Here is a 144,179-nt window from a genome sequence, read left to right as displayed (position 1 = left end):
TCACAAACTCACGATAAGCACCTTAAAGCAGACACCTTAAGTGCAGTGGAAAGTGCAGTGGTTTAGCATAAAGTGCTAGGTGTTATACAGTAGATGTTCTGTCAACTATGTAGTCGAAACAGAAGTTCTTTTAACTATTGTCCAGCAGAAAGCAGGGAAGTCGGTGCAGTTTAATGAAAAATTGTGTGAAAGAAGAGAGAGTTCGTACAGCGGTATATTAAAAACAAGCTTAGATTTGCCCACCTGTCAGGTTTTAGACCATATGGGGCACAGCACGTGTATTCGGATATAACGCAGGTTTTTGACCACACTTCGTTATTATTGTTCATTTATTTGTTTACTGGAAATTAAAACTGAACTTGGAGATAGTTTTGAAACACATATTTGATGTCTGTGCGTACAAGGTTTCCCTTTTCACGAGAGTGAAAAGTTAATAATTTATCTCTCATTCTCGCGCTGCAGATGCTCTGTTTAACTGTTTTCTTGCTAGTGAAATGCTCAGTTTTTCCACTTCCACTTACTTTACGTCATGTAAATAGCAAATGCGCCATGGCGAGATGAGACTCTGATTGGTTTATTCTCAAAACGCACTTATAACTCATTGAGAAAATGAGCTCAACCCTTTTAGACCATGCGCCACGAGTCAACGTTTCTTTTTTTCCGGCAAATTAAACTCAGTTTAAAGTTTGCGTCTTGCGTATCCTCTGATCTGCGTCGCAAACTCCCTCCAAAAAGGAACAAAAGGATTTCTTAAAAGACCTCATCTTCCAAGCGTCTGAGAAACTTGCACAACAAGAGAGAGACAGACTCACTTAATTCAGGTATTTAGTCATGCGTTATGCTGTACCCCTTTATCAAAATAGTTCTTAATAGTTGTATGGACCTGAGTTAGATTTGCCATTCTTTTTTCTAAATTCATTATTTCCTCAATTTCTTTCTTTTCTGTTTTTTTCTTTTTCTTTGTTTACTTTTTTTTTGTTTATTTGTTATATGTTAGACTAGTCAATAAATCACATTATATAACTATGTTGGATTGTCTGTGTTTTGCCTCACAGAAAACTTTAATAATAGACCCTTGCTACAAGCTTATTAAGTTTACTAAAACTTCTAAACTATTCATCTACTTTAAAAGAAGTAGTTATAATCTCCTTTCTAAATAAATAAATAATGAAATACAGAGTCTGCTCAAATGAGCGAGCGAAGTCATTGTTATATTTATTTTTTTAATGGACTATAAAGTAATTCTGAATATTCATAATAAATAATAATTTAATAATTAATATTTAAAAACTGAGCTAATTTTGCTACAATGTAGACCTGGGTACATATGCACAATGAGCCTATGTTGGTTTAGCGGCAGATGAGAGCACAACACTTCCCATGCAGCAAATGGGTCATTCAGTCTTTTCAAACTTCTTTTTGCCCTCAAACAAAGCATAAAAATAAAATTCTTTTGAATTATACTTATCCACACATAAATTCCCCAATAACTGTCTCAGGGTGTCCGTGGGGTCTTAAAAAGTATTAAAAGTTGATAGATCAATTATGAGAAAATTAGGGCCCTTAAAAGTTATTAAAAAATCTTAACCGTGTTTTTAAGAGGTCTTAATTTTTGTTCAAGTGTTGTCCAAAGCGTTTTCAAAAAACCATAAATATGTTTTTTTTTCTCCTTATATTCTCAAAGGCATGCTTGATCAACGTGATTGGTTCAGACCAGAGGGCGTCAGGCCAAGCTCCTCCGTCCGGGTGATGTAATGTAATTTGCAACAAACGTGGAAAGGTGATCTGACGCTCTCCACATGTATCGAAACCATCGAGCGCAACAGATGAAATGGTTGGAGAAAGACAAGTTTAAACAGAGGCTGAAACCTGTTGCTGAAAACAACTGCATAATTTATTCTTTCAAGCTTTGTTTCTTCTGAGCTTATCTGAGTTCTGCTTCTTCCAATGATTATTCAACTACAACTCTTTATTAACATCTGTTTGTTAAGTTAAAGGTTTGATACTGATTAGAACTTGAAGTGGCGATGAGGTCTTCAAATATATATATATATATATATTCTGAGAAGGTCTTTAAAAAGCCTTAAAAAAGGTATTAAAATTATCTTTAGGATTCCTGCATATACCTTGTGACTAAATGTCAGTCAATTAGTTTCCAAAATCTGCAGCCTTTACACTATAAACAAAACAAAACCACAAAAAAATCATTGTTGTAATCTTACCAGAAAAAATCAACCTCTGCTGGGTCACGCATAATAATGATTCTCTTTGGATCATCAGTGTTTGTTCTAATTGGCCTGTGACAGTGATTTTACATTCACTGTATTTATTCGAGGAGGACATGATGTGTGAGGCTCATGTCTTGTTTATTCATGAACTGAATTCTTATTATTCAGCTATGATATATTGATATTTTCATTCTATGGCACCTTTAAAGTATTTTGTTTCATGACCTGAACATACTTTGTTCAGATGCACTATACTGAAGTAATTTTAAACAATGTTTCCTGTTTCCAGCAGCAACTAAAACACCACCAGTCATGGTTTTAAAAGGTAAGATTATGAGTTTATCTTGCAAAAGAAAGGAAGTGGTGACTCCTTAGACTTCCTGTGGTTCTGAATAAACGGAGCTCTGTAAAACATATTACTTTGAGCTTTGGTTGCACTATACTTTATACTTTACACTGGCCTATTTTAGATTAGCAAAACAAGGTACCAACACTATAATATATGTTATGCATGAAATGTTATGCATGAAATGCAACTTTAGAATCCAACAAAGTCTCTCATTGCACATTACACACTTTGTCTTAAAAAGAATTCAGGCTTGCAGTCAAGGCTCTTAAAACACTTGAAATATTTATATAGTAAATAATCATATAGTATATATATGATTATTATAGTTTGAAATATGTCCATGTCAAAAGAACGATGAGACAGCTGTGTTTATTTTGCTAATTACTGCTGCTGAAAATGATCAATTATTGCCATATTTTGGTTTGTGCTATACTGGAAAAAAACAAAACATCTAGAGTACTAAAGACAGAAGAGCAGAATAAAACATTCTTCAGTCCTTCTCTGTACGATTGAACAGCTTTTCCATGATTTAGACAGTATAATTTAGTAAATAACTTGTCAAGTTGTAGATTACAATGCAAGGTGTTTACATCCGAGTATTTTAACCCAGGCTTATTTTGATTGCCTACCCCTTTATACATTTCTGGAGAGAGCAAAATGCAACCCAGGAGTTATGTTTTTTAGCAGTTTTTGTTTTCACAAATCTGCCAGAGGTCACTGTGTATGCTTTTTCAGATCTTAAATTTCTCTTGTACTCTCGCCAGAGGCCACTGTCAACTGAATGACTGCCCAACCAACCTATCCTCACATCCACCCAACCACTGTGTTTTGAAAAGCAATCCAGAAAAAGAAAAGCCCTCACCTTATTTTTTTTTTTTACCACATTTTCAAATTTTACTACAATCTGTTCGTTATTTACTTGTTTATTTTACTTTTCGGCTTCTGTTTTTGTCTTACCTTCTTTCTGGGACCGTTTTTCAGACTCAAACCCCATCATTCTGGTGAACTCCGCTGTAACAAATATGGCCGACGAGACACATAATTATTTTGCTTTTATTCCACAACCGAGCCAACTTTGCCCAGAAAAGACTTAATATCTTAATTTTAATTTCTCTGTATACAATGTTTGACTCCACCAAAGCCAAAGGAACTCATAAGTAATTCAAGTTTGGACTTTTCGTAAAGCTTACATACTAATTAATCGTTGACATTTTATTTTAATATGAGTGCAACATGTTAACATTTTAAGAGACTTTAACATTTCTGTCCTGATTTACATAAAATTTGCCTATGCAAATTCTTCTGCCTCGGACAAAGAGCCGTAAACTTATTATTCCAGGAAGTTAGCTTCCAATTGGTCAACTTTCCATGGAGGGTGGATCCGAACCTGCCCTATATATGTTTGGGACCAAGAGCTATGCCTCTCTCTGTTCAAAAACACACCCTCTCTCTCTCTCTCCCCCTCCTGGCTCCAAAGCAGCACGCTCTCTCTCTCCCGGCTCCAAAGCAGCACGCTCTCTTTCTCTCCCGGCTCCAAAGCAGCTCTCTCTCTCTCTCCCGGCTCCAAAGCAACCCCCCTCTCTGCTCTAAAACACGCTGTTTTGAAACTTTTCTTCAAACTCTATGCAACTTCTTCAGAAACAAAACGAGACCTAAGCAGGGAAGCCTCCAAGAAACCAGGCGGAGACCCAGATGGAAAGGGTTGATTGCACAGCTCGGACATTTCACATTTCAGAATCCTTTAGCTGCTTCAGCTTCAAACACGGAGAAAGAAAGGTGCCTGTGTATATTAATGAATCTAATGTCTTAAACTTTGATCTTGTTACCCTGCTCAAACTTTATGGTTTTTATTTTAGGCGCGGGAAGGATTACCTTGAGCTAATTAACTACAGTAATAATAGTGTAGATATGGTTATAACTGAAATAGTTACAAAAACTGTATAAAGGGAAAAAAATACATGAAATGATAAAAACATATCATATAAGTTATACCAAGCTTAAATGTAAAAAAAAGTTACCTGAAAGAGAGGGAGAGAGACAAAGAACAGGGAGTCCCCAAGAGAGCCTGAGCAGTCAGAGAAGATAGATTCCAGAGCAGGATAGGAGCAGAGCAGGAAAACAAACCTGAGCAAAGTTTACCATTTTTTTGTATCTTTCTTGACCATGTGACCAAGGCCCAAATACTGAGGCATACAAACTGATCAACATGTGACCATATCGTAAAACCCCCAAAGTCCACACACACACACTGTACCAGTCCCCATCTTATACTTGGTTAATAATAAATAAAATGGTGCACCTGTCATTTATACGGCCACAAATATAAATCAGTTATATTTTTATTAGTGCTGTCAATCGATAAAAAAAAAAATAACTCATTAATCACACCTTTTTTAAAAATTAATCACATTTAAAATACTAAAACTTGTAATTTTGCTATTAAAATAAAAAAAATTATGTAAACGCAAGACAAAAACTATTTAAATTCAAAATATAATTGTTTATTAGAATTAAAATTCAAAATATAATTGTTTAATAGAAATTTTGTTTAACTTGTAACACAGATTTCTTCATGTAAACAACATACCCACAATAAACCATCAAGATCCTTGACAGCCATATTTATTACAGAAATTAAAACACAGGCATGTTAATGGCATTTAAATTTCAAAACAATCAATGCCAATAAAGAAAACATTGATTTCCATGTTGGATTCTAAGTGGACTGCAAAAAAAATGCCAAAATACAGGAATTGCAGATATGGAAATTGAAAAATTCTAATAATAAATTATAGAATACAAACTGTTGCACTCATTGTAAAGTTTTGTAAAGCGAACATTAGTTACAGAGTAGAAACAATTTAGCTTAATCCTCTTCCTTTACATTCATCCAGTTGCTAAGACTAGGAGTATCCCGCAAGTGCACAGAGACTCCCAAATGCCCACAAATGAACGAAAATTTCTCGCAAACCGGTCGTTAAATACATTGCACACGCCTCTCCCCCGCATCCCCCCTAGCTCTTCAGGTAGCCTATGTCGCGCGCAACTCACTCCCACCGTCCTTCAGGTACGTCTCGCACGCACACGCCCCTACTCAGATACGTCGCTCACTCCACCCCTGACACCCCTCAACGGGCCTGACACAGACACACACATGTACACACAACGCGCTGCAGACGTTTTCGTTGTGTTTAATGAGGAAACACGCTAAACTTTGAGGGCTCATGCTGAAAGCCAGAGTAATGCCCTGGCTTTGACAGCTCGCGACTTCACTAGAGACTTTCTGAGTACATTTACATAAGACACCAATACTCCGATTTTAATATGATTAAGATTATACTCTTATTAAAATTCTACCTTGTAGCCTAAGCAGTGATTTTATTACCTTAAAGGAACACCGAGTCACGAAATGCGGAGGATTATCTTTCTGTTCGCCATGCGGTATCAACTTACAACAGAAGTTGAAAGTTAAAAATGAAACGCCCGAAATTGCATAAAACTTTGGAGAGCCTGGTGATGCGACTAATTGTTTTATACTGAAACTTGCCTTCAAAAAGTCCTTCATTGTTCTTATCCACATTTCTTGCATGTTAAACACATGTCCACCACAACAGGAAGTAAAAAAACCTGCAACTGCGTTAATTGCGTTAATTTTTTTAAACGTGTTAATTATTTAAAATTAATCGCATGCGTTAACGCACTAATTTTAACAGCGCTAAATTTTATAGTAGAGCAGACTACTTACATAAAATACATTTAAATATAATTTATTGCTCCAAATGATAAGTAAAATGCCATTAAAAATGTTTAGATTAAGGTTGCAAAAATCCTGGTAAAACGAGATTAAACTTTTTGAAACTTTGTTGTGTTAAATGTCTCACCCTGTTCGTTTTGGAAATTAACGTCCTTTTATTAGTTTAGATAGGGTTACGAACTCTAACACATTTCATGTAAAACTCGCTCAATGTTTTGTTTGTTTTCACACTTGCACCCACATGTTTCTTGTGCAGTGAGCAAAAAGGCCACAAACATCAAAACAGTAGCGTTCCATCATAACAGTTATTATTTGTACCTGTTTTGCCAATTTGAACATGAGCTAACAAAGTCAATTTTTATTTCATGATGAATGAAATAAATTTGTCTTTTAAAATATTATTTTACTTAATGATATTTTGGCAGGGCAAGAAATATTTTAAATTTAGTTATTATATTTATATAAAACATATATTTTTTAAACCATGATTGTATTCTAACACATTCAGAATTTGCAATAATTTTTAACTTTGTCATTTTTAGTATATGCTTAAAAATTGCCATGTAAGGGGCTGGTTAGACTATCTACTGGCCAAAATTTACAAATATTTAATATATACAGTTGAAGTGAAAATTATTAGCCTGATGTTTAACAGAGCAGGGCCTTTTTTACAGTATGTCTGATAATAATTTTTTCTTCTGGAGAAAGTCTTATTTGTTTTATTTTGACTAGAATAAAAGCAGATTTAAATTTTTTAAAGAACCATTTTAAGATCAATATTCTTAGCTCCTTTTTTACAGAGCAAACCATCATTATACAATAACTTGCCTAATTACCCTAACCTCCCTAATTAACCTAGTTAAGCCTTTGAATGTCACTTTAATCTGTATAGAAGTGTCTTGAAAAACATCTAGTCAAATATTATTTACTGTCATCATGGCAAAGATAAAAAAAAATCAGTTATTAGAAATGAGTTATTAATACTCAACTAATTAAAACTATTAAAACTAATGTGTTGAAAAAAATCTCTCTGGTAAACAGAAATTGGGAAAGAAAAATCAATAAATAGGGGGCTAATAATTCTGACTTCAACTGCATGTTTTGCCTGTATTTTGTGGGTCTATTCTGTGCACATTTTAAAGTGCTAATATTTCATTTGTGTGTATTTTTTTTATTAAATTTAATATTTCTTAAGTAAACAAAATGTAGCCACAAAATAAAATTTTCAGAATTTCTGATATTTGAATTCAAAATAGTGATTGAAATAGTAATGCATTCCTATCTGTACCACAAGGTGTCATTATCTTTTGTTTTCTTTTCCTTTCTCTCTGCAACATTTGCATGAAAGTTTAGGCAGCCTGGACAAGGTTCAGCAAGTTTAAAATCCCCCCCCCCCCCCCACACACTAGATAATGTATGATACTGTAAAAAAATAAGACAAACTTACAATCTAAGGTGGTGAAAATACATGTCTTTTAGAGCAAACATTACTTGTCATTCAGCTAATTCATTGGTTTCAGCTATGGGTCCTGCTGTTTTGATACATCTGAGTCTGTTTGGCTGCATTTCGTCTTTAAAATGAACAATACAGGTGGTATGACGCCGTTCCTTTTCACGCTTAACAGCTGACGCATACCTTCGTGTGGATGGCTTTCCTGCTGTTGCCAGTTTGTCTGGTTAGCTTGACAGGTACGTTGGCGGACTTGAGACGCAGAGTGGAGTTGACCACAATGATGGGGTCTTAAATCCAAGGAAAAACGGCTCCAGAAAGCAGGTAAGACAAAAACAGAAGCCAAAATAAACAAGTAAATAACAGAGTGAGAATGTGACAAAATCTGAAAACGTGGTACAAATCAGGTGAAGGCTTTTATTTTACTGGATGGTTTAGGGAAGTGGGTGGGCAGGTCAATCAGTGCTTTTGAAAACACTATTGGTTGGGTTTAGGAAAGGAGGAGGTGGGTCAATCGATTGGTCAGTCAGTCAGTTGACAGCGGCCTCTAGTGGATCTCAAAAAGCATACACAGAGGCCTCTGATGGATTCACAAAAACAGCAAAAAATGTAATTCCATATTTGGTGTTCTCCAGAAATGTATATGGAGGTACGTTTTCAAAATGAGCCTTGGTTGGTTTCAAGGGATAATCATATGTATAAAAAAGAAAATTAAACACGGAAAGTTTCAATAATCCTTTTGTATGTGGAACTACTTGCTTTAACCATTCATTCAAATCTGCAGCTGATGGTCAGAACAGCAGAAACCGTTGCTTGCTAATTCAACATTGTCACTTTAGAGCTAGTATTTGAATGATTATCTAGTGTAATGTCTAAAGTGATGACAAAACAGGTGTTTTAAAAGACTGAACGGCATAAAATGCCACCAGTCCACAGAGATTTCCCAGTATGTCTCTGTTGTAATCTGGAAATTACAAAAATTAACCTCAAAAAATCAAAGCAAAGCAAATACTACCAGATTACCATTGTATAAATACAGAACTACAACATACAAAAGAGAGAGAGATTGACTTAGAATGTAAATTACCTTTTTAATATGACTTGATCAGCTGTAGTTTGAAATTGTGCTGAGTTTTTCTCCCTTAAGGATTTATTATTCATCTCTGTCACCATCCTGTGGTGGAACGTTAACCATCTTGAGTAGGGTTTGTCTGCGGACTCCAAGACTGGGGCATAACATGAAGGGGGATAACCTAAAGTTATGGAGACCCATATATCAAAACTGTTATTGGCAAGATAGCACTGTATAATAGTTATTAACTTCTATGCCTTCTCCACACCCAAGCCCAACCATCACAGTTATTAATGTCTACATTTACCCCATCCCAACCATCAAAGTTATTAACATACAGTACAGCAGTGAGTTGCGGTGACTTTCTTACTCAACACGCTTGCCATTGTCTTGTTATTTGCAACTACAGGGTGCAACGCAGAGTACGTTAACTGTCATGACAAAGCGTACAATCACAAGGTTAAATCTCAAAGGTCAAATTTTTTATTTGTATTGAAAATATGTCATTATTTGGTTTTCTCTCCAACACCAAGCTGGACAAGGTTCAAACTAAAACCATTACACACAAATTAGATGAGGTTTGACACTGTCATTGACGAAAGAAGAAGAAGAACAGATGCAGACAGATACCAAGATGACTCAGGTACAAAAATATCTGCAAAAAAAACCCTAAAGCCCAAACAATCCAAGGTTGTGAAAAATACAAGAAAAGAAATAAAAGGAAAGGCAGAGAAGGTGAGTGGACTCATGTCAAACATTGTGTACACCTCTCACTTTTACAAATTTTTTTACAAATACACATTTTCTGATAACATATGTTCAGGAACAGGCAATTGTGTTTTTCAGATGATCTGCAAATGTGTCACTTTTCTCCTACTGCTTTCACAAAGCAGCAACATCGATTGTGAGTATTAAAATCTGCTTTATACTGTAAACTGTGGTTTATAATATATTGCTAAATGTGATGTTTCACATAAGAGGCATTATGTTTAAAGTTATTATTTTATTTCTAATTTTGTACGAAATTAATAATTGCTTAAAAGACTTATAACTAAAAATATACGTTGAAAATGATGTATTGTTTTCATTTTAATGTTAAAATGCTCTTTATATATGCAGTTAAAGTCAAAATTATTAACATTGTTAAATATGAATTAATTTAAAAATCTTTCAGAAAGAAGATTTTCAACACATTTCTAAACATAATAGTTTAATAATTTGCATTGCACTGTAAAACAAAATTTGACTCAACTCAAAATTTAAAGACAACTTGCTGCAGAGATTTTTTGAGTTTATTCACCTTTCAACCCAAGTACTGCAATTGACTAAATTTAAGTTAAGTAAACTCAAAATTGTCCTGAAGCTGTTTGCCTTAAAATTTTAAGTCGAGTCAAGTTTTTTATAGTGTGCCATGATGACAAAAAATATTTAGTGCAATTTAAAGGCTTAACTAGATTAAGTTGGGCAAGTAACTAGATTAAGTTGGGCAAGTTAAGGTAATAATGCAAGGTATTGGATAAAAGCTGTTTGTTTTGTAGCCAATCAAACATATGAAACATATGAAGAGTTCAGATGCAGAAACCTCTAAGTGCCGTCTGAAATTTCCATCAAAAATTGACATATTTCTCCTTTGTTTATGTTGAGTTATTTCACCTTAAAGTCCATAAAAGGTGATATTACTGAACCTACACACAGGACCCTGATAAAAAAAAGCTAATTTAAGAAGAAAATGTCAGATCACATTTAGAGGTTTTTGCATCTGAACTCTCCATATATATATATTATAGGGTTATAAATTAGGATTTTAAAGATTATAAAATTTTATAGGAAATTCTGGTGGTTCATTCTGCTATGGTGACCCCTAATAAACAAGGGACTAAGCCAAAGGAAAATTAATGAATTATAGGAAATACTGTGAAAATGTTCTTTTTGATGAAAACATCACCTCCAGTAAGTTATGACATATTCACAACTCAATTTTTTATTTTTATTTTTTTTATCAAATTAGTTTTTTGTAAATCGATCAAATGAGTGCATTGCCAATATTGCAAGGGGTTAGCTAGCTAGCAAGGTGAGCTGTGAACTTTTAAGTTGTAACAATAACAACATGAATGTTTGTAATATAATGTTGATTAGTCATGTGTTATGACATTTGCATTATGGATAAAATCTAATTTTAATGGCAATACTACTTTTGAATAGATATGAATACAGGGAACAGTGTATTAGTGAGCACCACCATGTTCTATGGTAAGTGAAAGAAGAAAAGAACAGAACTGGCTCTTCCTCCAGATGTGACCATTTATATATGCTTCAGAAAATGTAATGTAACGTAATGCAACAATTGACTCAAAGTTGTTTAATAACTATTTAGCAAGCAAAGAGTAAACTAGACAACTCAACATATCTCACTATATATAACCTCAAGTAAGCAACACAAACAAACAAAAACAATCCAGATTTCTATTTACATATTAACAGAGGATTACATATACAAAGAAGTATTCACATTGGTTAAATAAATAAGGTTTGTCCTGTCATGTAATGTATGCATTAAAGCATTTGTAAAGGTTTTGGAGACTTATCTAGTCAAGACAGTGAACACTAGAGACTTTTTTCTCACAAATTTGTGAAGTGTCAACTGTAGACATGCAAATATTTTTGTGAGGATAGATGGATACACACATTAGTTCAGCTTATGTCTGGTGCATTAAAGGGAAAATCTACCAAAATAATTAGATGTCAAGAGAACTGACCAATATGTTTTCTTTAATTCATTCTCTTAATTTCTTTCTCAGGGTATGAGCCACTGTGTGTCACAACGCTAAAAGTGCCACGACACAGTGTATAAAGCTCCTGTTATGACAGAGCTGAAGATAAACTGTACCGTAACTGTAAATGGATGCCACAGAATCCCAAACATCTTAAGGTGCAAAATCTATGGAGATCACTGCAAAGCTTTAAATCCCTCAGATGTCATTAAAACTGAATGGAAGAGTACAGCAGAGCATGAAGGAATTGCTTTTCTGACTTTTCAGAACATCACAATGGAGAATGGAGGTTTATACAGGTGTGAAGAGGGTGACATGTCTATAAGCCATACTATTAATGTTACTGTGACAGGTAAGTCACAATTTCTTTATCAACCATAAAATATAAATATTCAGACATTGCTTTTAAAAATGCCTTTACCAACATATTTCTATTATATTATAATTATACATGGGTTTTATGCAGGGGTTGGAGAATGAAAATGAAACACTGGCTAATTTAGTGTTGGAAGTTTTATGATTAAATTTGACAAGCCTGGTGGGCAATTTTTATTGCATATTCCACCAGTAAGAGCAGAGTGTGATGTTTAATTAGCAGAGTAATAGTACAGTTTTGCTTTAAATAATACAATGCGCATAACATTATGGGTGACATACAGTTTTAAAAAGGCAAGTTGTTGGTGTACAGCTCGCTGGATCTATGACCAAGACAGCAAGCCTTTGTGATGTATCGATAACCATGATATCCAGAGTAATGTCAGTGAACCAAAATAAAGGAGTAACTGTCCAGTAGTAACTGTGGGTGCAAGAGGAAGCTGTCTTAAAAGAATGTCTAGGTGCTTACCTGGATTGTATCCAAAAAGCATAAAACCACAACTGCCCAGTTCACTGCAGAATACAGAAAACAGAATACACTATATTATAACCACACCTTGACATTTTGACATAGGGAAAGTTACACTGTGGAGAAGTCCCAAAGAAGTGTTCCACCCAGAATAATGCATGGCCAGAGTAAAGCATGGGGGTGGATCAGTGATTGTTTGGGCTGCAAAATCATAACATTCCCTAGGTCCAATACTTGTGCTAGATGTGTATGCCACTGCCAAGGACTACCAAACCCATCTGAAGGACCATGTCCACTCATGTTCAAATATTGTATTCTGAATGTCAGTGCCATGTATGGATGATAATGCTCCTGCAATTATTTTTGTGAGAGTAAATGGATACCCACTGCTTATGCCTGGTGTGTTCAGGGGAAAATCTAACAAAAAAATTAAATAAATAAAATAAGAGCTGACCATTATGGAATTTCTCTCTCTGTAAACTGTACCGTAACTGTAGATGGATGTCACAGAATCCCAAAAATATCATGGTGCAAAATCTATGAAGATAATTGCAAAGCTTTAAATCACTCAGATGTCATAAAAACTGAGTGGACGAATACAGCAGAGCATGAAGGAATGGCTTTCCTCATCTTCCAGAACATCTCGATGGAGGATGCAGGTTTATACAGGTGTAAAGAAGACGACATGTCTATTAGCTATACTGTTAATGTTACTATAACAGGTAAGTCACAATTATTTTTTTTCAGTCATTTTCATTTTCTTTTTGGCTAAGTCCATTTATTAATGTGGAGTCGCCACAGCGGAATGAACCACCAACTTATCCAGCATGTTTTTACGCAGCGGATGCCCTTCCAGCCGCAACCCATCACTGGGAAACATCCATTCACATTTATTCACACACATACACAACGAACAATTTAGCCTACCCAATTCACCTGTACCACATGTCTTTGGGACACCAGGGGGGAAACCCGAGCACCCGGAGGAAACCCACACGAACATGGGGAGAACATGCAAACTACACAGAGAAATGCCCATTTCTTTTTCTTGTTTTTACAATAAAATGTAAATATTTACACAACAAATAAAAAATGTCTTTACCAACAAATTTCTATATTTTTAGTGATATCATCATTTCAATCCATGACACATTTTACTGAGAATGTTTAATTTGATGTTATTAGTTCTGTCTGTAGTAAATCCAGTTCCTACTGTAATGAATCCAGTGCCAGATGACGATCTGCAGTGGTTCTGGCCATATCTGTACATCTGCAGTGGAATATTGGGGCTGGTGATAATTTTGTCTCGATTACTAGTTTACATTATCAGACACAAAGGTGAGTGAATTAAACTCAGAGGTGATTAAATTAAACTTAACAGTTGCTTTAAAATCATCCTTTTTAAAGGGAAAAAAATCAACAAACAACTATGGCAAACAAATCAGGTATCTTTTATAATAACTTGTCTAAAATGCTGTCAGAGGTGTCTATTACTTGTAGATGTTTGAACTTTATGTTTTTGACTTTTACATGGTAAAGCAGAAGAGTGACCTGCTTCTTCCTCCTCATCTCTGTCTGGACTCTGATCTGTTGACCACTGTAGTATACAGTTTCCATTCCTGGGACATTTCAGAGCAACAGCAGTCTATGTAGAGAGGGTTTTGATTTTTGTGTTTGTGATGTTTGTGATTAATCCTTTTGTGAATAACCCTAAGGCAAACAACCATACAGTTGAAGGCAATAGTATTAGCCCTCATGTAAAAATATTTATTCTTTTTCAAATATTTCTCAAGCAATAATTTATGGAGCAAGGCAATTTCCACCATATTTCTAATAACTTTTTTTCTTTTAGAGAAAGTCTTAGTTGTTTTATCTTGGCCTAAATATAAACAGTTTTTAACTGACGAAAGTAGTTCTTAGAAATTTGTTATTAAAACTATATTCTCTCTATTAAAAAGCACTTTTTAAAAAAATGTACAGAAGGACTAATAATTTTGACCAAATGTAGACGACAGCTCAAAAGAGACAAAAGAGTGCCACACAAAAGGTGTTTTTTTTTTATCAGAAATACAGCCTCCTATGACACGTGTACACCTCTTCAAACATATATTGAGTAAATTTGTCTTTGTCAATTAACAGCTTCACAGCACATCTGTTTTTTGTGCGACTTTTACACCACATCTCATTCATTCATTAATTTTCTTGTCAGCTTAGTCCCTTTATTAATCTGGGGTCGCCACAGCGGAATGAACAGCCGCAACCCATCTCTGGGAAACATCCACACAAACATTCACGCACACACTCATACACTATGGACAATTTAGCCTTCTTAATTCACCTGAACCGCATGTCTTTGGACTGTGGGGGAAACCGGAGCACCCAGAGGAAACCCCCGCGAAGGAAGGGAGAACATGCAAACTCCACACAGAAACGCCAACTGAGCCGAGGTTCGAACCAGCGACCCAGCGACCTTCTTGCTGTGAGGCGACAGCACTACCTACTGCGTCACTGCCTCGCCCACACCACATCTCTCGTAGAGTAAATAAAAAAGCAGAACAAAAGGGAAATTGGCAAGAGCCCACAAATAAGACCAGACTAGTCTGTCAAAGGTTTTTCTGTTGCACCTGTTTTTAAAATCTCGCCAGCTTAAACACAGACTTGACTTCATCTAAAGAGGTGTTAGTAAGTTCATTTAATTTTTTTTTTTTTTTTTCTGCAAGATTTGCATGTTTATCTAAACTGGTCAAACTAAAGCTAACCTAAAAGACACTAGATGAGGTCTTAAACCAGGAACAAAAGATCTGGCCACAGACACATGAGGTCTGTACACAAAATATAATTGCTGAGAATCAACAAAGGTGAAAAGAAGAAGATCCAAGGAGGTGAAGATCTGAATCGAGAAATAAAAGGAATAGCAGAGATGGTGAGTGCACGTCAAACAATGTGTACAGCTCTTATTTTTATGTACTTTAAATACTTTTTTATATATAAAATGTGGTCAGCAATGGGTGATTGTGTTTCAGATGATCTGCAAATTTTTCCATTTTCTGCTACTATCATACAGCATCAGCGGCGCAACAAATCGTGAGTATTAAAATCTCATGTAATGAATAATAAATCACTTAATGTGCTGTTTAAGAAGTATTATGTGTGCAATGCATTTGTGTGCAATACAATCATGTAATACAGGATCTAATTTATATATATATATATATATATATATATATATATATATATATATATATATATATATATATATATATATACAGTATATAGATAGATAGATAGATAGATAGATAGATAGATAGATAGATAGATAGATAGATAGATAGATAGATTGCTTCAAACACAAATGTCTATCTTTAAGGTTAAATTTTGTTCTGTAAATGTTCATTTAAGATTCACAGATCACTCGAAAAATAACCACTGCTTTTTAACATTTTATAACTACACACTATGAATTATTTACTAAGCATTAGCAAATAGTGAATTCATTATTTTTTGAGCATTAACTCTACATTAATATATGTTAGTAAACAGTTTAGAACTGCAGATACAAATACTCCATTCTTGACTTATAAGCACATTTATAATGTGCTTAATAATTGGATTTCATATTTTATTATTGATTAAATTTTAATGACTAAATTAAGAATCACATTATTTACAAATGATTTGTAGTTGGGGTCTTTAAGATCATTCAGAATGAGTTAGTAAATGATTAATAAACTATTGAAATCAACATTTATATAGTATTATTCAGGCATATATAAATAGTTACTTTGTATGTTAATAAATGCTTTATTGAATCATCATGCAGTTTTGTGAATAATCTAAAGTGAGGACTATTTATGCTTTATAAATCCTTAATCAATGACAATTAAAGGTTCAGTATCACATGAACAATGCACCTTTGTAATCTTATCTAAAATGTAAAATTACTGTAAAGTTTAAACATTGCTGAATAACAGAGTGTCAAAACATAAAAAACAACAATATATTATTTTAACAACAAATTAGGATATAACATTTCAATGTTATTTAGCAAAGTAATTTTACTAAGTAATTTTATTTTAGTTAAGATTGCAAAGACTGTTTATTTATTTAATAAAGTTTCATTTGTGCATCTTCAAATGAATGGAAAATAATAAAGTCTTTTAATTTCTTTTTTCCTGTTTAGAATTTAACTGAGCCTTTAATTGTCATTTATAAGAGATTTATAAAGCATAAAAAGTCTTTACTTTAGATTAGGTCACAAAACGATGACGTTAAGTTAGTAAAGCATTTATTAACATACAAATTAACTATTAGTATATGCCTGAAAAATAAGATTTAAAAAATGTTAATTTGAATAGTTTATTAATCATTTACTTTCACAATCTGAATAATCTTAAAAAAAAAAAGCAAATAATCTCAAATAACTGGTTTTTAAATTTTGTGATCATTTTGTAGTCTAAAAATAATCAGTAACAAAGTATGAAAATACAATCATTAAGCACATTATAAAGGTGCTTAAGTCAAGAAAAGAGCATATGTAGATGTAGTTAAAAACTGCTTACTAACGTCTATTAATATTGACTTAATGCTTAACCGATAATGAACTCACTTTTTGCTAATGCTAAATAAATTATTTATAGTGTGTAGTTATTATAAAGCGTTAATGGCTTATTTAAATTGAGCTGAATCAACACAATTCTTAAGTTTTTTTTAGAACAAATTAATTGTTTTATGTTTAGTACATTTAAATTTGTAAAAACAAGAAGAAGTTGTGTGGGATTTTAAGTTTCTTTAGAGGATATAAAAAAATATTAAAAGAGCTGGCATAAATGAAGTCTTATGCTGATTTTTATTTTTTTTTCCTTTTTTAAGAGACTCAGGAGGTTTGTGGCATTAAGATGAAAGTGCCACGAGACACAGTGTTTAAAGCTCATATTATGACAGAGCTGAAAATAAACTGCACTGTAACTAATGGATGTCAGAGGATCCCAATAATCTCATGGTGCAAACTCTATAGAGATCATTGCAAATCTTTAAATCCCTCAGATATCATTAAAATTGAGTGGAAGAATACAGCAGAGCATGAAGGAATGACTTTCCTCATTTTCCAGAACATCTCAATGGAGGATGCAGGTTTATACAGATGTAAAGAAAGCGACACATCTATAAGCCATGCTATTAATGTTATTGTGACAGGTAAATTACTTTTTTTTTTTTCTAAATGTGAATATTGTGACACTTTGTTGTTTATAAATGTTAAACTGTAATTGAGTTTTTCATCAAGACACTTTGATTATATTTTCAACAGATAAAGAAGATGAGCTCATGAGTTCATCCACTTCGTGCAACACTTGTTAGTGCATTACCATTACAACACATTATATTATACTGTTGACTATTTATGCTATCATAATTACAGCAACTCTTAAGTTGATCTTATTTTATTTTTTTCAGTGCCTACATCATTGGGTGATCTGAACACACTTCAGAATGTAGACCAGCCCTGGCTCTCAACTTTTGAGTCCATCTGCACTGGAATAGGATTGATGCTTTTCATAGTTTCAACTCTGTTTTTACTTTACTTTTTCAGATGCCAAGGTGAGTGATTTCAGTGTTTAAACTCAACTTTTTAGCTGCTTTAAAATCTAATCATTTATTTTTTAAAACTTTTTATATTAATCATTTCGATTTGTATAGGGAGTGAATCAAGAAAATATAAAAATCAGGTATCTATTCTTTTATTTTAAGTCTTTATGATGTGAAAAATGCATTTTTTTCAATGCTTTTCTTCCACTTCCAAAGGACATCGAAACACTGAGTAGAGACCTGCTTCTTCATCTAAACCCAAACCTGCTGACCTCTGTTGTATACCGCGGCTAAGAAATGAACAAAATAAACAGAATTACGCACACACACACGGTTTAAAATGCATTATAAATACATGCATAATACATGTATAAATACTTGGGAAAAGTACATACATAAGGTGTGTTAATAGTTCAACATGAGATAGTGGATGTTTTTTAATCGTTTAATTGTTATGATGTCATTTTATTGTGTTTGATGTTCTTATTATTATTTTGATAATGTGCAGGTTGCTCTGTAAATGTCTTTTTTATAGAATTATTCTGTCTGTTGATGAATATTTTTACAGTTTGATTTGTGTGATTACAATTATGGTTATTATTTTTCTAATGATTCATAATTGTGTTGTACACTTTGTTATATATATATTTTTATTTCCAAATAGGTATAATTAAGATTATTGTTATTTTTATTTAAAAAATTTATTTAGCTTAAACAAAATATGGTTTAAGATTTTTTTGGTTACACTTTACATTATAGGAGACTTATTTACTAGCATGAACAAACAATGAACAATGCATTGATTAAAGTTTATTCATGCTTGTCAACAAAATTAGTTAATGTAAATACAGTTGTTTATTGTAGTTCATATCAACTCACTTTTTGCATTAACTAACATCAACAAATAGTGTTGGATTTTAATCATTCATTAGTTTTTTTTCAAGCTTCCATTTAGTATTTTCACTGTTATGGCAAAGAATAAGTTCTTTTCATCAACTTTAAATTGAAATAAGAGAGCATAAACAGAGGATGTATAGAAAAAATGCCAATTTTAGAAGAAAATTTCAGAATGCTCTAGAGGCATTTTGGAACTGAACTTTTCAAATGTTGAAATATGATTAATAAATGATGTATAAATAAAGCATTGTTCAGTATTAATTAATGTTAGTCAATACTGTGTCCCATATTGCATTCACATGGGTGTTTTTAATCTTTGAAATTATTTATTTTTTGTTTATGGTTTTATTTTTAGTTAGCAAAACCTGGTTCATATACTCCAGTGTAGATTGTGTTGTAGTAATATGGTATTCTGTTGATATTATTCCACAGTTGGTTCAGAAATATTCTGTGTTGTTTTTGTGAATCACTGATTAATAAAGTTTTTCTTTAATAAACTGATTACAAATATGAAAAGAAAATATGTATTATTATTATTATTATTATTCATTCATTTTTTTTTTTTAATATATTGTGCATAATTCACAATTAGGTCATATTATGAAAGTGTAATGATTGGTAATGAACAGTATTATATGTTGTCACCTTGGAATTATACGGTTCTATCTGCTTTCTGAATGATTTTAAGATATTGAGCTTCAAAGTTTTTGCATTCCTTAGCAAACAATGTGTGTAACATATGTTATTTAAATAAAAAGTCTTAAAATGTAAACAACTAATAAAAAACATCCCATAATGTAAATAAGATAACAAGAATATGAATTTAATAAGAATATGTCAGTTACTCAATTTTGACAAAAATGTCAGATATAATCTATAATTCTTTGGTGATGCTATATATCCTTTAAAATCTAATATATGTATTGGATTTTAAAGGGGTTTGTACACCAAAAGAGAAGTATTTATTTGAATCTGCAGATGTATTACACTGAAGTTATGATATGAGGACTTTAACGATTGTTTTTCTGTAACGGTAACTAAAAAGCCATCAGTCATGTTTTTATAAGGGGAGTATAAGTTTTTCTAGCAAAAGACAGGAAGTGGTGGCTCCTTTTACTTCCTATCACTCTGTATAAACAGGGCTCTGTAAAACTACTTCTTTTAGCTTTGTTTAAACTATATTTGATTCATAAGGTTTATTATTAAATAACACAAGTTTACATGTTTAGCTTTAGATCTGCGCATACGGCATGCTAAAATGTACATCATGCATATTGAAAGCTTAATAAACAGCTTAAAATCTAATACAGACATACTTTTTAAGTTTAGTGTTTTTTGTATACTACAAATTTTGTATTGAAAAGAAACAACATTGACCACATTAAACTGACCTTTTAACAAACAGCTTTTAAGAACATTTGCAAAACAAGGTTACAATTTGTGTAGTTGTATGTGTGTGAGGTTGAAAGTTAAGTTTAGAAACATGGAGTCTGATGTGTCTGATTTTTATAGACATCTTGATAGGCTCAATACAGATTTTTTTAAAGGCACTGTGAATGGATGAATACATACAAAATTATTACGTCCCAAAATACATGGCCATCCATGCCCATACAAAAACAATCGATAAAGACTACATGAACAGTTCAGGAAAAATAAAGGCATATTTTTTTCTGTTTATTTGAACCCATAAGTGAAAGTAGTCTACAACTAAATAACTGTATTTACTAAGGATGAATATATATATATATATATATATATATATATATATATATATATATATATATATATATATATATATATATATATATATATATATATATATTTTATTATTGCAAATTAGAGTTAATACATTTCAGTAACGCTGTTAAAACTATATCTAATGACTATTTAAAAGTTTATTTAGAATTTTTTGTGATGGGTCAACTTAAAATATTTGGTAACACTTAAATTTAAGTCACAATAGTTTAAATCCCACCCAAAACTAACAGAATCTAAGTTGGTGATGATTAAACACTAAGTAACTGCAGTCTTAATGCATAGTCTACAACACTAAGCTGGACAAGGTTCAGACCAAAGCCACTAGACACACACTAGATGAGGTTTGACACTGATATTTACGAAAGAAGAACAGATACAGACACCAAGCCGACTGAAATACAAAAATATTTGATAAAAAAAAACAAAACAAGTAAAGCTAAAAAAAATCCAAGGAGGTGAAAAGTAAAGAATAAAAGGAAAGGCAGAGAAGGTAAGTGGACTCATGTCAAACAATGTGTACAGCTCGCGCTTTTATTTTAACTAAAATAATATAATAATTAATACAAATGTAAATATTTACACAATGCTTATTTTAAATGCCTCTACTTACATATTTCTATTATATTTTCTGTGAACTGACCATTTCAATCCATGACTCATTTTACTGAGAATGTTTATTTTGATTACTAATTTAATTTGAAGACAAAGTATATAGAAAATAATTTATGATAATTCCAACAGTTCTTTAATCTTATTTTGTTCAGTTCTGTCTGTAGTGAATCCAGTTCCTACTTTAATGAATCCAGTGCCAGATGACGATCTGCAGTGGTTCTGGCCATATCTCTACATCTGCAGTGGAATATTGGGGCTGGTGATAATTTTGACTCCATTACTAGTTTACATTGTTAAACACAAAGGTGAGTGAATTAAACTCAGAGGTGATTGAAAATAAATTTAACAGTTGCTTTAAAATGATATTTTTTCAAAGGGAAAAAATCAACAAACAAATGTGGCAAAATAAATCAGGGTTCCCCTTCGGGGGGAACTTCAGCACTATAAGTGGATTTGATTGTAAAATCCACGCATTGGGAGGTTCGGTTCAGAAGCTACTCGTCTGAAAGAGTATTGAACGGGCCAATTAAGAATGAATTGGCAGCGCAAGCCTGCGCAGGTGAGCGGCATAAGCAATCAACTGAGTATATAAGCTCACCTGGCGCCAGCAGACGCTATCCTTTTCGCTTCAGAGACTTTCTGTTCGAGTCGATGAGGGTTCCTCCTGCTGTGACCAGCGATTCTGAGCGAACGAGAGCATTCTCCCGGTCCAGAGTGTGTACACGCAGTGGCAGACGGTCGAGCTGGGTTTCTCCCTTGCCTGGCGTTCTTTGGGTCCAGTCCTCCAGAGCGGTGCGTATAAAGTTGCAAACTTCACAGAAAGAGCAACACAGTCGTGCAGCACGTCCTTTTCAGGACGGCGCTCCGACTGTGCGTTTCTGGATGCGGTGGTTTCCTGTCCTCGGATGATGGGCGCGGGCACTGCGTTACATGTCTGGGGGTCCAGCATGTTAATGCGCTGCTCGCGGGCAGTTCATGTCGTCATTGCGATGCCATGACTGTTGCGCAAGATCGCGGTTAGCCTTTGCAAAAGGGCGAACCACCCCAGTTGTCCCCTGCTCTGCAGCGGGCACTCGGGCAGATCTGAGGGTTTCAGCGAGAGATAATCCGTCGCCCACGGGCCCGCGGACCTCCCGCTCCTCTAAGCGCTCCATCCAAGCTTCGGGCGGGGGAAGCGATCCGTCTAACAGATGGTAGCCCTTACGCCCGATGACACCGGAGACCAGATGTCCACCGCGGCATCGGAGGGTGGGCTTTCATTGTCCGATGATGATCCAGACCCGCTCGCCCCCTTCGGGCTGGTGAGCGCTGTCACTACGGATCCTGAAACGGACATGTTAGCCGTGCTTTCCCGGGCTGCTTCGGCCGTGGGTTGGAGATGGTTTATCCCCCAGCTCCGCGGCCGGACCGACTAGAGGGGCGTTCCCTTCTTCCCGGAGGTGCACAGTAGGCTCACGCGGTCTTGTAAAGCACTTTTTTCTGCTCGTGCTGCGTGTTCCTCCACCCTAACCACTCTTGACGGTGAAACAGCCAGGGGGTATGTGGCGATTCCTCAGGTTGAGTGCGCGATGGCGGTAAATCCGCGCGGCGCCTCTTCTTGGCGGGGTCCGCCTCGTCTCCCATCCAAAGCCTGTAAGTTATCTACCTCCCTCGGAGCTAGAGCTTACATAGCTGCGGGCCAGGCTGCTTCCGCCTTGCATGCGATAGCCACCTACCAAGCGCAGGCGCTGGCCGAGCTGCACGAGGGTGGGTCCAACCCAGGCTTACGAGCTTCGCACCGCCGCCAACTTAGCTCTTCGGACTACTGAGTCCGCTGCGTGTGCGTTGGGGAGGACGATGTCCACATTAGTGGTCCAGGAGCGCCACCCCTGGCTGATATGCGCAAAGTCGACAAAGTCCGCTTTCTTGACTTCCCCATATCCCCAGCCAGGTTCGGCGACACTGTCTGTGAATTCACCCAGGAATTCAAGGCGGTGAGAGAGCAGTTGGTGGGTGATGTCTTATCGGCGGTCCGTAGCCCGCTCCGCCCGCCGTGCCATTCATACCTGCTCCTCGCCGAAGGCGCCCGCCTACGAGAGCTGCTCCGCCCCCGCACACGCCTCCGGCGAAGCGAGCGCGTCGGGCACCTCGGAAGCAGGCAGCCCCCCCGCCCAGAACGCCGCTAAGTCCGGCAACGGACCGCGAAGCGCCCCTGGGACAGGCCATCTGGAGAAGAGGGAACTTGCTCTTTCCCCGCTGGAGGGCGGGGCCCTATTTCCAACGGCACTTTTTACTGCCATGAAAACATTATGAAAGGGCACTTTTCACTTCCCCAGATGTGACAGCCCGAAATCTGCCAGTCTGGGACGCTATGCTTTCTAGCTTGCAGATTCGGTGCATTTCGCCAGTGGCTCACGAGCGCTGGGAGGACGGTCTCCTTTCTCCCACCCCTCGAGCCTCCCCTCCGGAGCTCGGGTTTGGAGTGAGAGCAAATATCTCACCTCCAGCTTTTCCGTGGGACCCGCAAGCTTCCCGGATCAGCACACCCACTCCGCGCTGCCCCACTGCTGGTACGTCAGCGATTGTAGCGATGAGTCCATTAGCGAGAGCTCTGCCTGCCTGGTTAGCGCGGGCCAGCTCTTCGCGGTGGCTCATACGCACAATCAGACTCGGCTATGCGATTCAGTTCGCGAAACGGCCCCCCAAGTCACGGGTGTGTATTCACCAGGGTCAGCCCCCTGTCCGCCCCTGTCTTGCGAGAGGAGATTGCTGTCCTCCTGGCGAAGGATGCAATCGAGCCGCTCCCTCCAGCCGAGATGGAGAGCGGGTTTTACAGCCCACGCTTCATCGTGCCCAAAAAGAGCGGTGGGTCACGGCCAATCCTAGATCTGCGCGTTTTGAACCGCTGCCTGCACAAGCTGCCGTTCAGAATGCTCACGCAGAAGCGCATCCTCCGGTGCGTTCGTCCTCTGGGTTGGTCTGCAGCATTAGACCTGATGGACGCGTATTTCCATGTCTCCACTCTTCCTCGCCACCGACAGTTTCTGCAGTTGCGTTTGAAGGTCGAGCTTGGCAATACAAAACCCTCCCCTTCGGGCTCTCTCTGTCTCCGCGGGTCCTCACCAAGCCCGCGGAGGGTGCCTCAGCGTCCCTTCGGCTCGCGGGCATCTGCATACTCAATTCTTTACGACTGGCTGATTTTTGCCCTCTCTCGGAGCAGTTGATTATGCACAGAGACAAAGTGCTCTGGCACTTCTACCTGTGGGGGTTTCAGGTCAACCGAGAAAAGAGCAAACTCGCCCCCGTGCAGAGGATCTCTTCTCTCGGGCTGGAGCTGGACTCGGTCACCATGGCAGCGCGCCTCTCCGGAGAGCGCGCTCAGCTGATGCTGTACTGTCTGAGAGAGCTCGACAGTAAAATAGTGGTCCCACTGAAACTATTTCAGAGGCTCCTGGGGCATATGGCATCCGCAGCCGCTTCATGCCGCTCGGATTATTCTATATGAGACCACTTCAGCACTGGCTTCACGATCGAGTCCCCAGACGCGCATGGCACGCGCGCGCACACCGAGTCTCTGTTACTGCGCTGTGTCGCCGCGCCCTCAGCCCTTGGAGCGACCCCTCGTTCCTACAGGCCTGGGTGTCTCTAGAACAGGCGTCCAGTCTTGTTGTCGTTTCAGCAGACACTTCCAACACGGGCTGGGGGGCTGTGCGTTGCGGGCATGCGGCTGCGGACCTGTGGAAAGGTACCCAGTTGCATTGGCATATCGCCTGGAGCTGTTGGCAGTGTTCCTCGCTCTCCACAGTTTTTTTCCGGTGCTGGAGCGGCAACACGTGCTGGTCAGGACGGACAGTACGGCGGCGGTGGCGTATATCAGCCGTATAGGGGGTATGCGCTCTCGCCGCATGTCTCAGCTCGCCCGCCGTCTGCTCCTCTGGAGTCATCCGCGGCTGAAATCGCTGCACGCCATTCATATTCAGGCAAGCTCAACCGTGCAGCCGATGCGCTCTCACGGCAGCCTTGCGTCCTGGAGAATGGAGACTCCACCCCGAGTCTGTTCAGCTGATATGGGCGCGATTCGGGGAAGCCCAGATCGATCTGTTGCTTCCCCCGAGATCGCTCATTGCCAGTTGTTCTTTCCCTGACCGAGTGCTCTCGGCACGGATGCACTGGCTTACAGCTGGCCTCGGGGCACGCGCAAATACGCGTTTCCCCCAGTGAGCCTGCTCGCGCAGTTACTGTGCAAGGTCAGGGAGGACGAGAAACAGGTTGCTGGTTGCGCCCCTCTGGCTCAACCGGACCTGGATGTCAGAGCTCTCCCTCGCGATAGCCCTCCCCTGGCAGTCCCTTCGAGAGAGCACCTACTCTCTCAGGGACAGGGCACCACCTGGCACCCTCGCCGATCTTTGAAGAGATTTTAGACGCGAGGAAGACTTAGGTAACCTCCGATTGCGGTGGCTAATACCGTCACTCGGGCTAGAGCCCCCTCCCCGAGCGCGCATATGCCCTGACGTGGAGTCTATTCACTGAATGGTGTGTCTCTCGCTGAGAAGACCCCCGTAATTTTCCAGATCAGCGTTGTGCTTTCTTTACGCCGAGAGAAGTTGGAGAGCAGGCTGTCGCCCTCCATACTCAAGGTTACGTGGCTGCCATCTCCGCTCTCATAACGCGGTGGCTGGCAGCACCGTGGGAACGCATAACCTCATCATCCGGTTCCTCAGGGGAGTTAAGCGAATTAATCCACCCCGCCCCCTCTCATGCCCTCTTAGGATCTCGCCCTCGCTACACAAGCCGCGTCAGATCCCTTCGATCCTCGACTCAGTATCTTTCTGTCCCTGAAGACAGCTCTGCTGGTCGCGTTGATATCGATTAGAGGGTCGGGGACCCGGAGGCATTTTTCGGTCAGTGACTCGTGCCTGTAATTGGGCTGGCTTCTCTCACGTCCTGAGACCCCGCCCGCGATATGTGCCCAAGGTTCCTACCACTCCGTTTTAATACGAGGTAGTGAGCCTGCAAGCGCTGCCCTCGGAGGAGGCAGACCCAGCCCTTCTTATTGTCCAGTTCGCGTTTTGCGTATTATCCGGACCGCACTCAGAGTTTAGATCATCTGAGCAGCTCTTCGTCTGTTATAGCGGTCGGCAGCAGGGAAGTGCCGTACCGAAATAAGTTCCCACTAGATTGTGGATGCCTTCTTTCACTATCAGAGCCGAGATGAGCCGCGTCCCCCGAGAGCGCGTGCGCACTCCACTCGGAGCTTCGTATCCTCTCGAGCGCGCGCACGCGGCGCCCCTCTAACAGACTTCTGTAGAGCTGCGGGCTGGGTGACACCCAACACATTTGCAAGGTTTTACAATCTGCGAGTGGAGCCGGTTTCCTCAAGGGTATTAGGTAACCCTTGGTGATTGAGGAAACAATTCGGTAGGGTGTTGAAACACGCTTGCTGCGCCATTTTCCCTAACACGGAGATACGTGCGCCTTTTTATCTGTCAGTAAAGTTCCCCGTCAGGTGAGCCCTGCAGATTCCTCCGTGGCCCCCAGCACTGACTCAGCGGAGGAGTCACTTGCTGGCCCACTACGTTGTAGGTCTGCCCGCTGGTCAGCCCGCGTTTTGGGTAAAGGTGCCTGCTATGCGCGATCCCCACTAGGCGATCCCATATGCTTATTCCGCCACGGTTAAGTCCCCCCCCCTGGGCGGACCCGTGTCTTCCCTCCCCGCTAACCACTCTTTTGCTATGCGTACTCCCCCTTTTTAGGGCTAGTCCATATGTAAATTCTGCCATCTATCCCCCCTTGGGTAACGGATGGCCTCCGCAGCGTCCTCCCTATCGGGATTGCACGCTTCCCAACGTACTGTCGTATTTTCCTAGAATTATCTAGATGCTCACGACTTCCCAAAAAATATATATAAATCCGTAAAACTTCTGTTGAAGTAGGATAAATTAGGGCCAGGGACACGTTGGAGGACCGCGCCCCCCATGATGTGGGTGCATCACGCTTGCTTGACTATCTCCTCATCGGGGGTGTTGGTAAGGTGCAGTCATTATGGCGCTTTCAATGGGCTCCCAATGCGTGGATTTTACAATCAAATCCACTTATAGTGCTGAAGTTCCCCCCGAAGGGGAACGTTCGAGGTTACTAAAGTAACCCTTCGTTCCCCGAGGAGGGGAACGGAAGCACTATACTCCGTCGCCATAATGACTGTCCCTTAGCTGTTGAAAGTCTCTTCAGCTTAAAAAGGATAGCGTCTGCTGGCGCCAGGTGAGCTTATATACTCAGTTGATTGCTTATGCCGCTCACCTGCGCAGGCTTGCGCTGCCAATTCATTCTTAATTGGCCCGTTCAATACTCTTTCAGACGAGTAGCTTCTGAACCGAACCTCCCAATGCGTGGATTTTACAATCAAATCCACTTATAGTGCTTCCGTTCCCCTCCTCGGGGAACGAAGGGTTACTTTAGTAACCTCGAACAATCTTTTATAATAACTTAGTCTAAAATGCTGTCAGAGGTGTTTATTACTTGTAGATGTTGAAACTTTCTGTTTTTGACTTTTACATGGTAAAGCAGAAGAGTAACCTGCTTCTTCCTCCTGCTTCTTTCTATGATGAAAATTGCCTTGCTCGATGAAATGTTGCTTGAGAAATATTTGAAAAAGAATAAATATTTGACAGGCGGGCTAATAATGTTGCCCTCAACTGTATGGTTGCTTGCCTTAGGGTTATTCACAAAAGGATTTATCACAATAAGTTAGCCTCAAATTGATTTCATCCTTTCAAAACCTTCTCTAGACTGCTGTTGATCTGAAATGTCCCAGGAATGGAAACTGAATTCAATACTGGAAATTTTTCATTTGTACCTGTTTTTGAAGTCTTGCCATTTTAAACACTCACATCTAATAATTTGTCAGTGAGTTAATTTGAAAAATATTCATTTGTTTTCCTGGTTGATTTGCATGTTTATCTAAACTGGTCAAACTTCAGCGAACCTAAAACCATTCAAAACACACTAGATGAGGTTTTAAATCAGGAACAACAGATCTGGGAACAGACAAGGCCTATACACACACAACAAATGATGAGAATTAACAAAGGCGAAAAACACTGATGATATAAGTAGGTGAAGATCTGAATCAAGAAACGTTCGAGGTTACAGAAGTAACCCTTCGTTCCCCGAGGAGGGGAACGGAAGTGCCATAGAGTGGATTAATGGAATCCACGAATGGGAGATTCGGATCAGAAGCTGCTTGTCTGTAGAGTATTGAACGGGCCAATGAATGAAAATTAATTGGCAGCGTAAGCTTGCGCAGGTGTGCTGCATCGGCAATTATCCCAGCATATAAGCACACCTGGAGCGAGCAGACGCCATCCTTTTAAGCTGAAGAGACTTTCAAACAGCTAAGGGACAGTCATTATGGCGACGGAGTATGGCACTTCCGTTCCCCTCCTCGGGGAACGAAGGGTTACTTCTGTAACCTCGAACGTTCCCCTTCGGTTAGGTAACTTCAGTGCCATAGAGTGGATTAATTGAATCCACGAATGGGAGAAGTATGGAAAGCGCCATAATGACTGCACCTTACCAACGCCCCCGATGAGGAGATAGTCAAGCAAGCGTGACGCACCCACATCATGGGAGGCGCGGTCCTCCAACGTGTCCCTGGCCCTAATTTATCCTACTTCAACAGGAGTCTTACGGATTTAGATATATTTTTTGGGAAGTCGTGAGCATCTAGATAATTCTAGGAAATACGACAGTACGTTGGGAAGCGTGCAATCCCGATAGGGAGGACGCTGCGGAGGCCATCCGTTACCCAAGGGGGGATAGATGGCAGAATTTATATATGGACTAGCCCTAAAAGGGGGAGTACGCATAGCAAAAGAGTGGTTAGCGGAGAGGGAAGACACGGGTCCACCCAGGGAGGGGACTTAACCGTGGCGGAATAAGCATATGGGATCGCCTAGTGGGGTTCACACATAGCAGGCACCTATACCCAGAACGCGGGCTGACCAGCGGGCAGACCTACAACGTAGTGGGCCAGCAAGTGACTCCTCCGCTGAGTCAGTGCCGGGGGCCACGGAGGAATCTGCAGGGCTCACCTGACGGGGAACTTTACTGACAGATAAAAGGGCGCACGTACCTCCGTGTTAGGGAGAATGGCGCAGCAAGCGTGTTTCAACACCCTACCGAGTTGTCTCCTCAATCACCAAAGGGTTACCTAATACCCTTGAGGAAACCGGCTCCACCCGCAGATTGTAAAACCTTGCAAATGTGTTGGGTGTCGCCCAGCCCGCAGCTCTACAGATGTCTGTTAGAGAGGCGCCGCGTGCACGCGCCCAAGAGGATGCAACGCTCCGAGTGGAGTGTGCACGCACTCCCGGGGGACACGGCTGACCTCGACTCGAATAAGCGAGTGAAATGGCATCCACAATCCAGTGGGATAATCTTTGTTTCGATACGGCACTTCCCTGCTGCCGACCGCCATAACAGACAAAGAGCTGCTCAGATGATCTAAAATTCTGAGTACGGTCCACATAAATACGCAGAGCGCGAACTGGACAAAGTAAAGAAAGGGCTGGGTCTGCCTCCTCCGGGGGCAGCGCTTGCAGGTTCACTGCCTGATCTCTTTTTTTTTTTTTTTTTTTTATTAGTATATGCAAAAATCATACAAATACAAGAAAACATCAACAGATAACAAATACAAAGCAACAAAACAAAAACAACAAAAACATCAACAATATAGTCAGGTACTGGTATGTGCGTGAGTGTGTGCATGTGAGTGTGTGTATGCATGTAAAGGTAACTTGGTGGACAGGTCAGAGTACATACATTAGGAACAATAACAGTCAATAAATGAAGCAAGTGTCACAGATATAAATAAAACATATAGAAAGAAACCAGTCAGAGGTAGGGAGTAACAACAATGCTTATTAATGTATGATAGTAAATATGAGAGTAAAAAGAGAGAAAGGACAACAGTAATAACTGACAACAATAATAATAAATCACAAGTGCTACACCAACTACTACTACAGAAAGTTACTTATATTACAACTACTAATGCTTCTACTACAGCCACAACCACGACTACTACTACTACAATGTCTACTATTACTGATACTACTACAACGACTACTACTACTACTGATACTACTATAGCGTTTGCTACAATTAATACAACAATGTCTACTGCGACTACTACTACTACTACTACTACTATTGCCACTACTACTACTACTACTACAATCACTTCTACTACATCTACATCAACAACATCTACTACTGATATTACTACACCAACAACGACTACTACTACTACTACTGTAACCACCACACCATTACTACTTCTGCTACTACTATACCAATGACATCTATTACTACATGAACTACAACTTCTATAATCTCCGTAACAATTACTTAATAACAATCGATACTATTACAATGACTACTACTTCAACTACTACTACTACTACTACTACTACTACAACTACTACTGTTACAACTACAACAACTGCAACCTTACTAATGATAATGGTATAAATACTTGTAATAATGATAATGAAAAGATAACAGGACAAGTCAGAACAGTAATAATAATAATGATAACCAAAAATAAAAGTAATACCATTTATGACAAAGATGTCGAGGAAAGGGGAGGATGGGAAATCAGGGAGAAGACAAGTAATAATAATAATAATAATAATAATAATAATAATAATAATAATAATAAAAATAATAATAATAATAAATAATAATAATAGTAGTAAGTAGAAGGGGAAAGAGAGGAAAAGAGAAAATAAACTAATAATAATAAACCAAAATTAATAAAATAATAATAATAAATAAAATAAAAAATAAAAATAAAATAGAAAAAAAAACAGAAAATGAAGGGGAGGAGTCGAAGAAAAAGAAAAGAAACAAAAAGAGTGAAAAATAAAATAAATAAAGTTCAGCAAACAGAGCAATGAGAATAAGCAAAAAAAATTTTTATAATAATAATAAAAACTAAATAAATAAAAAAGAAAACACTATATCAATGCTAATTATGAATTGTACAAACCCACATGGAAGAATAATATTAAAGATATGTATGATAGATTATTAACTTGATAACTATAATATACTCATGTTGGTAATAATAATAATAATACTAATAATAATGATAATAATAAAAAGAACAACAGCTGTAACAATAAATTGAGGAGGTTGTAGTTGTGTGATGGGCATTAAGTGTTTGTCAGTTGCTTTGTGATGCATTAAAAAAAGTGTAACGTGTGGCATGGATCAGTCCAGTGCAGTGCCCAGGCTGCCATGCCTACGTTACACTTTACCCTGTGAATTTAGTACATGTAAGTAGTTTTTCTCTCTCTCTCTCTCTCTCTCTCTCTCTCTCTCTCTCTCTCTCTCTCTCTCTTATTTTTTCCTTTCCTCCTTTTCTCTTTCTTTCCCTTTTTTTATTTATTTATTTATTTTTTTTATCTGTAGTTGGACTGGTCAGGAAAAGTACTGGTATATAAAAATTAATAATAATAATGATAATTTATGTATAATAATAATAATAAATAGAAAACAAATATTATAAATAATAATAATAATAAAATGAATAAATAACATTGATAGAGACAGAAAAGGGGAACAAATAGAACAAAAGGGAAAGTAAAGAAGTATATAAAGACCGAATTATGATTCTTTTATTTTGATTGTTTACATTATACTTTTTTTTCCAATTGATTTATTTTAAATTAAATTTAATTTTTTTTTTTTTTCTTCCTCCTTATCTCTACCTGACCCTATCTCTCCCCTCCCCTCTTGTTTATGTACTGATGAAGGTGTTGTTAGGGAATGGCTTCAGGCAAAGAGGATCTTCAATGGAGATGTATTCTGTTAATAAGTTTTTCCAGTATGAGATGTGAATGGTATTTCTTGATTTCCAGTTCATGAGGATAGTTTTCTTTGCGATAGCTAGAGCCACCAGCAGTAACTGACCATTTGTATTATTTATATTGATTGTGGATATGTCACCTAATATGCAGAGGGAGGGACACAGTGGGATGTGACAACCCATTAAGTTGGAGAGTGAGTCAGTAACCTTTTCTCAAATTGATTTAATTGAAGTGCAATGCCATAAGGCATGAAGATATGTGTCTGGAGTGTTTTGTGTGCAATGTGAACATATTTCTGACGTGAAACCCATTTTAAATAATTTCTGCCCAGTTAAATGTGATCTGTGAAGCACTTTGTACTGTATAAGTTGTAAGTTAGCATTTTTAGTCATGGAAAATGTGTTTTTGCAAATTTGAGTCCAGAATGCAGCATTGGGATTAATAGATAAGTCTGTTTGCCATTTAGTGGTTGGTAGAACTAATGCATTGTCTGATTTTGATATCATTTTGTATATTTGGGAGAGCAATTTTTTAGAGGGAGATATATTGATAAACTCTGAGATTTGAGGTGGAAGGTCTAGATTGATTGATTGGTTAGGTAATTTTGATTTAATTGATGATTTGATTTGTAAATATTCCAAAAAGCAATTACTCCCAATGCTGTATGTCTGGGCTATATGGGAAAATGGTGCCAGATTATTATTAATAAAGATATGCTGAAGTTGTGTGATTCCTTTGGCTGCCCATGTGCGAAAGTTAAGTGGCTTCTTGTTGGCTAGGAAATCAAGGTTGTTCCAAATTGGGGTGTTTTTAGATGGTGTGAGTGGGGAATTTGTGACCTGATGGAATTTCCACCAGGCTGTCAGAGTTGCTTCTATTGTCGGCATTTTAAAACAGTGATGTTTCTTGATTGATTGACTGTGAAAGGGTAATTCTGAAATGTTAATATCTTTGCATATTGATTGTTCAATGTCTTGCCATGTGTATTCTGATGAGTTAGGTTTAATCCATTTGTGTATGTTTTGAAGCTGATTTGCCAAAAAATAGTTGTAAAAATGTGGTGCTTCTAATCCTCCTTGTATTTTTGGTTTCTGTAGGGTTGTCAATTTAATTCTTGGGGTCTTGTTTTTCCAGTAAAATTGTGTTATAATAGAGTCTAGAGATTTGAACCAGGTATGTGTGGGTTGTGTTGGAATCATTGAAAATAAATAGTTTATTTTTGGGAGTATGGACATTTTGGTTACTGATATTCTGCCCATGATGGATAATGGTAAGTTCTTCCAACTTTGCAGATCGTCATCTATTTTTTTAAATAACGGAGTATAGTTAAGTGCAAACAACTCTGACAGCCTGGCGGAAACATTGATACCCAAATATGTGATGTAGTTAGTGCACAGAGGGATTTGTGATGTTTGGGATGTCACATCCACACTGGTGGAATTTAATGGGAGTATAGCAGATTTGTTCCAATTGATTGAATATTCAGAAATATTTGAAAAGGTATCAATAAGTTTTATTGTTTCCTGTAATGATGTTTGGGGATTTTGTAAGTATAATAATATGTCATCCGCGTAAAGACTTATTTTATGGTGTATGTTTAATGTTTGAATTCCTTTAATATAATTGTTTTGACGGATAGCAGCTGCAAGTGGTTCAATGAATATGGTAAATAAAGAGGGAGAGAGTGGACATCCTTGTCTAGTTCCCCGGTGTAGAGTGAAGCTGCGTGATGTTAGTCCGTTAGTAATGACAGTAGCTGAGGGTGATGTGTAGAGAATTTTGATCCAATTAATAAATGACTCCCCAAAACCAAACCTCTCTAATGTGGAAAACAGGAATTTCCAGTTTACTTTATCGAAGGCTTTTTCTGCGTCGAGGGTGACTATGATAGAATTGTTTTTGTTTATTGATGAGTGGTGTATTAGGTTTATGAGTCTGCGTGTATTGTTTGATGATTGTCTACCTTTAATAAAACCGGTTTGATCTGGATGGATTATGGATGGCATGATTTTTTCTATTCTATGTGAAAGTGCTTTAGCAATTATTTTAGTGTCTACGTTAATTAGAGAGATTGGACGATAGCTTGACGGTAATGTTGGGTCTTTATTAGGTTTGAGGAGGAGTGCAATTGTAGCTGTGTTCATGGTATCTGGAAGCTTTGAATTTTGTTTTGATTCGTTAATCAACCGGATGAAAAGTGGTGATAAAATTGACCAAAAGTGTTTGTAGAACTCAGCAGGGAAACCATCGGGTCCTGGTGATTTATAATTAGGCATGAGTTTAAGTGCATTAGAAATTTCTTGTTGTGATAAAGGGGATTCAAGATAATTTATTTGCTGTTCATTTAATTGAGGTAAGTTGATATTGCTAAGAAATGAGTGAATTTCGTCCTGGGATGGGTTTTTTTCAGGGGAAAATAAATTAATGTAAAATTTTTGAAAGATATTATTTATTTCTTCTGGTGAGTTGGTGGGTTTCCCTGCTGAGTCCTTAATGACGGATATTGTTGTTTTTTCTTTATTGTGTTTGATTTGATTAGCCAGATATTTACCAGATTTGTTACTATGATGGAAGTGTTCTTGTCGTAATCTGTGAATAAGGAATTGAGTGTGTGTATTAATTAATTTATTTAATAGTGATTTATATTTTCTTAGCATATCTTGTGTTTCTTCTGTTGGATTATTTATGTTAATGTCTTCTAGATCTTTAATTTTCTGTTCCAGTTCAGCTTGATGTTCTTTCTCTTTCTTTTTTTTTGTAAACAGAGTATGAAATTATTTTTCCTCTTAATACTGCCTTTCCTGTTTCCCACAGAAGAGATGGAGATGTTTCAGGGGAGTCATTTATCTCTAGAAAGCATGCCCACTCTCTTTTAAAATAACTGTTGAAATCCTGGTCTTGAAGAAGAGATGTGTTGAATCGCCATCTAGAAATGGGTTTATGTCTGGTGGTTATATTCAGTTTTAATGTTACAGGAGCGTGATCACTAATGATTATTGGGTGGATCTTTGATTCAGAAATATTAGATAAAATAGAATTACTGGTGAGAAAAAAGTCAATGCGGGAGTACGAATGATGAACAGGTGAATAAAATGAGAATGCTTTATTGTCCGGATGCTGGAGGCGCCAACTATCGCCAAGACCCATATCACTCATGAACTGTTTTATAGTGTCTGTTGATTTCCAGATGCGTTTATTGCTGATATTATTAGATCTGTCTGTAGTTGGGTCTAAAACTGTGTTGAAATCACCTGCTATTATGACGGGGCAATTAGAAAGATTTGAAATGGCGGAAAAGAAATTCTGAAAGAAAGATGGGTCATCTGTATTTGGGCCATATAAGTTTCCTATTGTGAGTGAGTTATTGTTAATTGTAATGTTAATTATGACAAAACGTCCCTCTGGGTCTGTAATTGTGGTGTTATGAACAAATGATATTTTTTTATTTATTAAGATACTGACTCCTCTCTGTTTTGTGTTGTAGTGGGCAGAATATGAATAATATTGTGATGATTTAATTTTGTTTTGATCAGAATCTGACAAGTGAGTTTCCTGTAGAAGGCATATATCTGCTTGTAATTTACTTAAATGATTAAAAATTTTTATCCTCTTAGCCTGGGAGCCAAGTCCATGGACGTTCCAGGATAGTAATGTGATTGGTGACATTTAACAGAATAGTAAAAAATTAAATAAATAAGTGAATAACAGTAATGTATCATGTAACATGTGGAAGTACTGCGTTAGTAACGTATGTATTTGAAAATATGGGATATTGTACCTGTGTGTGTGTGTGTATGACAATGCAAAGTTAGATTGATAAGCATACAGTTTAGACATGAAGTTGACAAAATGTACATAACAAAACAATGACCAAACAGAAATGACTGTAAATACCAACATAAAGTTTTAAAGTGGGAGAGGGATGAGACCTAGGTGCAATAACAAAACCATAACTTAAGGAAGATGTATAGAGATTGAGTACTATTATGTGAGAGATGAGTTTAGAAGAGCCATGGGGTAATGTCCTTATCGCGAAATAGTTGTCCATCTATGAATAATTTGTCCACTGTAATGATTGCCCGTTTTCCTTCATTTATTTTTTGTTTTCTGATTGGAAAGAGTTGTTTTCGACGGTCGAGAATGTCCTTTGGATATTGTTCGTTAAGTCCGTAAGTTGTACCTCTAAGTTGTCTGCCTTGTTTTTGAACCAGTTCTTTGTGTTTGTAGTGTTCGAATTTTGCGATGATTGGACGGGGACGGTTGCTGTTTTGTTGCGAACGGATGCGGTGGACACGGTGAAAGGTGATGGTTTGTACTGTTTCAGCTGGTAGTTTGAGTTGTTTTGTCATAAAGTCCTTGATTAATTTTTCGGGGTCGTCTGGAGTTTGATCCGGGATACCTGTGAAGACTAGATTGTCTCTCATACTGCGTGTTTGTAAGTCCAAAATGTTTTCTTTCATCGATTTGTTTTCTTTAACAACGGAGGTGCGCTGAGTGGAAAGTGTATGAACCGAGTCCTTCAAAAAGTTGTTTTCCTTCGTGAGCGTGTCAATCTGTTCTTGACTAAATTCTAAGCTTTGACGGAGTTCTTGGAATTCTTTGTGAATGACTTCTATTAATGCGATTCGTGTATCAAGTCCGGAAAGTTTATTTTCAATTGAGCGTAGAATATCGCTTACCTCGGTGCAACAGGAGGGTGAGGATGGCGTTGAGTTCATAGTTAGCGGTGAATTAGAACGGGGTCTTTTGGAGATTGGAGTGAGGTTACCTTTTCTGTTGTGATCTGGCATGTTCATATTGCAGCAGTGTGTGTTGTAGAGTGCGTCGATATAGTCTTCTAGTTGATCCAGGATGAAAAAATGAAAAAAAGAAAATAGTCCAGATGTAGTGATATAGTCCAATTTTTGATAAGCGAGATCGATGATGATGAAAAGTGAGGAGAAAAAGTGGAGAAAAAATGGAAATAACACCAAAGTTGTTTGTTTGTCTAGCAGACGGACGCCGCCATTTTGGGTCAAGCACCAGGTCTCGTAGAATCTCGCGTTACTCTGTCATCTCCCTCTCGTTATCTTCCCGTTATCTTTAGAGATCACTGCCTGATCTCTAAAGGGGGTGGTAGGAACCTTGGGCACATAACCCGGGCGGGGTCTCAGGATGACGTGAGAGTAATCCAGCCCGAATTCCAGGCACGAGTCACTGACCGAAAATGCCTCCAGGTCCCCGACCCTCTTGATGGAGGCCAACGCAACCAGCAGAGCTGTCTTCAGGGACAGAAATCTTAGAGATACTGATTTGAGAGGCTCAAAGGGATCGGATCGCAAACTCGTGAGAACGAGGGCGAGATCCCAAGAGGGCATGAGAGGGGGGCGAGATGGATTAATTCGCCTAGCACCCTTAAGGAACCGGATGATGAGGTTATGCTTTCCCACGGTGCCGCCAGCTACCGCGCTATGATAAGCGGAGATGGCGGCCACGTAAACCTTGAGAGTGGAGGGCGACAGCTTGCTGTCCAACTTCTCTTGAAGGAAAGAGAGCACAACACTAATCTGGCAGTTTCGGGGGTCTTCTCTGCGAGAGACGCACCATTCAGTGAATAGACTCCACTTCAGGGCGTAGGCGCGCCTCGTGGAGGGGGCTCTAGCCTGAGTGATGGTATTAACCACCGCAGTCGGTAGGTTACCCAAGTCTTCCTCGCGTCTAAGGACCACACGTGGTGGTTCCAAAGATCGGGGCGAGGGTGCCAGATGGTGCCCTGTCCCTGAGAGAGTAGGTGTGGTGGGGAAGGCGTGATCGAACACCCAGAAAGGGGGGAGAGCAGGCGGAGACACCGGCGGCTGGTCAGTGGTCTAATCATAAATAATTATTAACACCTGTGTTTTCTAGTGATTGGGCCGGAGAGACACCTTCATAAGGGGAGGAGAAGGAGAAGCTGAGAGAGAGGAGAGCCTGTCGACCTTCAGACTCGACACGCACACATACACACAGAAAATTATAAATAAAAATTGTGCTTACCTGATATCGCCGACCCTGCCTTCTTCTTCCCCACGAAACGAACATTATTACAGTAGGTCCTCTCTCAAAGGGATCCGCCAGGGGAGGGCCGTCGCGAGGAGTGAGAGCTCTGATATCCAGGGGCCTCATGTATCAACGCTGCGTACGCACAAAAACTTTGCGTACGTCAGGTTTCACGCTCAGAATCGCTCACGTTTGGATTTACTAACAATGAACTGAACGTGGGAATGTGCGCAGGTTCACGGCAGCTTTCTGGCAGGCGTACGCACATTTTTTGTGCGTGTCTGTTTTATTTCCATTGGCGACTCCTAGAGGCAGTTGTGTTAAATTCTTCTCTACAAAGTGTCTGATCCTTGCAATGGCAGCTGTATGAGACGGGTTCATATAGTAGGTATGTAAGATTTCCATACCATACAGTTGACCAGCTAAACATTAAAGCACAATTTGCAGCGGTCGCCTGTTTTCCCAATGTAATCTGAGCTATCTACTGCACGCACATTGCTATAAAGACACTATCTGAAGATAAATTTGCATGCGTGAATCAGAAACATTTCCATTCAATAAATGTGCAAATAAAATATGATGCACAAACTTATTAATGATTCCTACTTGTCTTTCTCGTGATAAATAGTGGGCAAAATCTGATATGTAGCGGGAAAAAAAAGAAGAAAGAATTCATCAGACGCTGGATTCGAACCGAGATTGTGCTCAAATGTGTCAGTACATGATCATATGCTTCTTATGAGGTGCGCCACTGAGACTGGTAAGGGTACTGCAACAGTTTACAGATATAAATCACACTATTTCTTTTTCAAATGCACTCAGTGCGATGTTCAGACCCAACTGTGTTAACCGTATCAGCTAAACTCTCCCACTCTATTTTTTTCTTTTGTTGTTAATTCCGGAGAACAAACTTGCAAATAACACCGCTTTTCTCCGTTCTACCTCCGAAAGCAGCACCTCCAATTCACATTCTGTTCAAAGTTTCTCTTTTTGTTTGATTTTGCCTTTGCTTTTTCGTTGGGTTTTTCCATTAGCATAGTCATTAGCATATTCATACGGGGGAGGAGGCAGGGAGGGGTTTTGCGCTCGTGCATGTTGCGCTCAGTTTCACGTTCATTCGGATGTACAAAAGAATATGCGTGAGATTCGGCGTACGCAGTGTTTCATACATCTGAAATTTTTTACATTTACAGCTTTGTGCGTACGCAATGTTTTAGTAAGATTTCCACGCAAGTCTTCGTACATGAGGCCCCAGGTCCGGTTGGGCCAAAGGGGCGCAACTAGCAGAACCTGTTCCTCATCCTCCCTGACCTTGCACAGTAACTGCGCGAGCAGGCTCACTGGGGGAAACGCATACTTGCGCATGCCCCGAGGCCAGCTGTGGGCCAGTGCATCCGTGCCGAGAGAGCCCTCGGTCAGGGAAAAAAACAACTGGCAATGAGCGTTCTCGGTGGAAGCAAACAGATCGATCTGGGCCTCCCCGAATCGCGCCCATATCAGCTGAACAGACTCGAGGTGGAGTCTCCATTCTCCAGGGCGTAACAGCTGTCGTAAGAGCGCATCGGCTGCATGATTGAGCGGGCCTGGAACGTGAATGGCGCACATCGATTTCAGCCGCGGGTGACTCCAGAGGAGCAGACAGCGGGCGAGCTGAGACATGCGGCGAGAGTGCATACCCCCCATGCGGTTGATATACGCCGCCGCCATACTGTCCTGACCAGCACGTGTTGCCGCTCCAGCACCGGTAAAAAGCGGTGGAGAGCGAGAAACACTGCCAACAGCTCTAGGTGATTGATATGCCAATGCAACTGGGCACCCTTCCACAGGCCCGCAGCCGCATGCCCGCGACACACGGCCCCCCAACCCGTGTTGGAAGCATCTGTTGAAACAACAACATGGCTGGACGCCTGTCCTACAGGCACACCGGCCTGTAGGAACGAGGGGTCGTTCCAAGGGCTGAGGGCGCGGCGACACATCGCAATAACAGAGACCCGGTGTGTGCCCGCATGCCATGCGCGTCTTGGGACCCGATCGTGAAGCCAGTGCTGAAGTGGTCTCATATGGAGCAATCCGAGCGGCGTGACGGCGGCTGGGGATGCCATATGCCCCAGGAGCCTCTGAAAGAACTTCAGTGGGACCACTAGTTTGCTGTCGAGCTCCATCAGACAGTTCAGCAACAGGCGAGCGCGTTCCTCGGAGAGGTGCGCTACCATGGTGATCGAGTCCAGCTCCATCCCGAGAAAAGAGATCCTCTGCACGGGGGCAAGTTTGCTCTTTCGGTTGACCTGAAGCCCCAGTAGGCGGAGATGCCGAAGCACCTTGTCCCTGTGCACAATCAATTGCTCCCGCGAGTGGGCTAAAATCAGCCAGTCGTCGAGATAATTGAGTATGCGGATGCCCGCGAGCCGAAGGGGCGCTAAGGCACCCTCCGTGAGTTTGGTGAAGACCCGCGGAGACAGAGAGAGCCCGAAGGGGAGGACCTTGTACTGCCACGCTCGACCCTCGAACGCAAACCGCAGAAATTGGCGGTGGCGTGGAAGAATGGAGACATGGAAATACGCGTCCTTCAGGTCTATGGCTGCAAACCAATCCCGAGGACGAACGCATTGGAGAATGCGCCTCTGAGTGAGCATTCTGAACGGCAGCCTGTGCAGACAGCGGTTCAAAACGCGCAGATGTAGGATTGGTCGTGACCCACCGCTCTTTTTGGGTACGATGAAGTATGGGCTGTAAAACCCACTCTCCATCTCGGCTGGAGGAACCGGCTCGATTGCACCCTTTGCCAGGAGGGCAGCAATCTCCTCTCGCAAGACAGGGGCGGACAGGGGTATGACCCTGGAGAAATACACGCCCGTGAACTTGGGGGGCCGTTTCGCGAACTGAATCGCGTAACCGAGTCTGATTGTGCGTATGAGCCACCGCGAGGGGCTGGCCCGCGCTAACCAGGCAGGCAGAGCCCTCGCTAGTCATCGCTACAATCGCTGACGTACCAGCGGTGGGGCAGCGCGGAGTGGGTGTGCTGATCCGGGAAGCACGAGGGTCCCGCGGAAGAGCTGGAGGAGAGCGATTCGCTCTGGCTCCGCACCCTGACTCTGGAGAGGGGGCTGGAGGGCTGAGGGAAGGGAGACCGTCCCCCCAGCGCTCGTGAGCCACTGGCGAAGCACGTAGAATCTGCGAGCCGGAAGGCAGCGCGTCCCGGACTGGCAGAATTCGTGCTGTCACATCCGGGGAAGGGGAAAAGTGCTCTTTTATTGATGTTTTGGTGGCACTGAAAAGTACCGTTGTTATCGGGGCCCCGCCCTCCAGCGGGGAAAGAGCAAGTTTCCTCTTCTCCGGATGGCCTGTCTCAGGGACGCTTCGCGGTCCGTTTACCGGACTTAACGGCGCCCTGGGCAGGGGGGGCTGCCTGCTTTCGAGGTGGCCGGAGGCGCAGGCGGGGGCGGGGTAGCACTCGTTGGCGGGCGCCCTCGGCAAGGAGCAGCGGAGGTGGATGGCTCGGCGGGCGGAGCGGGCTTACGGCCACGCCGATAGATGACATTGCCCATCGCACCCGACTGCTCTTTCACCGCCTTGAATTCCTGGGTGAATTCACCGACAGTGTCGCCGAACAGGCCAGCCTGGGATATGGGCGAGTCAAGAAAGCGAACTTTGTCAACATCGCGCATATCGGCCAGGTTTAGCCAGAGGTGGCGTTCCTGAACCACAAGTGTGGACATCGTCCTCCCCAGCGCACACGCGGCGGACTTAGTAGTCCGAAGAGCATAGTCGGTCGCGGTGCGCAGCTCATGTAATAAGCTTGGGTTGGACTCGCCCTCGTGCAGCTCGGCCAGCGCCTGCGCTTGGTAGCGCTGGAAGGTGGCCATCGCGTGCAAAGCAGAAGCAGCCTGGCCCGCAGCCTTATAAGCTCTGGCTCTGAGGGAGGCAGACAACCTACAGGCTTTGGACGGGAGGCGGGGCAAACCCCGCCACGTAGAGGCGCCGCGCGGACAAAGATTGACCGCGATAGCGCGCTCCACTGACGGGATTGCCTCAGACCCCCTGGCAGCTCCGCTGTCAAGGGCGGTGAGGGCGGAGGTACACGCAGCATGGGCAGAGAAAGGTGCCCTCCAAGACTGCGTGAGCCTACTGTGCACTTCCGGGAAGAAGGGGACGAGAGGCTTCGAAGGCTTCGCCTTCTGGTCCTCTACGTAGCACCCATCTAGTCGGTCCAGCCGCAGAGCTGTGGGATGAACCAGCTCCAACCCCACGGCCGAAGCAGCCGGGGAAAGCACGGCTAACATGTCCGCTTCAGGATCCGATTTGATGGCGCTCACCTGCCTGGAGGAGGCGAGCGGGTCCGGATCTTCGTCGGACAGTGAAAGCCCACCCTCCAATGCCGCGGAGGACATCTGATCTCCGGTGTCAGCGAGTGTAAGAGCTACCATCTGGTTAGACGGATCACTCCCACTACCCGAAGCTTGGATGGAGCGCCGTGAGGAGCGAGAGGTCCGCGAGTCCGTGGGCGGCGGATTATCTCCCGCTGGAACCCTCAGATCTGCCCGAGCGCCCGCTGCTTTTTTAGAACAGGAGGCAACTGGGGTGGCTCGCTCTCTTACGAAAGTTAGCCGCGATCTTAGCTGTGCAACGGTCATGGCATCGCAATGACGACATGAACCGCCCGCGAGCACCGCATTAACATGCTGGACCCCCAAACATGCAATGCAGTGATCGTGTCCATCATCCGGAGCCAGGAAACCCCCGCATCCAGAAACGCACAGTCGGAGCGCCATCCTGAAAAGGACGTGCTGCACGACTGTGTTGCTCTTTTAGCAAAGTTTGCAACAATACGCACCGCTCTGGAGGACCGGACCCAAAGAACCACAGGCAAGGGAGAAACCCAGCTCGACCGTCTGCCACCGCGAAGACCCACTCTGGACCAGGAGACACACTCGTTTGCTCTGAAGTGTTGAACAGCAAGAGGAACCCTCATCGACTCACTCAGAAAGGATCTGAAGCGAAAAGGATGGCGTTTGCTGGCTTCAGGTGTGCTTATATGCTGGGATAATTGCCGATGCAGCACACCTGCGCAAGCTTACGCTGCCAATTAATTTTCATTCATTGGCCCGTTCAGTACTCTCCAGACAAGCAGCTTCTGATCCGAATCTCCCATTCGTGGATTCAATTAATCCACTCTATGGCACTGAAGTTCCCCAACCGAAGGGGAACAAAAGGAATAGCAGAGATGGCGAGTGGACTAATTTCAGACAATGTGTACAGGTCTCTTTTTATGTACTTTAAATACATAGTTTTTTGATAAAATATAGTCAGCAATGAGTAATTGTGTATTTCAGATGATCTGCAAATGTTTCACTATTCTTTTACTACTCTCATACAGTATCAGCAGCACCCCAAATCATAAGTATTAAAATCTCATGTAATGAATAAAAAATTGCTTAATGTGCTGTTTGAGAAGCATTTTGTCATACATTTTTTTTTTTTTTTTTTTTTTGTAGCAGTGAAAATACAACCATGTGATACAGAATTTCACGTATTTTTCCTAATCTAGAACTGGCTGATAAACATTTGCTTCAAACACAAATGTTTGTATTCAAGGTTAAGTTGTGTTCTATAAATTTTCATTTAAGGTTTACACCTGAAATTAAACAAATACTAACAAATAACCACTGATTATTTTTTTGCTGCTATTTCAAACTGCGGTAACATTTTATAACTACACACGATAAATCATTTATTAAGCATTAGCAAATAGTGAATTCATTGTTTGTTGAGCATTAACTCACATTTAAAATGTGCTTAATAATTGTTCTTTCATACACTGTTAGACCTTACCAGGTTTTTTTACAGTAGAATACTGGCAACACTGTTGCCAGCTACTCACTGTAAAGGTTCGGTTACAATAAGTAACTGGCAACAGTGTTGCCAGTTAATTACTGTAACTGAACCATTACAGTGAGTGGCTGGCAACAGTGTTGCCAGTTATTTACTGTAACTGAACCGATACAGTGAGTAGTTGGCAACAGTGCTGCCAGTTAATTACTGTAATAGAGCAGTAGTGGTAACTAACTGGAAACACACAGTTAATTACTGTACTGTAGTGTTACAAATCACATCATTATACTGCATACACATTAATAGTATGTCATATATAGTTATTGTTGTGTTACTAAAATTAATTAGTAATCTTACCTGTTATTAAAAAAATAGAAGGCATAAATCAATTTCAGACAAATTTATTTTATTGTTTTGGCACCAAACAAATAAATATCAGAAAATGTATAACAAAATTAAGAAATCAGCAGATATAAATATCGTCTTACAAATTACAGGCCTGCACAGTAAGGCTGCGGTCACACTAACGTTTGAGCATGCGAAATTCTGTCATACGGCAGTTAGACCGGGACTTTAAAAAGTGCAGTTAGACCGGGACTTTAAGCTGTAACTCTAATTAAACACACCTGATCAAACTAATTAAGGCTTGTTAGAAATCTACAGGTAATGTTGAAGGGTGCTATCACAAATGGACCTGTCAGATGAACGTTGCTGACATTAACATTAATTTTGCAGAATAACTGTACTTATCACTGGGTGACGATTTGTTATAATACGCTAAATGCATTATGTAAATAATATATATAATATGTAATCAATATAACTTATCTCTAATACAACAACAAACTCTGTACCACATCAGATGTCATTTTCTCGCTGTAAATGCTAGTGCGCACCTCGCACCTTTTGTTGTGCAATCTCGATGCGCACACATCCTGAATGTTTACAAACCAGTAATTCACCTATATTTTGTGGTTCTATTTTGACACTGTTATTTTTATTATTTACTTTAGGAAATTAAATGTAACTTTCCTTTCATGATTAAAGTTTTATCACGGTTCATGTTAACTTCTAGCTGACTCCAGTAACATGAATATAATAAGCATGTGAGGTGCTTTTTATAATCCCATCTAAAGAGCACCAACATAGTCCGAGCTGGACAAGATTAAACAATATTAAAGTCATTAACTGAAGTCTAAATGTACAGTCACAAATTAAATCTCACCAATTTTATATTTATAGTAAAACTTGTATTGAAAATAAGTCATTAATTGGTTTTCTCTGCTACAGAAACTAAAACCATTATGCACACACTAGATCAGGTTTGACACTGTCAATAGTGAAAGAAAAAGTAGAACAGATGCAGATGGACACCAAGATGACTTGAATAGAAAAATATCTGCTGAAAAACCACTAAAGGTTAAACAAATCAAGCTTGTGAATAATACAAGTAAAGAAATAAAAGGAAAGGCAGAGAAGGTGAGTGGACTCATGTCAAACAATGTGTACAGCTCTCATTTTTACATTAGGTACAAATACACATTTTCTGATAACATATGTTCAGAAACAATCAATTATGTATTTCAGATGATCTGCAAATGTGTCATGTTTATCCTACTGCTTTTGCAAAGCATTAGTGGCAACACAGATTGTGAGTATTAAAACCTGCTATACACTATAGACTGTGGTTTATAATATATTGCTAAATGTGATGTTTGAGAGGCTTTATGTGCAAAATTATCATTTTATTTTTGATTCAGTGATTTTTATTCTTAAATAACATAACTTAAAATACCCCCCCCCCCCCCCAAAAAAAAAAAAGATGCATTGTTTTCATTTTAATGCTTAAATGATCTTTATATATGTATATACAGTAGAAGTCAAAATTATTAGCCCTCCTGTTAAATTTTGATGATGCTAAATTAAAGTTATGGAAATCATATTAATCAGCGTTGTCGTTTACAGCATTGTCAAATGTACAAAGACAACGGCTGTTTCTTAATTTGCGTTCTTCAGTGGTCTTGCGTCCTTGTGTACTCGTGTAATGTCATTATCAGCTGCCAAAGTTCAGTTCCATTACTCAAGACCGCAAGTATGTAGCATGCCTGAAACTACCCGGATGTGTTCTTGATATTGAGGACACATCGATGCAGACTTGAGCACCGAACTCCCTCTAGAAGTCCCAGAAGTCATTGCGACTGAAGGTGTGAAGCACAGCATTTTATTTAGATTTATTATTAAAGTTCAGAGATATAATTTATTTACCCCAGGAACTTCCCTAAAGGAAACAGTGAATATAAACATTACCATAGACATCTTACTAAAGGAATAAAGATATTAAGGGTGTTTATTTGCTGAAATTCCTATTAAAATCTGTTTTATTTTTATTGTGCAACGTGTAATTATAATGTTTTATACATAGTATATATTTTGAAAAGGGGAAACCAATAAATCATTGTATGAACGCTTCAATGTTAAAATTATTTTCCATTTGAAATGCACGAAGGTCAGGTGAACATCAGGAAGAATGCATCATCTCATTTCTCACAGGACGCATTCTCTGTTCTTGTGGTCTCTAAAGTTCTTTCTTGCGAGGACACCTGGCAAGACCAGTCTCCACAAGAACGCAAGTTTGTCCTCTGCGTTCTTGGAATTGAGAAACAGCCAGTGTCAAAGTGCATCTGAGGCTGCAACTTTGCAATGCTTTAACATATTGACAGTGAACTTTAGATGTGTCATGGGCAACTCACAATGACCCCAACACATAAATTTGGTAACATCGCCACCTAGTGGTCATGAGTTATAAACCGTTCACTAACCATCAATAATGATTCATAAATTTGCTAATAACTTTAGACTGTGTATGTTTATTGTGATAAAATGGATCTCAACTTATTCCTTGGGTCAGGCCGAGAACATTGATAGCAAATATGCCATATTTGGCTAAACGTCCTGTCCGCCAAATTGTTTTAGTTCAAAAGTTCTTTTGCTAAATCCTCCTACACCGTTTACTGAAATATCACCAAATGTGACTCGAAACATCATCAGACCATGATGACCAAGTGTTGTGAAAATTTGTGTTAATAAGCGAAAGGATTTTGGACATATTCACACCAAACTTGGTGTGTGTTATGACAACCATGGTATGAAGTTATCTGCAGCGTTTCGGTGCACTACTCTCTAGTGGTCCGGAGATATAAAAAAAATTTCTGTTGTTTTTTTACAGAGTAAGTCAAAATTATTAGCTCTCCTGTTAAATATGAACTCTTTTACAGTTTGTTTTGTAGAAGGACTAGTAATAACAATCTCAAAAATTGTTGTTGCTTTTATTACAGCCAAAGTAAAAAATAAATAAATAAATACAAATTATTGGAAAATATTAGAGGAAATGGCGACGTAGTGGCGCAGTAGGTAGTGCTGTCTCCTCACAACAAGAAAGTTTCTCGTTCGAGCCTCGGCTGGATCAGTTGGCGTTTCTGTGTGGAGTTTGCATGTTCTCCCTGCGTTCGGGTGGGTTTCCTCCGCGTGCTCCGGTTTCCCCTACAGTACAAAGACATGTGGTACAGATAAATTGGGTAGGATAAATTGTCCGTAGTGAATGAGTGTGTATGGTTGTTTCCCAGAGATGGGTTGTGGCTGGAAGGGCTTCTGCTATGTAAAATTGTGCTGAATAAGTTGGCGGTTCATTCCGCTGTGGTGACCCCATATTAATAAAGGGACTAAGCCGAAAAGAAAATGAATGTATAAATGAATGAATTATAGGAAATCCAGTGAAAATGTTCTTGCCCCATAAAACATAACTGGGAAATTAAAAAAATAATACTTTTTGAAGAGTTTCGATAAATCAATTAACATTCCATTGTCTTACAGGTTTAAAATTTATATATGCTTCAGAAAATGCAGTGTTTGCAACAACTGACTCGAAGTTGTGTAATAAGGGTTTAATAAGTAAAGAGCAAGTACATCTAGACAACTCAATATATATCACTATATATAGCCTCAAGTAACAAAAACAAAAACAATCCAGATATCCCCAGTAGCAATATTACAAAAACAAAAAAAAAAATTACATTGGTTGAATATAAATGAAAAAAAGGTAGTGATTTGTAAATTTACTTTGACTTGTATTTCATTGCAGGCAATATAAAAAAGATTATTTAGTGCGTTCCTTATTATTTTTTATTGTTTTTTTTTGTTTGTTTGTTTTTGTTTTAAAATAAACATATATTTCAATTTTTGTTGCAACACAAGCTGTGTCTCATTTCAGAGGCTGCATCCTCCAAAGGATGCAGTCTTCAATGGTCAGTTTTTCAAAGTCCACACAAGCCAAGTGTTTTAAAATGAGACAATCTAGATCTACAGAGGACAGATCTTGTCACCTAGCAACCACACTGTTAGACATTTCTGTAAATTACACAGTTATTTACTGTATTTCACCCAGTGTAATACTGCAAATTCCTTTTACGGTAAATAACTGTATTTACCGTTGCATTATGGGAATTTAGTGTGACGTCGAACAACATATACAGCGATGTACTGTATTTGTAAAAATTCGTGTATTATACTGTATTTTCCACAACTGCTTCAACGCCACCTTGCGGCGATTCGACTACTCTGCACCACATTTTGCCTGAGGACCCTGAAGCAATTCTGGAGGACAATTTATTAGTGTGCCTGAAGAACATACTGGATTTAACAAACTTTACTCTGGTAAGCTGAGGCAGTGTTTCATTTTACAGAATGTTTTGTGGACGAGAATAGAACAAAGTAAAGTATAAAGTTGGCTATTATTATTTTCTCTGGCTTGGCGTTATTTCGCCCATTTGAGAAATATATCATCTATTAAGATGTTAACGTTACCTTTATTTAATTTATTACATTAACACTACTATTACTTTAAGTAAGACTGTTTATGACTATTAGCCATTGTTCTCGTCATATCTTTTTATTTATTTACATAGGAACCGGTGTTGCAGCGGGTTTTGGTTTAGGAGGGAACCAGAGGTATGCAGACAGTTTTGGAGGACACTTAGCACGAGACAACGGTCCGGCAGAGAGTGTTTTCCCCCAGAAGAATATGAATGAAAGACCAACAAATAATCCAGGTAAAAGCGCGTCTGTCTGTGCTGACAACACTCGACATTGATTTGAGCACCTCTATTAGCATTTGTTTGCTCGGCAACATTGGCTGAAGCGATCTTAAAATGGTAATGTTAACTGTTAGCTAAACTGAGCTAAGTTTATACTGAATTGGACTCAAACTCATTTTAACGTGCAACGTTTAACTTATATTGATTTATACTATATATATTAGATGTTGTGAACTTATTTTTCTCTGGTTTAGAGTAACTTATAATGTTAGCTTGAGAAAATAACATCGCGACGTAACCTATAAGAACGTTAACGTAAATCTATAACGTTACAATATGCATAGAGGTAAAGTTGGTTTTATATTCGCACATTCGTTCATTTAGAAGACTCTATACTGTTTACCATGTTACTTTGAATATTCGATCAGAATTAGCATGCCGTTATGACTTGAAATCAATATTAACACTGTTTATTTGACCGTGAGCATGTTGTACTTTGATAGTCATTAACGTTAGCTGCTAAAATGATTTCGCTATTTAGAGTTTGCAAATAATACTTTTATGAAATTAAATTATTAAGGGGGAAGTCTGAATCTGCTAATATAAAACCAATTTTACCTCTATGCATTATGCTAATAACCACCTTTTTGCTATTTATTGTTTGCTAATTATTTTTTTATCACAACTCTTGACATTTGGTTTAACATAATTGTTACCATTATATTTTTTTTCTGTTTAGATATGGCACTGGCACAGCAGCAGGTTTTGTCTGAAGAAACAAACAGCATTTCAGAGGAACATCTTGATCAGCACAGCCTTATGCTTAAAAAATAAGCAAGACCAGTAAGCAACCAAGGTAAACAAATAAAAAAAAGTTGTGTGGAGGTTGTGGATTGTAGCATGGTATTCTTATCTGTATTTTTGGCTTTTTTATGGTCTCAATATAGAATACTGGGAGCCTGCCTGTGCAAACTGGACCTCATACAACAGTAAGTACTGTACATCTATTTGTTTCTCAATATATTAACGTTACTTTTAATACAAAATGTGTCACATGTTTAGTTGCTAGCTAAATAAAAAAATCGTTTTCCCTTTTTTATTAAACCATTTAGTAGGTTTTTTTATAATATTTTATTTATAATATTTATAATATTATTTGTTTATAATATTTTTGAGCAGATTGAGGTCTGTCATGGGTCAGACATTTCAAAATACAATAATTAGTATTGGGATACATGCATTTGTCTATGTATTAAATGTCTTTTTCCCCATTTCATGTTGCCTAAATATTTTGTAATAAATAAAATAATACAATTTTTTGTATAAATAATTCCAGAGGATGAAACAAACTGCACAGCAACAACCAGAGTGTGCCAGAAGATAGCAGGAGAAGTACTGAAGAGAATGACAACCATGAACAACAGTGAGTTATCCTTCTTTCACCAGCTAACTGAGAACTTGGATTAGGTGAGACACTCTCAATAGTTTTATCAGTATTCAGTCAGTTTTAGTTTATTAGGAATACATAAAACAAATAGTCTAATCTGTCCTGCAGTGAATCAACCCATCACAAATGCTACAATGTTTTTGTAAAACCTTGTTAGGGGAAAAAAATAAACAGGACATTCTGGTTAGTTATCTTTTAAACATGGTAGTGAGCAGGTTATGAGCAGGAGCCAGTTGCTCAGTACCAGCTGAAAACTAGCCCAACCTAGCTGCCATGCTTCAAAATAATTAACCAGTATATGATTTATTTTTTTTAAACAAGCTTCTTCTATGCTCATGTTAGTCTGTTTGTCCTTATCCAGAGTTCTTCATAATCCTGGACTGGGCCAAATCCTGACCAGATGCTGTGGTGGTCATGGAGGAGTGAATCCTAAAAGACACACGTGATCAATGAGTTTCTGCATTGATCCAATGGGCCAGCCTGACCACCCGCTGGTGAACTTTCAAGCCTCTGGTGCCTAGATTGCAGCCTTGCACAAGTTTGGCTAGAGGAGAACTGGTCGTGCCCAACTGAGCCTGGTATCTCTCAAGGGATTTTATTCTACACTTTCGTCAGTTGGTGAAGTTTGTTCCATGCCACTGGATCACTTGGCTACGATTGGTGGATCGGTGGATTTGCTCTTCAGTGTTTGGACTTTCAGCAGTGACATTTACTGCTTCAATTCTGAAAACTGGACTGAAGCAGCTTTAATTTACAAGAACTTCTATGTTAAGCTGCTTTGACATCATTGATCTACATTGTAAAAGTGCAATAGAAATAAAGATGAATTGCATTTGAACATGTGAATTCAGACCTTGTTGAGCATTTGACACCAGAACTAGTAATATTTTAAAGTTGGGTTGTTTCTGAGTCGGCTAATAGTTACAAATATTTATTTTTCCAACAATATGCAATTCAGAAGTTTAAATTTTTATTGTACATGTATGTTCTAGTGCTTTGTGTGATTTATTTATTTTTTAATGTGTTGATTTTATTGCTTAATGTAATTTTCACACATTTTCCTTAAATGCTTTAAGCATTATTAATGTTTTAAAGAATGGAATATTTTGTAATTGTGTCTGGTTTAATGTCAGTAGTACTTAGTACAATTGGTTTTTTTTTCTCAACAATATGCAGGTCAGACACTTAAATTAGTTTTGTACATGTATGTTAATGTGCTTTGTCATTTTCAATGTTTTTTTTTCTTAAAATAAAATATTTTGAATGATTGAAATGTAATGTTTTTACACATTTTTAAGCTTGTTTTAAGCATCTCCAATGTTTTAAAGAGTGTTTATTTTGTTAATATTTTGTAATTGTGTCTTTTTTAGGTCTATAGTATTAAAATAATATTAATAAAATTATATTATAAAATATTTAGGACAAAATTAAAAGGTTTACAGTAGCTAACTGTTAACTTAGGTTTTTACAGTAGTTAACCATTTTCAGACACTACGGTAACATGCTGTAAACGGATTTACAGTTGTATACTGTAAATCTAAAATACAGTAACTTACTGGCAACAGTGTTGCCAGTAAGTTACTGTAAAAACCCTTTGAAATGTCTAACAGTGCATAACGATAAATGGTAATACAATTTGTATTATTCAATTTTTTCAAATTGACATTAAAACTTATTTTAAGCAATCTGAAAGCAAAGCAAAGTTTACAAAAAGCTGGAAATATATTTACTTTGATCCATACATGTACACATAAAAGTGTAAATTGTCTTTAAAATCACTTTTTAGTAAGATATTTCACGCTATTTTTGTTTTTAAACATTTTTAGATATCTAAGTACAATAAACCTAATTCGTATACATTTAATCCGGAGTTTTCTCTTAAAAACATTCTGTTGTTATCAGCAATGAATCTTGAGACTTTCAAGGCCACAAATTATTAACCAGTTGTATCCTTTATTACCTGGGAAACGAAGGATGTATTTCGAGGCTTTATTTAAAGAAGCCTTTGAATTGTTTTGAAATAAGAGCCTTTATCGCGCCGCGATGACACAGCACCCTACGAATGCATGCTTTGGAGAATGCAGCAACTAAAAAGAGACACATCTACAATCTTGCAAACAAGTCTTAAAGTGGGCAACAGTACAGGGTCTTCATTGTCCCATTTTGCACTTCCAAATGCGCCACACATTCTCAATGGGAGACAAGTCAGGACTGTAGGCAGGCCAATCAAGTACCTGTATCCTCTTCCTTCACAACCAGGACTTTGTAATGTGTGCAGAATGTGGTTTTGCATTGTCTTGTTAAAATATGTATGAGAGTCCCTGGAAAAGAACACAGCATATTGGGCTCTAAAATCTCTATATTATACACTTGTCAGCATTAATGATGCCATCAAGGAAGTGCAAGTTACCTTTTCCAAAGGCACTGTCATAATCCCATACTATGACAGACCCTGGCTTTTGGGCTTGTTGCTGGTAAATCTGGATGATTCTTTTCTTCTTTGGTCTAGAGTACACTGTGTCCATTTCTCAAAGAAATACCTGAAATACTGATTCACTGACCACAGTTCACATTTTACATTTAGTGTGAGGATCCATCCCAGATGCCTTCAAGCCCAAAGAAGTCTGTGGTGCTTCTGAACACTGTTAACATAGGGCTTCCTTGGCATTATTGGATTTAACTAAGTATTGTGGTAGTTGACAGAGGTTTTCTAAAGTAGCCCTGAGCCCATGTGGTGATCTTGCTTATAGATGAATGACAATTCTTGATGCAGTACTGGCTGAAGGATTGGAGATTAGATTGGAGGTTGTTCTGCTTAGGCTTGCGCCCTTGTCTTTTATGCACTGAAATTCCTCCAGATTCCTTGAACTTTTAATGATGTTATGCTATGTTGAAGGAGAAATATCCAAATGTCTTCCTCTTTCTATAAGGAACATTGTTTTTAAACATTTCAAGAATTTTCTCTTGTATTTGTTGACAAACTATCAATCTTCAACCCATCTTTGCTCCTAAAGGATTAGACCTTTCTTGAGAGCTGCTTTTGTACCAAATCATAATTACAATCACCCATTGACATTGCTTGTTTCAGTTACATCGGTATTTAACCAATTTACCTTATCACTAGCCCTTAACTGCTCCTGTCCCATTTTTTTGGAATGTGTTGCAGGTCTGAATGACAGGAAAGGATGTACTGTATATTTACATATTAAATGAAGTTGACCAGACAAAACATGAAATATGGTGTTCATGTTGTCTGCAATAAAATACAAGTCAAAGTAAACTTGGAAATCACTCCCTTCTTTTTTATTAGCGTTTTCCATACTGTCCCATTTTTTTCTGATTTGGAGTTGTTTTATTAATGTTTATCCTGTTGAGTAATGTATGCATCCTATCTAAACTCCTGTATTTGTTTGTGATTACCACATTTGTAAAGGTTTTGGAGTCTAATCTAGTCAAGACAGTGAAACACTAGAAAATTGTCAACTCTAGACCTGAAAACATATATTTTTTGAGAATAGATGTATACCCACTTTATTTCTGCTTATGTCTGTGCATTCAGGGGAAAATCTACCAAAAAATGTAAATGTCAAAAGACCTTATCAATATGGAGGTTTCTTCTCAGGGAACTCGCACTGCATCTCTATTAGGAGACACAATGGGATACAATCCCTCTCCGGGACATATTATGTGTGTGACATCAGAACAGGAGATATATAAGCACCACAGAAGCACATAACTTCAGCTTTTTCTCTCTTCGCTCTGCTCATGACTTCTTGTCATCTGAACACTCACTGATAAGGCACAATGATCAGACATTTAAATTGGTTTGCACACACACGTTTTCTTTTCTGAAAAGTACAAATTTATTAGAATTCTGTGGTGCTGATCCTGCTTGCGCTGAGGCCAAGCAGTAATTAGTGTCACGGGGTTTGCAATTCAATCTAGTAAATAGTATAAAAAAAGGCTTAAAGGCTTCTACTCCTCCTTCTACTATCAGATTAGGGTTCAGTCAGTGCAAGCTCCTCAACATTGGCCTCAACCTCACACGCTAATGCGTGGTTGCTCCACCTTTCGGCTTCTGAGGGAGTTGAGAATATAGAGGACCATAAGGGTCATAAAGACAATCCTACTTTATGCCTTGAGTATGATGAGTTGGCAGAGGTCCTGGCCAGTGTTAAACAAAAATATAATATAAATTGGTAAGTGGAACGGCAGGTGCACCAAAAACATGGCTTGTGTGATGAGTGCCTCCAACCACCATGTGACAGGCATCTAAAAGGGGGTCTACCATTTAATAAAAACCTGTACATGTAAGTCTCATATATCTGGACAGGCCTCACCACGACTCATTATAAGCAAAAGCATGAGCACAAGTGCTGTACAAGTGTTGTACAATGTCGAAAATAGAAGAGCATTTGGCGTGCCATTTGTTATCTCAGGCATCATTGGCAAAGACCCCTGCCTTGCAATCTAAACTTATTACATTAAAATCAACATCAACATTGGGTGGCAAAGCATATGCAGCAGTAGGATCTCTGCATACAGTATCCCTTTTGCAGGCATACTCAAAAAATGAGGCTGGAGCTTTGGGCCGCTCTATAGCAGTCATGGTGGTAACAGAGAGACGTTTTTGGGTAAATCAAGCTCCCATATCACCCACTTGTCTGTTTAGCAACTCCGTTGATTGAGTCATCAAATCCTTTGAGCGGGCAAAGTATAGGTTTGGCTTCAGCAGGCACTTCCTTTCAGCAAAAGGGCAATCTTTCTGGGGCTGCTTGGGCGAAATAGATCATCCCGCCCAAATCCTAAATTTGCCTTGCCCAGTGTGGGTGTTAGATGCATGGCAGTCAACAGAACAGTTGTTCATCCTGTGTGCCCACCTAAAATGGGGGTACCAGTGTCTAAGTCTCAGATTCTGCAGCCGGTAGATAGTTGAGGCTATTTCATGGCTGTATGAGGCCTGCTTCAACCTGTACCTGAAGCAATTAGGGCCCACTGTAACTGGTGTTTAGTGGCTTTAAAAGCCTTCATGGTCTACACCGCATACATTCATAAGGTTTTCTCCAGGATCCAGTATCATTTCATGAATTAGGAGAGCTCATACCTGGCATACCAAACTATGGCATGTTTGGGGTAGCATTGTCTTTGCGTCTACTAATACAGATGCAGCATGAGTTCCCTGAGAGAAAATGCTGCGTTGCTTTGCCATACTTTTTCATGTCTGGTGCACTTCGTTAAAGAGGTTTTGAGTTGAAGTTGTCTGCTTCCATGGTTCCAGACTTCCCAGTCTGACAACACATACATACACAGTATGCAGTATCGCCGCTCCCTATACGCAGAGTTCGCAGGCTGCGTAGGGCCTCAACTCCGGAGGGGGGCCCCATCTCGGCTGCTCAAAAACAATTATTGATATTTACTTAGTAATATCAACATAAACAATGTGTAAATAAAACATCTATTGATAATATATTATTAAATACATTAAAAAAAAGAATTTTATGACAGACTCATAAACAAACATGTGATGTAATTTTTTGGTGCGACCAGGTCCACTTATCTTCGCGGCTGCTTGCTGCACATAATTATAATTGATGCAAATTGCAGCTCTATGCCTAAGAAAAGACGACAGCAGTCTGCAGCCAAGAAGAGGAAGAAAGTGCAAGATGAATTGCGTGCATCAGTTTCAGGTAACTTCCATGAATCTGCAAAACATATTTTTGGTTGTTCAAGTAAAGTATAAGTAATTAGTGAGGCTAACGTTTAAACTTTGCCACAACTGCTATGCATTGTGCTTTAGACGGGACATGTTCTATAACTTTTCATGTTTGCCCCTCTTTCCCATGTTGCTGCTAATTACACAAACTCAGTTAGTGTTATTAACTTGGGCAATACTTTGCAATTCTGTTTGCACACCAGCTACATACACATGAACTGCACAATTATTCCACTGTATCTATTATTTATCATTATATAGTTATTATGTTATAAAATATATTTAATAAATAAAATATTCTTTTCAGACTGCAGCTATTATTGTTTATTGTTTTCTCTATTTCCATACATGTCTTATTGCTGCTGCTGCTGTTGTTATTACTTGTATTACTGCAGTGACAATAAAGTCTCTTTAGTTTTTTTTTTTGTTCATTAAAGTATAAAATAACAAAACTGACTCATTCTGTGATTTCTGAAAAATCAATAATATAAAATGTGTCAAATTACTGTAAGCCACTGGCCAGAAACCATTTTTATTGCATTAATTTGTTAAATATTATTTTTTTCTGAATGTTAACAGAGTTTTTTTTTGTTTAAAAATACACTTATTAATTCTTAAAAAACAAATATGTCTTTGATTTATACTGAAAGCTAGAACCAGCTTTTATCACCATAGATTACAGTGCACATTAAATCCACATTTTGATTGTAGTTTGTAAACATTATGAAGAGTGCCAGACTAGCTTGTTCTTTTAATGGTATGTCATACATTTTTCTTATAAATTCTTATAATTTGAGTGTTTAGATGCATATTTATGTATATAAATAAATAAATACATGTTTAAATGTTTGTGTGATATTGTTTCTCTGTGGGGGCACCACCGTAAGAGGCACCCTTTTAGCCAGCTGTGGCCCTGATAGTATGTCTCGCCAATTACATTCGATTGATTTCACCTGTGCTTCAGGAGATTATAAAAGAGGCAATGTATCCATATTGTCTCCCTGTAGAAACCAGCGTCTTCCATGGTTACAAGCATTACCTGAGCCCTGTTTTCCTTATTTCAGTCTCTTAATTTCTTTCTTAGGGAAAGTAATTAAAACTCCTGTTATGACAGAGCTGAAGATAAACTGCACTGTAACTGTAGGATGTCAGAGGATCCCAATAATCTCATGGTGCAAAATCTATGGAGATACCTGCAAAACTTTAATTCACTCAGATGTCATAAAAACTGAGTGGAAGAAAAAAACAGAACATGAAGGAATGGCGTTCCTGATTTTCCAGAACATCTCAATGGAGAATGCAGGTTTATACAGGTGTAAATATAGTGACACGTCTGTAAGCCATACTATACATAACAGGTAGGTCATATATATATATTTTTTTGTATTACTGTAAATATTCACACACTGAAATTTAACATTTTACTGACAATGTTTAGTTTAATGATTAAGGTTTTTTTGATGATTCATTTTCTAATCAACATCTAATCAAAGTCAATGTGTATTAAATATCATTTCTTAAATATTATTTTGTTCAGTTCCTGCTCTACTGAATCCAGTTCCAGATGATGATGTGCAGTTGTTCTGGCCGTATCTGTACATCTGCAGTGGAATATTGGGGCTGGTGATCATTATGACTCTATTACTAGTTTACGTTGTAGGTGAGTGAATGAAACTTAAAGGTGATTAAATTAAACTTAACAGTTGCTTAAAAATCACCTTTTTTAAAGGGAGGAAATCAACAAACAAATGTGCCAAAATAAATCAGGTATCTTTTATAATAACTTAGTATAAATGCTGTCATAGATTAGTTTATTACTTGTAGATTTTTAAACTGTCTGTTTTTGACGTTTACAGTACATGGTAAAGCAAAACAGAGACCTGCTTCTTCCTCCTCATCTGGACTGTCTGGATTCTGATCTGTTGACCACTGTTGAATACACTTTCCATTCCTGGGACATTTCAGAGCAACAGCAGTCTATGTAGAGGTTTTAAACCCTGAAAACATTTTGAGGCTGACATTTTGTGATTAACCGTTTATCATGCAAAGAACCATATATGTTAACTTCACTGACATCCATTACAATATAATTTTGAAAGTCATAAAAGTTCAAAAGTCTTGTAATAACCCCTAGTAAATCTCTTTTTTTCCCCCTCCAATGAGTGCCCTATACATAGTTAAGCTCATATTTTGCATTGCTGATTGCTTTGAAGCATGAAACCTAGTCAGACTGTATATACGACATTGTTCCACATTTGCTTTAGAAAAACTAGATTTTGGGGTTTGTGAATCAGTAAATAAGTGTTTTAATAAATAAACAATTTTAAAACAGAAAAAAATTCATTTAAACTGCATAAACAGTAACCTGGGTGTCTGAGCATTTTGGCTCAGTGAATAAGATATACAGAAAATATATCTAGATACATATATTACCCACAATTCACAAACCAGATACAGGGAAGATCATAGCATAGATGGGGAAGGGAATAAAAATCTTTTAATAATACAAACTTCAAGGCAGTTTCATGTGACCTACAACGTCACAGTTTACATTTCAATGCAAGTTTACTTTATTATTTCAGAGAAGGTTACACAAAACATGAAACACATAGCGGTGTGAAAGGAAGGGGAATGGAAATACCCTACTTAAACAATGATGCAGGTGGGGTAAACATTAAAAGCTATGAGTGTACAGTACTTCCCTCTAGTGGGAAAATGTCTGTAATACTTGAATCCAAACATCAAGAAAATAACTTGGCACCAAAAGGCCAGAAAGGTGCTCATGCCTAAAAGTGTGTTTCCCCTGATAAAACGGTTTTGTAACACCCGTCAAAACATCAGTAAAGCTTACAATAATATTTTGTACGTCCTTTTCTATTGTTACAGAAGGTCAACTTTGAGATAATATGAGTGTGTTTAGATTAAAGTAAGTTTTTAGAGAATGATTTAGTACAGTTGGGCTTCTAAAGCCTTTACTAAAATATACAATAAATAAAGTGTTTAGTGTTGAGAGTGTGGATTAAAAATTTCTTTACACTGAATATCAGTCATATTAGAAGACACTGACTCTTATTGCTCTGTGATTCAGACAGAAGACACTGTTGTTTGGTCGGGGTGAACATGTGAACATATACTGTCATACTGTAGCAGCAATGTCCCTCCTTTCAGTCAACCTGCAGAAATCAAGAAGAAAACAAGATGTGTTCATTTTAAATAATTATGCATCAAAAGTGCAAACCTAACTCTTCACAAATAAAGCTGTACAGTTAAACTCCTATAGGTAATAAGATAGCTCAGCCAAAAGTGTAAGTTTCCTCATTTAGATACCAAGATATTCAGAAACAATCAATGCTAAAAACCATCATCCATTGACTGTAGGAATAAAAAGAATTAGAGAGAGTGTAAATGATGACAGAATTAAAAAAAAATTGAGTGAAATCTTCTAAATATCTGCTTTATTTGATATACTACATTTTATTTTCAACATTCACTGGCAATTAAGTCATTTTGCAATTATAACTAATAGTAATTATTAAGTCATAGTACCATTATTTTACTAACTTAACCAAGTCTAACCCAATTTAAACAAATCTAAGAAACATTTTCTATGATGAAATACCAGTGGAGTATTTTCTCCCCTTAAAACGTACATTCAACTAATTATTCAGAATAATAAATGTTATCAATTTCTTTTTAAAACAAATCGAACAGTGAACACATGTAGTTTGACACCAAATCTGTCACTAGTATGGAGAAATGTAATGAGGATTCATCGAGCCCCAGTGATTTTTACCATTTATTATCAATACGTTCATATTCTGTCTACACAGATAACACATAGCATACTTAAAATTTAGATTCATTAACTTTCAGTTTTAACTCAGGCTTAATACATTTAGTTTTATTGTGCAGGCTGTGCTCTTTTCTTTTTGTACATTTTCTTCAAATAATGGAGTTCCCCTACGGATGGGGAACGGAAATGCTATGTGGAAAAACTTCCACTATAGGGTTTTCATCAGAAACCAAAAAGCTGAAAGAGTATAAAATTGGGCCAATAAAATGCCAAATGAATTGGCGGCGTCAGCATGCACAGCCGGCATCAATAAAAATCAGTCAAGTTTATAAGATGCAGCTAGTGCTATGCTCGACATCCTTTTTTGCTTTCAGAGCCTTTCACAAGCTTCTGAGAGAGTCTTTGAGGGTTCTCCAACCTGTGTCTACAGAGAGAGATCGAGAAGCAGCTTCTCCCGGTCCCTTGCCCCGGTTTTGTCCCTTGCCTGGCGTTCTTTGGGTCCGGTCCTCCAAGAGCGGTTTTTAATTAGACAAAAAACTTTCCTAAAAGAGCAACACGGTTTTGCAGCGCGTCTTTTTCAAGATGTCGCTCTGACCGTGCATTTCTGGATGCGGGGGTTTCCTATCCCTGGATGATGGGCACGAGCACAGCCTTTCATGTCTTGGGGTCCAACGTGTTGATGCAGTGCTTGCGAGCAGTGCATGCCGTCTCTTTGATGTCATGTCTGTTGCGCAGTTAAGATCGCGGCTTGCTCTTGAAAAAGCGACCCACCCCAGTGGGTCCCACACTGCGGTTGGCAATCTGGCAGATCTGAGGATTACAGTGGGAGTAAATCCCCCGCCTTCGGGCTACAGACCTCCCGCTCCTTCACGCGCTACATCCAAGCTTCAGGTAAAGAGAAGCGCTCCCTCTTCGGATGGTCGCTCTCTCACTTGATGACACCGAGGATCAGATGTCCATCGCTGCATTGGACGATGGGCTGTCATTGGCGCTCGCCTGTAGTGCTGAGGGCGCTCCCGCCGCCCCAGGGTGCCGCTAAGTTCGGTAAATGGATTGCGAAGCATCCCTGAGATGGGATCTCCATCTGGAGAGGAAGGAATTTGCTCTTTCCCCGCTGGAGCGTGGGGCTCTTTATTTAATGGCGTAAAAAAATAAAAAATAAAAATAAACATCAAATCTTCAAAGAGCTTTTTCCCCTTCCTGGATGTGACAGCCTGAACACTGCCAGTTTGGGACGCTATGCTTTCCAGCTTGCAGGATCGGTGCATTTCGCCAATAGATTACAGAGCGGGAGAGAACGGTCTCCTTTCTCCCCCTCTTGCAGCCCCTCCTCCCTAGTTTGGGTGCCAGACGAGAGTGAGTCTTTTGCCTCTCGCTCTCCCGCAGGACCCCAGCACTTCCCGGGCAAGCCCACCCACTCCACGCTGCCTCACCACTGGCATGTCAGCGATCAAGCGGGCGGGCTCACTTGCGAGGACTCTGCCTGCCTGGTTAGCGCGGGCCAGCCCATCGCAAAAGCTCATTCGTACGATCAGAATAGGCTTTGTGATACAGTTCGCGAAACGGCTTTCCAAATTCACGGGTGTGTATTTTCACCAGGCTCAGTCCTGCGTCCGCCCCGTCTTGCGAGAGGAGATTGCTGTCCTCCTGGCGAAGGATGCAATCGAGCAGGTCTCTACAGTCGAGATGGAGAGCGGGTTTTACAGCCCATACTTCATCATGCCCAAAAAGAGCAGTGGGTTATGGCCAATCCTAGATCTGCTCGTTTTGAACCGCTGCCATCACAGGCTGCGCTTCAAAATGCTTACACAGAAGTGCATCAACCGAAACGTTCGTCCTCTGGATTGGTTTGCTGCAAAAGATCTGAAGGACGCGTATTACATGTCTCCGTACTTCCACGCCAACGGCAGTTTCTGCGGTCTGCGTTCGAGGATCGAGCATGACAGTACAAGATCCTCCCCTTCAAGCTCTCTCTCTGTCTCTCTCAAGGTGCTCTGGCACCTCCACCTGTTGGGGTTTCAGGTCAATCGAGAAAAGAGCTGGCTCGCCCCCATGCAGAGCTCCTCCTTTTTTGGATTGGACCTGGACTCGATCACCATGAAGGCGTGCCTCTCAAGAGAGCGTGCCGAGCTAGAGCTGAACTGTCGGAGAGAGTTTGACAAAAAAAGGTGGTCCCCTGAAAACTTTTCAGAGGCTCCTGGGGCATATGGCATCCGTAGCCGCGATCACGCTGCTCGGATTGCTCCATATGAGACCACTACGGCATTGGCTTCACGATCATGTCCCCAGACACGCATGGCACGCGGGCACACACCGAGTCACTGCCACTTCTCTATGTTGCCACACCCTCACCCCCTGGAGGAACCCCTTTTTCCTAAAGGCCAGAGTGCCCCTGGGTCAGGGGTCCAGGTTGTTCGACAGATGCTTCCAGTACAGGTTGGGGGGCTGTGTGTTGCGGGCATGCTGCTGCGGACCTGTGGAAGGGAACCCAGCTGCATTGGCATATCAACTGCCTAGAGCTGTTGGCAGTGTTTCTCACTCTGCACCGCTTTTTACCGGTGCTGAGGGGGCAACACGTGCCCCACGTTTTTCCCAGTGAGCCTGCTCACGCAGTTACTGTGCAAACCTAGAGAGGATGAGGAGCAGGTCTTGTTAGTTGCGCCTCTCTGGCCCAACTGGACCTGGATTTTAGAGCTCTCCCTCCTCACACCATCTCCCTCGCTTATCAGAGCCTGGGTGAGCTGTGTCCCCCAAGGGTGAGAGCGCACTTCACACAGGCATCGCATCTTTGTGGGTGTTAGCAAGCGATGCCTCTCTGACAGACATTTGCAGAGCTGCGGGCTGGGCAACACCTAATACATCTGTAAAGTTTTACAATCTGCAAGTGGAGCCGGTTTCCTCAAGGGTATTAGATAGCCCTTGGTGATTGAGGAAACAATTTGGTTAAGGTGTTGAAACACGCTTGCTGCGCCATTCTCCCTAACACAGAGATGTGTACGCTTTTTCAGCTTTGTCAGTTCAGTTCCCCATTTGGCGAACCCTGCAGACTTCCTCCGCGGCTCCCAGCATCTGACTCAGCGGAGGAGTCAGACGTTGGCCTATTAGGTTGTCGGCATGCCCGCTGGTCAGCCCGTGTTCAGGGTATAGGTGCCTGCTATGTGTGATCCCCTGCGGGCGATCCCATAAGCTCACTCAACCACGATTTAGTCCCCCCTGTTACGCAGGCTTGTGTCTTCCCTCCCCACTAACCATCCTCTTTAATGTACTCCCCCCTTATTCGGGGCTAGTCCACAGACTGTCACCAGGTCTCCTCTCCTTGGGTAGCAGGTGAACTCTGCAGCATCCTCCCTATCGGGACTGAACATACTGTCGTATTAAAAACTCTTTTTACTGGGCTATTTTCACCTCCCCGAAAAATATAGCTAAACCTGAACAGGCAAGTAAGGTAAGTAAGGGCCAGGGGACACGTTGGAAGACTGCATCTCAAGGCGTTGTCCCTTCGCCGGGGACGCAGTAAGTTGCTTTCTTTGTGGCGTTTTCCAAAGATTTCCCCATAGTTAAAGATTTTCAACATAGCATTGGAGTTCCCCATCCGAAGGGAAATGCTACGGTTACTAAAGTAACCCTGGTTCCCCGAGGGGGGGAACGGAAATGTTATGTACCCTCACCACAACAATTATCCCTTAGCTGTTAAGCTGAAAGTCTTCTCAGCTCAAAAGAATGTCGACCACTGCACTAGCCGCATCTTAAATACCTGACTGATGTGCATTCTGATGCCGCCAATTAATTTGGCATTTCATTGGCCCAATTTTATACTCCTATCGATGATTAGTTTCTAATGAAAACCCATTAGTGGAAGTTTTTCCACGTAGCATTTCCAGCCCCTCCCCGGGGAACGAGGGTTACTTTAGTAACCGTAGCGTTAGTTACAACATGTAGATACATTTATTACAAAAATTATTACACTGATTTAGTTTTACCAGAAGTGATGATTTCTCAATCTGCTGAAATCATCCATCTAATTTGCACTTTGGGAAAAATTTTATAGATAGTATTTCTGGATTGTTTTTGCACTTAGGTGTTGCACATATTATAAACATTTACTGTAGATCTTTTGTAATGTCATAGAAATGGTCTAATCCTTTCTGTGAACCCATGTTGAGACAAAATTCTAAGTTCATTATTAATAACCGTCCTTCTCAAACTAACACTACTGATTGAGCCTGAGATTTACCACCTCAGATCATCAAACAAATGTAAACATTAATAAAGGAAAACAGAAGTAAACCATTGTGCAGTTTTCAAATGAAGGTTTTTATTATTAACCCTCTAGGGTCTGAGGGTGTTTTGGGGCTCTGGAAAAGTTTGGACATGCACATACATTTGTGTTGTTTTCAGTATCTTATAAATATATAAATGGCTTGAGTGTAATAACACTGTAAACAGCACAAGTTGGGCAACAATAATAACTAAGCAGAATGTGTGTATGTGTTTGTGTTTTTGAGAAAGAAACATTTATGCGTGGTAGGTGAAAAACTAAATATTTTAAGTCATTGAAACAAGGCCATGAAACACACAGAGAACAATTGTGCACAAGACTTTTGAGAACTGGATCTTGTAGCCTATAGTGTTTTTGCTTCAAATTGATGTGAGAATCATCTTGTTCACTTGCTCACAGAAAACAATATAATGAATTAAAATTTCTAAGTCACTTTTTGAGTGAAAATGGTTTATGCGAGAAGGCGTGAACTATCATCAATGCGCAGTAAGTTACACCTGGCAAGACAAAGACCTGCATAATGAGCTGCATAATGAGCCATCAGACAGGTATGTGACTAAGAGGGAAGCGTGAAATCAACGGAAAGTTTTTAATTTTTTTGTTTGCAGTTTATTTAAAATATATTAAATACACAAAATAACTGGCGATACACTTGTGAGAGTCAGTGCACTCTATAAATCTCTGCAAACTTTATAAACTTACATATAGCAATTCTACTTAAAAAGTTATTTGTAAATTAAGAATTTCATTGCAAAACGAGATATATCCATTTTGAGATTCATTTACATACACAATTTTTATACATTAAACTATTACTTGAGCTCAGTGAAGTCCAGGACTACAATATTCTTCAAATCTAGGATATTTTTTATTTAACTTTGTCCATAAATTGTTCATAAATAAGTAAAAAAAAAAACATGCCAAAATGCAACATGTTATCTTAACATTGTCAAACTTAAATTGGTTAAAAAAACAATTCATCATTAATATATGGAATAGTATCTACAAAGACTGATTAATAATAATACGATTCTGAGTTAGTTTTGGTAATCTCATATTAGAGCAATGTTATTTTAAAGAATGATAATTAATCCATATTAACAAAAATAACTGTGAGCAAAAGAAAGCGGGTGAAAAACACACTGTGTGCGATAATTAAATCTTTTAAACTGTCGCGCGCATCACAACAGCATTTGGTGCAAGTTATCATCCTCTCATTCAGTATTCACAGAAATTATTTAAGAAATAAACTTACAAAGGACACTTAGAAATGTAGCCTTGCAGAGGAGCGCAGGAAAAAAAGGCAGTATTTCACTGTAACCCCTGCAGTAGTGTTTTTATACATTTTTGTGAAGTTGAAGGTTACATCTTTATCTAATAGTTTGTCGGCATGACAAAGACCAACATTACTCGCATTACTGAGCAAATTCAGAGCACTTCTTACCTACTTTAGCTCTCTTTGCCACTGGTCTTTTACCACTGTTGTTTTCACATCTTGAAATTTACATATGAAGCGTGCTTACTGAGAGGTGGGATTACGTTAGCTGTAATGAGGCGATATAGGAGAATGAGTTGGCTAATGCAAAAGTAGGCATATCAAGCTTCATATAGATGTCATAAATCATCATCTTCATTGAGTTTCCTTTCATTTTAGTGACATGTTTTTCTGACCACAGTCTGCAGGCATCTTCAGACGCTTGTAATAACAATGCCTCGTGGACGTGGTTGCATAAAAACTAATGAGATCAGACTGAGAAACTAGACATAGCGTTGGCTTCATAATGATTACTTTATCAAGCAATGTTTATTTTCAACATGCATAGCTGCATTTAAATCTAGACACTTCAAGCTTTCTAGAGATACATGTCTCATCTATGTGCGTTTTGTTTTAACGGAGTTTCAGCGCCTTTTACTGACGTGCTTCTAAAAGCAGTTCACGGAGAGAGAAAATAGAGATTGCCTACTCTTTTTGTTTTCCTTATTTTGCTAAAGCACACAAGTTTGTTGTTGTTGTGAGTGTACACAACAAAAAGTAGACACATAACAGATTCGATTAATGTAATGATCTTATCTGTACGATCAAATCTGAAAGTGTAATTTAAGTTCATTTCAGCAGTTTGACAACATCACAGGTCAAAACGCGTATATGCGGTCTTCGACCCCAGAGGGTTAAGAGAAAACGAAATCCAAATCATCTCTGTGTGAAAAAGTGTTTGCCTAGAAAAGGTTATAAAGCCATCTCTCTGAGACTGCAGCAAACAATAACACAAGTCATCATCTACAAATGGCAAAAACATGGAACAGTGAAAAAAAATGTCCCAAGAGAGGCGAACTGAACATAATTACCCCAAAAGTGCAGTGACATCTCATCTAAGAAATCACAACAGACCCCACAACATTCAAAGAACTGCACTTGCCTCAGTTAAGGTAAGTGTTCATGACTTCAACATAAAAAAGAAACTGGGCAAAAGTGGTAAGTTCCAAGGTAAAAAAAAAAAACACTGCTGTGCAAAAAGTACATAAAGGCTCATCTCAGTTTTGCATTTCAAAAGCATCTTGATAATGCCCATTTTTGGGAATAGATTCTGTAGACTCTGTAAAACATTTTGGAAGGTGTGTGTACCATTATATGTGGTGTAAACGTAACACAACATTTCATAAAAATAACAAGCAGAACCAACAGTAAAATGAGATAAACAGCTGAAGAAAAATAGACTATGCAATGGCCTAGTTAAAGTCCTGACCTGAATCCAATTGAAAAGGCTCTCTAATGTTGCTGAATTACAACATTTCTGCAAAGATGAGACAGCACTGTAACATGTTACAAATCATCAAAAATCCTTGATTGCATTTGTTGCTAAGGGTGGTCCGACCAGTTATTAGGTTTAGGGGCAAACACTTTTTGTTTTCCTTAATAATAAAAACTATTTCAAAACTCTACTCTGCGTTTCCTTGTGTTGTCTTTGACTAATATTGAAATTTGTTTGATGATCTAAAAAATGTGTCAAGCATGCAAAAAATATTTAAAATAAACAAATCAGTAAAGAAAAATAAATCAGGGGCCAAACACTAATTCACACCTCTGCACAAGAGTAAGAGAAGATTTTACACACTCACAGAAGAAACAGTCTAAGGGCTCTATTTTAAAGATCTAGGTGCAAAGTCTAAAGCACATGCCACAAAAGCACTAAGGACGCGTCCGAATCCACTTTTGCTATTTTAAGTAAAGAAAAATATGTTTTGCCCCGCGGTGTATGGTCTAACAGGGTTGTGCTTATTTTCCTAATGAGTTTGGGTGTGTTTTGAGAAAAAACATGCATTAAACCAATCAGAGACTCATCTCCCATTCCCTTTAAGAGTCAGTTGCATTGTGCGATGGCACATTTGTTATTTACATGGCAGACTTTGTAAGTGAAAAAACTGAATGCTTTACTATTGAGAAAACAGATATACAGACCATCAGCAGCGCGAGAATAAAAAACGAGCCTCCTCCATTCGGCCCTTTTTACTTTCTAAATCGAGGTCCCGACTCTCTGCGGTTGTTAAAAATCCCATGATGTCCTTCGAAAAAGAGTAGGGGTTGAACCCCGACACCCTGGCCAAATTTGCCCACTGGCCTCTGTCCATCATGGCCTCCTAACCATCCCCATATCATAATTGGCTTCATCACTCTGTCTCCTCTCCACCAATCAGCTGGTGTGTGGTGTGCGGTATGGCGCAATAAGACTGCTGTCGCGTCATCCAGGTGGATGCTGCACACTGGTGGTGGAAGAGGAGATTCTCCCCAGTGTGTAAAGCACTTTGAGTGTCCAGAAAAGCGCTATGTAAATGTAAGGAACTATTATTATTACATTATTGGTTATATCCAAGGGCACGTCCTGTTCTTATGCCGCATATGGTGATGCATACATCTCCAAAACCTAAGACCCCAATCCTACACCTACATGCGTTTAATATGTATAACACAATTTGGGTTATGTTGTCACACGTCAGACTGTAATCATTAGCACTTGCTCCTCACTGCACATATTGCAAAAGTCTTCAGAAATGTACTGCAAACCTCTGCACTGCCCAAACACCAGTTTACCAAGACAAATGTCTCATAAATGTAAAAAGTATTTGGTAACAAATGCAATTCTGATTCTAAATATTTAATTAAAATATATAAACCAAACATCTACTAAAAGATTCACTTTCACTGTGTTTAAACAATCATTTCCTGTTTCCAAGTGTAACTCAGAAACATAGCAACATCAATCATGGTGAAAGATGAGGTCGGGTGGGCTTCTTGCAAGAGACAGGAAGTGGTAACTCCTTAGACTTCCTGTGGTTCTGTCGATAATTGATGCTCTGTAAACACATGCTTTACATAATTTAGCAGTGGTTGAGCTAAACATTTTTTTTTTACTCACACATTTCATCTGACAAAAACTTTAGTTCTACTTTGTGGTGCAGAAATGAGACCAAACCATATCAGAAGACCACTTAATAGGTTATGAGTCCATGTGTGCAGTCAGTGTGGTAATGAGTAATAAAAGAAGAGCTCAATGAGCACAATGATGCATGTGAAAACAAGATAATCATTTGGACTTTCTGTACATCTATTTTTTAATATTATTTTTGCACTATAAATAGATGTAAACAATCGTTTCATTAAATAGGTATTTATACTCAATTTAATATATAATGAACATACTTTCATTCCTTTAAGTGTGTGTGTGTGTGTGTGTGTGTGTGTGTGTGTGTGTTTGTGTGTGTGTGTCTGTGTGTGTGTGTGTGTGTGTCCGCACATGTTAAAAATAATAATCTAAAAATAAATTATTTTGATGGTTATTGTGGTAAATTGTTATATGTGATTGGTAACATTTGATTCTGTTATTAATTGTTGTTTAACTTATTATTAAACATTTTAAATCACTAATAGAGTTGATATTTTACACTATTTTGTGTTTAGCTTAAGACGCTAACATTAAATAGATACCAAATGGCATCTCTAAAACAGGACTTTATGCATTTTAATCATATTATTGCTTTTAGAAAGTGACAGAGAATTTCACTGAAATGTCACAATAACAGTTGACAAATAATTAATATACTATTGGTGTATCCTAAACATGTACAAATTGATGAGAGAAGAATATGTCTCAATGCGCTCCAAAGTTTTCCACCAGAGGAAGTGACATCACTTGGAACAAGTCACATGCTTTTTTAATCATTGTTTTGTAAATTATTTTGTCTTTTTAAAAACGATCACATGATTACAGTTGAAGTCAGAATAATTAGCCTCCTTGAATTATTAGCCCCCTTTTTATTTTTTACCCCAATTTTTGTTTAACAGAGAGATTTTTTCAACCCATTTGGAAACATAATTTTTTTAATAACTCATCTCTAATAACTGATTTATTTTATGTTTGCCATGATTACAGTAAATGATTGTTATAATTATCAGCAATCTAGTGGCTGCAGATTGATAACAGACTACAAATCCAAATTTATTGGATACATATTCAGTCATGCACCACACACACACACACACACACACACACACACACACACACACACACACACACACACACACACACACACACACACACACACACACACACACACACACACACACACACACACACAMCCGGTTCCTGATCATGACTGATTGCATACACACAGCTGGAGAATCATTACAAACTGACTACATAGACTTTAATAACAGTTCAAACACACACATTCTGGCTGAGTCTTGAACTGTTAGTGAACATTACGATGCATTTGCCTTGCCTTGCCTTCCATGTTTTTGAACTTTGCTTTGTTTTTTTTTTGTTTGTTCCTGTCTGCTGCATGCCTTTTTGACGATCTGCCTGTTTATTTGACTACGACTCTGTTTTTCCTGTCTACATCTGTTTGCTCCTGTGTTGACAATTGCTTGCCTGAGTTGTTTCAGTAATGCTGAATTAAATCTTTCTTGTTGATTTAGATAGTATATTTAGGTTTGTGTGTGTGTGTGTGTGTGTGTGAGATAGAGAGTTTGTGTATCTTTTCTCCCTAGGGCTTTTCCTGTGAACATAGCGGTCTTGGCTAAAAATTAAAACAAATATAGCGAGCTTTCCCCCTTTCTACCCTCTTAGTGACCTTCACATTTTAAAATAGGAACTTGCAAAAGAATGAAGCAGGAAGGAGGACTTGGATAATAATGACATATTGTGTGAAGTTAGAGGTCAGTGAGTCATTCTGGCATCTCTGCTGCTCTCTGTCCGGATATACATTTCAACAGTAGCTCCTGTTTTTAACGTCTTTCTTGTAAAGGGTTTTGACGGACTTACTTACAATCATGCAAATTTTAGTATGACAGAAAAATAAAATGTATAAATCTAAATCTGATTGATATAAGTCTAAGATATAAATGGATTGCCATGCAGCAAACAAACAAAAGTGTGATACAACTTTAAATTGAATTCCCTTCCTTCATCTGTTGCTGGTTATTTCTATTTTTTCTGAGCAAACAATACTGACTATAACACACTGCCTGACAAAAGTCGTTGATCCCAGTGGAAAGAGCAACAAATCATAACTTGCCTCTAATTATTCATTTGGAAAATAGGCAGAAGGTATGTTTTCGATGAATCATCTGTTGAACTGCTTTCCAATCATCACAAATACTGCAGAAAACCTATTGAAACCCACATGGACCCAAGATTCTCACAAAAATCTGTCAAGTTTGGTGAAGGAAAAATCATGGTTTGTGGTTACATTCAGTATGGGACGTGCGAGAGTTTTGCAGAGTGGATGACAACATCAACAGCCTGAGGTATCTGGACATTTGTGCTGCCTATTACAATTACATTACAACCACAGAAGAGGGCAAATTCTTCAGCAGGATAGCGCTCCTTCTCATACTTCAGCCTCCACATCAAAGTTCCTGAAAGCAAAAAAGGTCAAGGTGCTACAGGATTTGCCAGCCCAGTCACCAGACATGAACATTATTAAGCATGTCTGGGGTAAGATGAAAGTCTGGGAGTCCTGCAAGAACACTTTTTTGCCAGTTCAGATGACTTTATTAATAATTTATTTGAGTCATTGCAGAGATGTATGGATGCAGTTGTCCAAGCTCATGGGAGTCAGACACAATATTAATTCTTTTCACTGGACCATGACTTTATATTTTATACAGTACATTATTTTTGGTAAGTGACAAGACTTTTGTCTAAGCAAAAAATCAAGCCATGATCATATTTTATTTGGATAAAATAAGTCTAATAGAGGCCTTTGCCTTTCATATAAGCCACTTCTGATACCAAAAATTCAAGTTATTATTTGTTGTTCCTAAAACTTTTGTCAGGTAGTATAAATACAGGTACAACATTTTTTACCATGCACATAACATTTTTATCAAGATTCTCCAAGATGATGGAACATTATTTCATCCATATTTTTATTTCTCGAAAAAAAAACTTTTGTAAATATCATTTTTGAAAACCTTGCTACTTTTAAATTAGATTTTACCAATCAACAGCTTTTTTTAATATGCATGTGATCATAACATTTCATCTACCCATATTTGCTCCAACAGAGGTAAGTGTCAAAAATGTGATACTGACCAAATCAGCAGGTGAAGTTAACACTTCTTTAGGCAGACACACAGACATAGGATCAGCACAAGGGCCACGCAGCTGGCTGAAATAAGAATGACATGGCCATTCTTAGCTGAAAAAACAAGTGGAAATTTCAACATCACCAAATGAATCAAATGTATACAACAGAATAAAATATTTATATAGGATTACAAGAATAACAGCATTAATGGGTTAGCTCACTCAAAAATGAAAAATATGTTATTATTTAACCTCATATCATTCCAATCTTCTAAAACCTTCATTCATCTTCAGAACACAATTATATATTTAGATTAAATCTGCGAGCGCCCTCATCAGACACTTGTTCAAAATCAAAACAGACCTACAGAAGTTCATAGGTTATCACCTAATGAGAATACCTTTGTGCACACTTTCAACAATAATAATAATGGTAATTATAATAACTTTACTCAACAGTTTCTTCTCATGTGTTGCGATTGATTGTGTTAATGATGTACTGTATAGCTTGGATTAAAAACAGCTTTCTGCTGAGAAAGTAGGATTCTGGTTTCTGGGGTACATGTCACTGTATTAAGTTGTTATTTTTATTACATGTGCGCATAAAAAGTATTATTGTAGCTTGAAATTTCGTTGATTTAACCACTGAAGGCATATGGTCTGTTTTGACCAGTTGGACTGGATATGTCAAGAACCTTGCTCAGATTTCAATAGAAAGAATATCTTAAATCTGCTTAGAAGATGAAAGAATGTGTGTCAAGGATTTGGAAGAGTAATTAATAACAATTAAAATGTTTGGGTAAACAAAATTTTGTAAATGCAATGAATCTATGACAGCAAAAAATGGATAAAGCGAACTTTAAAGGTGACACTTCATGCCCATTTTCGTTTAGGAATGAATTCAAAATATATTTTAACATTTCAAAATCATTAGCTTGACAAATTTGCCTCATTTGTGTGTTAGCAAAAATAAATGTGCCTTTTAAATTTACACCCAAAATAGCAGTTTGCTTTTCAAGTAAGCAGAGCTGTTACATGCTATTCTGACAGAAACAATAAATAGTTTCAGAAATAACCAAGTAAAACAATTAACCAGGTAAACAAAAAGCAACTTAAAATCACGGTAAAAGCGATACACATCTATCTTCTTGTTTGCTTAAAAAAACACTATTGGTTGGGTTTAGAGCAGGGTGTGGGTCAATCGATATGTCCCTGTACAGTATTTGAGAGATTTACTGAATTATACACAAAGGCCTCTAGTGGATGTACAGTGCTCAGCATAACTAAGTACACCCCATTTTAAAATTGAATATTTATATCCATTTCTCAGTGGATATAGGCAATATATTTTATTGCATTTAAACAAAACAGATTTATTATACAGATATATTTAATAAAATAATATTTCAGTCACCAAACAGATTTAGAAATTGAATGATGATACAATCAAAATAATACAAGCAAAATATTGCAAAACAAAATTACAAACTACAAAATTTCAACTACATTTTTTGATATTTTCTTTTCTTGATTTTTTCTATTTTTAAATTTTGCATTTAATATATATATATTTTTTTATAAATTGGGTGTACTAGTTTTTAGACAGCTATCCTAAACTATTTTGTTAGATAATCTCTAGATTTGGCTTCAGTACTGACTGATCTAATGTATATGAACAAATATAATATAGTATAGCTTCCTACTAAAAGTATGGATTTAAAAAAGATAGATTTGTGAGGGGTGTACTTATGTATGCCGAGCACTGTTAGTGAAGGATATATGCAAATGGCACTTATAAGAAAATGTGGCTTAAAATAGCATTTGAGATCCTCAAAAATGAACACAACTGCGTCCTAGTGGATTTGTAAATGGTTTGCAAAAATGTAGCTTAGGCTAAGGCTGGACGATATGGCAAAAACACATTCTCGATAATTATTTTCTATATTGAACGATAACTATATAAATTTAATATATGTTCCCCATATAGGGAACTTCAACACTGCGTCTAACCAGAACGCTAGGGGAAAACCTCTTTTATACGCGTCTTGAATCACATGTGAAATCAATCTAATGTAATTAAGCAGGTGTCGTCAGACCAGACAGTATAAAAGCCTGTACTGAGCATTCAGTATCAACTTCTTTGCTTTCAAGAAGCACGCATGTGAAAATACACCCTCTTTCTGTGAACTTTCATTTCTTAATTGCATACACAAAATACAAAAAAACTGACAACTTACTTTTTTATTTTGATATGGCAGAGAAAAACTTTCTCTTTCTGGATCCGTGAGATCTAATCCTCCTTCGGGAGCTACATGATGCGGTTTCTAAATCATGGAAAAATCTGTATTTAGCATGGTTAATGACACCAAAAACAGCTATTTATTCAGCAGTTCGTGGGCTAGGGGAAAAGGCATGTACAGTAATGCCCATAATAGAAGAGGACTTAGCGCAAGGGTCCCTACTTTGTCGTCGAGACCATTAAGTGTAACATCGGGTCTAGTCGGCAAAGCATATATGACGGCTGGTCCGTCTGTTGTATGCCTGCACAACATGTCAGTGCTGCAGGCATATCAGGCTGACCTAATTAAAGAGAGCCTAGATGGTTGGGCAGCGACACCCGAACAGCTTCGAGAAGCTCTTCGGGCGTCAGATCTAGCTCTAAGAGCTACTAAAGAGGCAGCCTCTAGTTTGGGGCGATCTATGGCTACCCTGGTGGCTACTGAGCGGCACCTCTGGCTGACAAAAGCAGAAGTGTCAGAAACCGAGCTATTTTTATGGACGCTCCAATATCGAGCTCAGGGCTCTTCGGTGACGCCGTCGATCGCGTCGCCGAATCCTTCAACAGAGTTAAAAAATGCTCTAGCTCCCTTGGGGACTTTCTCCCCCCAAGATCAAAAAGTCAGGGGGCTGTTAACAGTGAAACATGGCTACAAAATACAGTTTTGTGCACGCCCACCTCACTTCAATGGTATTACACCCACCATAGTGAAGCCAGAACAGGCTCTGGTTATGGAACAGGAAGTACTGGCCCTATTAAAAAAAGGCGCAATAGAGCGTGTTCTCCCCCTCGACAGAGAGTCAGGGTTTTACAGCCGGTATTTTATAGTTTCCAAAAAGGATGGGGGATTGCGTCCCATATTAGATCTGAGAAATCTAAATCGGTCTGTCGGGGCCCTCAGGTTCAGGATGTTAACCATCAAAAACGTGGTGTCACAAATTCAGTCTGAGGATTGGTTCGTGACGATAGACCTGAAAGACGCATGCTTCCATATTTCCATCCTTCCCCAACACAGGAAATACCTGAGGTTCGCTTTCGGGGGCGAAGTGCTCCAGTATCGGGTACTTCCATTCGGCCTAGCTCTGTCACCTCGAACCTTCACCAAAATAGTCGAAGCGGCACTAGCTCCACTTCGTATGCAGGTATACGTATCCTAAACTACATAGACGATTGGCTAATTCTAGCCCAGACTCACGATATGGCAGTTCGACATCGAGATGTCGTTCTTACCCATATCAGAAGGTTGGGGTTTCGGTTGAACACCGCAAAAAGTGTGCTTGTACCAGCCAGGACGACCATTTTTTTAGGTGTGCTATGGGACTCCATGACGATGCGAGCAGGTCTGTCCCCGCCATGAATCGCTTCGATTCAGTCAGCCGTACAGAGAGTCAAACTAGGCCAGTTCATCACTGTGAAACACTTTCAGAGGTTGTTGGGTCTCATGACAGCAGCAGCCAGCGTGATTTCGTTCGGTCTGCTGTACATGAGACCCCTGCAGTGGTGGCTCAAATCCAGGGGGTTTTCCCTCAAGGGGAATCCTTTCCGCATGATCAAGGTCTCACGGCGCTGCCTTTGAGCCTTAAGTATGTGGAAAATGCCCTGGTTCCTGTCCCAGGGCCCAGTGTTGGGGGCTGTCTGTCATTGCGTCATGCTTATGACAGATGCTTCTCTAACGGGCTGGGGAGCAACCCTGAGGGGGCTTCCCGCAGCGGGACGATGGGGAGAACATCATCGTTACTGGCACATAAACTGCCTGGAGATGATGGCTGTGTTTCTGGCCTTAAAACACTTTCTCCCTGATCTAAGTGGCCATCATGTTCTAGTCCGCACGAACAACACATTGGTGGTCGCTTACATCAACCATCAGGGGGGTCTGAAGTCTCGAATGCTATGCAAACTAGCACATCGGATCCTCCTGTGGGCCCAGAACAAAATCCTGTCCATCAGGGCAATGTATGTCCCGGGCCATCTGAACATGGGAGCAGATCTCCTGTCGAGGCAGGGGATGAGATCCGGGGAATGGAAACTTCACCCCGAGGTGGTGGAGACCATTTGGGAAAAATTAGGGAAAGCGCAGGTAGATCTGTTTGCTTCCCAAGAGACCACGCATTGCGCACTGTGGTTTTCTCTCTCGCATCCAGCCCCTCTGGGACTGGTTGCCATGGTTCAGACATGGTCGAGGCTATGTCTGTATACTTTTCCCCCGGTCGCTCTGCTCCCATGAGTCCTGGAGAGGGTCCGTCAAGACTGAGTACAGTTACTGCTGGTAGCCCCGTTTTGGCCTGCCAGGATTTGGTTTTCAGACCTCATAGCCCTGCTGGCGGGTCTCCCATGGGAGATCCCCATCAGGAGGGACATTCTGTCCCAGGCGGGAGGAATGATACTTCATCCCCTACCCGACCTGTGGAAACTGTTTCCATTCTAAGCTTCAGGGCTCCCTCCACAAGGAAGCTTTATGCCCTAAAATGGTCTCTCTTTTCAGCTTGGTGCAGAGAACACCAGCTGAACCCAGTCAGCTGTCAGGTAGCCTCAGTGCTGGAATTTCTCCAAGATCGCCTTTCTGCTGGGTTAGCTGCATCCACTCTGAGAGTGTACATGTCAGCTATAGCGGCCTACCGTTCTCCCCTAGATGATGAGTCACTAGGACAGGATCCGCTAATTCGTCGCTTCCTTCGTGGAGCCATAAGGCCAAGGCCTGTCAGCACACACAGGGTACCGACATGGGATTTAACATTGGTGCTCAAGGGCATCTCTGTTCACCCATTTGAGCCACTGCAGGAGGCGTCAGATAAGTTTCTGACACTAAAAACAGCTTTCTTATTAGCTATTTCTTCCTTAAAAAGGGTTGGTGACCTCCAGGCTTTGTCGGTTGCACCTTCATTTTTGGAGTTTGCTCCAGGCATGTCCAAAGCCTTTCTTTATCCCAGACCGGGGTACGTGCCTAAGGTGCCCACTCATGTGGCGAGACCTGCTGTGCTACAGGCCTTTCACCCGCCCCCATTTCAGTCGTCGGACCAAGAGAAGTTAAACTTACTCTGCCCAGTTAGAGCTCTGAATACATATGTTAACCGGGTTATCAACTGGAGAAAGAGTGAAAAGTTACTGGTCTGCTTCGGACCCTCAAAAAGGGGGAGTCTGGCGAATAAGCAGACAATAAGTAATTGGATTAATTGGATAGTTGAGACTATCTCAATTACCTATCAGGCTGCTGGACGCCCCGCAATTAAATTTGTTAAGGCCCACTCCACAAGGGCTGTAGGGGCCTCCAAAGCTTCTATTTCGGGCTCATTCCTTTCTGACATTTTTTTGCCGGCAGGATGGTCGACTCCACATACATTTGTGCGTCACTATCAACTCGATGTAGACCCCTCACCAGGGTCCTCTATTCTCACTGCGTAATGTGCGTTCACAGTCAGCAGTGAGTCTGGCCTAGTGGGTATTGCATTCCCCTAGCGTTCTGGTTAGATGCAGTGTTGAAGTTCCCTAGATGGGGAACGTCTTGGTTTACGTATGTAACCATGGTTCCCCGAGAGGGAACGAGACACTGCGTATTCCACCATACTCTCTTCTGCCTGTTACTTCTTTCAAGCAAATTTGAAGTTGATACTGAAATGTACTCAGTACAGGCTTTTATACTCTCTGGTCTGACGACACCTGCTTAATTACATTAGATTGATTTCACATGTGCTTCAAGACGCGTATAAAAGAGGTGTTCCCCTAGCGTTCTGGTTAGACGCAGTGTCTCGTTCCCTCTCAGGGAACCATGGTTACATACGTAGCCCGAGAAGTTGTTAATGTTTCCAGATTTGAAAGGGCACCTATGAAGAAGATCAACTTTGGTGAGCTGTTTGGACAGAACTGTCTGTATGTATAGTGTGTCCCCTGTCATATTGGAATGATATAAACACAATGAATAAACACAAGGCCCAATCATAATTCTATTTTTGTACCCCTACCCCTCCCTTTGGCCTGTGAAAAATGATGTGAAAGAAAGAGAAGGGCCTCAAAATTTACCCCTAAGAAATGGGACAGCACTACAGCACCTGCATGAGTCATCATATGTCATCATGAGGTCTTGTTTCATATAAAATCGACGATCACGTTTGCTGCAGAAATTTCAGTTGGTTATTTTTATATATTTGTTTTTATCTTTAGGAAATCACTGAAGGCATATTTTATGTAATTAAAACAATCTAATGCGGAAATAAGATAATAATTGTACTGTGCAATTACACAGTGACCATATTCATCTAAGTAAACGCACAAAAACAACATTAACATTATACCAGACACTGTAAAAAGGTCATTCTCTGCCACTAGACTTTTCTGACAGGGTATTCGAGTGTCATCGAGTGACAGAATTGAAAGTATCTTGTGAGACTACTATACAGGAGTTATTATTAATGTTAGAGATTGCAGATAGCAAAATTTAGCGGTTTTTATTTTAGCGTTTTTTTTTTTTTTTTTAAGCATGACAGTTAAAATGACATTAAAATAGGCCCACAGCAACATATTGTAGGACACGCATGTCCATAGAACAACTTTTTTTTAAAAATAAACTGGAATTAAAGTATTCTTTAGTATTCTAAATTTAAAACATTTTCAAACAGAGCATGCCAGTAATAAAGACAGTAAAGTCACTAATTCTTAACCGCTACAATCACCACTGCCACGTGATGTCAGTAAACTCTAATATATGTATTGTGTGTGTGTGTGTATGCGTGCGTGTACGTGTGTGTGTGTGTGTGTGTGTGTGTGTGTGTGTGTGTGTGTGTGTGTGTACTGCAAATATGTGTGAGACTCGTCATTTCAGAAAGGCTTGAATAAACTCCAACACTAAAACATGAAATAAACTTGGTATTTTTTGTTTAATGAGCTGTATTTCAGTCTGTCTCTGGGCTGTTTTTTTTTTACATAATGCATGATAAAATTTGACACGCACATGGGAAAGTTGGGTGGGGAGAAGCAGCTCATTTTCATTTAAAGCCACAGACTACAAAAACAACTACACTGTACTCAGACACCAAAAAAGGCAGATTCTGGAGGCTATATTAAATTATCTGATGGGTATTTTGAGTTAAAACTTTACAGACACATTCTGGAGACACCAAAGAGCTATCTTAGATGCTATAAAAGGGGTAAAATAGGTGCCCTTTAAAAGAGTACCCCAACAATTACTGAAGCCACAAAAATTAGAGGGTGCATTAAATCGCATAACATTTTCGGCCGATAAATTTGGTGGTCAAAAATTTGATGGATGTCTAATATCAAAACACTTTTATATTTCCATTGTTGCACATTGCTGCTGTATGATCATCTCTTAGATCAATCTAGAGTAAAAAAAAAAGACCAGAGCTTATCATTGCTATTGACAAATTATCATGATTAAATATAATATTGTTTATCAGCCCAGCCTCTGCTCAAAGCAGATATTTGAGTCTGGGTTGAGGAATCCGATCATAGTACTTAAACATCGAAAATGTCAGATTTTCATGACTTCACCTTCAAACATGAAATAAATTAAAATTTCACTTACATTTATTAAGCGACACATATATGGCTGTCTCAAGACCCTGATGATGAACTTCACATTTTACAAGCTCATCATCCAGCAGTTCACTCTGCAGTTGAATGGAGCTGACCACCATTGTGGTGCCGTCCCCTTGCTGGTAAAATGATATTACGGCAGGGCCCAAAGTTTGATTATGACCCTCCACGTTCCAAGAGATCTCGGCTGCAGGACGGGACATGGCTGAGCAGTTTGCCTCAATGATGCCCTGTGATACGGTCACGTAACTGGCCTCCGGGTTGGGGAGCACTATAAAAATGACATTCAGTTAATGAAAGGTTAGATCACCTTAAAACAAATATTTATTTAGGGAATTTATTCAAAAATCACAAGAAATGTTTTCATGTTTGAAACAAATGAAATCTGTTCACCTAAAATGCTACACTCTTCAAATCATTTATCAAGATGAACTGATCTTTCATGCACATTTAAACATTGATCAACAAGCATGAACAAAAGCTCATCCAGACATGAAAACAAACCTTTTTTTTTGCATAAGCTAAAACATTTTGTGGAAGTTATAGTGCTTTATCAATCAATAATTCAAACAATAAATTGATAAAAATTCAGTTCTTCACATTCATTTATTCATTTTCTTTTCGGCTTAGTCCCTTTATTAACCCTGGGTCGCCACAGCAGAATGAACCTCCAATTTATCCAGCATGTTTTTTTTTTTTTTATGCAGCTCATGCCCTTCCAACCGCAACCCATCACTGGGAAACATCCACACTCATACACTATGAACAATTTAGCCTACCCAATTCACCTGTACTGCATGTCTTTGGACTGTGGGGGAAACTGGAGCACCCAAAGGAAACCCACGCGAACGCAGGAAAAACATGCAAACTCCGCACAGAAACGCCAACTGACCCAGTCGAGGCTCGAACCAGCGACCTTCTTGCTGTGAGGCGACAGCACTACCTACTGCGCCACTGCGTTGCTAGTTCTTCCCATGTGAAAGACATTTAAAGGGATAGTTCACCCAAATTGAAAAATCTGCCTTAATTACTCTACTCACCCTTCACTTGTTCAACACCAATTTGAGTTTCTGTCTTCTCTTGAGCACAAAATAAGATATTTTGAAAAATGTGAGTTGTTGACACCCATTGACTTCCATATTTATTTTTCCTACTATGGAAATAATTGGGTACATGCACAGCTATTGTTTTGCAGCCAATGATAAACGTCCGGTGAAAGCTTAATGTGGCTACTTTCAATTTCATGAGGTTCCTTTTGCAGCATCGATGCTGTAATGTAGTTAAAATACATTCAGTTAAATAGACTTAAGCATTCATTTAGTTGTTCAAGCGTAAAATGAGATGAAAGACCATGTAATTGCTAATGCCATCAGGATCAGCACACAACCACAGAAAGTCCACTGAAAATACTGGGATAAAACAAACTGTCATATTTAAAGAGATGGAAGTGGAAAATAGAATTTAATTCAGTGCTTCATGTCCGGTCTGAGACCCGCTTTTTTCTTGTATATCTATCAGGCAGTGAGGATCACCGATTTAATTTTTTTAAAGAAATCAGACCTTAAATGTGGCAATTTTTTAATGGAAAGACAGTTCAAGCACTAAGGCTTGCTGGCTGAAATTTAAAGTCTGTGCATACACCCCATTGAGTTTCAACAACCAGGATTCTTCAAAATATCTTCTTTTGTGTTCAACAGAAGAAAGAAAATCATGAAAGGTTTAAAACGTGTAAATTACACACGAGAGTAAACGATGAGGTCATTTTAATTTTAGACTAACTATTCTTTTAAAAATAATTCAAATGAGTGCTGTATTTACAATATTTATTGATCAAACAGTCATGAGAATTAAACGTATGACTTTACAGTGACAAAAAAAAAAATTAAAGTAGCACATCTTTTCTTAAGAAAATCACTGTATTACAATGATTTCTAAAGAATCACATTGCAGCGAGGAACCTAGTAATGGATGCTGAAATGTTTACATAAAATGCGTTTTAACACATAAATAATTTATATCAAATAAAAGGCAACATTGATGTAGAAAAAAATCTTATAAGAACATTCTTAATGTTTCCAAACTTCTGACATATAGCCTAAAAAACTCAGTGTAAAATAAATTAATAAATCACTCATTTTCATTCAGCTAATTCTCTTCTTTATTTGTAGTCACTAAAACAGAATGAACCACCATGCAGACAATTTAAACACAATAAATACAGTTGAAGTCAGAATTATTAGCCCCCCTGAATTATTAGCCCCCGTTTATTTTTTTCCCCAATTTCTGTTTAACAGAGAGATTTTTTTCAACACATATTCTAAACATAATAGTTTTAATAACTTATCTCTAATAACTGATTTATTTTATCGTTGCCATAATGACAGTAAATAAAAATTCACTAGATATTTTTTCCAAGACACTTACATACAGTTTAAAGTAACGTTTAAAAACTTAACTAGGTTAATTAGGTTAACTAGGCAGGTTAGGGTAATTAGGCAAGTTATTGTATAATGATGGTTTGTTCTGTAGACAATAGAAACAAAATATAGCTTAAAAGAGCTAAACATTTTGACCTTAAATGGTTTTTAAAAAATAATTAAATTTATTCAAGCCAAAATAAATCAAACAAGACTTTCTCTAAATGAAAAAATATTTTCAGACATACTGTGAAAACTTCCTTGCTCTGTTAAACATAATTTGAGAAATAATTACAAAAGAAAAAAATTCAAATGGGGCTCTAAAAACTCTGACTTCAACTGTATATGTAGTAAAGAAAAAAAAATTAAAGGCAAAATTAAAGCAAATACAAAATAAAAGCAAATGTGTGCATATTGTTTTAAGCTATTTTCCTTTTCACCTCCATATAGTTTTATGCATATGTCTAGAGAACTAAAACAGAGTGCAGGGACCCGTTTACCTCTGTAACACCTACTGATAACTTTTGTTCCATGTCAAAGTTGAATTACATTTAGCAGATGCATTTATTTCAAACACATATTTACCATTGTTCCGCTCATACAAATAAGTATTGCTAATTATAATTACACAATCAATCTATTATAATTATACAATTGCTACTTTACAGTATACATTTTTGTCTTATAATCTGTAAAGATAGCTCATGTACAGTCTTTTGGGGATATCCATCATTTTTAGCAGGGATTCCTTACAACAGTCTGAAGTGAGTTTTGCATTTGTCCAGTACAAATGACTGCATTGGACATGTCGCGCTTTTCGTTATTGTATTGTTAGTGATGGCTTGATTCAGAAGACAAAAGAGGGCACTTGTGTTGTTATGCTGATTGCAAGCCGTCAGACGTTGGTCATGTCTGCGGCAGACTCCATCAAAGGGAGACTCTGTGACATAAGTCAGATAAAAGAGAAACAGACAAACCATGACAAGACGAGGGCAGAGTGAGGCTCTGTCCACTTCTGTGGCTGTGTGAGGTTTTTGGTGACAACGGCCAGACTGTTTGGGGAATATCAACAGAGAGAAAGCAAACACAGTGGAGCTCTGTTCTGGAGGAACAGAGACACAGTAATGGCACTGGCCCTCGTCCCAATCTAACCCCTAAACTACAGTCACAGCCGAGCATTAAAAGCAGTGTCAGCTCTGACTGACTTGAAGCTTTCTTCTCTAGAAGAGTTTACCTCACAATGAAAAGATGTTTTCAAGAGTGTGATAAATCTTGATGTCGGTATCACCACTGCAAATCAACTGCACGAGATAAAGAAAGTAACACCCTTTCTTTCCTGTCTAATGTACCAAGGTACAGTACAGGAAATTCTACGGAGCAAGTTATCTCTGTAGAAATGTAAGTATATACATAATTCTGTGAATCATAAAAAAAGTTTTTACAGCCCCTGTCTCAGCTCATTTTACCTGGCTTTTCAAATTATCATAAAGTAAATATTTTCAAAGTTCATAAAAATATTAAATAAAAAAAAGCAGATTAGGAGTGTTTCCAACAAGGTATAGAGCGACTGACTGTAGTTGTGGTAACCTAGTAGCCAACAGTAAATAAAGCAAGCATAATGGAGAAAGCTGATTAGTCACATGATAAGTGTAATGTTCATTAAGTCAGACCAAAATCCCATGGATTTTCAAGCTGTTGGATTACAATGGTCTGCTAACACGCAACAAAAAATTTTATGTAAGAAACATTTTTTTTAACTTCAGAGCTTTTCCAATCTGGAAATGGTGAAATCCGCATTGCCAACTTGTGTTCTTTTCCAAAAAAAAAAGACGCAGTTCCAGTTGGTGTTGATTGTCCTGTCCACATGAATTTGGTAAGTGTGTGATCAATGTTCATTGTTTATGTTTTCTCCAGATGTCGAAGTTAGTATCGTCAGCAGTTTTTGAAAACATACTTTAGTCAAAATTATTTAGTTACTAAGTTTAATATCACTACAATATTCGGATAGCAAAGCTAGATTGTATCGTCAACCGTACTCTTTCAGTTTCTGAAGACTTCATTCATTCATTTTCTTGTCGGCTTAGTCTCTTTATTAATCTGGGGTCGCCACAGCGGAATGAACCACCAACTTATCCAGCTAGTTTTTTCGCAGCCCATGCCCTTCCAGCCGCAACCCATCTCTGGGAAACAGCCACACACACATTCAAACACACACTCATACACTACAGATAATTTAGCCAAGCCAATTCAAATGTACCACATGTCTTTGGACTGTGGGGGAAACCGGAGCACCCGGAGGAAACCCATGCGAAGGCAGGGAGAACATGCAATCTCCACACAGAAACGCCAACTGAGCCAAGGTTCGAACCAGTGACCCAGCAACAGCTATACCTACTGCGCCACTGCCTCGCCTTTCTGAAGACTTTACTTAGTGAAATGAGTAGTTTACAGTAATATTACTCCAATATTATACAGCATAATGCTGTGTGTGCAATAGCTTCAGGAACCATTTGCTAAAATAGGTTTTTACCTGTGGTATGTCTTTACAGCAAACGTTTTCCTTACTACGAAAACGTTTAGATATAAAACCAACTTTACCCCAATACAGTTTAGGGGAAATATAATTCCTGCACCCGCTGGCCTGTCAACAACTACGCTGGACAAAGTGCGAGCCCCCATTGAGTTTTCTAACTGGTGAATGACAGGTTCTAGTGTTGTAAGCTTTTCTATCATCATCAGATTGTCATTTATTCAGTGTGTGTTCTGTTCATGACTTGGTGTGGCTTTGGATGGCAGGGAAGACATTTTTTAAAGGTCTTATGCTAACACACCTTTAAGGCAATGAAAAGACTAAAAACAATCATTCCTGTTTTTCAAAAACCAAATAATGCAAGTATCCCATGTATATTGACTTTTCCAAATGACACAGATTAGTTTTGATGAGGAATAACAAATCTTACAACAATTTGAATATATTTGATTATAGCAAGCACTGTAAAACAACTAAAATAATTTTAGCTGGATGTTGAAATTTATAATGCTCCACATATACTTATTTTTATATTTTGTAAATATGTTGCTGAAAAAAAAGTTGCTGCAATTTAATTTGTTGATATTAACATCATTTTCACATAATTGCTTTTTTGTTTATAAATTGAGTTGAAATCATTTGCTCCCCCAGTAAAAAAAAAAAAAAAAAAAAATCTACATTTTCATTCATACTACCAATCAAATTCAGTCACAGTGATTCTCATTTTGAATCTTAAACGATGTTAATACTTTGATAAACAGCTAGTGTATAACTTCTGATGACCTGCAAACTTTTTGTATCATATTTTATTTATTCCTTTCAGACTCTTCTTTTTGAGGTTTAAAAGCTTCACTCTCTGTTTATAGTGTCAATATGGTAAATAAACTTCAGTGAAATTCCTCTTCTTGTTGCTGTTTTTTTTTTTATTTTTTTTTTCTGGGCTCATTGATGTGTTTTATTTCCAATTCCACAACCAGTCTCTTTTTTAAGTTTGGCATTTTAATTATGACACTTTTTCTATGTTCATCAAGCTTTTTCTCCATAGGTAGCACTGGCTGCCACATAATAAAGACTTTTCAATCTTTGTAGAGATATTTTTACACAACAATGAAGGCAAATTCAAAAACATGCTTGAACAATACACACTCAAGCATTTTTCCTTTTTCAGTCAGACTTTGTCTTTCCACTTCTTACAAATACACCCCCTCAAACATGCTTTAAAAAAAAAAAACCTCTACATGACCCCTATGCAGACAAGGGGGCTGCGGAAAAAAAAAAAAAAAAAAAAAAAAACCTAAACAGCCCTTGTGGAAAAAAATAAATGTTGATTTGCCACTTGAACACGTGTTCACACACAGCATTTCAGCATGTGCATATGTGAAAAGACCTAAAACCACATACACGTGCGATCTGGTAAAAATCACAGGTGGTATTTATGTGCCTTTTATAGCTGTAGCAACCTAATTGTGAAGAAAGTTAAGTGTGAAACGTTGGTTGGTATTAAAAAAAAATACAAAATAAAAAAACTATCATTACAGATCTGCCATATTCAAACAATTATTCATCCATTTTTTTTTTTTACAAAATTACAGATCGTGAATAAAAAAAATCCTTAATAATAAGAAGAAATTTGTGCTCAATCCTATTTCTGGCAATCCATTTGCTTCCACATGCTATTAGAAACTTCGAGTTTAATTTAAACTCATAAGTATGGTTATGAGTTTGCTGTGTTAAATATTTTTTAAATGAGGAATCTTCAATTTATTAACAACTTATTTCCTTACACTTTATTATCTCATGAGACTATGGAAGAGAATTAACGAATACACCTAAAGTGATACAAAAAATACAGTGTCATACATAACACATCATCCGCTCTACTGTATTCATTCCACATTCTATCTAAAAACACTTAGGGCCCTATCATACTCACGGCACAATAAGGCGCATGAAGTGTTTGCTGTGACGTGTTGCTATTATCAGACCAGTGCAACCCTAATTTTTCTGTTTTCTGCCACATTGATTAAATAGCAAATCCATTTGTGCCATTTTGCGGACTGTGCGCAGGTCTAAAGTCTAGCACAGACCCACAAGTTGTGCGCCTCGCTTACACATTGCTTAAAACATGCTGGATGTACAGCAATACTCAGATAAATTTACACATGAAAAAGAAATAAATTATTAAAATACTACAAAAATTATTATTTTCTACATAAATATATATTTTCATCTTGGATGGCTTATTTTATTTTCTTCATAACAATTTGCTTTTGTATAATGGTATTCTTATTAATATTATTAATATTATTTTTATTAGTAGTAGTAGTATTTATTATATGTATATTTCTATTTGTTTTATTAAAAACAAGCTTAGATTTGTCCACCTGTCAGATTTTTTACCATATGGAGCATAGGACGTGTGTTTGGATATAACTCTAAACACACTTCGTTATTATTGTTCATTTGTTTGTTTGCTGAAAAATAGAACTGAATTTGTAAATACTTCTGAAACAAATTTTTGCACTTACAAAGTCCGCCATGTAAATAGCAAATGTGCCATGGCGCGATGCAACTGACTCTTAAAGAGAATGGGAGATGAGGCTCTGATTGGTATATTCTCGAAACACACCCATAACTCATTTAAAGAATAATAAAAAATGTATCACTTTCTGGCCATCTGATATTAGACATGTATATATATATATATATATATATATATATATATATATATATATATATATATATATATTGCGATTGTGATTTTCGAAAGTAATACATCGCTTTGTAAACGTTTATTATTACCATTTGTTGAGCCTTCCCATACAGATTGATAGAGTGCTTGGACCTGGAAGCTGCTTCGCATGATGTCACACTCAACAAGCGGATAATCAAGGTTTTCAAGAGTTCACACTTAGATAACGCTGTTTTCGGTCCTGTGATAGCAGGTTTGCCATGCTGTCCCGGGAGAGAATCCTGGGCTCGGAGATAGATGAATTATTTATATATCTCATATATATATATATATATATATATATATATATATATAGGCAAGATATTTATAGTAGTTTTAGAATCATCTGATAGGCTAGCTAATGATTAGCAATAAAGATCAGCTGTAGTAAATCATGTCATGTGCTCCTCTTGAAATTAGTTTGTGAAACTTCACTTAGTTTCTATTAAGATTACATGGGTGTTTTAGGAGTTTCCCTAATTTATGCCAAACACTTTAGAGACCACTCTATATATCTTCCTATATAAAACCAACTTTTTAAAAAAGGGTCACACTTGAACAGTGCTGCAACTCTAGGTCTAGTCTGTTTCACAAGCTCACTCCACACACAAAAAAAGCCTCTTATTGATGTACAAACATAATGATACTTGAAGTTTTCACTTACCATAAACAGAAAGGCAAGCTGTAGTGCTCTTAATTCCATCTGGATATGTGTGATATTCGCAGGTGTAACAGCCCTCATCCTCTGTCTGAGCGTGGTGTATGGAGAGCCTGGTCTGGCCGAGTGATGGATTTAGAGATACCCGACCCTTGAAAGGGCTGGTAACGACAGGTTTGCTATACTTGACATAAGAGGCAACAATGGCAGTGTCCCCTTGCTCAGCTGTTTTTTTCCACAAAACCTGCCGGACCCGCATACTGAGGATGTAATTGCACAAAAAGGTAACAGGCTTTCCACTCACAACTGTTTTATTGTCCATTTGCTCCACCATTGCTGAAAGGAATACAACAAGAAAAGTGAAGACATCCAGTAGAAGAAAGTACATGCTCTTTGAAAATTAAGACTAGTTTACACCATGCTGACAGAGATTGACTAAAACATGTCTGCAATTCAGCATCAATATTGAGGTTCTCAATGTTGATGTTGATTTTTTTATTTATTTATTTTTTTTTACAATTGACTTACACAGTATTTGTTTTTTGCAACTAAACTCTCAGAAATAAAGATATAACAACTGCCACTGGGGCAGTACCTTTACAAAAGGCGTACGTTTGTACATAAAAAGGTATACTTTTGTACTTAAAAGGTCCACATTGACTACATTTACATTAATTTGAATAAAACAGTAATATGATTGAGGTGTTTACATAAGATGCTTTTTGAATGCTCCATTCATGATCCCATTTTACAAGTTATAGCAAATAATTCGATTAACGCCATTGCATCACCACGCTATCCACATTTCCTTTTGAGTTTCATGTCATTTCTAGTGTTTAATTTTTAATTTGTCGACTTTAACTGCAGTTTGGCACTTTCACTTTCATTCAGGAACACTCATGGTTTGTATGCCAGTGTGACAAATGAGATCTTGTATGCCAGTATGAAGTGCTGGAAGAGTGTTGTTTTAATGGAATTTAATACCACACACTGCATATGAAAAAAACTCTGCATTTCACGATGCAGGTGTCTTGGGTCTTGGGTTACTGAGTTAAACCCTGCTCACACTGTTATTTTTCAGGCACAGTTTTTGTCATCTGAGACAAATTTGGGAAATCCTTAAAGATTTCAGAATTCCTAGACTAAAATCTTTGATCGTTGGTTTTACATATTCACAGATTTATTGCTTGGTATGATTAGATTTTTTCTCCAATGAAGTTCGGGCAGTGTCAGAAGATTTCAGACACTTTCCAGACGTCAAACTCCGGGATAGTTTTCTTCTGTGTTTGGAGCGTCTTAATTTTCGTTCAGTCTGAAATAATGACAGCTCAGATCTTACAGTGTGACACCAGAGATATGTCTGACATGCTACAATCGTTCAGGATTATAAAAAATGAAATAAATAAATAAATCGCACAGTATGAGTCGGTCTTATGTAGGTGCACAGAATAGTGTCAAACAGCCATGTGTGTACAAACTTTCCTGTCAAAATGCAGCGAAAATACTACAAGACAGTAATAGGTAGATTAAGGTTTACATGTCTGTCCTACACATCAATAATGTGACTAAAATCAGAATACTCCACATGTCTTAATTCAACTTCTGTTTAGTTCGATTATGACCTTAATCGGATTAAATTCATCAAAAATAGCTGTTCTTAATCAGAGTATTGTCTTAATCGTATTTAAATTGTACTATTTGTGTTCATGTAAACTAACTCTCTAATACCTTAAAGCAGTGGTTCACAATTCAGGACCTAGGGCTCCTTTATGTATGTCTCTTTATTTGACACACAAGAATCAGTTCATGGCGACGCAGTGGCGCAGTAGGTAGTGCTGTTGAAGGTCGCTGGGTCGAGCCTCGGCTGGGTCAGTTTTTTTGTGAAGTTTGCATGTTCTCCCTGCGTTCGCGTGGGTTTACCCTGGGTGTTTCGGTTTCCCCCACAGTCCTAAGACATGCGGTACAGGTGAATTGGGTAGGCTAAATTGTCCGTGGTGTATGAGTGTGTGTGTGAATGAGTGTGTGTGGATATTTCCCAGAGATGGGTTGCGGCTGGAAGGGCATCCGCTGCGTAAAAACATGCTGGATAAGTTGGTGGTTCATTCCGCTGTGGTGACCCCAGATTAATAAAGGGACTAAGCCGAAAAGGGAATGAATGAAAGAATGAATGAATCAGTTCATGGATCTCTCTATTAACGAGCTGTTGATAGGAATCAACAGGTGTGCTAAGTAAGGAAGACATAAGCTGCGTCCCAAATGGCAAACTATACACTATACACTCATGCTCTATGTACTTATGCATTTACACACTCAACAGGATAGTATATGTATGGAGTGTCGTCCCAAATGGAACACTAATGTTTTTTTACTAAGTGGAAATTCAAACCGTTTCCCTGATGATGTTTGACGGTTGCCAAATCAGTGACATAAAAGACCGAATTATCAAATAATACCTGTCGGTCGTATTACCACATTCACCATCGGGAGGCGCTATAATCACTCTCGTAGCAGAATTTTGCTTTCACCATCCAAAATAATAAAGTTATCCAACATTTGCGCCCGATAGCTCCGCCGCTTCCGCTACGTGAGCAAACCTGCGGTCGTTGAGTGCATGAAGTGTCCATTATTACACACTTTATTTTAGCGGCTGAATGAGTGCATTATATGGGTAATTAAAGTGCACTTATTATTTTTAGAGTTTAAAGTGTGAACACACTACTTACACTATTTATACTACAAAATGGCGTAGAATAGTGCATAAATATGCGATTTGGGGCGCAGCTATACAAAACATCAGGGCGGGAGGATTTGGGAGGGAGAATTGAGAACCACTGCTTAAAGGTACTTACAAGATACACATTTGTACTTTTTAGGTACTAATATGTACTAGTATGTACTTGTACTTGACAGTACAAATGTGGACTTTTAATGTACTAAAGTGTACCTTTTGAAAAGATGCCACCCCAGAGCTTTTGAATCTTTATTTCTGAGAGCATATGAATGTCAATGGTTACAGATTCCCAATCGTTTTTCAAAATAACTTTTTTTCTGTTCAACAGAAAGAGAACAACTAAATTTACTGTTTTTAAGGGGAGTAAATGGTGAGTAAATATTATTTTTTGAGTTAACAATCTCTTTAAGATTGTTTTAAATTGATATTTGAAATTTGTAACAATATACTGATTGTTTGCAATTTTGTCAGTTTAGGCCGGTTAACAAACTGAACTAATTACTAAACTAATAAAAGTTATCATCTGGTGTGGACTCCAGTGATTTTCATAGAATAATTTGTGGTTGTTTTTTATAATGAAATAGACTGGCGATGTAGGTGGTTCTCATCACTTATTGTCTCATCTTTATCACAATTCTAACACAATGCAAATTAAACCAATTCAAAAACAACCAACAACCATTCATAATTAAACCATCTTCAAGGTTATCATTGATACATTTTTTAAAATATTAGGATGAGCAATATATTCTATTAAATTAGCATTTTTTGAATCATCAATGGGGGAAATAACCAGACCACAGAAACAAGCTGTGGATATTTTTAGAAAGAGTGAAAGTGATTATACCAAGCCTCACCCGTGAGTGAAAGACACGTCCTTCCTCTCTGCTGCCCAGAAGGGTAGACATCAAATAGACAGTGGTAGCAGCCCTCATTGGCTGGTGCAGCTTTTCTGATGGTGATAACACTGGTGTGAGCTTGTGGAGCTGCGGTTTGCTGTGAAAGCTCGACTCCATCTACTCTGGTGACGTGGTCGTACTTATCTGGCTGATAGTGTAGTATAGTTTTATTTGTCATGTCCAACCACAGCACCTGTTTTAAAACCTCCCCTTTCTCCATAGTAATGTTGCAGGCCAGCACGAAGGGAAGCCCAGCCATTGCCTGCAGATGCGATGGTGCAAGTACCTTACCTAGAATGTATTGACAAGATCAGTTGAAAGAGCACATAGTTCAGGGTGGATGCATTTTTTGTATCCTACCTATTAATTTTTTAACGTACATACTTAAGAGATAAATTACATTCTGGAAGTTGTTAATGTAGAATCAAACTTATATAAAACCATCAGGATGTACTTTATCCTGCTTTTTATACAGCTACTTGCCACAAAACGTAACAAGACACTAAGCATTGCTCTGAGCCATAATAGTTTATTAATTATTTATATAAAGGCAAAATTGACAGAAAAAAAAGGCTGAATAGAGCATATAACAAACTTTATACATATTATTTAGTAATAAGATGGCACCAAACAGTAGAAACAGTAGCAATACAGACAAGCATATAAATATGGATGTCAACATATTCACTGACAGTCAAGATGATTCAAAGTACCGGATAAGCCTGTGTTATTATTTCATAGGTTGTTATCTGGAAATAACATACCTTGGAATGTGGCGATTGACCAATCAGAATAAAGTATTCCAGACATCCATGTACATTATATAAACATTAAAACAAATCTGATTCATGGTGCAACCAACCAGCAGAAACAAAATAATACATTTTAAAAATAAATAAATAAAAGAGTTTATTTACATTATAGATAGCTGCTGAAGAATCCAATGTCTATTAAATGTCAAGTGGTGCAAATTTTTTAAAAAGCTCCCTGAAAAGTACATTATAATGCATTTGAGAAATTATGGTAAGGATATGTACATATGCGTGTGGTTGTGATTTCGCCAAAGATACAATCCTTAAAGTAAAAACTTTGTTGATCCTGGAACAATAATTTTTGGTTAGAAAATGTAATCCATATCTAATCCCTACCTTTAAACCCAACCCTAACTGTTCATTATTCCAAAAATCAGAAGGGAAAATAAGCAGATTGTGCATAACAGTCATGTATATGCACATAACCCTAAATATAAGCCTAAACTTAACATGAACTGTAAACGTATCCCTTCATTTTGATTGGCTGGTTGGAATGTTGTTCCACGATTAACATAGATGTTTATCTAGAAACATGACACCTGGATGTAAGGGAGGCATGTTCTTACTTTTTTTTATTGGTTACTTGACCTCATATTTGCCAATGTCATGACACATATGAATATACAAATATGAATGCATATTTATTTAAAAATGATTTACAAATAGAATGACATATTGACCTTATTCTAAAATGCGGAAGTGCTCCTGTTTTCGCGATTGTCATAGAACTTCCGATTCAGTCGCCTATGGGAGTAATAACTAGGAATAATAAACGGCAGAAAACGGTCAAATTACTTGCTCTATAAACAAATGTTTCCATGACTATACAGACCAAGTAGAATAATATAATAAGAAAATATCAAGTTGCAACATCAAGCAGCATAACGAGCAGTTTTTTAACGTCAAAAAATGAATGGAAGTGAATGAGACCGGAAGTCTCAAGCCAAAAAGAATCATATGGCAGCGCCCACTCGTCGGCGGAGAATAAGGTGAATAAAACCATAGAAATGTAAACAAATACAAAGGATAAACTATTAGAAAAACTGATTTAGTTAAAACAGTTTACATTTTGTTAGATCAGTTAAAACAGATTTTAAAGGGGTGGTCCAGAGTGTATTTTTAAGGATTGGTTGTGTTTATAAGATGCAATATGTGTTTATGCTTCATTAAAAAAAAAAATCACATTTTTTTTTAAATATATCTTACTTTATATACTGCTACTCAACTAACATGAAAACAACAATCATATTTCTTAGTTCCTCTGAAAGCCAGTCATCAAGAGGCTCTGATTGATCAGCTAACATAATGTGCTGTGATTCGCGGAATGGGTCCATGTAACCAGAAAGCCTCACGTCCAGTCACTAGCATGCGCTGTGCCCTTGCTGTGTAAATACTGTCAGTCAGTGTAGCCATGTCAGTTTGAGCCTAAATCAGACAGAAAATGAAGAGGACACAGCTGAACCCCATGCCTGCTCTCTAAAATGAAATCTCACAAGTGTATTTCACATATATTCGGCTTATAAGCATGTGTAAGTTATATGAAACATTCACATATCTTTTGTGAGTCCATTATTTGAGATGTAGAATGCAGGGAAAGAAGCTGCATAGAGAGAGACTGCACACGCTCCTGAAGATTGTGAGTGTTTTCAGGGGTTTCACTGATAAATATGAATTTGCAGCTAAATTGTTAACGGTGCCAAAACAGCATTTCCTGTTGTTTACATCATCGCTACAACATACCATTAACGCTAAACACTGTGCATGTGACAGATCAATTTTAACAAATAAAAAGACTTACAGGTTGTGGCTCACAATCCATAGCTTTTTCTATTATGGTTGGAGCTGCTCCTTTTATGAGGAGTTTTTAGCCGAATCCAGCACTGAACTGGAACAGATTATGGAAGTTCTCCTTTGTCAAATGCTAGTTATAACTTTTTTTTATAATTCTCTGGCACATAATTAAAATTAAATTGTAAGCACTTCTCTGTTTGTCGCGTGACCTTTGGAAGCCCAAATACAGAGACAGAACAAGCTCTGTGGAAATAGCAATGTTTAGATGGCATTTTAGCGTTCTCTGCATTACAGTGCCTTTGGCCACACCCCTTTGCTGTGCGTTGTGTATGCGCGTAACATGAATCATTTGTGACCTCAATAACGCAGATGTATTTTTTTGTAGTCCCCAAACTTCGCTTCCTGTAGGCTTTGCTAAGCTAACTCTGTAAAAGCTAATGTCCTTCTTTGCATTTAACTTTGAGCATATTACATTCAGAGATGTTGTTTATGCTCACACAGCTACATTACACACCAACTAAAGTTTAAAATATGATATCGTAGTGGACCACCCCTTTAAAATGTCTTCTATTGCTTTTGTTCTGGACTGTGCTCAGAATGGAACATAATAAATAATGTGAAAAAATGCACCTTGTATTCTGGAAAGCAACATCAGTGTCATCCAGGCTTTCAGGGCAATTGCTGACACATATCCAGACATCTTGACCTGTTAGAAGATTGTCTTTATTCTGGTAAATGAAGTATGGGTCAAACAAACATTATAGTTCAACTATTAAGGAACCAAAGAAAAACTGTGTGAGTCATGTGCATTACAGCAAACTCTACATAAACAAGTTTCACAATGGCTAAGTTAATTACAATGGATAACCAAGATGAGCATTGCAACATTCTGTCATAGTATCTAAATGTAACAAACCTAAAAAGGTATCAGCATTAACAAACTAGGAAAATATAAGTTACTTACAGCAACAGGATCAGAAAGAAAAGATAGTTCTCACAACTTTAGTTCAGGTCCTCAACAGCCATTGCTTAGAGTAATAGAAAAAAAAAGAATAGAAGAATGTTAATATCAAATAAATAGAAAGTTTTGGTTCTGACAATTTTCATTTTTGGGTAAACTATCGCTTTAAGGACAGACAAAAATCAAGCTCAAACCACGCTTAAAAATCTAGTCTGTTTTGGAATTTTTGAGGATTGGGCACACACTATTTATGGCATTTTGAGAGGTTGGAGTACACATCAGCAATTTTTGGATTCTTTAGAAATGCCATACTATTTGCTAGGTTTATTTATATCATGAAAAGCAAACTGATCTCCAACCATCTGCATCCTGTCAACATTTATTACCTTTCTGGTGTTTTAACAACAGTTTGGGTGCTACCAAACTCCCACTGTGTTGTCTAGACTAACATTAACTTGTGAAAACAGCTTCCCTTTGCCCTTTATACAAACTATATGATTAAAAGCACTTGTGGCAAAACATTGCCAGTAAATCCACAGAAAGAGTGGTTCTAGCAGATGACTTTTGGGGCCACATGGCAAATACTTCCAGGCATCCACACGCCCATGCTGACCTCAAATGAAAGACCATAGCTAGCCTTTTTTTCTTTCATCCTCAGCGATCCACTAAAAAAAAGACAGCTTTCAGCATGCTTATTTCTGCTAAATCATTGTTTTTAGAAAATTAGAAAATATTATTTTCATTTCATAATAACATTCATTAAGCTTCCTTTATATGGGTCAGAATCACAACAAGCTTAAGTGTGCACCCAACATACAAGACATTTTTTGTGGTTTACAGGAGCTCAAGGTAAATAAATATTAACACGAGGACAGAAGGACATTTAAATAAGTGAAAAATAAACAAAAACTATAGAATTATAGTACATATTCACATCTAGATGGTGCAATATGTGTATTGTTGGCTGTTTTAACTGTTATATAGTGAGCTAAACAGATTTAAAGTTGACAAATCTTGGATTTAATCTATTATGAATCCAACATTTATATCTGTTAAAAAATATATGTTTGTGACACATGACAAATATATTTGTATTTCCTGAATTATGTTTAACAGAGCATGTCTTGAAAAAAAATCTAGTAAAATATTACTTACTATCATCATAGCAAAGATAAAACAAATCAGTTATTAGAAATGAGTTATTAAAACTATTATGTTTAGAAAAAAATCTCTCCGTTAAACAGAAAATGAGGAAAATAAAAGGGGGGTCTAATAATTCAGAAAGACTAATAATTTTGACCTAAAATATATATACACACACACACACACACACACACACAATATTTTAACATATACTATAACATCAAACAGTATAACATACTATTAATATTAATATCAAAATTTTATTTTTCACTAATAATATACATTGCTAAAAGCTTCATTTGGACAACTTTAAAGAAGATTTTTCCGAACCCCTTTTTTTGAACCCTCATATATTCAAAATGTCACAACACAACAAACCCCCATCAATGGAAATCTTTCAGGTGATGTATAAATATTAGCAAAAAAAATAATAATAAAATAAAATAAATAAAACACTTATGGTTGTGCAGTACAGGGTCATATGTAGTTATTAATATATTCTTAAACTAATAACTTTTATACAGTCTTTGCCTAAAATTTGTGATGCACAAAGTATAACATAACACTAACCATTTCTGACTCTTTTAATTTTACTTAAAAATCACAGTTACATAACAAATTTAGAGGATTGACTTAAACTACAAAACTTGTGCACATGCATTCTACTTATACAACTAGGTAGGCTAAAGGATTTAGATTATTAAATATTCAGACTATTAGTTTTTTAACTTGAAAAGTAAACTAAGTAAATGTACACATCTGAATATCTGCTTTAACTTTTATTAAGTTTCTTAAGTTATTTAATATATGTGTAAAATGTATGTTTAATGTATGTGTAAAAACGACTCACCTTACAGTGCATGGCTGCGTTCATTCGTATAGTTAAAAACAGAAGGATTGGCAAATCCAGTGGCTCTGAGCTATTCTGGCATGTGTGTAATTCGGGATACCAATGGAAGTGGAAGGAAGGAAGTCTGGCCATCCAATCGTGGGAAGCATAGCAATCAGTCTTTAGGAAGGCCCAGTGATGTTTAAACGTTGAAACCAAGTAAACAGCGACACCTAGTGGTGTGAACCTTCTCTAAAACCTTTTTTAAACAGCTCACTTGGTAAACTGCCAATTTGTCTGCCTGATTTACAGTTTTCTCCAAATGAAAACTTACAAAAAGAAATGAACAAAACCTTACACTCGAGAAGTAAAGTTATATAATAATATCTTAACTGTAAGCACGTTGTTAGCTTCACATTTTTTGCAAAATATTACACTTGATTAAAATATGATTAAAAATAAATAAATAAAACAGTATGTTTATGGCTCCTGAAGAACCCATGTCTATAAAATGTCTATATTATCTTGAAAAACAATTACCTTTAAAAGTACAAATGCATTTAAGAAATTATGGTTAGGATATTTATGTAGGTGTCTTGCACTGTAAAAAGTAATGCCCTATATCTACTCAATAAAATTGAGGTAACAAATTAATTACAAGCAACATTATTATTTCAATTCAACAAGTATGCACTGAGTAACAATGAATTAAATTAGCTTATTAAAAATTAGCCATTTAAAATGAGTAACTGCAATCAGTAATGTAAAAAAATGAATTTAATTGAACAGAAAAACCAACACAATGTTGATGAAAACTACTTAATTTTTTTTTTTAGATTTAACACAAACTTTGCGGAGTCTGTTCATCAGCTCTAAAAAATGTAAAATAAACAAGTATGTATTGAGTAACAATTTATAAAAATTAGCTCAAATTAGTGGAGCCTGTTCAGCAGCATGGAGCCACAAAACAGTTTAACAACAATCTAAGAATTAGAATTATTGGGTTTTATCTGACATTTTTGTCAAAATGTATTTGTTGACATATTCTTATTAAATGACAACTTATCTACATTATGGGATGTTTTTTATAGGTTGTTTACATTAAGACTTTTTATTAAAAAAAAAAAAAAAAATGTTACACACTTACTGTTTTCCAGTGGTGGAAAGAGTACTGAAAGATCATACTCAGGTAAAAGTACCATTACTTGCCTAAAAATGTAGTGTGAGTAGAGTAAAAGTATCTGTGGTAAAATTTACTCAAAGTATGAGTAAAATTTAGCCCTTTCTAAAGTACTCAAGAGTGGTGAGTAGTGAGTATTACAATGTAAAAAGCTGATGCATTTACAAGTAATTTGTGCATGTGTGTGTGCAAGTAACATTCTGTAGTGCATTTAGTTATTGCCCAGCAGGCTCACAACATGATAAGACATTAACATTAGGTTAGATTTAGGTTGGGATGTCAAGCTAGCCAGCATCTTTAGACAACGTTATTTTGATGTCCAATAATGATGTCAAATGACGTTGATATTTGGTTGACTTTAGGTTGTGTTGGAAAGTGACAAAAATCCAATGTTGAGCCAACATCTTAAACCAGTTTCATATTGACGTTAAATACTGACATTTATTCTTCAGGTATGGCAGCCAAAAACCAATGTCTGATAGACGTCATAGTGGTAACGTCCACACAACGTCCACACAACATCAAGCCGTAACATCATTAGACGTTAATATTTGGTTGGTTTTAGGTTGGACGTTGCTGGGTGTTTAAAGCCATTTCGGTCATCGTACAGTAAACATCCATCATCTTCTCATCAGTGACATGCATCTAATCAGTCTCTGGGTCAATGCGTGTAAAGATTTTGGACATCTTCTTGGACACTTGGACATGCTCAGTTACATTACATATGGAAGTCTGTGACATTTAAATGATGCCACTTTGTTACTGAAGAGCCCAAAGTGAAAAACTTCTCACAGCACTACACCATCAGCAGCCTGAACACCTGATACAAGGCAGGATGATCCATGCTTTCATTTGATTTGCACCAAATTCTGACACGACCGTCCAAATATTGCACATGAAATGGAGATTTAAGCCCTTAACCTTTGTGTCAAGTTCTAAAGCTAAATGCATTATATTATCATGCTAAATATGTTACACCTAGCTAACATTAATCCAGCAGTTGACAAACAGTGAACTGAGCTGTTGTGTAACTCTCATTCCATCTACATATTTAGTGACTTCCTGTTTTAAAAACTCATCATCAGCCATCTTGACGTTTGTTACAATGGCAGTCGATCGTCTTCTTGTGTCCTTCATTCTTGTCCTCATCCCTGAAACAGGTAAGAGAGTTGATTAACAAATGTAGAAAAATGTAATGGTCTTGTGTTTGATCATTTCAGTGGTAAATGTCTGATGAGGTTAAAGCTAAGCTAATGGGCCCTATCATACACCCGGCGCAATGTGGCGCAAGGCGCGGCGCAAGAGTTGTTTTGAGGCATTGCACTACGCTGTTTAAATAGCAAATGCATTTGTGCTCATATGTGCGCCCATAGGCATTCTGGTCTAAAAAGGAAGGCGTTCTGAGGCGCAGTGCTGGCGCGTTGCTATTTTGAGAAACTAAAATAGATTTTTCATTAGACCAAAACAAACCCGGTCTAAACTCCAGCGGAGAGTTGCGCCTTGCTTTCACACTGCTTAATACGCACAAGAGAGCAATAGGCAAATATCTTTACATATGAAAAAAATTAAATATTAAGGATATATATAGGATATAATAAGAATAGATGTAGAATATAAATATAAATGATTAAAATATTACAAAACATATTATTTTCTAGCCTACATAAATATGAAAAATCACTGCTTTTATGTCTTCTTCATCTCGGGAGGCTTTTTCAGTTCATTCATAACAATTTGCTTGTGCATAATGTTATTATTATTAGCAGTATTATTTATTATATCCATATTTATATTTGTTTTATTAAAACTAGCTTAGATTTGCCCACCTGTCAGGTTTTAGCACAGCATGTGTTTTAGGATATAACTCAGGTTTTTGAGCACGCTTTGTTAATATTGTTCATTTATTCGTTTGCTGGAAATTAGAACTGAATTTAGAAATAGTTTGAAACGAATGTTTGCGCTTAACAAACGCAATTATTTATTTATAGACTAATTGATGTCTGTGCGTAAAGGTTTCCCTATCCAAGAGCGAGAGTGAAAGTGATCCATTATCTCTCGTTCTCACGCAGTAGATGCTCTGTTTAACAGTTTTCTGTAAAAAAAAAAAACTGTTAACTGTTAGCTAGTGAAATGCTAATTTTTTCCACTTAGACTTACTTTACGTCCTGTAAATAGCGGATGCGCTTATGGCGCGACACAGCTGGCTCTTAAAGGTAATGGGAGATGAGACTCTAATTGGTTTATTCTCAAAACACACCTATAAGCCATTAGGAAAATAAACTCAACCCTTTTAGACCATGCGCCACGGCGCAAAGCGGATTTTCCCGTCCTTAATTTAGCAAAAATGCTTTCTGACACGCCCTGAAAGTGTTTGCGCCCTGTGTTTTGCGCTCTGCGCATGGACCGTCAAAATAGAGCCCTAGATCTCAACCGTCTTATCAGAACAGAATAGAGTTTAATGAAACAAGCTTTTCTCTGCCACTGAAGAACATGCAGAAGGCAGACAGTGGACGATACACAGCAAGAATAAACCGAGATTTAGACAAAGACATGTTGTATACAGAGTGTCTGTTATAGCTGAGTGTCATTTCTGTGTGTGATTTAACATTTTGCTCCATAAAAGACTATTCATAATTCATAAATGTAGTTTATGTTCGGTTTTTCAGTTTCAGATGTGCAGATTTTTATCAGCTTACAACACTTTGTTTAGTTTTTGGATTTTATCTGCTACTTCAATTATAATTGACTAGTTAATATTCTTGTATGTGTATAAATGGTTTGGTCTTCAGCTTTGACAGTATATCGTATCACTCAGCTGATTGTGATCTTGTCAGTGTAAATGTGTGTTTCAGACGCAGTGGAGGCTCCTGTTCTGACTGTAAACTCAATCAGCAGTGACTCCTGTACTGTTAACTTCACATGCAGAGCTCAAGACCTCATCATTAATAACTCTAGCTATCAGAACAACCAATGCTCACCAGAGAAAGAGACATCACAGCAGATCAACACCCTCATCCTGTTCTGCAGTGAGGAATCGATCTTCTGTAACTACAGCAATCCTGTCAGCTGGAAAAAAAAGGAAATGGAGATTAAACCACTCTGTAGAGGTAAAGATCTGCTCCTACAACACAGAAAAACTATCTATTTTGTCTACAAAATACTGTATATAAAACCTTATTTAACTAATTATTACAGATTTCTACATTCTAGAGAAAGAAATATCACTAAAACCCGCCCCTCGTCTATCTTTCATTGTGTTGATTACTGGAGTGATAATAATGATAATAGCGTTTGCTGGTTTGATCCTTTACTGTGTCTGCAAGAATAGAAAAGGTATGTGCATCTCACAAATACTGAAACATCTGATCACACATCTATTCCTGAAAGAGTTTCTTTATGATCAGAAAACACAGCTTAACAATGTGACTGGCCCAAAATTTAAGCTTTAAATCATGAATACTGTCTCACCACTGTCCCAAACGCTCAATTCATTCATTTTCCTTCAGCTTAGTCTTTTATTTATCAGGGGTCGCCACAGCAAAATGAACCGGTAACTATTCCAGCATATGTTTTACACAGCGGATACCTTTCCAGCCGCAACCCAGTACTGGGAAACATCTATACACCCACACCCACACCCACACACACACACACACACACACACACACACACACACACACACACACACACTCACTCATACACTATGGCCAATTTAGTTTATTCAACTCACCTATAGAGCATGTCTTTGGACTGTGGGGGAAACCGGAGCACCCGGAGCAAACCCACGCCAACATGGGGAGAACATGCAAACTCCACACAGAAATGCCAACTTGCCCAGTCGTGATGCGAACCAGCGACCTTCTTGCTGTAAAGCGACAGTGCTGAAATCATTTGTAGCATTTTTACAGTTCGACCACTTGGTTTCATTAGACTTATAATGAATCTCTATAAGAGACTCTTTGAAAACCAAAGATCAGCACAAAGCTGTAGGCTGATACACAAGTTTATATCAGAGAACTTTTAGAGCTGAAACGCTGACAGCAGTCAAATTCAAACTAACATTCGTCTACACAACTGTGATCTGTGAACATATTCTGACCTCTCAGGTGTCAAACAGGTGGAAGATTCAAACTATGATGATGTTGAGGTGAGACTCTTTGTTTTATTCCTGTGAACATCAGATAATAAATGTCACCCTGTACGATCTGTGATGATGTTTAGGGTTTTTCTTTCAGACTTTGCTGCAGAAGATGACTGGAAACACATGGAGCAGCGTTACCTACTTCACAGTAGGAAGAAAGCAAACAACTTATAAAGCTGTCACACAACTCAGTTAAAGGCACAATATGTACGATTATTTTGGTAACACATTCAACACAGGCTCATTCTGAAACCGTAGCCCTATATATGTTTCTGGGGATTGCGAATTATGTAGCCAGAAGTACGTATGGCTGCATTTTATCTTTAAAATGAACGCTAGGGGGCATTATGATGTTGGACTTTTTTGCTCTACCAGCTGACCGCTTACCTCCATATGGACGGCTTTTCTGCTGTTACCAGTTTGTCCAGTAGCTCGCCATGTACATCGGCAGACTTAAGATGCAGAGAGGAGTTGACCACGATGATGGGGTTCGAGTCTGGTGAAGAACAATTCCAGAAAGTGGAAAAGACAAAAACCAACGGCAAAAATAAAATTAACCAGTAACAGGGTGAGAATGTAGTTGTGGAAAGGTAAGCATGATTGAACACCCAATAAGGGGGGAGAGCATCCTCAGAGCCTGGCGGCTAATCAGCAGGCCAATCAGAAATAATAAATAACACCTGTTTACTCTAGTGATTGAGCCGGAGAGACACCCTTCTTAAGGAGAAAAGAAGGAGCAGCCGGGAGAAGAGGGAAAGAGCACACCCACACACAGCTACTGGTGTTTTGCAATTATATGCTAAATAAAAACTGTTACTTACCTTATATCGCCGACCCTGTCTTCTTCTTCCCACACAACAATGAACTTTACTACAGTGGTAAAATCTGAAAAGATGGTAAAAATCAAGATGACGGCTTTTCTATTTTTTTTTTATGAACGGCTTTTGTAAATTTTTGGTTGGGTTTAAGGAAGTGGGTGGGTGGGTCAATCAATACAATTGGTTGGGTTTAGGGAAGGAGGAGGGTGGATCAGTCGATCGGTCAGTCAGTCAAACAGTCAGTCGACAGTGGCCTCAGGTGGGTTTACATAAGAACAGCAGGCACTAATAGCACTCACGAGAGAATTTGAGATCTCAAATAGCATAAACAGCGGCCTCTTGTGGATTCATGAAAACAAAAACTGCAAAAAACGTAGCTCCTGGGACATATTTGGCACTCTCCAGAAATGTATTTAGAGGTACATTTTCAGAATGAGCCTGGGTTGAACACTTTACGATGACAGCACATGAATGATTATGTATTGATATTTAAACTAAACTACTTTATTATGAACTAATGATGAGTTAATCATGAACAAATTTTAATTACAACATAAGTCACAAGAGTTCATGTGTGAACAACCTTAAATACCTTAAATACTTGTTTCATGTAGCTAATTATGTATTAATTAACATTTAAGTTTAAGCTAAATGTAACCAACATGAATTCATGAGCTGTTAATGTATTACTATGTTGTGACTTTACTTGAAGGGGCACATCATCTTGAACTCATCTTAATTACTCATGAACTCCTCTATGTTTAAACTGTTCATGTTGAAGTTGACAGAACACTTCTTTACTAATTCAGTGTAAACGCACTAGACAGACGTGCATAAGGAGTATATATATATAGTATACATATATATATATATATACATATACATAAGTGCATAGGAGTATAAAATAGTAATTTTTTTTCAATATTACCGTAGGCGCATGACTTAATAAAACTATATTTCTGAGAAAAGTTTGCTTAGGAGAATGAAGCGAACGGGAGGTAGCGGGAACTACAATTCCCATCAGCCTAGGCGTGGCCATCATCGTTTGCGGTCTGTTGTCACTACAGATCCAGTAATGCGGAAATGGAGGGTGCTGCTAGTAGCGGGGAAGAAAAAGGGCTGGAAATTATGGAACCTAAAGAGGATTTTAAATCAGATGTGTGGAAGCATTTCGGCTTCTTTCTAAAAAGATACGAAAAAGTAGAAAAGGTGACAGACAAAGAAAAAAACAGTTTGCAGGCACTGCCAGTCTGTTGTGAAATATAAGTCGGGGAATACGACTAAAAACAGTCATGGGGGCTGCAGAACACAGCACACTGTTAGATTGATGCAGACATTGACTTGTACCGCAAAGAGACCTCTATCTCACTCATGGCTTGTCCTCTCAAGTGGTGGAAAGACAATGCACAACGTTACCCACTGCTGTCAACCTTGGCTAAATCATATCTCTCTGTCCCAGAAACCTCAGTCCCAAATGAGAGGGTTTTTTTCTGTTGCAGGGGACATGCCCAGAGATCCAAGCTTTAACCAGATTATAGTTATATGATAATTTTCCCTAAAAAACCCATCTCTATCTAAGTGAGTGAGAGATTAAATGTTGAATGTGATGAGTTGTCAACAATACTAAATTGAAACTTTATTTTTTTAATATGGTTTAATAGTTTTTTGTTATTAAAATTGAAAAATTGAAGTTCCTGTTTCAAAACTTACAGATAGATGGCTAATTTGTATGTCATTAATATGTTCAGTGCTAAGGTAAATAAACACTTTTGGCACTTTTTTTGAGTCTTTTTATTAGTTTTGTTTTTCCTGTAAATTGTTCAATAAATACCGTACCGTGCCATTCATACCGAGGTACTATCGTACCGTGAAATTCTGATACCGTTACATCCCTAATTTATAATTTTTTGTTCAAGGTTAAAACTTATTCTATCATTTTTTACATGATATAACTATATACATTTTTTTTTTATTTTGTAGAAGTAGTTTTGTTGTGAACAAAAGATTGCCAAAGTATGGAAAGACAAAGTTACTTTTAAAGCCAGTAAATAAGGTTTAATGATTTACTCTGTCCAAATGTATTCTATGCTAAAAAAAATAAAATATCTTAAAGCATCTATATAATGCTGCACTCTTTTATTTGTCATTTATAGCCATTAAGGTATCATCTCTTTCACACAGATGCCAGATAATAATAGAAAGCATAATTCGGCAAGTCACAGACAGCATTTGCTGAATTACTGTAATGAAAAAGAGGCAGAATACATGCAGTTATTTATTTAATTTACAACTATTAGCCAAATAAGGTAAACTCATATAATGTAAATTAATGGGGATAAGAGATGTCAAAAAATATACATTTAATGCAGAAAGTTAACGAACAGGACTTAAACTCCAGAGCATTCCTGAAACAGCTTTTATTTGTTTTTCGAAGACAAAAATACATTTTTTATGGTGTTCTTAAAAAAAGTTTTGTTTAATTTTGGGAGGAATAATTCAAATTGCTTACTCGCAAGGGCACAATTAGTTGATCAAAATACTCATAAAAGATCAGTTTGTTTTGTCAGTTGAAGAGCATTTATGAATGATCACGTAAGAAAATTCAGCTTTGCATCACAGGACAAAATGTCACTTCTATTCATACAGAATATATTTATTTTAAACAAAACAAAAAGTCAAATTTTGCTTTAATTCATCCAATAAAAAAAAAAAAAAATTAGGGTCCACATCTAAATTTTATCACTTGACCCAATAAAAAAATAAATTATTTGCCAAGAAGTCCATTAAAGTAAAAAGCCCATCGAGTTTCTGTTTAATATGCATGCACTGGCCCGTGTGAAAGACCTTAAAATTTTACATTGTTCAAAACAAATATGTCTTGGTTGAGCTCTCCCAATTCACCTATAGCACATGTCTTTGGACTGTGGGGGAAACCAGAGCACCCGAAGAAAACTCACGCCAACATAGGGCGAACATGCAAACATATGATCTATACACTCTTGCCAATAAGATGAATTAGTCAATTAATAGGCAATATTATTCACACTCCTGAGGGCGGATCACATTAAACTACGAATACAGTACATTGATTTAAAGTGAACAAATGTCAGTTTTGTGGTTTTGAGTATCACACAGAAAACTCTTATTGAATCCTTTGTCAACAATAAGGACAAAATTATAAGCCTTCCTAATATTTGTTTTCTTTTCAAATAGTCCTGTGTTGTTTGATGGAGATAATAAATATTTAACATTTTAAAACACAAAAGTTTTAATAACTCATTTCTTGTCTTCACCATGATGACAGTGAATCATATTTTACTAAAGTGCAGTTTAAAGGTTTAGTTAAGTTAATTAGGTTAAGTTAAATTAATTATGCAAGTCATGATTGGACAACAGTTGTTTTGTAGACAACCATTTTTTTTTTTTTCGTTCCTTGTTATTCATTCATTAATTTATTTTATTTTCGGCTTAGTCCCTTCATTAATCAGAAGTCATCACAGAGGAATAAACCGCCAACTTGTCCAGCATATGTTTTACACAGCGTATGCCCTTCCAGCTGCAACATATCACTGGGAAACATTCATACACACGCATTCACACTCATACACAACGGACAATTTAGCTAACCCAATTCACCTATAGCGCATGTCTTTGGACTTGTGGGGGAAACCGGAGCACCCTGAGGAAACTTACGCCAACACTGGGAGAATATGCAAACTCCACACAGAAATGCCAACTGACCTAGCCAAGGCTTGTAACAGCGACCTTCTTGCTGTGAGGCGACAGCCTTCACACTGCGCTGCCCTTCCTTGTTATTATTCTTGTTATTATTTACTTTTAATTAAACATGTTTCACTTGCAATAAGATTTTCTATTAATTATAAAGTTAATTTTAAGTATAGTTATTAAAACTATCATGTTTTTGTTTACGTCCCTCAAAATGGTCTATTAAAGTCATAATTGGACAAAAGTTATATTGTAGACAATCGGGGGGAAAAAAAAGGGGCTAAAAATAATGTCCCTAGCTATTTTAAACTGTTGATGAAAACACTTTTTTTTTTTATTCGACCCAAACTAAACAAAAAAGTTTCCCCACAAAAAATATAAGATAGGAATACTGTGGAAAAATGTCCTTGCTCTGTTAACATTAAACTCTGTAAATATTTACAAAAGAATTAAAATTTCACAGGAGGGCTTAGTATTTTGTCTTCAATTGTATAGCCGTTATCCACTGTGAAACCATATGCTGGAATAGTTGGCGGTTCATTCTGCGGTGACGACCCCAGATGAATAAACGGACTAAGCCGAAGGAAAATTAATAAATGTATAGCCATTTATAATTAATTCAACATAAAAAATAAGCAGATTTTGCTATTTAAATATGTAAAGCATAAAGCATAAGCAAATTAATAAACGTTTGAAATGTTTATGCAAGTGATTTAATTATTTATCTTCCCACACTATTATTAACTTATATATTTATTTATGCAGGAATTTGTGTGTGTTTGTGTGTATATATATTAAATTATTTGCATATTTATTTATTGATGCAGGCAATTTTTAATTATTTATTTTTTTACTTGCATATTTATTTTTTATTTTTTTATTGATGCAGGAATCTGTGTTTTTATTAAATTTTTTATGTGTTTATTTGCACATTTATTTATTTATTTATTATTTCTGCAGGTTCTGTCTATAAGCTTTGGTAACAATTTGCAAAGAAACTAAAATTTCAAAGGAAGGCTCAACAATTTGTCTTCATTTAAACCTCCATTTAATTAATTGAACATATAAATTGCAATAAAAACAGCTTTTGTGATCATTTAGATTTCTTGAGCTGATCATATTTGATTTTATGTAATATCAAAGTCTCTTTAAGTGTATTCCATATCGTCTTTGCTAACATGCATTTATCTTGAGTCATTTCACTTTTAAAAGTAAACACTGAGGCAGAGATCACTTTTAGAACATTTAAAATCTGATGATGCGTATATAATCTCTACATCACACCAGAGTACTTGCAGCAGACACATTTAACATTGTTGGTTTACAGTAGCAAGAACGATCACTGATTCTGTCCAAGCGAACAAACTGTGTCTATATGGCGAACGACGAACTGAATATGGAGATCACGAGTACAACTGTGATGGAGAAGCCAAAGAAAAACCGGCGCTTAAAACTGCCCTCTTTCCTGAAACCTGCCAGGAAAAACAAGATCTTCCGAAGGCAGAAAGAGACGCCGCAGTTCAAGCAAACGCCTGACATTGGCAATGATTGTAAGTCATATTTATATTGTGAAATGAGTATGAGTTTCCTTGATTTACATGTCGAGATCTAAAAAGTGTGTAAACTACAATCATTTCTCTTAATAGATGAGATGGAGGAGGACGAGGGAACAACAAAGAGGAAAAAGAGTAAAGTGGCCAATTTCCTCAAAGCTGCCAGAAAATTCTTCAGGATGTCCTGCTTTGGCCAGACTGAGGAGCAGCTCTCTGCCTCTGCAGACTCTGATGGTAAATAATTATATTTATTGCTATTTTTTTTTACCTATGATGTGATGAATAATTAGTATTTTTAATTACACTTCACCCAAGTTTAACATCGCCTTGAGAATAAATGACTGTGTAAACTGTGTAACTGCAATCATTTCTCTACTGACAGATGACATTCTCTGCCCATCTGAGTCTGACCAGAGTCTGGAGGTTGCTCTTGTCATCACTCATAATCATGAAGAGAGTTGTGTGAATGACGACCTAAAGGTGAGTATATAAAGATGACCAACTGTTTAATGCATGTTCTCCTGATGCTTTTACTAATATATCAAGAGTCTGTTTCAAGATCAGTGAGTGGAATGATATCTGCTTACGTGTGAACTGACTTGAGTTTGGTTTTGTTCTGCAGGTGGATGACAAAGATGACATGAAGACACACAACACAGAGCATGTGAACAAGGAGGAGGAGGTGGAGGAGATGAGGATGAATGATGAGAAGGACAAGGAGGAAAAGATTAAGAAGAGGAGGAGGAGAAAGAGGAATAGCAAGATGAAGGAGGAGGAGAAGGAAGAGGAGGAGGTGGTGAAAGAAGAGATGATGATACAAGAGGAGAGTTTGAAAGAAAATGAAGAGGATGAGGAGGATAAGAATGAGAAAGAGATGAAGCTAAAAGAGAGAATGAAAGAAAATGAAGCAGAAGAGAAGGAAAACATGAAGAAAAGGAAGAGAAAGAGAAATAGCAGGATAAAAGAGGAGGAGAAGAAAGAGGAGGTGATGGTTGAGGGAGAGATGAAGATAAAAGAGGAGAGAATGAAAGAAAATGAGGAGGAGGATATGAATGAAGAGGAGATGAAGGAGGAAGAAACAGAGGGGGAGGAAGAAAAGCCAAAGGCGGAGAAGAAAAAAAGAATCAAGAAAAGAGACAGCATGAAAACCAGAAGGATGATGAGGATGAGAAGCAAAAGGAGACGACTGGGGAGAGTATGAATGAGAAAGAGAAAGAGATGAAATAAAAATGTTGAAAAAAACTTTCTGGCCTAAAATATTTTTGTGCAAAAAATAAACAGTGCTGAGTCAAAAAATGCATCATTTTAGCCTACAAGATTTAATGTGCAAAAAAGAAAATATGTTGTACGCAAAGGGGTTTGCCGACACAAAGTTTTACATAAAAAATGTGCAAAATACCTGCACAACACTAAGCTGTATGTGTTAAAAGGTAAGAGCAAAAAACCTAATTAGCAATAGCAATTTGATGTAAAGAATTATAATGTTAGTGTGTTTATAATGTGTTTTAATGTTTATAATAGTGTATATGGATCTATTTTATCTTCATTTTATGTCAAGCTTCTCGTGGACAAGTGTTGAGAATTAGCAAGTCTGCTAAAACACTTCAAATGCATTTGGTTGTCCAGTGTAATTAAAATAGCCATTTATTAGTATTGTTACTGTTGCCCTGTTTGTGTTATGCTGATTATCCTGCTGGAAATCACCTTCGTGAGACTGGCTCACTGTGCTCATTAAGAAATGGACATGCTCAGTTACATTACATATGGAAGTCTGTGACATTTAAATGATGCCACTTTGTTACTGAAGAGCCCAAAGTGAAAAACTCCTCACAGCACTACACCATCAGCAGCCTGAACACCTGATACAAGGCAGGATGATCCATGCTTTCAATTGATTTGCACCAAATTCTGACACGACCGTCCAAATATTGCACATGAAATGGGGATTTAAGCCTCAAACCTTAGTGTCAAGTCTTAAAGCTAAATGCGTTATATTATCATGCTAAATGTGTTACACCTAGCTAACATTAATCCAGCAGTTGACAAACTCATTCCACACATATTAAGTGACTTCCTGTTTAAAAAACTCACCATCAGCCATCTTGACGTTTGTTACAATGGTAGTCGATCGTCTTCTTGTGTCCTTCATTCTCGTCCTCATCTCTGAAACAGGTAAGAGAGTTGATTAACAAATGTAGAAGAATGTAATGGTCTTGTGTTTTGTCATTTCAGTGTTAAATGTCTGACGAGGTTAAAGCTAAGCTAATATCTTTATTCAGCATTAGTTGATCCAGCATTTAGATGCTAATAAAAGACGTTTAATGTTAAAGAAAAACACAAATGTCTTTCGGCTCTTAAACTTGGCATTGTGGGAATTAAAGAATAAAGATATTGGAGGTGATGTACAGCCCTTAAAGTTTTTTACATTTCATATTAAATTGTTTTGCTCAATATAAGTTGACAACCATCTGTCATCAAAACAGAATATCTGTATATCTGTGGATTGATTAATTGATTACTTTATTCTCTATAGATCATGATTATTTCCAGGTTTTTCTTTTCTAAAGTTCTGTTTTTGCGCAATTTGTTATAAAATTTGTCCTGTGAGTGCTTCCTTAAAAAAATGTAATAAATGTGAATGTTAAAGTGATCCTGTTTGTATGAGGACAATGACAAATGATAGGAAATGACACTTTGGGAGAAAAAGCAATAATTGAAATTTCTTTAACTTCATTGTTTAATTAAATGTGAAAGTTGATGGAATAAGATGAAAGTGCAAAGTAAATCTACTGAACGGCGTCTTTCTCTCTCCTCAGGGTTCAGTGCTGAGATCACTGTGTTTGTGCAGACTGATTCTGTTCAGCTGGATTTACAGACACAACAACTACCAGAGTTTGATGATTTATTCTGGATAAATGATAAATATGAAAATATAGTTAAATATTCTAATGAATTTAAGAAGATTAAAACTTACTTGTCATATCAGAACAGAATAGAGTTCCCACACAACAAAGACATGTTGTATACAGAGTGTCTGTTATAGGTGAGTGTCATTTCTGTGTGTGATTTAACATTTTGCTCCATAAAAGACTATTCATAATTCATAAATGTAGTTTATGTTCAGTTTTTCATTTCAGATATGCAGATTTAAATCAGCTTACACCACTTTGTCGTTAGTTCAGGATTTTATCTCCTACTGCAGTTATAATTGACTAGTTAATATTCTTGTATGTGTATAAATGGTTTGGTCTTCAGCTTTGACAGTATATCGTATCACTCAGCTGATTGTGATCCTGTAAGTGTAAATGTGTGTTTCAGACGCAGTGGAGGCTCCTGTTCCGACTGTAAACTCAATCAGCAGTGACTCCTGTACTGTTAACTTCACATGCAGAGCTCAAGACCTCATCATTAACTCTAGCTATCAGAACAACCAATGCTCACCAGAGGAAGTGACATCACAGCAGATCAACACCCTCATTCTGTTCTTCAGTGAGGAATCGATCTTCTATAACTACAGCAATCCTGTCAGCTGGAAAAAAGAGGAAATGGAGATTAAACCACTCTGTAGAGGTAAAGATCTGCTCATACAACACAAAAAAACTATCTATTTTGTGTACAAAAAACTGTATATAAAACCTTATTTAACTAATTATTACAGATTTCTACATTCTAGAGAAAGAAATATCACTAAAACCCGCCCCTCGTCTATCTTTCATTGTGTTGATTACTGGAGTGATAATAATGATGATAGCGTTTGCTGGTTTGATCCTTTACTGTGTCTGCAAGAATAGAAAAGGTATGTGCATCTCACAAATACTGAAACATCTGATCACACATCTATTCCTGAAAGAGTTTCGTTATAATCAGAAAACACAGCTTAACAATGTGACTGGCCCAAAATTGAAGCTTTAAATCATGAATACTGTCTCATCACTGTTCCAAACGCTCAATTCATTGTTTTTCCTTCAGCTTAGTCTTTTATTTATCAGGGGTCGCCACAGCGGAATGAACCACCAACTTATCCAGCATATGTTTTACACAGCGGATGCCTTTCCAGCCACAACCCAGTACTGGGAAACACCCATACACACACACACACACACACACATATATATATATACACATACATATATACATTATATATATATATATATATATATATATATATATATATATATATATATATATATATATTAGGGATGTGCGGAGCAGCCGGTATTTGTATTTGTATTTGTTAAGGGGGGAAAAGTATTTGTATTTGTATTTGTATTCGAGTAAAATTCAAAATGGCGCAAAAATATATATTTTTTCTATTACACTTCTAATTTACGTTATAGTGAAAGTATTGTTTAATTATACCCATTATATAAATTATAGATATGCAATATTGGCTGTTGTTTTTGAACATGTGATAGGAAATGTCATTGAAAAGAAAATAACATAGAAGCCATCATCTCATCCATGGTTAAACCTACAACTAATAAAATACCATTGTGAATATTTTGAACCCCACCACCACCGTTCTTGTTGAAGGACACTGAATAGACAGAATAAAAACAAATAATACTTCAAAAAACTGTTCTTCTTCTGAAACAACTTTTTTCCAATGGACAGAATTCCAAAAACTAAAATTAGCTAAATAAATCTAAATAAAACCCTGCCTGGGAGATCTGGCAGAACAAAAGTATTCTATATAATACTAAAAGATACAGCCCTGCTATTATCATCTGCCAGCCACAAAAAAGACACAAAGTTTGTTTGTTTGTTTGTTTGTTTATTTAGAGATATCTGCAAATATTTTTCAATGGAAGTCAATGGAGGAATATGACTAGTCAATCATAATATATTTGCAGATATTTCCAATCTGACTAGTCGAATTATAATTATGACAAGTCAAAATATGATTAGAGATATCTCTAAATTTATTTATGGATAGTCTGAACAAGGTTTAAATGCTAAAACGGCTTGCCATACGCTCTCACCCAGTAGCACAGTGGAGATTTCTCTAGTTATATCCTTTCAGTCGTTTGATATGCAGTGACAGGCAGTCAAATATTTCGCCAAACAGTCCTTAGGGATGCGGTGACACGCAGTCAGATATTTTACCGGACAGATCCGCCACTTTTGGCACGCATAAACAATCATAAAGCCCTCGTGCTGCAGGAATGAGGAGGTCTGCTGAAGGTGCGCAGCTGACGTGCAGTGAGAGGTTTGCGTCTTTAATAAACTACGGCAGTTTGCGATCACTGAACAGTAAGAATGATTAATAAATCCATATGAAACAACCCCTTAAAAGTCACGTCTCGCTTTCAGTTTCGGGCTTTGGCGCGTTTTGCACTGAGCGTGTGTGTCTCTCTCTCTCTCTCTCACTCACTCACTCACTCACGCGGGCATACACTGTGGTCTCACTCTCATGAGGAAACGCTGCTTTTTGATATAGTGTTTTTCTTGCTCCCGAATACAAATAATTTTTCAAGTATTTGTTCGAATCAAGTATTCGTAAAAACACGCTATTCGTGCCTTTCCGAATACCGTATTCGGGTTCGGCTCCACCCTTAATATATATATATATATATATATATATATATATATATATATATATATTGTAGGCAGCATACTGATGACACGTCGGCCTGGTCCCATATTTACCCCAGCTGGACCTCATCAGCCGGAGAGGCATAAAAGCCAGCCCCACACAGGAGGAAGACGAGCTTCATTTACACATGACTCCCTGCGCTAATGCTTGTGTCTCTCTGTCTCTCCCACAGCGGACTCCAGCTTGTGAACGATCCAACACCCGAACTCTCACCATCCTTCACCTTCTCCCCAGAGCACTCGAGCACCAACACCAAGAAGAGCACTGTATTTGCACTATTTCACCTTGTAAATAAAGCACCCTCTGGGGGTTTGTTTGTAACCTACGCTACTGTGTTTGTGTTTTCCCTCTGCCTCGCTACAATTTATACACACACACACTCATACAGTACGAACCAGCGACCTTCTTGCTGTGAAGCGACAGTGCTGAAATAATTTGTAGCATTTTTACAGGTCGACCACTTGGTTTCTTTAGATTTATAAGGAATCTCTAAAGAGACACTGAAAACCAAAGATCATCACAAAGCTGTAGGCTGATACACACGTTTATATCAGAGAACTTTTATCTGAAAATCTGAGAGCAGTCAAAAACAAACTAGCATGAGTCTACACAACTGTGATCTGTGAACATATTCTTATCTCTCAGGTGTCAAACAGGTGGAAGATTCAGACTATGATATTGTTGAGGTGAGACTCTTTGTTTTCTTCCTGTGGACATCAGATAATAAATGTCACCCTGTAGTATCTGTGATGATGGTTTGGGTTTTTCTTTCAGACTGTTACTGGAGATTGCGAATTATGTAACCAGAAGTACGTATGGCTGAATTTTATCTTTAAAATGAACGCTAGGGGGCTGTATGATGTTGGACCTTTTTGCTCTACCAGCTGACCGCTTACCTCCATATGGACGGCTTTTCTGCTGTTACCAGTTTGTCCAGTAGCTCGCCATGTACATCGGCACACTTAAGATGCAGAGAGGAGTTGACCAAGATGATGGGGTTCGAGTCTGGTGAAGAACGATTCCAGAAAGCGGGAAAGACAAAAACAAGCACCAAAAATAAAATAAACAAGTAAATAACAGGGTGAGAATGTGGTTGTGGAAAGGTAAGCATGATTGAACACCCAATGAGGGGGGAGAGCATCCTCAGAGCCTGGCGGCTAATCAGCAGGCCAATCAGAAATAATAAATAACACCTGTTTACTCTAGTGATTGAGCCGGAGAAACACCCTTCTTAAGGAGAAGAGAAGGAGCAGCCGGGAGAAGAGGGAGAGAGCACACCCACACACAGCTACTGGTGTTTTGCAATTATATGCTAAATAAAAACTGTTACTTACCTTATATCGCCGACCCTGTCTTCTTCTTCCCACACAACAACGAACTTTAATACAGTGGTAAAATCTGAAAACGTGGTAATCTCACACAACCAGCGATCGCTTTCCAGGATCGCTGGTTTTCACACAAACTCTCTTAACTACATTTCCGCTTTTCCCAGGACTACATTTTCATACATGCACTGCTCCCAAACACGCACGTCTTTTCAGTCATCTATCCTGATTGCAAACACCAGCTGGACCTTGTTCACAGACGGATTTCACTCCATTCATAAGCCACTCTCTCACGCTACCAGTGGGCCGAGTCTTGATTTCCCAGTGTGACATTACGAAGCGTTTCTCCCTGTCTTGTTTATCCGTGTTTAGACCCTAGCTTTGCATTCCTAGTTATCCTGTTTAGCCGCCTGCCTTTCGACCTTTTGCTTGTTTTACGTTTATGATTCTGGACTGCCTAAATATACCCGTTTGCACCTGATGTCCACTGCTTGCCTGACATTGAATAAACTGCATATTGGATCTTACCTCCTGTTGTCTCCTGTCACTCCACCCCAGTCGTGGTAACAGGTAAAAATCAAGATGACGGCTTTTCTATTTTTTTTATTAACGGCTTTTGGAAATTGTTGGTTGGGTTTAGGGAAGTGGGTGGGTGGATCAATCAATACAATTGGTTGGGTTTAGGGAAGGAGGAGGGTGGGTCAGTTGATCGGTCAGTCAGTCAAACAGTCAGTCGACAGTGGCCTCAGGTGGGTTTTGGCAAGAACAGCAGGCACTAATGGCACTCACGAGAGAAATTTGAGATTTTAAATAGCATAAACAGCGGCCTCTTGTAGATTCATGAAAACAAAAACTGCAAAAAAAAGAAAAAAAAAAAAAACGTAGCTCCTGGGACATATTTGGCATTCTCCAGAAATGTATATAGAGATACGTTTTCAAAATGAGCCTGGGTTGAACACTTTACAATGACAGCACATAAATAATGACATATTAATATGTAAACTAAACTACTTTATTATGAACTAATGATAAGTTAATCATGAACTAATTTTAATTACAACATGAGTCACAAGAGTTCATGTGTGAACAACGACTACCTTAAATACGTGTTTCATGTTGCAAATTATGTATTAATTAGCATTTAAGTTTAAGCTAAATGCAACCAGCATGAACTCAGCTGTTAATGTATTACCATGTCATGACTTTACTTGGAGGGGTACATCATCGTTAACTCATTTTAACTTGTTGAAGTTGACAGAACACTTCTTTATTGTTATTCAGTGTAAACGCACTAGACGGACATGCATAAAGAATTCATGAGTAGTTGAGAATGGGTTAAACTCAGATTTGATTTCAGGTTATTGGGTAATATACTTATAAGATTACTTACATCAGGGGTCTCAAACTCAATTTACCTGGGGGCCGCAGGAGGCAAAGTCTGGGTGAGGCTGGGCCGTATAAGGGATTTGACAAAAAAAAAAGTCCTCAAATGTCATTATTAACAGTTTTAATTATTTCTTCTGAACATGAAGTGTCCTGAACATTAATAGAACATTGAGTGAAGATTATGAACAGTTCTTCTGAACATGGCATCTTTTGCCTACTCCTTGCTGCCAGAGACTTGACAGCGCTTCTCACAAATCTGAACCACATTTGGCTTTAGAGCGGAAGCAGTTGAGACCCTCAGTATGGCTTGAAGATGATCATCATTAAGTCTAGACCTGTACTTTGACTTATTGAAGTTCAAGGTGGAGAATAACTTCTCACACACTTCTCACACACTCAAAACTTCCATTTCCTCACCTAAACACCCAGTCATATCAGTCTGTGCCAGTCTGTATCTACCTATAAATATATATAAGATATATAAAATATATATAAGGAACAGCTTACCTTGGTTCTTGCCGGCGCGAGTTCCCTCCTAACACTTCCCGCCGGTCACAGCGTCTAACAAAGGGGCGGGGTGCGTAGTGACGTCACCAGCATCCCCGCCCCTTTGTTTACACGGCGGGCGGGGAATGCCAGTGACCGCTGTGTACGGATAGAATCAGCGGAGCGGGGATCGCTCTCTCTCCCCGCTCCGCTGATTCTGTCAGGCCCCGTTTACAATAGTGCGTTTTAGTTTTAAAACGGTGTTTAAGAATGAAAACGATCTGCGTCCAAACTCGCGTTTTACCCAGCGTTTCTGAACTGCTCTCCGTCCACACCAAAACACTGAAAACGCACATCACGTGACCACACAGACACTCTCGGGCAAGCGCTGCAGCCCATCTACCCGGATGAGAGCTCTGCTAGTCGGACTTCTCATCAAGCATCTCCCGCTGGATCTAATCTCACTATATTTATTAAACGTGATATTTCATTCATCTTGTTGTCTTTATCTAACGACATATTCCCTGACTTTGGTCATTGGAATCTATTACTTTTTCTCAGGTAACGTGTTTTGGCTAAGCGCAAAGATAAGTTAATGATTAATGTAACCACGTAGCCTACATTCTGTATGTTGACTGATCGCTTGCCTTTATTTCCTATAATGTATAAACTTATTGTATGTTATACTTTTATAATGGCTATTATCGATTATTAAAACTGATATTCAGCAAAAGAGAGGGTATGTTTCGTATTTTCAATGAAATTGAAAGGAGACAGTAGTTATAGGCTCCGTTTTATTATAAATACCCACACAGTGAAGATGACGCTAATATATGCAGCACGACGCCTCAACATTTCTGCTGTCTGTTTAGTTGTTAATATTAAAATAAAAATAGGCAGTTCCTTATATCAAGTTTACATTTTATTGTTGAGAAAGTGAAACAACGTAGCCAGGGTGATGTGAATGAAGTTATAAAGTACACAGTTCCCTGTGAAGATTGATGCGTGTCCTCGGTATAGTCTGTTTTTCATATCAAACTGAGAAGAAGAGATGCAGCCTTGATCAAACTTGCGAAGTCTGAACTTACACGGAGAAGATTCAGGACTGAACTGTGTGTTAGGCTACTTAATATTGAGGAAAAGCCCCAATCAGAGAGGCGAATGTCTGCAGCCCCGCCTCCGTTTTCAGATGTCTCCGTCTTTCCCCATCCACACTGAGACGGAGCAGCAGCGTTTCAGAATGAAAACGGCCTCTCCAGCGTTTTCGAAACGATTCGTTTTCAGCGCTCGAGAACTCCGGCGTAGTGTGGACGGATTCTGTCAGTGTACAGCGGCCGGCGCGGGCCACAAAATATTGCACTGAGGGCGCAAATGGCCCGCGGGCCGCGAGTTTGAGACCCCTGACTTACACTTTCTTTGTCTAATTTGTTATTTCTTCATGTGAATTATTACAGCATATTTAGTACTGCAATTATTGATTAATAATTGTTTTTTCAAAAAACATTATCAAGGTTAAAACTTATCCTATTATTTTTTACAAGACATAAATATAAACATTTATTTATTTTGTATTAGTAGTTTTGTTGTGAACAACAGATTGCCAAAGTATGGAAAGACAAAGTTACTTTTAAAGCCAGTAAATGATGTTTAATGATTTATTCTGTCCAAATGTATTATCTAAAAAAAAAAAAAATAAAATATATATATCTTAAAGCATATATATAATGCTGCACTCTTTTTTTTTGTCATTTATAGCCACATAGATGTAATGTCTTTCACACAGATGCCAGACAATAATAGAAAGCATAATTCGGCAAGTCACAGACAACATTTGCTGAATTACTGTAATGAAAAATGAGACAGAATACATGCAGTTATTCATTTAATAAATACAACTATTAGCCAAATAAGTTAAACTCATATAATGTAGATTAATGGGGATAAGAGCTGTCAAGAAATATACATTTATGGAGAATGTTAACTCCAGAGCATTGCTCAAACAAAGCTTTTATTTGTTTTTAGAAGACAAAAATTAATTTTTATGGTGTTTTTAAAAAAGGTTTTGTTCAATTTTGGGAGGATTAATTCAAATTGCTAACTTACCAAGGGCACAATTAGTTGATCAAAATAGTCATAAAAGATCAGTTTGTTTTGTCAGTTTATCAATCAGGACTTGAAGAGCATATATGAATGATTGTTAATGAGAATAGCTCAGGACTGTAATAGCTAGCTCTTGAATAGGGGAGTTGAGTTGGTCTGGGTGTGTTGGTTAGAACACCAAAGCCGGAGAAGGAATATACTTGAATGATTTATTGATTACAGTCATATGCAGAGGGGGAGCCAGTTGTAACTTGTATGTTTATGTCTTCTAACAACATACATGGAATGGGCATGGATACTGGATGATGATGATTGCATTGCCTTGTGCTCAATTGTTCCTTAGCATAGATCCACCTTTGCATGCATTTATGCGTGTATGAACTGGTGGATGCGTATGGTGATGTGTGTGTGTGGTCTGTAAATAAACAGAATAAAGAACATTTGTTATTTTGTGCTTATTACTACATCCACAATACAGATAAATCACAATACATACATGTGACATAATTACATGAACTACTGGCATCCCCAAATGTGAACATAAGGCAGTATTTAAGATAAATGAACATAATGTTTGACTACATAACAAACAACTTGTAATATAACAGTTTAACTGAATTACTGAGGTCTCTCAGGATATAGGCCTTATTAGCATTCACTCATAATGTCAGCTTTGTATAATCAAACTTAAACAAAGTCCTGCAGTAATGTCCTTAAACTCAGTCAGAATGCACAGTACTCACTTTTCCTCTGGACGCACACAGTTTTATAAACTAACAGGAGCAAACAGCAATCATATACAGCCGTGAGTCTCCAGACTTCGCTCGGCTCGTTTCTCTCCTCGTTGAGTGAACGTAATGACTGATTCACGGAGAAATCGGAAGTGTGCCGAACTGTGAAGCACTCCACATCAATGCGCGGCAATGCGCGATAATAAAAGTCCCCGCGATTCAGAGTAAGGCACTGCTTTATATCACTGTTACAGTCTCTTATTTGCAGCCTTTCGCACAGCCACCCCCAAATTGCATGCAATTTGTTCCTAAGAAAGGCTTACTGTCTTTGTGAGTCATTACAGGGGAGCGGACTCTCCATCTGATTCTGGGATAACTGGGAGGACAATGAGACGGGCAACTGGTCTTGTGTAAATTTTGTCCTTAATCTGAACATCCACTGACCTTACATGCTGATCGGCGCTCAGGTGCACCTTTATGACTTTTCCGATTGGCCAAAGAGCCCTTGGAAGCTGAGGGTCCATCAACAGAACTACCGAGTTCACTGTGAGGTCAGCTGTGTCAGTATGCCACTTCTGCCGCTGTTGCATGGTGGGTAAGTAGGATTTTATAAATCTGGATCAGAAGTGGTCTGCTAAGACTTGACAGTGCTTCCATCTTCTTTTGCTAAGTCCTTCACTCTTATTATACACCATCTGCGGTAGAGCTCCATCAGGCCGCCCCATCAAGAGGACGTTTGGAGTGATAGCATCTACATTCGCAACATTAGATGAGGTATATCCTAGCGGTTTCGCATTCAATATTGCCTCTACCTCCAGCAGGACGGTATGAAGTACCTCATCAGAGATTGACTGGGCTCCAATGACGGTATACAAAGCGGATTTGACTGATCTTATTTCCCGCTCCCAGGCTCCACCAAAATGGGGAGCTGCAGGGGGGTTGAAATGGAAGGCAATCTTCTGCTTTGCTAGTAGTTGTTGAAGCTCTGCAGCCATGCTATCAAAGGACTCCCTAAGCTCTTTCTCCCCTGCCTTGAAATTCGTGCCCTGATCTGAGTAGAGTTCTGCTGGAGTACCTCTACGTGCGATGAATCTTCTAAGGCTCATTAAAAAGGAGTCCGAGTCCATTCTGTGTATGAGGTCCAGATGTACGGCTCTGGTGGTGAGGCATTTGTAATATAATACACCATCTCTTTTCTGACCTGCGTCCCAATTTAATCTGGAAGGGCCCAAAACAGTCAACGCCAGTGGAATAGAAGGCTGGCTTATACAAGCGAAGACGAGCCTCTGGTAAGTCTGACATTTTAGGCACTGATGGCTTGGCCTTCCACCTTCTGCACTCTTTACACTGATGTTGCATATGACGTATTGCTTGCCTTCCACGCAAGATCCAGAATCTGCGCCGTATTTCTGCATATACCCGCTCTGGCCCTGGGTGGCAAAGGCGAGAGTCGTAATCCTCCATAAGGAGTTTGGTGAATGGATGACTGGGATCGAGAACAATAGGGTGTTTGGATCCAAGATCTAAAGTCTCAGCCCTTCTCAATCGACCACCAACTCGCATGATTCCTTCCTCAGAGTCTAGTTCTGGTGATAAGGTAAGTAAGCGACTGCTATGCGCCACTGGCTTGCCCCTTTTCAGGCAATGCAACTCTTCTTGGAAACAGTCTTGCTGAATCTTCTTGTAAATCACCAGTTCTGCCTGCTGATACTCTGAGGCAACAATAGGGTTACTTGAATCAGCCGCCCCATGAAGCTCATGTGCCACAGCCTCAACTAGATCCTTCCAGGTTTTGTATTGACTATTTTGTACTGAAGATGGCCAGTCAAGATTGATTATAATACCACAGAAGACTGACTTCCTGCACTCTGACATATCTGGATCGGCTAACTTTGTCGGCTGGGATGGCCAGTGATGGGGTCCTTTAAGAAGAAAGGATGGCCCATGACTCCAGCGATTGGGCAATGCTAATTCTTCTAAAGTCTTTCCTCGTGTGAGGTCATCCGCCGGATTCAGCGAGGAGTCTACATAATGCCATGCATCAGGGTTTGTAAGCTCCTGTATTTCAGCCACGCGTGTTCCCACAAATACTTTGAACCGGCACGACTCTGATTGCAGCCATGCCAGCACTGTCGTCGAATCGCTCCAAAGTATGATTTCATCGATTTTCAAGGTAAGCTCTCTTTCCAACATCTTGGCTAATTGTGCTGCTGTTAGGGCACCGCAGAGCTCCAGACGTGGAATTGAATGTTGTCTTCGAGGAGCAACTCTTGATCTTGCTGCCAGAAATGAAAGGTATACTTGGCCTTTTACATCTTCTGTCCGCATGTATGAAACGGATCCATACGCCTTTTCTGATGCATCACTGAATATATGGATCTGTCGGGAGACAGTGGCTTGATGCACATGAGCTGGAACATATGATCGGGGCAGTGATAGATGAGGCAACAAATGGAGTTCTGCTTCCCACTCCTTCCATGCCTGCTGAAGCTTGTGAGGAAGTAGTGGATCATCCCAGTTGCGATGCTTATCCCACATACTCTGTACCAGTAATTTGGCACGGGTGGTGTAGGGTAATACAAACCCCAGAGGGTCATACTGCCGAGCCAGAACTCTATACACATTCCTCATGGTCAGAACACCATAGTCCAATGGACGACTCTTATAGCCTAAAGTGTCAGACTCCCAATGCCAGCTAAGTCCTAGAGTTGATTCGGACAGACCATTCTCATCATGTGATAGCCACCGTTCCATACTGTCTGATCTTGCATATTTTGGTAGATGGCTAATGGCACTTGGGATGTTGCATGCCCATTGCCGAATCTCAAATCCACCAGATGATAAGACTTCCCTGAGTCTGTCTACTAACCTCTTTGCTTCTGCTGCAGTTGGCAAACTCTGGAGGCAATTATCGACGTAGAAGCATCGTTCCACGGAGTCCTTAACACCATCCTCTGGATCACTACAATCCCTGACGTGCCGATGAAGAGCATAGGTTGCACAACAAGGTGAGCAGGTCGTGCCGAATGGTAACACTTGCCATTCAAAGGTATCAGGTGGGTCTTCTCGTCTGTCTCTCCAAACAAATCTGAGCAGTGACCGATCTTCTGGCAGGAGCTGGACTTGGTGAAACATAGCCTTTATATCTCCACTGACTGCAACACCATGTTCTCTAAAGCGCAGCAGAACACCAAGCAGAGAGGCTCCCAGGGTAGGTCCAGGAAGAAGGCCATCATTCAGATTCATACCTCTAAACTGATAATAACAATTGAAGACAAGCCGATTCTTACCATTGTGAGACACTAGGTGATGTGGTATGTACCAGGACTCACCATCTGCTGAGATCTCGCATGGGTCCAGCTTCCTGACAGCTCCTGTCTTCACCAACTGGAGGATTGCCTCACTGTAAGCGTTGGCACGTTGAGGGTCCCTTGCCAACCGTTTCTCTGTACTCCTCAAACTCGGCAGAACCACCTCTTAAGTTGCCTGAAACAGAGGCATATCCTTTTTCCTTAACAATGGAGTGGCATACCTGAGAATTCCAGAAACTTCCACTCGCTTAGTCTTTGTCTCCAGGAGCTCCACAGCCTCGTTGTCCTGTTTTGACCTCACTACTAGCTTATCCTGTTGGAAAGGCAACACATCTAACTGCCATAGTTTTTCTACGTTCCGCATCAACTCAGTAGTCTGTGGCAAAACACTGGTAAGTAGACACTGGCGTGATGTTGTTGTCCACGGGATAAGGTGAGTAGGACCCTGAAGTGTCCAACCCAGTCTTGTGCAGATAGCTGATGGTCCTCCAGGGGGTCCCAACCTCACTGGCTCAACAGGACTGAGTAAGTGGGGATGATCTGCTCCTATTAATAGAAGTGGCTTAACATGCTCAAACGGCTCAATCGGGAGGCCTGCCAGATGTTTGTATTTCTTCTTCAGCATAGAGATGGGATACGTGTGATCTGCTAGGCTGAGGCGTTGTGAGGTAAATGCATCTCTAATCCGAAAACCCTTTCTGGGATGTGCAGAGGATGATATGCAGAATGAGACAGTTGATCCCTCTAATGTTTGGACATCCTGTCGTATTGTGCGAAGAATAAGATCCTCTTGTTTACCTTGTAGTCCCAATCGATCAGCAGCCTCTGGGAGGAGCATGGTGCGCTCCGACCCATCATCCAAAACCGCGTAAGTGTCAAGAGTTCGGTCTTTATTTCGAAGAAGTACTCTCACCACTTTCAGCAGCACCCTATTGGAAGCTGATGGACGATCCAAATACAAAATCTCAGCATTGGTGTTTACTAAACAGCTCTCTTCTTTGGGTGGCTCAGCTGTAGGACGTGTGTTCACCTGATGAAGAACTCTTAAGTGCTTCCCTTGACACAAGTCACGGAGTCGTTTAAGATCACACTGTGCTGCTTGGTGAGATCTTCCACATCTCCAACATCTTTTATTTGCTTTTATCCAGTTTATTACATCCTCCCTGTTGAGCTTCTGAATAGCTGGGCACTTGTTAAGAAAGTGCTCTGAACTGTCACAGTATGGACAGTATGGTCTCATCTTGCCTCTCCCTTTGGTCTCAAAGGCACTTTGACTTTCTCGTCTCATCCACTTACTCTTCATTGAGCCCTCTGCTCCATGAAGCACTGAAGCTGCTGGTTTACTATGTCGTTTCTCAGCTTTGTAACTTAGTAACCCTTGTACACGTGTGTTGGATGAGACATCATACCCCTGACACCACGACTCATAATGGAGCCATTCTGCCAAATCTAACAAGGTATGAGTAGAGCCTGAACGGTGAAATATCTGACGGCGAAAATTTGCCCTTAACTCTGTTGGAAGTTTTGTAAGCAGCCGTGCCACATGCGAGCCACATCTTAATTCAGCTTCCCCTTCAGGGCCCAGTGTTTTTAGCATGCCTACCATAGACTGCACATGCAAAGCAAACCTTTCAAAAGCTGCTGTGTCTCCTCGCTTTATCTCTGGTGAGTCCATGACTGCAGCTATCTTCTTTAAAGCAACATGATGTGGCTGCCCAAACTTCTCATACAATGCAGCCATCGTGTCAGAGAATGGCATGGGTGAGTTAATGTATGAGTCCGCTATTAGGCAAGCTTCCTCTAACCTCAGATGGTCTACTAAAACCTGATATTTGAAAAGCTCTGAGGAGTCTGCTGGCAACAGATTCATCAAGGCAAGCTTCAGCCGGGAAAACTCCATTGGGTCTCTATGAATGAAGAAAGGAATTTTTGGTGCCGGCTCTCTGTATTCTTTCTCTTCAAATCTTACTGATGAAGACTGATATGGTAAGTATTGAGAGGAGGCTCGTTGAACTACGTGAGGCCTAGCTGAGTGTCTAGGTGGGATTGCAGGTTCAGAATGATCTATAACATGAGGGGAGCCAGCAACTGGAGAGTAATGATGTGATCTTCGAGGTTGAGACTGAATGGCGTTAGGCTGGCTAGCCTTTCTAAAGTGTAGAGGTTCTGTTCTCATGGGTGTTGAAGCCAGATAACCCTTTGATGTCAAGCGGGTTGCAGCACTCTCTTTCATGAGTTGGAGGTCATTCATCATTTTATCTATGATAGCAACCATATCCTTTTCCTCACTCTCTGGCGGTGCTAATACTTCTGCAGATGGCCATGGCGGAGGCAGGGCCCAGTTATCATACTCCTCAACTTCAGGTTGGGCTGGGAAGTCAGGCTGAACAGGTGGAGGTGGCATTGGCCATTGTTCTGACATGGGTATCTGTGCTGGAGTTGCAAGAGAGCGTTCTCCCTTCTGGTTGCTCCAATGCTGTGCATAACTGCTTGGCATAACCTCAATATGTCTATTAGGCATTACTGCATTATACTGCACACTTCTTTCCTGTCTATGTGATGTTGGAGTATCTGCCCACTCGGTATATGGTTCATTAGAACAAACTGCTACCAGGACTGTAATTATCATAATCACTGACATCCGATTCCAACTGAACCTGACGAGGCATTGGTGAACGTGCCATTTCCGTAGCTGTTCCTCCTTGTTGGGAGCTAAAGCCCTCTAGTCCATGCATATGCTGTATTACACTTAAATGAGGTAAAACATGCGTCTGCTGTCTTATTGGTCCAACCTCATAATCCTCAAGATATCTTGGCAGTCTCTGCTGTCGCTTAGGTCGCATAGATAGGGACCGGGATGCTTCACAACTTTGTTTCATGTTCCCAGAACAACTGTGTACTCCGGCTCGAAGGACCAAAATGTTAATGAGAATAGCTCAGGACTGTAATAGCTAGCTCTTGAATAGGGGAGTTGAGTTGGTCTGGGTGTGTTGGTTAGAACACCAAAGCCGGAGAAGGAATATACTTGAATGATTTATTGATTACAGTCATATGCAGAGGGGGAGCCAGTTGTAACTTGTATGTTTATGTCTTCTAACAACATACATGGAATGGGCATGGATACTGGATGATGAGTCTCCAGACTTCGCTCGGCTCCTTTCTCTCCTCGTTGAGTGAACGTAATGACTGATTCACGGAGAAATCGGAAGTGCGCCGAACTGTGAATCACTCCACATCAATGCGCGGCAATGCGCCATAATAAAAGTCCCCGCGATTCAGAGTAAGGCACTGCTTTATATCACTGTTACAGTCTCTTATTTGCAGCCTTTCGCACAATGATCACGTAAAAAATTCAGCTTTGCATCACAGGACAAAATCTCATTTCTATTCAAACAGAACATATTTATTTTAAACAACCGTCAATATACAATTCGTCCAATAATAAAAAAAAAAATTTGAGTAATGGTTCACATCTCAATTTTATCACTTGACCCCATAAAAAAATTAATAGTTAGTAATGGTTGCCATGAAGTCCATGAAAGTAAAAAGCCCATCGAGTTTCTGTTTAATATGCATGCACTGGCCTGTGTTAAAGACCTTAAAATTTTACATTGTTCAAAACAAATATTTCTTGGTTGAGCTCTCCCAATTCACCTATAGCACATGTCTTTGGACTGTGGGGGAAACCAGAGCACCCGGAGAAAACTCACGCCAACATAGGCAAACTTCACACAGAAATGCCAACTGGCCCAGCCGGAACTCAAACCAGCAACCTTCTTGCTGTGAGGCAAAAGTGCTAACCACTGAGCCACCATGTCGCCAACTAAAGATATGATTTTACAAATGATCTATACACTCTTGCTAATAAGATGAATTAGTCAATTAACAGGCAATATTATTCACACTCCTGAGGGCGGATCACATTAAACTACGAATACAGTACATTAATTTAAAGTGAACAAATGTCAGTTTTGTGGTTTTGACTATCACAAAGAAAACTCTTAATGAATCCTTTGTCTCAATAAGGACAACATTATAAGCCTTCCTAATATTTGTTTTCTTTTCAAATAGTCCTGAGTTGTTTGATGGAGATAATATAGCCTATATTTATAATTTTAAAACACAATAGTTTTAATAACTCAATTCTTGTCTTCATTATGAAGTGATTAATATTTTACTAAAGTGCAGTTTAAAGGTTTAGTTAAGTTAATAAGGTTAAGTTGTATTAATAAGGCAAGTCATGATTGGACAACAGTTATTTTTTAGACAATCTAAAAAGGGCTAATAATATTATTCCCAGCCATTTAATTTTTTTTTTCATTCATTCATTTATTTTCTTTTCGGCTTAGTGCCCTTATTAATCAGGAGTCACCACAGAGGAATAAACCGCCAACTTGTCCAGCAGATGTTTTACACAGCGTATGCCCTTCCAGCTGCAACACATAACTGAAACATTCATACACACGCATACACTACGGACAATTTTAGCTTACCCAATTCACCTATAGCGCATGTCTTTGGACTTGTGGGGGAAACCCACGCTAACACAGGGAGAATATGCAAACTCCACACAGAAATGCCAACCTTCTTGCTGTGAGGCGACAGCCTTCACACTGCGCCGCCCTTCCTTGTTATTATTTACTCAAACTTAAACATCTTTCACTTGCAATAAGATTTGATATTAATTATAAAGTTAATTTTAAGTACTGTACACAGCAAATTCATCAGAGTTAAATTCTCGGTGTTGAAGCATTTCAGAGTAAAGTGTTGACGTTAAAGAGTTAGATTTTGATAAATGAATATAATAAGAGTTAGAATTGATTTTATTCAGTGCGAAATCAAGGAGTTATCTTTTTTACTCTTTGTGGTGTTATTTCCAACATCCGGGAATTCATGCAGCCCCAGTCACTGAAGAATTTTCCAGACGCCATTTTCCATCTGAAGTTTAGAACAGCAACTGGTGAGTCAAACTACCTAAATGTTGGTATTTTACTGACTTTCTTTAAGGAAATACAGTTGTAAACATATTGTTAAGTTAATAACTTTAGAATGTAGTGACAATTTTAAACTTCTGCGGTTCATTCATGGTCGTTTGTGTATCTAGCTTAACTGCATTACTATTGACTTCTTTTCAAGAATGTTTTTATATATGCTAACGCATACATAGTGCATAAAACATCAAATGTACATGTTCAACACATTTCTGTCACGCTTAATGCCATTTTGTGCGTTGTTACCCATCTGTAAAATAAAATCGACACTTCTCCTTTAATTCGAAGCAAACTAGCGAGGGAATCCCCGGAGCAGCCAAGCCTACTCTGCCCGGATGCTAACGGCAACACAGGACGGTTTCCATAAGCTCTGGAGTTTCTAAAACATATCTGGTGAGTAAATGAACATATGCTTACTTGTAAAAGGCTTCCTGACTAAAACATATGATTGTTTGTTATCCGTGTATGTTAATTTGGTTATTTTAAACACCGCGGTCCTTTTAAACTGGTTAATTCGTGGCCGTCCATATACCGTTAGTCCATAGACTCGCGTGATAACGTACACTTGAATTATATTAAGTGTTGACAACCATTAAAATCGGAATGTTAACATTAATGTCTTTAAATGACCGCGTTTGCACTTTCTCAGACATTTGACGTTACAGAAGTCTCCCGGAAGTTGCGGGACTAACGTTAACGTTATCCCGCAAATGCAAAGAGACTCCCAGATGCTCAAGTAGATGCCCGCAAATGAATGATAATCTCCCGGAAATCGCGCGTCTCCCGCCCGGTCATTAAACACTTTGCACACCCCTCTCCACCGCATCCCTCCCAGCTCTTCAGGTACGTCGCGCGCAAGTCACCCCCACCGCTCTTTAGGTACGTCGCGCGCAACTCACCCCACCGCTCTTCAGGTACTCATCTCTCCCGCTACCTCCCGCAAATCAACTCTGTATCCCCCGAAAATGACTTTTCCCAGCTCGGGATGTCTGACGTTAGTAAGTTAGGCTATTTCTGTAGTCAGGAACATCTTAGTCAAGCTTTTTCTCCCGCACGATATTGTGCTTAAAACTAGGCTAAACTTAGCATGTACTGTACACAACATTTCCGTTTTATTAAAGACAATTTAGTACGTTGTAAACAGCCACCTGTCTGTAAAATTAATCAACTGATTCATATTTGAGCAGCCTAATGATGATACAGGTTTGATTTGTAGATTTATTATCAATAATCAACATCTGAATCAAAATATATCTGAAAAAGTGTGAGGCATACTTTGTGATGTTCATCTCTCTTTTTTTATCTGAAGGTTATGCATATGTGTTAGATACTAATGTTTTGTTGTTTTTTAACAGCCACAGTTCTCTATACAATAACACAAGACCCTGTGACAGTGGCTGATTAGAGACGGATGGTGTATTTCCAGAGTTGGTGAAATGACCAAGCACATCTTCTTGGTCATATGTGGTGATAATAATGAAGGTATGTTTGATAAAGTTCTGTTTTTGTTTCACAATAAGCTGAGAGGGTATTAGAGCATTAGAGAATAACAAATGACATGAAGGTGATAAGTTTTGTATTGTGGGTGAACTGTTACTTAAATAATGTTTTGCTCTTTGCTTTGCACTTTTCCTCTTCTGCTTATCCTAATATTTTAGATTATATTTGGACCTGAAACATTTGCTAGACTCCAGGAAAGGTGGCGTCAATACTGGTCCTGAAAGGGCCTAACAAGTTGAATCTGGTAAAGAAACACGCACACACACACACACACACACACACATGCTTACAGAAAACTTTAAGTTTATGAATATATTTTACACTGTGGCCAATATTTTGGGGAAGTCAGCATCACTAAATGATATAAAAGATTTTAAGCTCCTCTAAATTTTGCTCCAAGTGTTGTGTTAAATTCAGGATTCTGGACAGACAGCTGCCTGTTTTTCCAGTTCTAGTCATAGTGGTTAACCTAATTGTTTTTGGAGATCCAACAGTGATGTATGTGTTTTTTCTACTTTTCCATATCCTGTCACCTCAACCAGCTGGGAGAGTCAAGTTGTGGATCATCATGAAGATTTTCAAAAGGTGAGTTTAGATTTCTTGAATGTTTTATTTACTTTAATTGTTCTTTTAAATATATCATAGAATTTGATTGCAATTTGTTTTCAAACATTTTTCTTAGTTATGCTGGAGTCTTGAAGAGTTCTTAGAAGAGCATCACCCTATATCCGTGCATCAGGAACCACCAGACGAGCGATCAGCAGCTACTACATCGTCATGGATAAAAAGGTCATCCTGTGGCTGGGAAGCACTTCATTCACAGGACATGCTTGATGAGATTTCCTAGCTCCAGTTTGTTTTCACACAAGTTTACAGCATTTATACCTTAATTTAAACTGCTGTGTTTGATATGGAGGACCAAGGAAACACCATAAGTGAAAGATTAGCCAAGAAAGCACGCCAAGTTGTTTAAAATGTGATTTCATAAGAAAACTATGAGTGACGATATATTGAACTTTCAAATTGCTCTGATGAAACATCAAGTTTGGACCAAAGGACTAAAACACCCTTTTTGAGCACTGGTCATACATATTTTGTTGATACTGTCTGTACTAATAAAACATTTAAAGCATATTTGACATTGTTGCATTTTAAAAACTGAATGAATTGTTGAAGTGGTGAATGTTTTCAAATAAAATGTTTTTTCTTTTGTAATTTACAGTCTATTTGAGTTTTTTTTACCATATTTACACTCAAGAGAGTTGAATAAAATAATATATTACACCAGGCGGTGTTAAATATAGTTACATTTTTTAACTCTGCCCAGAGTTAAAATTAACCCTTACTTCGGTGTCAATGTGCCAACCCTTTTGAAAGTGTTGATTTAACTCTGTTTTGAGTGGACCCCATGAGACACTTTCAAAGTGTTGAAATTAACACCCATAGAGTTGTTTTGGGTCCCCATATTTTGCTGTGTATAGTTATTAAAAATATCATGTTTTAAAATGTTTAAAACAAATATTATCTAAACAACACTTGGGAAAGACTCTTTTGTCTTTGCAATGATGACAGTGTATACTATTTTACTAAAGTGCAGTTTAAAGGCTTAGCTGAGTTAATAAGTTATATAGACCATTTCAATGTGGTCTTGTCATTGCCCCGTGAACGTTTCCTGCTTGTTATCAAACTATTTTATAATAACTATTTCCAGTAACAAGGAGCAATTCAAACATAACTTACTCTTAAAATAGCTCTCATAACATTATTTGTCAATATGTGGCTCTTTTCGGATTCTTAGAAGCAATAAAAACAATAAATGTACAACAGGAATTATGTTAAGACCATTGTTTTTGTTTACATCCCTCAAAATGGTCTATTAAAGTCATAATTGGACAAAAGTTATATTGTAGACAATCGGGGAAAGAATAAAGGGGCAATAATATTGTCCCCAGTGATTTTAAACTGTTCATGAAAATACTTTTTTTTTATTCAACCCAAACTAAATAAAAATTTTTCCCCACAAAAAATATAAGATAGGAATACTGTGGAAAAATGTCCTTGCTCTGTTAACAAAAACTCTGTAAATATTTACAAAAGAATTTAAATTTCACAGGAGGGCTTAATATTTTGTCTTCGAATGTATAGCCGTTATCTACTGTGAAAACATATGCTGGAATAGTTGGCGGTTCACTCTGCTGTGACGTCCCAGATGAATAAATTTATAATTATTTCAACATAAAAAACAAGCAGATTTTGCTATTTAAATATGTAAAGCATAAAGCATAAGCAAATTAATAAATGTTTGAAATGTTTGTGCAAGTGATTTAATTATTTATCTGCCCACACTATTATTAACTTATATAGTTATTTATGCAGAAATTTGTGTGTGTTTATATATATTAAATCATTTGCATATTTATTTATTGATGCAGGCAATTTTTAATTATTTATTTTTTTACTTGCATATTTATTTTTTATTTTTTTATTGATGCAGGAATCTGTGTTTTTATTTAATTTTTTATGTGTTTATTTGCACATTTATTTATTTATTATTTCTGCAGGTTCTGTCTATAAGCTTTGGTAACAATTTGCAAAGAAACTAAAATTTCAAAGGAAGGCTCAACAATTTGTCTTCATTTAAATCTCCATTTAATTAATTGAACATATAAATTGCATTTAAAACAGCTTTTGTGATCATTTAGATTTCTTGAGCTGATCATATTTGATTTTATGTAATATCAAAGTCTCTTTAAGTGTATTCCATATCGTCTTTGCTAACATGCATTTATCCTGAGTCATTTCACTTTTAAAAGTAAACACTGAGGCAGAGATCACTTTTAGAACATTTAAAATCTGATGATGCGTATATAATCTCTACATCACACCAGAGTACTTGCAGCAGAAACATTTAACATTGTTGGTTTACAGTAGCAAGAACGATCACTGATTCTGTCCAAGCGAACAAACTGTGTCTATATGGCGAACGACGAACTGAATATGGAGATCACGAGTACAACTGTGATGGAGAAGCCAAAGAAAAACCGGCGCTTAAAACTGCCCTCTTTCCTGAAACCTGCCAGGAAAAACAAGATCTTCCGAAGGCAGAAAGAGACGCCGCAGTTCAAGCAAACGCCTGACATTGGCAATGATTGTAAGTCATATTTATATTGTGAAATGAGTATGAGTTTCCTTGATTTACATGTCGAGATCTAAAAAGTGTGTAAACTACAATCATTTCTCTTAATAGATGAAGTGGAGGAGGACGAGGGTACAACAAAGAGGAAAAAGAGTAAAGTGGCCAATTTCCTCAAAGCTGCCAGAAAATTCTTCAGGATGTCCTGCTTTGGCCAGACTGAGGAGCAGCTCTCTGCCTCTGTAGACTCTGATGGTAAATAATTATATTTATTGCTATTTTTTTTTACCTATGATGTGATGAATAATTAGTATTTTTAATTACACTTCACCCAAGTTTAACATCGCCTTGAGAATGAATGACTGTGTAAACTGTGTAACTGCAATCATTTCTCTACTGACAGATGACATTCTCTGCCCATCTGAGTCTGACCAGAGTCTGGAGGTTGCTCTTGTCATCACTCACAATCATGAAGAGAGTTGTGTGAATGACGACCTAAAGGTGAGTATATAAAGATGACCAACTGTTTAATGCATGTTCTCCTGATGCTTTTACTAATATATCAAGAGTCTGTTTCAAGATCAGTGAGTGGAATGATATCTGCTTACATGTGAACTGACTTGAGTTTGGTTTTGTTCTGCAGGTGGATGAGAAAGATGACATGAAGACACACAACACAGAGCATGTGAACAAGGAGGAGGAGGTGGAGGAGATGAGGATGAATGATGAGAAGGACAAGGAGGAAAAGATTAAGAAGAGGAGGAGGAGAAAGAGGAATAGCAAGATGAAGGAGGAGGAGAAGGAAGAGGAGGAGGTGGTGAAAGAAGAGATGATGATACAAGAGGAGAGTTTGAAAGAAAATGAAGAGGATGAGGAGGATAAGAATGAGAAAGAGATGAAGCTAAAAGAGAGAATGAAAGAAAATGAAGCAGAAGAGAAGGAAAACATGAAGAAAAGGAAGAGAAAGAGAAATAGCAGGATAAAAGAGGAGGAGAAGAAAGAGGAGGTGATGGTTGAGGGAGAGATGAAGATAAAAGAGGAGAGGATGAAAGAAAATGAGGAGGAGGATATGAATGAAGAGGAGATGAAGGAGGAAGAAACAGAGGGGGAGGAAGAAAAGCCAAAGGAGGAGAAGAAAAAAAGAATCAAGAAAAGAGACAGCATGAAAACCAGAAGGATGATGAGGATGAGAAGCAAAAGGAGACGACTGGGGAGAGTATGAATGAGAAAGAGAAAGAGATGTAATAAAAATGTTGAAAAAAACTTTCTGGCCTAAAATATTTTTGTGCAAAAAATAAACAGTGCTGAGTCAAAAAATGCATCATTTTAGCCTACAAGATTTAATGTGCAAAAAAGAAAATATGTTGTACGCAAAGGGGTTTGCCGACACAAAGTTTTACATAAAAAATGTGCAAAATACCTGCACAACACTAAGCTGTATGTGTTAAAAGGTAAGAGCAAAAAACCTAATTAGCAATAGCAATTTGATGTAAAGAATTATAATGTTTGTGTGTTTATGATGTGTTTTAACGTTTATAATAGTGTATATGGATCTATTTTATCTTCATTTTATGTCAAGCTTCTCGTGGACAAGTGTTGAGAATTAGCAAGTCTGCTAAAACACTTCAAATGCATTTGGTTGTCCAGTGTAATTAAAATAACCATTTATTAGTATTGTTACTGTTGCCCTGTTTGTGTTATGCTGATTATCCTGCTGGAAATCACCTTCGTGAGACTGGCTCACTGTGCTCATTAAGAAATGGACATGCTCAGTTACATTACATATGGAAGTCTGTGACATTTAAATGATGCCACTTTGTTACTGAAGAGCCCAAAGTGAAAAACTCCTCACAGCACTACACCATCAGCAGCCTGAACACCTGATACAAGGCAGGATGATCCATGCTTTCAATTGATTTGCACCAAATTCTGATACGACCGTCCAAATATTGCATATGAAATGGAGATTTAAGCCTCAAACCTTAGTGTCAAGTCTTAAAGCTAAATGCGTTATATTATCATGCTAAATGTGTTACACCTAGCTAACATTAATCCAGCAGTTGACAAACAGTGAACTGAGCTATTGTGTAACTGTCATTACAGACATATTTAGTGACTTCCTGTTTTAAAAACTCACCATCAGCCATCTTGACGTTTGTTACAATGGCAGTCGATCGTCTTCTTGTGTCCTTCATTCTTGTCCTCATCTCTGAAACAGGTAAGAGAGTTGATTAACAAATGTAGAAGAATGTAATGGTCTTGTGTTTGATCATTTCAGTGTTAAATGTCTGATGAGGTTAAAGCTAAGCTAATATCTTTATTCAGCATTAGTTGATCCAGCATTTAGATGCTAATAAAAGACGTTTAATGTTACAGAAAAACACAAATGTCTATCTGCTCTTAAACTTGGCATTGTGGGAATTAAAGAATAAAGAAATTGGAGGTGATGTACAGCCCTTAAAGATTTTCACATTTCATATTAAATTGTTTTGCTCAATATAAGTTGACAACCATCTGTCATCAAAACAGAATATCTGTATATCTGTGGATTGATTAATTGATTACTTTATTCTCTATAGATCATGATTATTTCCAGGTTTTTCTTTTCTAAAGTTCTGTTTTTGCGCAATTTGTTATAAAATTTGTCCTGTGAGTGTTTCCTTAAAAAATGTAATAAATGTGAATGTTAAAGTGATCCTGTTTGTATGAGGACAATGACAAATGATAGGAAATGACACTTTGGGAGAAAAAGCAATAATTGAAATTTATTTAACTTCATTGTTTAATTAAATGTGAAAGTTGATGGAATAAGATGAAAGTGCAAAGTGAATCTACTGAACGGCGTCTTTCGCTCTCCTCAGGGTTCAGTGCTGAGATCACTGTGTTTGTGCAGACTGGAGATTCTGTTTAACTGGATTTACAGACACAACAACTACCAGAGTTTGATGATTTATTCTGGATAAATGATAAATATGAATATATAATTAACTATTCTAATGAATATAAGAAGATTAAAACTTACTCGTCATATCAGAACAGAATAGAGTTTAATGAAACAAGCTTCTCTCTGACACTGAAGAACATGCAGAAGGCAGACAGTGGACGATACACAGCAAGAATAAACAGAGATTTAGACAAAGACATGTTGTATACAGAGTGTCTGTTATAGCTGAGTGTCATTTCTGTGTGTGATTTAACATTTTGCTCCATAAAAGACTATTCATAATTCATAAATGTAGTTTATGTTCAGTTTTTCACTTTCAGGTGTGCATATTTAAATCAGCTTACACCACTTTGTCTTTAGTTCAGGATTTTATCTCCTACTGCAGTTATAATTGACTAGTTAATACTCTTGTATGTGTATAAATGGTTTGGTCTTCAGCTTTGACAGTATATCGTATCACTCAGCTGATTGTGATCTTGTCAGTGTAAATGTGTGTTTTAGATGCAGTGGAGGCTCCTGTTCTGACTGTAAACTCAATCAGCAGTGACTCCTGTACTGTTAACTTCACATGCAGAGCTCAAGACCTCATCATTAATAACTCTAGCTATCAGAACAACCATTGCTCACCAGAGGAAGTGACATCACAGCAGATCAACACCCTCATCCTGTTCTGCAGTGAGGAATCGATCTTCTGTAACTACAGCAATCCTGTCAGCTGGAAAAAAGAGGAAATGGAGATTAAACCACTCTGTAGAGGTAACGATCTGCTCCTACAACACAAAAAAACTATCTATTTTGTGTACAAAATACTGTATATAAAACCTTATTTAACTAATTATTACAGATTTCTACATTCTAGAGAAAGAAATATCACTAAAACCCGCCCCTCGTCTATCTTTCATTGTGTTGATTACTGGAGTGATAATAATGATGATAGCGTTTGCTGGTTTGATCCTTTACTGTGTCTGCAAGAATAGAAAAGGTATGTGCATCTCACAAATACTGAAACATCTGATCACACATCTATTCCTGAAAGAGTTTCTTTATGATCAGAAAACACAGCTTAACAATGTGACTGGTCCAAAATTGAAGCTTTAAATCATGAATACTGTCTCACCACTGTCCCAAACGCTCAATTCATTCATTTTCCTTCAGCTTAGTCTTTTATTTATCAGGGGTCGCCACAGCGGAATGAACCACCAACTTATCCAGCATATGTTTTACACAGCGGATGCCTTTCCAGCCACAACCCAGTACTGGGAAACACCCATACACACACACACACACACACACACACACCTACATACATACATATATATATTGTAGGCAGCATACTGATGACACGTCGGCCTGGTCCCATATTCACCCCAGCTGGACCTCATCAGCCGGAGAGGCATAAAAGCCAGCCCCACACAGGAGGAAGACGAGCTTCATTTACACATGATTCCCTGCGCTAACGCTTGTGTCTCTCTGCCTCTCCCACAGCGGACTCCAGCTTGTGAACGATCCAACACCCGAACCCTTCACCTTCTCCCCAGAGCACTCGAGCACAAACACCAAGAAGAGCACCGTATTTCCACTATTTCACCTTGTAAATAAAGCACCCTCCGGGGGTTTGTTTGTAACCTACGCTACTGTGTTTGTGTTTTCCCTCTGCCTCTCTACAATATATACACACACACACACACACACACACATACAGTACGGCCAATTTAGTTCATCCAATTCAATTATAGTGCATTTGTTTGGACTGTGGAGGAAACCGGAGCACCCAGAGCAAGCCCACACCAACACGGAGAGAACATGCAAACTACACACAGAAATTCCAACTTGCCCAGTCGTGATGCGAACCAGCGACCTTCTTGCTGTGAAGCGACAGCGCTAAAATAATTTGTAGTATTTTTACAGGTCGACCACTTGGTTTCTTTAGATTTATAATGAATCTCTAAAGAGACTCTGAAAACCAAAGATCAGCACAAAGCTGTAGGCTGATACACACGTTTATATCAGAGAACTTTTATCTGAAAATCTGACAGCAGTCAAAAACAAACTAGCATGAGTCTACACAACTGTGATCTGTGAACATATTCTTATCTCTCAGGTGTCAAACAGGTGGAAGATTCAGACTATGATGATGTTGAGGTGAGACTCTTTGTTTTCTTCCTGTGGACATCAGATAATAAATGTCACCCTGTAGTGTCTGTGATGATGGTTTGGTTTTTTCTTTCAGACTGTTACTGGAGTATGATGTTGGACCTTTTTGCTCTACCAGCTGACCGCTTACCTCCATATGGACGGCTTTTCTGCTGTTACCAGTTTGTCCAGTAGCTCGCCATGTACATCGGCAGACTTAAGATGCAGAGAGGAGTTGACCAAGATGATGGGGTTCGAGTCTGGTGAAGAACAATTTCAGAAAGCGGGAAAGACAAAAACAAGCGCCAAAAATAAAATAAACAAGTAAATAACAGGGTGAGAATGTGGTTGTGGAGAGGTAAGCATGATTGAACACCCAATGAGGGGGGAGAGCATCCTCAGAGCCTGGCGGCTAATCAGCAGGCCAATCAGAAATAATAAATAACACCTGTTTACTCTAGTGATTGAGCCGGAGAGACACCCTTCTTAAGGAGAAGAGAAGGAGCAGCCGGGAGAAGAGGGAGAGAGCACACCCACACACAGCTACTGGTGTTTTGCAATTATATGCTAAATAAAAACTGTTACTTACCTTATATCGCCAACCCTGTCTTCTTCTTCCCACACAACAACGAACTTTACTACAGTGGTAAAATCTGAAAACGTGGTAATGTCACACAACCAGCGATCGCTTTCCAGGATCGCTGGTTTTCACACGAACTCTCTAAACTACATTTCTGCTTTTCCCAGGACTACATTTTCATACATGCACTGCTCCCAAACACGCACGTCTGTTCAGTCATCTATCCTGATTGCAAACACCAGCTGGACCTTGTTCACAGACTGATTTCACTCCATTCATAAGCCACTCTCTCACGCTACCAGTGGGCCGAGTCTTGTTTTCCCAGTGTGACATTACGAAGCGTTTCTCCCTGTCTTGTTTATCCGTGTTTAGACCCTAGCTTTGCATTCCTAGTTATCCTGTTTAGCCGCCTGCCTTTCGACCTTTTGCTTGTTTTACGTTTATGATTCTGGACTGCCTAAATATACCCGTTTGCACCTGATGACCACTGCTTGCCTGACATTGAATAAACTGCATATTGGATCTTACCTCCTGTTGTCTCCTGTCACTCCACCCCAGTTGTGGTAACAGGTAAAAATCAAGATGATGGCTTTTCTATTTTTTTTATTAACGGCTTTTGTAAATTGTTGGTTGGGTTTAGGGAAGTGGGTGGGTGGATCAATCAATACAATTGGTTGGGTTTAGGGAAGGAAGAGGGTGGGTCAGTTGATCGGTCAGTCAGTCAAACAGTCAGTCGACAGTGGCCTCAGGTGGGTTTTGGCAAGAACAGCATGCACTAATGGCACTCACGAGAGAAATTTGAGATTTTAAATAGCATAAACAGCGGCCTCTTGTAGATTCATGAAAACAAAAACAAAAAACAAAAAAAACAAAAACAAACGTAGCTCCTGGGACATATTTGGCATTCTCCAGAAATGTACATAGAGATACGTTTTCAAAATGAGCCTGGGTTGAACACTTTACAATGACAGCACATAAATAATAACATATTAATATGTAAACTAAACTACTTTATTATGAACTAATGATAAGTTAATCATGAACTAATTTTAATTACAACATGAGTCACAAGAGTTCATGTGTGAACAACGACTACCTTAAATACGTGTTTCATGTTGCAAATTATGTATTAATTAGCATTTAAGTTTAAGCTAAATGCAACCAGCATAAACTCAGCTGTTAATGTATTACCATGTCATGACTTTACTTGGAGGGGCACATCATCGTTAACTCATTTTAACTTGTTGAAGTTGACAGAACACTTCTTTATTGTTATTCAGTGTAAACGCACTAGACAGACATGCATAAGGAATTCATGAGTAGTTGAGAATAGGTTAAACTCAGATTTTTTTTTTTTTTAAGATTTGTTTATTAGATTTTTTTTGACAGTTAACAAACAAAGTAAAAAGAGACAATAACAGCACAAACAAAAAAAATATATATATATATAACAGTACAACATTGATAAAAATAAATAAATAAAACCACACTATAACCCTCATATTGTGCGACACACAGTATATGACATGCATAAACACTATATGATGTGCATAAATCAATTTTCAAATTGAGCATATAAACAGGTCTGTACGAGACGTTGAGGTTGACAGCATGGTGTATTAAGTAAAATAAACAGTAATAATAAAATAAAATAAAATAAACAAACTGAAAAAAATAGAAAATAAATTTTAAAAAAAAAGCGAGAAAAAAAAGGGAAAATGTATTAAACTAAATAGGCTGGGGGGTGGAACATTCTTAACTTGTGGTTTTATGTCAAGAAAAAGTTGTATGTTCGTGCTATATCAGCAGCACTAATACTCAACTGGAAGCACAGATCAAAACAACAATGCAAGAATGGCAACCATTCACTCCACAGTAATTGCCTCAAGTCTCAGAGATTTAACATGTTCCAAAAAAGGCAACCAAATATTAGAAAATTTGACCACTGAACCTCGAAGACTATGTTTAATTTTTTCTAATTTAACAAAAAATAAGGCATCTTTAATCCACCGAGTATGGGATGGGGGTTGAGGAGACTTCCACTGCAACAAGATGCACCGCCTAGCTAATAATGACAGAAAAGCTATTAATTCAGAAAAATAAAATGGTAACTCACAGTCAGGGGGAAGAACTCCAAACAGGCCAATTAACGGAGAAGGAGCAATATTAATAGATGTAATTGCTGAAAATGAATCGAAAACAGACTCCCAAAAAGAAAACAAAGCTGGACAGGTCCAAAACATGTGAACTAGATTTGCAGGTTCAGCATGACATTTGTCACAGGTTGGATCAATAGCAGGGAACATGCGAGCCAGTTTACACTTAGACCAGTGAACTCTGTAAACTACTTTGCACTGTAAAATCCCATGGCGAGCACATACAGATGATGTATGGACCTTTTGTAAAATTGTTGACCAAATATCTTCTTTTATGTCTATGTTAAGATCCCTAGCCCAAATGAAACGCAAATTATCAGATGTAGAAGTATGAGACGTGAGCAAGGAGTTGTATATTTTAGAGATGGCTCCATTTTGACCGGGATTTATATTAGAGATGGTATCGATCAGGGTAGATGGTGGTATAGTAGGGAAACCGGGAAAGTATTTACGCACAAAATCCCGAATCTGAAAATATCTGAAAAGTTGTGACTTTGGTAGACTATACTTTTGAGTTAGTTGTTCAAATGACGCAAAAATATTATCAATGTAGAGGTCTTTGATAGAAACAATTCCACATCTCACCCATGTTACAAAAGCCTTATCATTAAGCGAGGGAGGAAAAAGAGGGTTAGAGTGAACAGGACATAGAAGAGGTGTGATCTGTAAATTGAAGTGACGTCTGAGCTGAACCCAGATCTTAAGACAATTTTTAACTATAATATTTTTAGAATACTGTGATGGTGAAAATGGCATGGGTAGGCATAAAAGAGAAGTGAGTGAGGGAGTGCCACATGAAGCCTCCTCAATCCTTAACCAAGCAGGAGGTTCAGCATTAGAAAGTTGCCAGAATAGCATGTTGCGGATATTTGCAGACCAGTAATAAAACAGGAAATTTGGTAATGCTAATCCACCCAACTCCTTATTTTTTTGTAATATGCCTTTTCGAATTCTAGGAGTTTTTCCATTCCAGATAAAATGAGAGATGGCACTATCAAGAGAATTAAAGAAATGTTTTGGAATAAAAATTGGTATGCATTGAAAAAGATAAAGAAACTTGGGCAGTATGTTCATTTTAATACAATTTATCTTACCAGCAAGTGATAGGGGCAGCAGAGACCAACGATGAAAATCTTCAGACACTCTATCCATCAAAAAAGAGAAATTACTTTTAAACAGATTTGAGTAATTCTTGGTTGTACATATGCCCAAATATGTAAAATTATCAAGTGATATTTTGAATGGGAGTTTAGAAAGTTGGTATGCTTCAGCTGCAGAATTTATAGGCAAAAGTTCACTTTTATGAAAATTTAGTTTATATCCTGAAACTAGCCCAAATTCCTTCAGCAGGTTCAACACACAAGGTATAGATCGGTCCGGGTCAGAAACGAAAAGTAAAAGATCATCTGCATAAAGGGACAGTTTGTGCACTAAGTCTCCTCTAATAATTTCCTTTATGTGGCTGGACCTGAGAGCTATCGCCAGTGGCTCAATAGCAATGGCAAACAGTAGGGGTGAGAGTGGACAACCCTGACGAGTGCCACGCTCCAAAGGGAAATAATCAGAATAATCATTATTAGTACGGACACGGGCCAGGGGGAGGGCATAAAGAAGTTTAATCCATGACATAAACTTACTTCCAAATACAAATTTTTTTAATGAGTAAAATAAATAAGGCCACTCCACCCGATCAAAAGCCTTTTCCACATCCATTGAAATAACCAATTCTGGGTATTTTGAAGTAGAGGGAGAGTATAAAATATCAAATAAACGTCTAATATTGTGGAAAGAATGTCTACCCCTTTACAAACCCTGTTTGATCGGCGGAGACAATTGAGGGCAAAATATCTTCTAAATGCTTTGACAGCATCTTAGCTAGGATTTTAACATCCACACATAACAGGGAAATGGGGCGATAATTACTGCAGGAAAGGGGATCCTTTCCTTTCTTTAAAATAAGAGAAATTGTGGCCTGTCTAAGAGTGAGAGGCAGTGTGCCAGATTCTAAGGAGTCATTAAACATATTTAAGAGTAGTGGAGAAAGCTTATCAGCAAAGGCCTTGAAAAACTCAGTAGGAAATCCATCGGGCCCAGGGCATTTCCCATTCTGCATAGCTGACAATGCCTTTTTAACTTCTTCTACTGAAAAGGGCACATCCAACCTGGAAGAGGTTTCAGAGTCGATTGAGGGAATGTTAAGGGACTGAAAGAAGTTATCTAATTGAGCTTCATCAGATGAGCACTCAGACTTGTATAATGAATAGTAGAAATTCTTAAATTGTTTATTAATATTTTGAGGGTCGATTGAAATACCATTGTCAGTGTTAATTTGTGTTATGTGTTGCGCTGAAGCATATTGTCAAATCTGATGGGCTAAAATTTTGCCAGGTTTGTCTCCAAACTCATAATACTTATGACGTGATTTAAGTAATGCTTCAGTTGCTTTATTAGCCATCAAGATATCAAATTCTGCCTTCTTCATAAGTAAATCTTTATTGAGTTCAGGGTCAGGTGTATCCACACATCTAGATTGCAAATCTGCCAGTTCTCAATGGTAGTGCTTTTTTCTGCAGTGAGCTTCTTACGGTGGGCAGAATAAGATATTATCTCTCCACGCAGGTAAGCCTTACAAGCCTCCCAAATTGTTGATGCGGACACATCTGGAGTAATATAAGTAGAAAGAAAAATATCTAAGCGATTATTAATGGTTTGAATAAAGTCAGGATCAGTGAGTAATAGTGAGTTAAAACGCCATGGTGAACTTGTTGAAGGACTACCCGGAAAAGATATGTCCATTGTGACAGGAGCATGATCTGAAATAACTATAGGATTATATGTACAGGTTTTTACAAAGGGGAGTAGTTTCTTGTCGATGAGAAAATAGTCAATTCGTGAAAAAGATCCATGCACGGGGGAAAAAAAAGAAAACTGTTTATCGCAAGGGTTGAAAAAGCGCCATACATCAGAGACTGAATGCTGCTCCATAAATAGCTTTATGACTTGGGATGACTTAGACAAAGAAAGGGGCCTGGTAGATGAACGATCCAATAAAGGATCTAGGCAGCAATTAAAATCACCACCAAGGATAAGCTGGCAATAATTTATATCTGGAAGAGAATACAGGAATTTACTAAAA

At 38.3% G+C, this 144,179-nt stretch overlaps 4 protein-coding genes and 2 long non-coding RNA genes across 9 annotated transcripts in view; 5 read left to right on the top strand and 1 right to left on the bottom strand.

The window, feature by feature from the left end:
* The first annotated feature begins 48,385 nt into the window (after positions 1-48,385).
* LOC137495582 (uncharacterized) lies at positions 48,386-51,831 on the top strand. Of its 2 annotated transcripts, none has more exons than XR_011015475.2 (6): positions 48,386-48,728; positions 48,980-49,123; positions 49,848-49,964; positions 50,056-50,097; positions 50,445-50,531; positions 50,917-51,831. It is a non-coding gene; the product is annotated as an uncharacterized lncRNA (long non-coding RNA). The 2 variants fall into 2 exon arrangements; XR_012404314.1 differs by having other exon boundaries at positions 48,407-48,728; positions 50,445-50,575; positions 50,917-51,825.
* A 6,912-nt stretch (positions 51,832-58,743) lies between these two features.
* On the bottom strand, positions 58,744-97,430 carry sc:d189. 3 transcript variants are annotated; one of them, XM_005157078.5, is made up of 8 exons: positions 97,275-97,430; positions 95,285-95,348; positions 94,951-95,026; positions 91,676-92,008; positions 88,094-88,423; positions 79,741-80,022; positions 71,933-72,038; positions 58,744-59,441 (listed from the first exon to the last, which is right to left on the bottom strand). In XM_005157078.5, the coding sequence occupies exons 3-7, from the start codon at positions 95,018-95,020 to the stop codon at positions 71,950-71,952; spliced, it is 1,104 nt and encodes a 367-aa protein (XP_005157135.1). In that variant the 5' UTR covers positions 95,021-95,026; positions 95,285-95,348; positions 97,275-97,430; the 3' UTR covers positions 58,744-59,441; positions 71,933-71,949.
* Positions 58,745-64,617, top strand: LOC141386115 (uncharacterized). Its single transcript, XM_073952426.1, has 2 exons — positions 58,745-62,258; positions 62,522-64,617. Exons 1-2 carry the CDS (start codon positions 61,502-61,504, stop codon positions 62,689-62,691), a joined length of 927 nt encoding a protein of 308 aa, XP_073808527.1. The 5' UTR covers positions 58,745-61,501; the 3' UTR covers positions 62,692-64,617.
* A 10,033-nt stretch (positions 97,431-107,463) lies between the features above and the next one.
* LOC141375073 (uncharacterized) lies at positions 107,464-110,323 on the top strand. The gene is made up of 4 exons (XM_073952401.1): positions 107,464-108,668; positions 108,765-108,905; positions 109,054-109,151; positions 109,294-110,323. The coding sequence occupies exons 1-4, from the start codon at positions 108,494-108,496 to the stop codon at positions 109,870-109,872; spliced, it is 993 nt and encodes a 330-aa protein (XP_073808502.1). The 5' UTR covers positions 107,464-108,493; the 3' UTR covers positions 109,873-110,323.
* Positions 110,324-130,255: 19,932 nt separating this feature from the next.
* Positions 130,256-144,179, top strand: part of LOC141386116 (uncharacterized) — a 207,664-nt gene continuing 193,740 nt past the window's right edge. Inside the window, exons 1-3 of the long non-coding RNA XR_012407155.1 lie at positions 130,256-130,341; positions 130,640-130,682; positions 130,780-131,572. This is a non-coding gene — a long non-coding RNA (uncharacterized lncRNA). The remainder of the gene's footprint in view (positions 130,342-130,639; positions 130,683-130,779; positions 131,573-144,179) is intronic.
* On the top strand, positions 132,937-135,374 carry LOC137495269 (uncharacterized). Its single transcript, XM_068220911.2, has 4 exons — positions 132,937-133,248; positions 133,345-133,485; positions 133,634-133,731; positions 133,874-135,374. The coding sequence occupies exons 1-4, from the start codon at positions 133,074-133,076 to the stop codon at positions 134,450-134,452; spliced, it is 993 nt and encodes a 330-aa protein (XP_068077012.2). The 5' UTR covers positions 132,937-133,073; the 3' UTR covers positions 134,453-135,374.

This window comes from Danio rerio, chromosome 1, assembly GCF_049306965.1.
Source record: "Danio rerio strain Tuebingen ecotype United States chromosome 1, GRCz12tu, whole genome shotgun sequence".
Taxonomy (NCBI): domain Eukaryota; kingdom Metazoa; phylum Chordata; class Actinopteri; order Cypriniformes; family Danionidae; genus Danio; species Danio rerio.
The sequence above is the reverse complement of the archived record's forward strand: the minus strand, read 5'-3'. Positions and strand labels throughout refer to the sequence as shown.

What these genes read in the sequence shown, in the direction of transcription:
- sc:d189 (XM_005157078.5), bottom strand. Translation starts at nt 95,020, where the DNA reads ATGTCTGGATATGTGTCAGCAATTGCCCTGAAAGCCTGGATGACACTG. An exon ending in GACGTGTCTTTCACTCACGG is followed by an intron (nt 88,424 to 91,675) that starts GTGAGGCTTGGT and finishes TATTCCTTTCAG; the next exon opens with CAATGGTGGAGCAAATGGAC. An exon ending in AGCTTGCCTTTCTGTTTATG is followed by an intron (nt 80,023 to 88,093) that starts GTAAGTGAAAAC and finishes TCATTTTTATAG; the next exon opens with TGCTCCCCAACCCGGAGGCC.
- LOC141386115 (XM_073952426.1), top strand. Translation starts at nt 61,502, where the DNA reads ATGTCAGCGATCAAGCGGGCGGGCTCACTTGCGAGGACTCTGCCTGCC. An exon ending in TGAAAACTTTTCAGAGGCTC is followed by an intron (nt 62,259 to 62,521) that starts CTGGGGCATATG and finishes TGTGTTGCGGGC; the next exon opens with ATGCTGCTGCGGACCTGTGG.
- LOC137495269 (XM_068220911.2), top strand. Translation starts at nt 133,074, where the DNA reads ATGGCGAACGACGAACTGAATATGGAGATCACGAGTACAACTGTGATG. An exon ending in TGCCTCTGTAGACTCTGATG is followed by an intron (nt 133,486 to 133,633) that starts GTAAATAATTAT and finishes CTCTACTGACAG; the next exon opens with ATGACATTCTCTGCCCATCT. An exon ending in GTGTGAATGACGACCTAAAG is followed by an intron (nt 133,732 to 133,873) that starts GTGAGTATATAA and finishes TTTGTTCTGCAG; the next exon opens with GTGGATGAGAAAGATGACAT.
- LOC141375073 (XM_073952401.1), top strand. Translation starts at nt 108,494, where the DNA reads ATGGCGAACGACGAACTGAATATGGAGATCACGAGTACAACTGTGATG. An exon ending in GCCTGACATTGGCAATGATT is followed by an intron (nt 108,669 to 108,764) that starts GTAAGTCATATT and finishes TTCTCTTAATAG; the next exon opens with ATGAGATGGAGGAGGACGAG. An exon ending in GTGTGAATGACGACCTAAAG is followed by an intron (nt 109,152 to 109,293) that starts GTGAGTATATAA and finishes TTTGTTCTGCAG; the next exon opens with GTGGATGACAAAGATGACAT.